Source organism: Elephas maximus, chromosome 25 (genome assembly GCF_024166365.1).
Source record: "Elephas maximus indicus isolate mEleMax1 chromosome 25, mEleMax1 primary haplotype, whole genome shotgun sequence".
Taxonomy (NCBI): Eukaryota; Metazoa; Chordata; class Mammalia; order Proboscidea; family Elephantidae; genus Elephas; species Elephas maximus.
The window spans coordinates 7,952,197-8,084,991 of NC_064843.1; the positions used below are offsets into that span (position 1 = coordinate 7,952,197).

Genomic DNA, 132,795 nt, shown 5'->3' on the forward strand with positions numbered 1-132,795 from the left:
AGAGGCAGTGCTTGGTGGATAATTAAGTTGAGGGCAAAAGCAGATGGAAATCTCCGACACTAAGGTGTCACACCTGGCTTGGGAGGCTGGGTGGGCCGCAAAACATTCATTAACCTTCACAGGGGAGGAGACATCCTTGAAGGGAATGTTATAAATCCTGTTGTGGTCACATAACATTCAGAGGGAGTCGTTGCTGAGGTAGCTGCGCATGGAGGTTCTGAACTTGGAGGAGCAGTCCACACAACACATGAGTGGCTGAAACTCTCCCCAGAGAAGGTTCTAGACTCAGTGTGTCTCGAATCAGCCATCGCTGTGCTGCTCCTGCCAGACCCTGTGAAGGGCATTAGGGTTCAGAAAGGAATGGACATCATCCCAGCTCCACAGGGTCACAGTCTCTTTGGCCACCCAGTAGTTCTCCACCCACGTATGCAGTGCAGAAGATCTGATGTTCCTGAATCACCTGGAAGGAGCCCCTGTGAGCACAACAGTTAAGCCCTTGGCTACTAATGGAAAGGTTGTAGGTTTGAACCCAACAGGCGCTCCTCAGGAGAAAGCTGTGGCAGTCTGCTTCTGTAAAGATTGCAGCCTAGGAAACCCTATGGGGCAGTTCTACTGTGTCCTACAGGGTCGCTATGAGTCGGAATCGACTCGATGGCAACAGATTATCAGGAGTGTCCATGGGCACTGCCCAGGGCCCAAGCCCCCCGCCCCAAGTTTGCTGATAAAATGCTAGGAGTCTGTCTCCGCTTCCTTACTGCGGCAGGAAGATTCCGTCAAAGCATCTAAAGCCCTGAAGCTCTTTTTCCACACCGTTTCTTCAAGCTCCCAAGAAGAGGATGATTATTTAAAATTACAAGTGCCCCCCTCCACACTCCATCTCCTAAACTTCATTTCGCAAAGGCAGCTGACATCAATAATGTCAGACAGAGTAATCAAGTTTGCATAATGTAACATTTCTCCAAGAGTCCCCCCACACACAAACACACCTCCCTCCCCCAGCATTAACACAGGGAAACACACAGACCTGAGACTATGGAGAAAAGGCGTCTACACTGCAGGGTGCAAGAGTCCCCCACCTCGGTCCCCACCGGCAATTTCACAGGAATGAGCCTTGGTCAGAACACCTCGTGCTGATCCTCAGTGGACACTACACTAGCAGAGGAATCACAGACACATCATTCAGTCACCCTGTGCCTCAGTCTTCTCCACTCTAAAATGGGGATGATGACTCTGAGGGATTTAAAGGAATCTAGATGTTGGCTCCACCACCCATTTGTCAGTACACCAGACTCTAGTGGTTTGTGTGTTGCGGTAATGCCAGAAGCTGTGCTACCAGCATTTCAAATACCAGCTGGGTCACCCAGGGTGGACAGGTTTCAACAGAGCTTCCAGACTAAGGCAGATTAGGAAGAAAGGTTTGGAGATCTACTTCCAAAAATTAGCCAGTGAAAACCCTTAAGGATCCCAACAGAACACTGTCCGATACAGTGCAGGAAGATGAGCCCCCTAGGTTGGAAGGCACTCGGAACACACAGGGGCCACAACTATGGACTATCACATACCCATAATCCTGAAGATGGCACAGGACCGGGCGATGCTTTGTTCTGTTGTGTATGGGGTCACCATGAGTCAGAGCCCACTCAACAGCAACTAACAGCAACGACAGATGTTGTATGTCATATGAAGACCATGTTACTGATGGAAGAACAAACTTATAGAGATACCTAAATATGTCATTGAGATTTCTTTGTCAATATTTTATAACCAATTGATTGTTTGAAAAATAACTAGTATTTCAAAAAATATAGTGACATAGGACTGCTGGGCCCTGGTATATTTTAACAAGTACCCTAGCTAAAATATTAAAAATTCAAAAAGCAATGGAACACATGAGGAAATTAGGTAAACATGAGCAATCAATGAATAAAACTCCTTGTTGCCTCTTCGTAAAGTTTACTCATAAAATGTAATTATTTGCAATCTATTGCAGATGTGTAGCTGGGGTTCTATGACACTTACGCCCGATTTAAGACGTGGGATATAAAATGGAGTTAAGTGATCAGACAGCATAGATGAATAGGCAGATCTTACACACTGTCCGTGTTTTCCCCCAGGCAGGCTTGGACATTCTGGGCTCTTTCCACCTGGCCTACGCGTTCCTCCGTGGTTTTTATAACTGACTCCTCTTCATGCTTCCAGAGGATTCTTTTAGGCATCACTTCCTCCAGGAGTTTCACCTGGCCATGTCTACTGTATCCCAGTGCCTAGCGCAGTGCCTGGCACAGGGTAACTGTTTATGTACACCGCTTAAGCAAACGAATAAATGAAATGATTGATGCAATAACAAAACTTAATATTTATGCTCCAGCCAGAGCTTAACATTCAGGGCGAGGACCTCAGAAACCTACGCTGATGACAAGGGGTAAGGCAGATCCAGACATTTTAAAAATCCATGCCATTCAAGTGCATAGAGATCGAAGTTTATTACTGGTTACCAGGGTTGGGAAGAAGGGGTGAAAAGAGAGTCACTGCTTAGGGGGCACTGAGTTTCTGTTAACAGTGGCAGAATCATTTGGAAAAAGAGAGCCATGATGGTTGTGCAACATAACAAATGCAATCAAAGTCACTGAATCGTACATGTAAAAACTGTTGAATTGGCAAGTGACTTGCTATATATATTGTTACCACAATAAAAAATAAAAAAGAATTAGTGAACTAAAAAATAAATAAATAAATCCACACCATGCATTTTTCGTAGGGCTTGGGGACACTCCAAGGAGAAATACTTGTAAAAGCACTCCATGAACTAGGAAACATGGTCTATCTCTGTGGTGAAGTAGCTGTTCCCCAGAGGAGGTTCAAGAACACCTTTGCAATATGCCCTAATACACACCAGTTTCCATGTGGCACCATCTTTGCACGGAGTTGCATTCAAACAGGTACAGTCCAACAATTAAAACTCATCAGAAATGAAATTCAGTATTTTCCCACTTCTCTCGACAAACATCAACGGGGATCCCATTAGTGATCCAAGACATCACTTCTCCAACTTCCCTTTCTTTCCCAGTTACCTCATTCTCTCCAGAGTCCCTCACTTGTCAAACCTCAAAATAAATCTCCTGACTCCCTAAAGCAATCCTCTCTTCTTCACTGCTCCCTCTGCCATATTCCTTAATTGTTTAATTTCATTTAATTTAATTGAGTTGATTATCCAGCAACTCCAACATCTCACGTTGCCTCTCCATGGCACCTGTAGCCCAGATGCTACCTGACAAAAGAGACACTGAGAACTGCTCCAGCCAGCAAGAATTTCCTCCTCATCTCTCCAGTGGGTCCTGACTTCAGGACCCCATCTCTTAAATCTTGGGGAGGGGAAGAATTTGGGAAAGCAATAGCAAGGCTGTCTTGGTGGGTGGAGGGTTCAGCGTGCAGGGGTCCTGATGAGTCTCAACCATATCCCACTGGGATTCCTGCTGCTATTTCCATAGCACTTTACAGTTTGCAAAGAAGTCTCTTCCATCATCTGTATGTTTGCCCACTCTGAAGCCTGACAAACCAGAAGGTGGTTCTCCCTCTGCCCCTATCTTTTTTTATTTTTCTGTCTTCCCTATGAGGAAACTGAGGCCCAGGTGAGTGACATGACCAAGGAAACTTTTACCAACAACTAGGTGACAAATCTGTGATGACGCAACACAGCCTCTGGCCTGATTTCACAAAGGCCAGCTCTCACTAACTCCTTGTGCACCAGCAGTCAGGCACAGTGAGCTCATGAGGTGGTGCCCTCCCAATCATCCCTACCTTACAGAAGAGCAGACAGGTGTAGAAACATAAAGTAACTTACCCATGGTAGGAGGAGAAAGAACCTAGAGACCTGCTCCCATAAAGATTTCAGCCCAAGAAACACTATGGGGTGATTCTACTCTGGATTGCTATGAGTAGGAATCGATTCTACAGTGACAGGTTTAAGGGGCCATTGACCTGAGGTCCAACTAACTGTAACATCCATGCTCTTAGTCACTATGACATCTGCTCCTTCTATCCTTATCCCATGATAGAGGATCAGAAAATAATATTTTTGCATGGGGGGCACAGACTTGACATTAATACTGGTAGAACACGTAGGAAAAAGGAGAGTTCGATGGCTAACTGAGAGATGGGTGGTTGGAACCCACCCAGTGGCTCCTTGGGAGAAAAGACCTCGTGATCTGCTCCTGTAAAGGTTACAGCCTAGGAAACCATATGGAGCAGTTCTACTGTGTCACATGGGTCTCTACGAGAAGCTAATTTTAGTACATCAGAATCGACACAGAAGTGTTTCGCAACATGAGAAGTGTAATCGATGTCACTGAATCATGCATGTGTTGCGAGGTGCTGTCGAGTAGTTTCCCACTCATAGCAGCCCTATGTACAACAGAACGAAACACTGCCTGGTCATGCGTAATCCTCATAACCATTGCTATGTTTAATCCCATTGTTGCAGCCACTGTGTCAATCCATCCCGTTGAGGGTCTTCCTCTTTTTCAATGACCCCCTACTTCACCAAGCATGATGTTCTTCTCCAGGGACTGGTCCCTCCTGATAATATGTTTGAGGTACATGAGACAAAGTCTCACCATCCTTGCTTATAAGGAGCATTTCTGGCTGTACTTCTTCCAAGACAGATTTGTTCTTGACACCATGCATGTAGAAACTGGAGTTGGTGAATGCTCTGTTGTGTATATTTTGCCCCGCGGTAAGATAATAACCATAATAATTGCTTCACTTCTCTGCTCTCTGCTTTGGGGGCCGTGCTCACCCTTGAAGCACTAATGAAATCAGAAAAACATGTTCTTTGCACCTTCCTCCACCCAGCTACCTGGAGAACAGTAGCTTCGCACCGCTCGGTTCACACCTGGCATGCCCCCTGCTCTGAAGGCCACTGCCACCTGGAGCTGCTGGGCCAGAGCCCACTGCCGGTAGGTCAACTGTCAGGGTAGGTCCCTGTGTGCAGGGGGGAGCCCCGGGCACCTCCACCACCAATAACACTGGGAAGTTCAAGTTCCCAAAAGGCTTTATGTTAATTTATAGTTGTAGCCTTGGATGTGTTCTCTAGGTGTTTGGGGACTTTTCTTTAATGAGGGAAGAAAACCAGGCAAGACTGATTCCCCTCAACCTCACAGTTCCAGTACACTTTAATGAGCGTGGCCCCTGGAGTCAGACAGACAGAGGGGCACAACCCCTTCTACCCCCGTCCTTATACCCTGAGGGGCCTCAGAGGCTGTTGAGCCCCTGGGCTCTGGGTCTTCTGCAGAGAAATGGAGGTGAGAGCCTAACCTGGCAGAGAAGCATATCAAAGGCCAGGTAAGCCTCCCCTTCAGGTCCTCTCTCTGTTCAAGGAAAGCCAGCACACCATATCATCACCCAGGAAGGGGGATAATTAAGCTAATAATCAAATCATACCTTTTCATGTACAATAAGCGATTCACTCACCACCACCCCCCACCCCCATCCCCAGCTCCTTGACTCAGAACTTGGGCTCAGTGGGTTGTTTCTCATCAGTATTCTCTACCTCCAGCCCTTCCTTCCTGGCAATTCCCATTGTGATTCCATCACTCTGAAGTGCCAAGAAAGTCTTTCTTTTTCCAATCAAAAGGGGAAATTGTAACATCTTAAGCCTGAATGGCGCCTTGAAGGTCACCTGGCTGCACCCTTGACACTGTGTTGGCCCGCTTTCAACTGCTCCAGACAAATAAGTGCTTTCTTTTTTTTTTCTTGACACATTTGCTTAAAAGGATGTCTTTTGTGGTTTAGGGGGAGGCTAATTTTAACACATCAGAAAAGATACTTAAAGGAGGAACTGTATGCAGTCAAATGTGCCAATTACACCTTTGCACCATTAGCAGGTGCCTGAATAATGAAGGGCTGGTTTTACAGACGATGGCAGGGCCAGGTCCTTATACTGTCCCTAACAGTCAGCCTTTCTTATTATTGAGTTTGTAAATCGGAGGCCGACCTTTGACACAGGCAGGCAGGGGCCTAAAGGCCTTGATGAGCACTTTGGGAACAGATCATGTCAGCTGATCTATAACTGATCACTCAGGAGAGAAGGCAGTCTATCCTAGGCTCCTCATCAAAGCCCATCACCTGCTCTGCCTCAGGGCACACCCACCTACCGCAGATGACCACTGAAGCTTCTATGAGTTCTTAAAATCTCATTATTTTAATACCTCAAAAAAGTTAAACCAATGTTGTCGCTGTTAGAAACCATTGAGTTGATTCTGACTTACAGCAGCCCCATGTGACAGAGTAGAACTGCCCCATAGGATTTCCTAGGCTGTAATCTTTATGGGACCAGATCTCCAGATCCTTCTTCCACTGCACAGCTAGTGGGTTTGAACTACCCAGCACTTAAATGTAGCACCACCAGGGCTTCTTCCAGTCAGAGTCATTGTTGTGTGTTGTCCAGCAGATGCTGGCTCATAGCGACCCCATGTGACAGAATAGAACTGCCCCACAGGGCTATAATCTTACCGAACAGATCACCAGGTCTTTCTCCCACTTGGCAACTGGGCAGGTTCAAATCGCCAACTTTTAGTTAGCAGCTGAGCACTTAACCACTGCATCGCCAGGGTCCCTCAAAGATAAACCAGTAAAATGAGGAAAATGATATTGGTACCTCCAGCAAGTAGAAAGAAGCATTTGATGGGGCCTAGTACCTGCTGTTAAAGGAGCCCTTTGGGCCCCTGAGCCAGTGCCTCAGCCTTCCTGGAGATGTGACATTGAGCCAAGAGCACAGGAATGAAGGAGGAAGAGGAAGGAGAGGAAGAGGAGGTTGTCTCTGCCCACAGGACCTGCTGAGCCAGAGGGGCCACATTCAGCAAAGAGGAACGTGGATGAACAGATAGACAGACGAGTCTGAGCCAACTTAGAGGCAAAGGTGAGGCACGTTCCACTGAGCGGGGAGCCCTGAGCAGCTGAGCCCAGGGTGGGCGGGGAGGGCAGAGCTGTACCCTTGGCTGTGGGTGAGCCAGGGCTTACAGAGGACACCGCCCTTCACCCAAGTTCTCTCGGCCTCTCATGGGTGGCCTCCCAAATGGAATCTTCAATCATGCATCTTCAGTCATGCGACAGTCTGATTCTCGTCTTCACATCACACCCCTAGAGCAGTGATTCTCACCTCCGGTTGATTGTGGCTTCCAGGGGACATTTGGCATTGTCCAGAGACATTCTTACGGCCACCACTGGAAGGTGCTACTGCACCGGGGGGAGGCCAGGGATGCTGCTGAAGACCCTTCATGCACCGGGGACCCATGACCCACGACGGAGAAATATTTAGCCCAAAATGTCAGCAGTGCTGAGGTTGAAAAGCCCTGATGCAAATCATTTGGTTGACATTCTTAAAGCCCTCTGAAGTACTGAAAATGTGCCACTTGGGGAGAATGGGCGTGTGGAGGGGCCCCTTCCCTGTTCCCAGGTGTCAGGGGCATGACAACTGGGAGGGGAATGGGGTACACCCCACAGTGAGTGGACAGAGCAGCAGGAAGGGAAGGAGGCACAGGCCTTCCTGCTTGTGGTGGCAGCAAGAGCACGGCTGAGCGGAGCAGAAACAGCCACCAGCTCAGCGAGATGCTCTCTGAGACCCGGGTGACAATTACTGTGGGTCCTGTTTTTGGTGTGTTGTTCATCTGAGATGTAGTGAAACTGGATGAGTGTGATTTGGGGAGTGTGTGAGTGGGGTGATGAGTGTATATATGATCAGGTTGGTTGAGAGCTGTCCGAGACATGCCATTGTTTGATTGCAGGGGACACCACAGGAAGGGAGATGGGGCCAATCGGCCTTGTTCCAGCACAAAAGGCCAGGAGGTCAAGGGTGGCCAAAGCCTGGTATCCTCCAAGGCTTAGCTGCCAGGACTGCACGCAGGCCACCAGGACCATGCCACCCCCTGGCAAAGCACAGCCTCAGGACATGGGAGCTGGACCACATTTGTGTAAGGAGAAGAGAGTTGTCCTGAAGAGCAGTTCCATGAATCTCACCAGTCCAGCAATGCCTGAGTCCCTGGCCTGCCTGCCGCCTTGGGCAGAGATATCCAAGGTCCTGAGGCCCTGAGACCCTGGAGGGGCAGGCTTCAGCCCAAGGATCTGGCTAAATCTGGGCTGTTGTTGTTGTTAGTTGCCGTCGAGTTGATTCCAACTCATGGCAACCCCATGTGTGCAGAGTAGAACTGTGCTCCACAGAGCTTTCAAGGCTGTGAACGTTCAGGAGCAGATCGCCAGGCCTGTCTCCCCCTGCGCCTCTGAGTAGGCTCAAACCACCAACCTTTCGGCTAGTAGTCGCACTGGCCAGTGCACTTGGAGGGGAGGAGCAGAGCCAAAGTGGCGATGGTGATGAGGATGGAGATCACAACATCAAGTGTTTATTGGACACCAACTGTATGCCAAGCACAGTGTTATTCAAAGAATAACGATTGTCAATACCCAGCCCCCATTTCCAATTTTCAAAAGAGGAGAAATGGGGAAAATTAGCAGAAACACAGCAGGAGAGTTTGAGAGACTGCCCTCAGTCCTTCATGGAGAAAACTGACAGAAATTAGCAAAACCTCTGGAGGACCTGCCACTGCCCAGAATGAAGGGTGGTTAACATAACAAATACATGTGTCCCACCCACAGAGGTGGGGCATTAGGGCTCCTCCGCAGCCACCCCAGGCCTTCCTTGTTGAAGGAATAGAATGCACCATTTCTCTTCCCTGTTTCTGTTTCTCCCTCTCTGTCAACGGTGGAAACACCAGTTCTTATAGGCAAAGAGTATTCTTCCCTTTCGTACGTTCGATAATAACATGTGCACCCGAAAATCATGCATAGCATTGTTTATGTGTGTTTTCTTTACATAAATTGCATCACCACAGACTTTGTTTTTCACTGTCTTCTCACCTCCCTATGTTATGTTTTTAAGATTTTTCCATGTTGATATGAGTAGATCTGACCTAATCATTTTAATTCCGCAAAGCAGTCATTAATGAGCCCTGGTGGTGAAAGGGTTAAGCACTCAGCTGCTTACTGAAAAGTTGGTGAATTGAACCCACCCAGAGGCTACTTGGGAGAAAAGACTTGTCAACCTACCCCTGTAAAGATTGCAGGGAGAAAACCCAAAGGAGCTGTTCTCCTCTATCATTGGGGTTGCTATGGAGCCTTCGTGGTGCAGTGGTTAAGCATTTGACTAACCGAAAGGTCAGCTGTTTGAACCCACCAGCTGCTCTGAGGGGGAAAGACGTGGCATTAAGCTTTTGTAAAGATCACAGTCTTGGAAACTCTATGGGGCAGTTCTAGTCTGTCCTATAGGGTCACAATGAGATGGAATCGACTAAAAGGCAGTGGGTTTGGATTTTTTTTTTTGGAGGGGGGGGCATGTGTTGAAAATGTCACCTAATAACAACGATAGAGTAGAAATTACATGAATTGCCTTATCCAGTCACCTCCTGACTGGATAATGAACACCTACGTCATTTCCAATGTCTTTCAGTACAAACAACACTGCAACAAAAACTCTGCTGTACCTCTCCCTGCACACGCATACAGTCTTTCTCTGGGGTAGGAGCAGAGTTGCAGGATTACACGGTATAAACGTTTTCAGCTTAACTAAAAATCAAAACCTGTTGCCCTCGAGTTGACTTCAACTCTTAACTAGATATTAACAAATGCCTTTCCAAGGTGTCTGAAACAAATTCCACTGCCACTAATGGGGTATGAGTTACCGCTTGATGTAAGGCTTGCCTTCTCAAATCTTCAAGATCTTCAAGAAGTGGTTGTTTGTATACTGTTTAAACAATTCCAGTACATAGAGAAAGAGAAAATTTACATGACTGTCATGATGCCAGGTCCTGACGGGGATCATCGCCACAGAAAAGGAAATTAGAGAAAAGTTTCTCACTTACGAAGGTTTGTGCAAAAAGCTTGAATAAAATGCCAACCAACAGAAGGTAATAACGCACCACGATGATGAGTAACTGATTCCCCAAATCCAAGAACTGTCCAGTTTAGCATACTCTTTTAAATCCTTCTCCATAAAAAAAAAAAAAAAGTGACGGTTAATTTTATGTGTCAACTTTGCTGGGCTCTGGTGTCCAGGTGTTTGGTCCAACACAGGTGTTCCTGTGAAGGTGTTTTGTTGCTGGGGTTAACTCTGCAATCAGTTGGCTGCAAGTAAAGGAATTTACCCTGGATAATGTGGATGGGCCTCAGCCAATCAGCTGAAGTCTTATGAGCAAAAACTGAGGTTTTTCCAGAGAAGAAATTCTACCCCAAGGCTGTAGCATAGAAATCCTGCCTGAGTTTCCAGCCTGGGAACCTGCCTTATGGATTTCAGTTTCCTGGCCTCCACAATCATATGAGCCAATTCCTTAAAGATAAATGATTAAAAGTAGATAGATGATAGTTAGCTGGCTGGATAAATAGATGATAGATAATAGAGAGAGATGATAGAGAGAGAGAGAGTGATAGAGGGATGGATGGATGGATGGACGGACGGATGGATGGATGGATGGATGATGGATGGATAGATGACAGACAATAGAAAAAGAGATGATACATACATATATCCATATATCCATGCATACATATGAGATAATCTCCATCCTCTTGGTTCTGTTTCTCTGGAGACTCTGATAAATACATCATATTAGTAGGACAATAGAAAAATAAACACATGATCATTTATCTTCTAAGCCAAAAAGACATTTGATAAAAATACAGCATCCATTTCTGATATTTTGAGTGGAAATGGTGGATACTCCCTTATAAAGATTTTTTGTTTGTTTCCACTTTTTTTTTTTAATTGTGTTTTAGGTGAAAGTTTACAGAGCAAATTAGTTTCTCATTAAACAATTCATACACTTTTTTTTGTGTGACTTTGGTTGCCAACCCCATAACATGTCAACACTCTCTCCTTCTCGACCTTGGGTTCCTCATTTCCATTCATCCAGCTTTCCTGTCCCCTCCTGCCTTCTCATCTGCTTTCCCCTTTCAGTTTCATCTACATAGTTGAGCTATCTGTGTTATTGTTTGTTTTATAAGCCTGTCTAATCTCTGGCTGAAGGATGAACTTTGGGAGTGTCTTCAGTACTGACTTAAAAGGGTGTCTGTGGGCCATGCTCTCGGGGTTTCTCCAGTCTCTGTCAGCTTAGTAAGTCTGCTCTTTTTGGGATTTTGTTCTACATTTTCTCCAGTTCTCTCTGGGACCCTCTATTGTGATCCCTGTCAAAACAATCGAGGGTAGTAGCCCAACACCATGTAGTTGTGTTGGACTCAGTCTGGTGGAGGCTGTGGTACTTGTGGTCTGTTAGTCCTTTGAGTTAATCTTTTCCTTGTGTCTTTGGTTTTCTTCATTCTCCCTTGCTCCAGACAGGGTGGGACCAGTGGAGTATCTTAGATGGCCACTCACAAGCTTTTAAGATCCCCGATGCTACTCACCAAAGTAGGATGTAGAACATTTTCTTTATAAGCTATGTTATGCCAAATGAGCTAGCTGTACCCCAAGACCATGGTCCCCAACCTTCAGCCCAGTAACTCAGTCCTTCAGGAAGTTTGGATGTGTCTATGAAGCTTCTATGACTTTGCCTTGGTCAAGTTGTGCTGGCTTCTCCAGTATTGTGTTCTGTCTTGCCCTTCACCAAAGTTACCACTTATATATTGTCTATTAAGTGTTTTTCCATCCCCACCCCTCCCCTCGCTTATAACCATCAAAGATTGTTTCTTTCTGTGTGTATACCTTTTCATGAGTTTTTATACGAGTGGTCTCATACAGTATTTGTCCTTTTGTGATTGACTTATTTCACTCAGCATAATGCTCTCCAGATTAATCCATGTTGTGAGATGTCTAGTAGGTTCATCATTGTTCTTTATCATTGCTTTGTATTCCATTGTGTGTATGTACCATAGTTTGATTATCTGTTTATCTCTTGATGGGCACTTAGGTTGTTGCTATCTTTTTCCAATTGAGAAGAATGCTGCAGTGAACATGGGAATACGTATGTCTATTCATGTGATGGCTCTTATTTCTCTAGGATATATACCTAGGAGTGAGATTGTTGGATCATATGGTATTTCTATTTCTAGCTTTCTAAGGAAGCCCCATATCGTGTTCCGAAATGGTTGTACTATTTTGCATTCCCACCAGCAGGGCATAAGAGTTGCGATCTCCCCGCAGCCTCTCCAACTTTGTTATTTTCTGTTTCTTTGATTCCTGCCAGTAATGTCAGGGTGAGATGGTATCTCATTGTGGTTTTGATCTGCATTTCTCTAACAGCTAGTGACCTCGAACATTTCCTCATGTGTCTGTTAACATTTCCTCATGTGTCTGTTAGACACTTCTTCTTTGGTGAAGTGTCTGTTCATATCCTTTGCCCATTTTTTAATTGTATTATTTGTCTTTTTGTCATAGATGTGTTGGATTTTCCAATAGATTTCAGAGGTTAGACCTTTGTAGCCTATGTCATAGCCAAAAAATGCTTCCCTGTCTGTAGGTTCTGTTTTTACTCTTTTGATGAAGTTTTTGATGAGCATAAGCATTTAATTTTTTAGAAGATCCCAGTTATCTAGCTTATCTTTTGGTGTTTGTGTGTTGTTAGTTATGGTTTATATCTATTGGGGCCCCTAGCATTAACTCTATTTTTTCTTCCATGATCTCTACAGTTTTTTATTTTATATTTAAGTCTTAGGTCCATTTTGAATTCGCTTTTTGTGTACGGTGTGAGGTATGGGTCCTGTTTCTTTCTTTCTTTCTTTTGCAGATGGACATCCAGTTTTGCCAGCAGCATTTGTTAAAAACACTGTCATTTTCCCATTTGATAAACTTTGGGCCTTTGTCAAAGATCAGGTGTCCATAAAAAAAGATTTTTTTAAAATACGCAGTTCAATCCAAAAAACACTGTCATGGTGAGTGGTAAAAATATGAAGCATTCTACTAGAGTCACAAAAAATTGAGTACTCTTCATCACCATCACTGACTAACAGTGTTCTCAGAGTGCTAAGCACAGCAATCGGACAAGAGCATAAAAGCCGCCATGAACATTGGAAGACAAGAGGCAAAATGATCGTAATCTCTAAATACTAAGGTTGCCTTCCTGGAAATCCCAAAATACTACAAAAACTATATAAAACAATAAAAAATACAGCACCATCATTTATAATTATATGAAAAGCAATCTTTTATATATAAATTGCAACCTGCTAGAAAATGGTTTAATTTTTTAAATCTTTCACACTAGAACACAAGCCCTACAACACCTAAAAATAAATTTAACAGTAAATGTGCAGATCATATATGGAGCAAAAAATAAGTCTCTGATGAAAAGAATTTTAAAAGATTTCAATAAATGGAAAGTCATATCTTTCTATTGGAAAAGAAGATTTAGTACCATAAAGATTACATTTTCTAAATTAGTCAATAAATTCAATACAATTCCAATGTAGAATATATTTTAACCTCAAAAAAAAAATTCTAAAATTTATCTGGGACGATAAACATGTTATAATAGTCAGGAAAATTCTTTAGAATAGTGATATTGAGGAACTTTCCTCACCAGGTATTAAAAATGTATTATAAAAAAAAAAAAAAAATTTTTTTTTTTTTTTATATGTGACAGCTAAGTAAAGCAGTGTGGTTTGGCAAAGGAATCGAAAGACAGATCAAAGGGACAGAAACCACGATCACAGGAACAGTCCCAAGTATTTAGAGATCTAAGTGCATAGACAGTTGTCATTTCTAATAACTGAGAAGATGGAAATGGAACAGCTCAATAACCATTTTGAAAATATAAAACTGAACCACAAACCTATTCCTTGCTTCAAAATGAATTCCTGAAAGATCAAAGATTTAAATGAAAGGAAATGAAACCAAAAAATACTAGAAGAAAATACAGGAGTCTGTTTATATAATTATATTTATTTAATCACAATAAACAAATCAGTCATAAAAGAAATACAACCAGAAGCTTCTTAGAAGTGAGGATGATGGGACTTTGTCATGCTTACTTTGGACACATCATCAGGAAAGACCTATCGCTAAAAAAGGACATAATGTTTGGCAAAATAGAGGGTCTGAGAAAATGAGGGAGACCCTCGGTGAGGTGGATTGACACAATAGCTACAACAGTGGGCTCCAAAATACCAGTGATTGTGAAGATGGCGCAAGACTGGGCAAGGTTTCCTCTGGTTGCCGTGAGTTGGAGCCAACTCAACGGCAACTGAGAACACTTACGTAATCACAAGGTGGGGCTGACCACCCCGAACATGCTGTTGTTGCTGTTAGGTGCCATCACGTCAGTCCTGACTCACAGCAACCCTGTTCATAACGGAATGAAACACTTCCTGGTCCTGCGCCATCCTCACAACAGTAGGTATGTTTGAGCCGTTTGTTGCAGCCAATATGTCAGTCCATCTTCTTAAAGGTCTTTCTTTTTTTTTGTTGACCCTTCTACTTTATCAAGCATGATGTCCTTCTCCAGGGACTGGTCCCTCCTGATAACATGTCCAAAGTAGGTGAGACGAAATCTTACCATCCTCATTTCTAAGGAGCATTCTGGCAGTACTTCCTCCAAGACAGATTTGTCCATTCTTTTGGCAGTCCATGGTATACTCAATATTCTTTACCAACACCATAATTCAAGGGTATCTATTCTTCTTTGGTCTTCCTTATTCATTGTCCAGCTTTCACATGCATATGAGGTGATTGAAAAACACCATGGCTTGGGTCAGGTGCATCTTAGTCCTTAAAGTGAGAACTTTGCTTTTCAATACTTTAAAGAGGTCTTTTGCAGCAGGTTTGCCCAATGTAATATGTTGTTTGATTTCATGACTGCTATTTCCATGGGCATTGACTGTTGATCCAAGTGAAATCTTTGACAACTTCAATATTTTCTCTGTTTCTCATGATGTTGCTTATTGCTCCAGTTTTGAGGATTTTTGTTTTCTTTATGTTGAAGGCTATGGTCTTTGATCTTCATCAGTAAGTGCTTCAAGTCCTCTTCACTTTCAGCAAGCATAGGCATCAAAACCACAAAATAAGCATTTATAAATTTAACGGCATAAAAGTTTATATCTGACTAGATTAAAACACCATAAACAAAGCCAAAAGACAGCAACAATTCCAAAATTCCTATCACAGACAAACAGCTAATATTCCCACTATAATACACAAAGAGCACTCATAAATCAATAAGAAAACAAATTAATATACAAGTAGAAAAATTGGCAAAGAGTTGAACAGGCAGCTCTCAAAAGAAGACCGCAAAAAGGCTCTTGAGTCCATTAACAATGAAGTAAATAAAAATGAAATAGCATTGTCCACCTATCAGATTGGCCAAGAATTAAAAGATCAGTGAAACCCAGTCATAGCAAGTACGTGGGAAACAGGCATTCATAGCAAGTACGTACGAAACAGACATTCTCACATAGGGAATATAAACTAGAGCATCACATCTAAGGGTTGTTTGGCATTGTTATAAAAACACGTGACATGCCCACACCTTTGGGACCAACAATCCTATTTCCAGAAATGTATCCTAATGAGACTACTTCAGGCGTGAGAAAAATGCATGCACAAGAAAATGCCTTAATTTTCCACTGGTGGGTGATTTGTTAAGAAACACAGAGTTTATGTCTGGAATAAATGCTCTGCAGCCTTTAAACATAATGATGGTAAAATACATTTATTGACTAGAAATATTATCTTTGACATTTTAGTTGAGTCAACAAAGCAGATGCCAGCATATAATACCAAATACATAAAATTATGTGTATACACCCATTCCACGTATAAGGAGCCCTGGTGGCACAGTGGTTAAGCACTCAGCTGCCAACCAAAAGCTCGGCAGTGTGAACCCACCAGCAGTTCTACGACAGAAAGATGTGGTAGTTTCCTTCCATAAAGATGACAGCCTCGGAAACCCCACAGGGCAGCTCTACTCTGTCATATGCGGTCACTGTGAGTGGAAAATCAATTCGATGGCACCAAACAACAACATTCTATATATGCCATAGGGTTTTCATTCTATTTCTTCCCTGAAACCATTGTAGCCTCCAGTATGGCAGCCTCGTTCCATCTCATCCTTGAGAAGCCTTCCTCTGGAAGTAGACATCCCATGAATGTGTTGTATTTTCACAGTAGCCATTATCAGCATGTGAAGTACCTTGTGTGGCTCTTTGCTTCCTTGTGTACTGTCTCTCCCATGAGAAGTAAACACAGTGGGAGTAGAGGCCTGTCTTGTGCCCCTCTAAGCCTACCAAGGCTAGCACAGGTCTAACGCAGAATTTCTGTTGAGAAAACCAAAAACGAGCTGCCATCAAGTTGACTCCAGCTCATGGTGAACCCATGTGTGTCAGAGTAGAACTATGCTCCATAAGGTTTTCAATGGTTGGTGTCCTGGATTGAATTGTGATCCCCCAAAATTTCTGTCACTTTGGCTCGGCCATGATTCCCAGTATTGTGTGATTGTCCACCATTTTGTAATTTTCCTGTGTGTTGTAAATCCTGTCACTAAGATGTTAATGAGATGGGTTAGTGACAGTTATGTTGATGAGGTCTATAAGATTGAATTTCAATCTGCAAAAGGGGGTTATTAATTATACCTACCTGCTGTTGTGCATAGGGTCGCTGTGAGTCAGAACCAACTCGACGGCACCTAACAACAACAATAGCAACACCTCCTATAATAAATAAATGTTAGCTGCTATCACCATTGGGAGTCCTGGTGGCAAAATGGTTAAGCGCTCGGCTGCTAACTGAAAGGCCAGCAGTTCAAACCCACCAGAAGTCTGTGGGAGAAAGACCTGGCGATCTGCTCCCATAAAGATCACAGTTCTACTCTGTCATATGGGGTTGCCATGAGTCAGAATCAACTCAACAGCATCCAGCAACAGCAGCGACAACTCTATCATCATTACTAACATTAACAGACCAAAATTAAGTTGTAGCATCTCAATACTTGAGCTGAACTGTGTCAGTCCAATGAAGTCATCAACTCCTGTGTCTAAGCCCTGCAGGACACATAGTGACTCTCGTTGCTCAGACGTCCACAAAGATTTCAGATGGGTCCAGATTTAATCACACCCATGCTCAGCAAGGATGGCAAGACTTCATCTTGCTTACTTTGGACACGTTATCAGGAAGGACCAGTCCCTGGAAAAGAACATCAAATTTGGTAGAGGGTCAGCAAAAAAGAGGAAGACCTTCAACAAGATGGATTGACACAGTGGCTAAAACAATGGGCTCAAGCATAACAATGATTGTGAGCGTGGCGCAGGACCAGGTGGCGTTTCCTTCTGTTGTAAGTAGGGTCGCTATGAGTCAGAACCGACTCAACGGCACCTAACAACAACAACAACAAATACTCAGGAAGCTCCAAAAGGTCCCACCTTCCTGTGTGATTGTGTAGCAGTCCTCTGCCCGCCCAGTGAGGGCTGCCCTGGAACTGAGCAGCAAATCCTAGCTGCAGTCCAGGGAGCACCTCTTAGGGTCACACGAATGCTGAGAAGCAGTCCCTACAGCTGAGGATGCTGTTGGTTTATGGGCTGGTTATTAGAGTAAGATCTGGATTCCTTAGAAGACACCAGTAGGAAAGCAAAGATTCTGTTTAGGTTCTGGTGCATTTTAAGGGATGCAGCTTTTATTCTGCATGATTAGGAAGTAATTAGCGGCTTAAGCTTGATGCCTTCACCCAGGGAGGATTCCATAGCTCTCTCCCAGGGAGGGGTGAGAAAGTGGTGGAAGTTCTTCATTAGTAGATCCCCATTTTCTATTCCACATCTGTACCTTTGGTACAAGCAGAAAACCGGTCTGTTCTTCCGCTGAATAATTTATCACTTTCAGCTGCTTTTCCGCAGAGCCCCAGGATTCCTAGGAGAGGTGAAAAGAAGTAACCAAATACTAGAAGTGACCCAGCAGCCTAGTTATTTGACCACCTATATCAAAACACAGTCTTCCCTACTGTTCACCAGTCAGAACGGATATGCCTGGGGGACAAACGGAAACAGGAGCAAAGACAAAACTTCAAGGGTAGAGTAGACCTGAAGTGTGTGAGCCTGTGACTGGCTCAACCCAAGCCTGGATCCCATCCCCACTGCCCAACCTCCATTTCTATATAAAATCCTGGGTCCCTCATCTGCAAAGTGGGGGGATCAGAGCACGAACTCATGGTGTGAGTTGGGAGGTTAACGAGACAGTAAACTAAGTTAGCACATCCCACGTCGACCATCACTTTGTCACGGTGATGGCACAGTCATCTCCATCTAATAGGTAAGAGAAGGCCCAGCCAGTCCTGACTGCCTCTGTGGGAAGGAGGTATGACTGGGGAGGGCACCCATCTCAGCACACATGTGTATACACACACATTTGAACTCATGTGTTCACACATGCATTGTGCATGCATGTGCACACACATGTGTTCACACATGCACATACAGATATACTTGTGCTCGTATGTGTATGTACACATGAACGTATGTGCACACACAGGCTAATTGCCCACGTGTGCAGACACACACACATAAATTCACACACAACATATCACCCATGCGTGCACACACGTGCTCACATGCACACAAGCACATACACACACATGCCTAGCACATGGTAAGACTTTAATAAATGCCAGCTCCAATATCACTGCTGACAAAATGGTATCAAAAATAGTAGACATTCGTTTTTTTTTTCAGTAGACATTCTTAACAAAATAATTTTAAATGATAAACTATACACTGCCTTCCATGAAATTGGACCAGTCGCCTGGTGTCCCCTGACTGTGTAACCAGCCTCGTCTATGGAATGAGAATCGACTGGGGAACTGCCCATGGGCTGCTGTGAAGAGTAAAGGGCTCACTGCACTCAAAGCTCTCAGGAGAGGACCTAGCACATACCACGAGCCGTTAATACTGTTGCTGTTGTTAACATTACTCTCATTTTTACCGATTTTCAAAACAAAATGTGTCAGGCTCTCCCCATCTCACCCTTGGGTTTTCGCAAAGAAGCCTTGTCAGAAATGCTCTTCCTGTGTGTATCTGGAAAACCCAGGCTGACCTCTTCTTGGCTTGGCACCCCGTTAGCAAAGCTGTTCCGCCTAAGGCAACTCCCCATGCCCCTCCCCACCTGAACCCCACCTGCTGCTAACCAGACCCCCAGGAGGCACCACTAATGAGAAACTCCGAATTCCAGCAAAGGGAGCCTTCCCATCTCCTCACATAAGGAAGGCTTCAATTCTAACTGAAGCTCATTAGTCTAAAACCCCGAAGTGCGATTCTGCGCGTTTCCCTGGCATGATTTTTGAGATTGGGAAAAATATGACTTCCCTTCTTGAGGTAAGTCAAATTACATGTGCCCCCCCAAAAAAAGACCAGACGTACTGGTCTGACAGAGACTGGAGGAGCCTCCAAGACTACGGCCCCCGGACACTGCTAACTCAGAACTGAAGCCATGCCTGAATCCCACTTTTCAGACAAACAAAAGCCAGGCGTACAAAACAAACAATAACACGAGTGAGGAACGTGCTTCTTAGTTCAATCAAATAGACAAGACCGAACGGGCAACACCTGTCCAAAAGCAAGAAGAGAAGGCAGGAGGGACAGGAACTGGACAAGCGGACACAGGGAACCCACTATGGAAAGGCGGGGTGTGCTGTCACACGATGGGGATGGCAGCTAGTGTCACAAAACAATACGTGTATAGATTTTTGAATGAGAAACTAACTTGAGCTGTAAACTTTCACTAAAGCACAAATAAAAAAAAAAAAAAATTACACGTCCCCTGGCTTTCTCGAGTTAGCACAGCCTCTGCCCTGTAATTAATACAGTGAAAGCTGTGAGAGCCGGAACTCGACAGGACTGCCCTATGTTTCCGGGTCTCGCAAGTTTTCTGCCTTTGACAGGGTGCAGTCAACACTATTGTTATTCTCTCTGTGAGTGGAAAACATCTGAGTTCTCCTTCCCTTGCAGGTTTCCACCTTATACAGATTCCAGCTTTCACAGGCTTTACTGCGCCACCAACCCCACAGCCTTGGCATTAAACATAAGACACTCAGGAAGGGAGGGGGAAGGAAAGCTGGAGGTAAATCTCTGGTGTCTGCCACCGCCCACTCCTTGGAGCACACAGAAGGGATGGGCCCCCTGACGAGCAAGGGTGCCCTGGAACAAACCAGAGGTCGCTGTCTTCTGCCCCTCATTTCCAGGATGGCTTGTTCCCCAAGCTGCCTCATGGACACTAGGCAAGCAGCACCTGTTAGTGGCTGCGGAGCCCTGCTCCACCCCCTGACATATATCTGCCAGCCAAAGACACAGCCACTCCATCACTGGCCATACAGAAACAGAAGGAGATGCCCTGGGTCCTTGCTTGCTTCTCAGTGTGAACACTAGTTTCTAGAAGCACACACATGGCGAAGTCCAGTAAAAGCTTTGTTTCCGTGGGTCTTCTCCTCCACACCCCCCACGTCTTTCCTGCCGTGGTCCTCTGGCTGCATGGGTCTTCCTCCTATGCCATTCCGTCCACTAGTGCCCCCAAGAGTCCCATCTGCCCTCCAGCCCCAGACTCCTTTGCACAACAGATTGGGGGAAATGGGCCTAGAACAGAAGCTGCACGTGTCACCCCCAGGCTGTTAAAGGCCAGAGCACCTCCTCCTGCTCTGGCACCCTCAGCGAAACCTGCAAGCCACATACTCGGTCTCGGAGGTGGCCGGACACCTTCAGCCTGCGTGTGGACCGCGGAGGTGGGTCCTGTGATGAACAAGCAAGCTTTTCTGAGATCAGCCCCTAAGGTTCTCAGGGTTTGTCTGCTGAAACCAGTATTAATCACTGACCACAATAAGCATCTACTATGCGCCAGGCAGAGTCCCAGGCCACCAGGTGGAAATCCCCAGAGGCATCAAGACCCTCACCTCCTAATGGGTGATCCAAGATGCGACAGTGAACGTGCTCAGCTGCTGACTGAAAGGTTGGTGGGGTTTGAGTTCATACAGAGGCACCTCAGAAGAAAGGCCTAGTGATCTACTTCAAAAAAAAAATCAACCATTGAAAACTATGGAGCACAGTTCTACCCTGACACACACAGTGTCACCATGAGTCAGGGTCAACTTGGCAGCAACCAGTTATGTGGCAGGCACTGGACCATGGAACCCTAAAGAGCCTAGTGAAAGAGATGGGGAAAAAAAGACAAGTAAATATATAATTAAAGTGTGATCGGTTCTATAAAGGGCCTGAACAGGATAATATTATGGACAACAATAGGGGCAGCCCCCCCCATGCCTTTTAGCCAAGGAAGTGACAGCTAAGGTGAGATGATGAATTTCAAGGAACAAGCCATGCCCAGTGTGGGGAAGAGGGCAGGGCACTGTAGGTAGAGGGGATAGCTTATTCAAAGGCCCTGTGGTAGGAGAGCGTGGAACCCTTTGAGAAACAAGAAGCACACCAGTGTGGCTGCAGTTGGGGGCATGAGTGAGCCAAGTGCAGTGGAGGAGGCAGGCAGGGATAGATCACAAGGAATTCTGTTGTATTTCTCACACTACATCAGGAACCCACTGTAGGATTTTAAGCACAAGAAAGACAGGACGTGACTGAGTGTGTAGAGGATCACCCCAGCTGCTGTGGGGGCTCAGTCAGGAGGCAGGTGGCAAGGGAGATGGGGGAAGGGCCAAGCCACCAGAGTGACCAACTCATGTGACCCCAGTTCTCCAGACTTTCTACCCTGACTCCTCGCACCCAAACGGCCCCAGCTCCATGTGATCAAACTTCAGTGCAGGGACCCCTGACCCAGCCAGCAACAGCTAGCGGCTTCTAGCTGGGTTCCCTAAAACCCAGATGCCTCGACCTTAAGAAAACCCAAAGGTCGTGTAAGCCAGGGAAGAGCCTACCGGGAGGCAGGAAGCCGCTCTGTGGTCCTGTTTCCAGTTCGTGGCCAGACGCAGATGTGGCTTTCAAGTCCTGCCTTTCCGGACTCAGACGCTAATGCCCAGTGCCAGCCATCCAGAATTTAACGTTCTGTCCCTGTGATCCCTTTGGTTTGAACGTTGGACATCGGCTTCCTGCACTGCCTACGTTTATTCTTCTTTCAAGCAGATTTTCTCTGCCCCAGATGTGTGCTGGCCTCTTGCACATGAGACCCAAAAAACCCAAACTCATTCCCATTGAGTCGATTCCAACTCGCAGCAACTCTATAGAACACAGTTGAACTGCCCCATAGGGTTTCCAAAGAGTGGTCAATGGATTCAAACTGCTGGCTTTTCATTAGCAGCCAAGCTCTTAACCACCTGAGAACTAGCCTGTGTGGGAAAAAATAGAGCGTGGCCCCCTCTGCAGACCTAGGAATCAGAAGTTCCCGGGCGGGTCCCAGGTGGCTCTTGCTTCTGAAAGCTCTTTAGGAAATCATTGCCGGGCTTTGCAGGTAGGCAGAGATACAGGTACCCTGAGGGACACATGGAGCTGGACTAACACAGCCATTGGAGGGAAGCCAAGTACTGATTCTGACTGTGCCAGGCCACCAGGTGGGAAATTTCCAGAGGCATCAAGGTGCTTACCTCCTCACGGTGGACCAAGAGGCAAGGAGTAAACAAGAAGATGATGGGTCTGCCCGTGCTGCATGAATGTCGGTTGCCATGGAGATAGAGGGAGCTGGATTGGGAGAGGATTTGAGAACATTCTAGGAGTTTTGGGGAAATTCCCTTTTTTAAGTTGGGCTCAAGTGGCACTGCCTAGGTTCCTGCAGGGCAGGCTGAGCTCTGTGATCCCTTTGTTCCAGGTTGGTGGGCAGCCTGGGCTCCATGACCCCCTTGTTCCAGGTCAGTGAGCAGGCTGGGCTCTGTGACCCCTTGTCCCAAATCGGTGGGCAGGCTGGGCTCCGTGACCCCTTTGTTCTAGGTCCATGAGCAGGTTGGGCTCCGTGACCCCCTTGTTCCAGGTCAGTGGGAAGGTGCAGTTTCCAGTACGGTGGTGGGGAGGACCGGGCATGTCCTGGCCCAGAGGGCAGTGTCCACGTTAACACAGAGGAGGGACCTTTGGCCTGGCTTGCTTCCCAGCACTGTCTCCATAGCAAACTCAGGCCCTCACCCCACCCCAGCCCCACTCTTTCTGCTTTAAATTGGAAACAGAAGTCGAGACGATAAAAGTTGTTGCTTTTGACTAGGACCATGATCCAGGGAATTCAGCTGCTCGTGTTTGAGGCCCTATGGGAAGCGGCAATTTCACAGATTAGCTCTAGGGCCCTGAAGGAGTTAGCTCCTCTGAAGCAGGCTCGGGCTGCCAGGTAAGATGCTTTCTGCCCCCACCCATTCAAACTGCCTCCCTCGAGGTCCTTCCAAAGGAGCCTGCACGGTCGGCCTGTGAGCCTACCAGATCCAAAGACTCGCGAGCATTCAGAGCAGCGATTTTGCCAAGAAAACACGGAAATGAGAGAATTCTCCGTGAGACTAATGGCTTCCAGATACAGCTAGTCGCTAGCGTCTGCCACCACTGTAAAATGAACTTCCAGTGGAGAATAGCTGGGAGACTATAGATAGCTGTGCATAGAGACGGCCCCCAGGCTGCGTTCGCAGATGCCTGGGTCAGCAAGTGCCAAAGCACCGACTCAGCATTTCCAGATCCTTCCAGCAAAGCCCAGCTCGTTCCTCCCATCCTCTGGGCCCAGGACTGACTCTGGGGCTGGTGGTGAGGAGTGATGGCAGCCTCCCTCCCCACGCTACCTCTAGACACCACGAGGAGGAAATGAAATCACATCTTTGAGTTCTTTGGAGGCTGGCAAGTTTTCCTGGTCAGCCCGACCTCTGTGTGTGCCTGCAAAATAAGATTTCTATCAGGGAAAATGACTTCAGCATTTTTAACTTTTTTCCTGCCCAGAGTTGTGCGGTTTTAATTAACAGCAACACGGAGCAAGTGTCCTGGCAGAGGGCGGGCATGCAGGCCGGGGAGGCCAGGCCAGCAGATCCTGTGTACCAGCTTCCTGCCAGCTCAGGGGCTACATCTCAATTATAGTTCAGGCTCAGGAACACTCAAGATACAGTTCTTCCATTAGAACAGCCTCTCCCCACCTGTGCTCACAGGCATGCCTCTCCCTGGCCCTCAGTCTCTGCCCAGGAGCACTCAGCTCGCTCTCTCTCTGTGGGCCGGGAAGCCCACCGCACTGTCTCCTGCTGGGTCTTTCCTGCTGGTCTCTCCTTCCTTGGTGGTGGTGGGCTCCTCCTCTCTCCTCTGGAATTGGCTCTCTTTTAAGGCGTAACTGACCAATCCTCTTGGGAGGCCACAATTGCCCTATCGCACAGTCACCTGGATGGGAGTTACAAGACCATGGCTAGAAAGGCCACATACGAAAGTAATTAATTGCACCACAATGTGCGTATGTCTGTAGTATGTAGGTATGTAGGTGTGTATGCATGTGTGTTTTTGAACATGTATGTACATATATGTAAGTGTATATGTATATGTGAGGAGCCTTGGTAATGCAGTGGTTAAGAACTCAGCGCTAACCAAAAGGTCAGTGCTTCAAATCCAACAACCACTCCTTAAAACCCTATGGGGCAGTTCTGCTCTGTCCTATAGGGTCACTGAGTCGGAATTGGCTCCATGGCAACACGTTATGTATATACGTGTGTAACTACGTGTGTATATATATGTGTATGTGTGTATATGCATGTATGTATATGTGTGTATTCACACGTATGTCTGTGTATACATGTTTGCACATGTGTTATGACTATATGCGTGTATGTGTGTATATGCATGTTTATGTGTGTATCTCTCTATATATGTGTGTGCATGTGTATAACTATGTGTACAGGTATGTACAGGTGTGTATACATGTGTATGTCTGTATATATGTGTGTGCACATCTCTGTATAGCTTACATGTGAGCATGTATGTTATAAATGTATGTATATGTGGATGTGTGTGTGTCCCCACAGCTAAGCTATAAGCTTAGCACAAGCAGGAAGCAGGTGTTATATGCTTGCATCCCAGAGCGCATTCCCTTGGACCCCAATTAATATCTGCCGATCGCATTTCCACGTTCCCACCCAGGCCTCCCCGGGCTCTTTCTGTCCTCCTGCCCCTGCTCAGCCCCACAGCCTGAAGCACCCTGACTGCATGGGTCCCAGTCCCCCAGCCACAGGCCTGCCACATGGGGTCCCTTCAGGAGGCCGGGCAATGCCTCGGGGGAGGCCAGCAGCAGGTCTCAGCAGCAGCAGCTGATGGCAGGGCAATGACCATGGAAGGGAATGAAATCTCCCCTCACTTACCAGTCTAATAAGGATTTGAACTGGAGTCTGTGAGGAGCTGTTAGTTTAACTGTTTTCAGATGTGAAAAGCATGTCTGGCTTTCAAGTGTGCCTTGGGGGAGGAGCTGTTACCAGCTGGAGGTGGGCAGAGGGGGCCTGTACACATGCTCCAAGGTCCCACGCTTCCCCTTGGGGCCCAGGACACAGCGATGGGATGGACTGGGCCCGCAGAGGTGCCCCTCAGGTTCCCAGGACATAGTGATGGGATGGACTGGGCCGGCAGAGGTGCCCCTCAGGGCCCAGGACACAGAGTGGCCTCTGAACAGGCCTGGGGGAAGGCAGAACCACCCTTCAGGTTCCCAGGACACAGAGTTGATCTGGGCCAGGCCTGGGGAGGGCAGAGGTACAGAGCAGAGATGGGCAGCTGCCTAGGAGATGGTCTTGCAGGAGAGGGGACCTCAGGACACACTAACTGGGCTTGAAGACATTCCAGCTGCCCCAGCTACCTGATCACCTGAGGTGAGCAGCCCCAGAATGACAGGGTCCAGGAAGCCCGTAAGCTCAGTCCTTAAACCATGAGATGCAACCAGACGAAAGCACTGTTACTGGGCCATATGGGCAACTTCACATCCTTCACGAGTGCAGTTCCAACTCTCACCCTGCTCACAGGGTGGCCAGGCCCCTGCCACCGCTGGCCCCTCCCCTCCCTCTCTTTTCTTCTGCTCCCTGCACTGGCCTCCTCTCTGGTTCTAAGCTTCCAAAGCACATCCCGCCTGCCAGGCTTTGCCCTGGCTGCTCCCTCAGCCTGGATGCCCTTCCAGCTGCTCACACTGTGGCTCCTTCCGGTCATTCAGGTCTCAGTCCTCCCTGACCACTGTCCATAAAGACATCACCCCAGTCTCCCATTCTTGCACTTGTCGCTATCCGACTTTGTCCTGTTCAATGAATTCCTTACAGGTTGTTCCTTTCTTTCCCATGGAGGTGGCCTTCCTGGCAACCACAGGTATATGTATGTCTGTGCACGTGTGTGTGCATGCATGTGTGTGCGTGCCTGTGCACATGTTTGTATGCATGTGTGTGCACATATGTGCGTGTGTGCATGTGTGTGCCTGTGCATGTGTGTGTGTGTTCATGCTGCACCCCAGGGCCTAGAGGAGACCCAGGCACAAAATAGATACTCAATAAACACTTGTTGAATGAATGAACGAGTGAACCAGTGAATGAGTGATTAACCATACCTGCCAAACCACAGCATCCACCAAAACTGGCCTGTGCAGTGAGGGTCAAGACCTCCGAATGACAGGGAATGCCGTCGCCGTCCCTGGGCCCCAGGGCTCCACCTGAAAGTTTCCGGCAGTCAGGGAACACAGGAAGAAGGGTGAGTCCTCTCTGCAGGGGGCTGGTTTGTGTGGGGAGGTGGGCGTCTATGCCCCTGGTTCCTCCCAGCCAGCCACAAACCAGTTCTGAGTTTGTCTGGATCCTGGCTGGGATGAAGGACACTGGTACCCGGAGATGTCTTCCTACCAACCACACAAAAAAAAAAAAAAAAAAATTTTTTTTTTTTTTTTTTTTTACCAACCACACAAGAGATGCTAAAAGGCAGCCCCCCCGCCCCTCCCCGTGCTAGCTGAGCCCTTGCCTGGCTCACTCCTGCCATCTGCTGGCCTCTTGTCCACATGCACCCTGCAAGACAGCGAAGTGTTCTCCAGCTTTAATCCACTGCAGTTGTTGGGTGCCAACATGGCGACCCCATGTGTACAGAGCAGAACAGCTCCATAGGGTTTTCAACGGCTGCAACCTTTCGGGAGCAGATGGGCAGGTCTATCTTCTGAGGTTCCTCTGTGTGCGTTTGAACCCCCCAACCATTTGGCTAGTAGTCGAGCACTTAACTGTGTGCCACCCAGAGAGTCTCTGAGAGCAGTGAAGAAGAAAAACAGCCTCTCAGATGCTCTTCACTCCTTCTGGGAGGAAACACCTCATCAACTTTATCTCTTGGCCAAAGACATAAGCCAGAGCTGCCTGGCTGGGCCATCCTTTGAGAAGGGCCATTAGGGCAGACCCTGGGCACCGGGCTGTGGGGAAAACCACCCCAGATGGCACCTGAAGACTTTTCGGCCCTTTACGTACATTAACTCACTCAATGCTCAATATCAACCCCATGAATGGGTGCGTTTTTCATGACCATATGCAGACCAGGATGTCAAGGCACAGAGAAGGTAAGGCAGTTGCCGAAAGTTTCACAGCCACGGAGTGGGAGAGTTGAGATTTGAGCCCAGACAGTAAGGTGCTTGAGGGTGGGCTCTACTGACAATTGTGCAAATGGCCCAGGTGCCCCAACCCCGTGCCCCAAGAAGAGAGGGGGATGTGGGAGAGTGGAGGGTGAAGGGAGAAGAGTCTTGCAGCATATCCGCTCAGAGGCAGGAGGGACCACTCAGCCCTTCTGAGGCTCAATCTTCTGATCCGGAAAATGGGAGCACTGAATTACATGATTTCAAGGTTCCTTCCTGGGTTCTCTGGGCAGGACGAGAGGCAGGGAATTGGATCAGTTAGAGCACAGGCTTTTGGTCGGAGGAATTGGGACTGAAGACCAGACCAGATGCTTCCACTCAGGAGTGCTGTGAATGTGGGGGAAATTGTTCATCATCGCTAAGCCTCAGCTTCCTCCTCCAATGCATATTGGTGAAGACAAGCTGACCCAGAGCCTGATGTCGGCTTAATACATGTTACTTGCTGGTATTGGAATCCCTGGGTGCTGCAAATGGTTAGCGAGTTTGGTTGCTTATCCAAAAGGTTGGCAGTTCAAGTCTACCCAGCAGCATCTCAGAAGAAAGGCCTGGCAGCCTCCTTCTGAAAAATCAGCCATTGAAAACCCTACGGAGCGCAGTTCTGCTCTGACACACATGGGGTCTCTGTGAGTCGGAGTGAATTGGCAGCATGGGCCAGGCCCTCGCCCCCAGATCTACACTCCTATTTTTACTACATCTGTCATCCCAAAAAGCAGTTCTCCAAACAGGAACGCAGAGACATTATCCCAAGTTCCTAAGACTAAATATTTTACGTCTGGGTTCTATGGTAGCCATTTGTCACTTTTACAGACCAGAGGCAATTAAGAGTCTAGGACCCAGAAGCCTGCTTTTAATAATTCTGTCATTATTCTCAATTTTCAGCACCACCACACATGAAAAACCCATTTCCAGTTTCTTTAAAGGTGTTAAATGGCTTTTGCACTGTGTTGTGAAAGTTTGCCATCAGACGCACTGCTGCAAATCGGGGTAGTGGCTTCCCATCTGGGCCCTGACAGCCTTGGTGGCCTGCTGCCCCACCCTGCCACCACCACAGGAGTGCCCTCTTTTGAAGGGTTTGGTCCCAGGAGGGTGGCTTGGGCCCCTGCAGATCTCAGGGCCATCGCTCTTTCACAAGTCACAGGGCAGTCATGAGGCCCAGCTGCATCCCCAGCAGGACAAGGACCGGAAACCACACTTCCTGTTGGGTCAACATGTTGGACTGATGAAGAAACTATGACCGAGCTGCCCTGCAAGAGCAGAGTCAAGGAGAGGAAAGTCAGTCATGTCCGAGGGGGCATCTACAGAGAACAACGAACTGAGGAAGTGCGCTCTAGAGGGCCAGGACCCAGAGCAGTGGGGGGCAGAGGGAGGTTCACTTACAGAGCAATGAATGCCAAGAAACTAGAAACAGTAGCTTTGATGAGAGGTAACAAGGCCTGATGTGGGAGATGGGAGAGCACCGCCCTCAACAGCAAAAATGACAATAATTTCATTGTTAGCTGCCATGAGTCAGCCTCCAACACATGGCAACCCCATGCACAACCCATAAAATGCTGCCTGGTCCTGCACTGTCTCCATGATCAGCTGCAGATTAGACTGTTGTGATCCCTGGGGTTTTCATTAGCTGATTTTTGGACGTAGATTGCCAGGCCTTTCTCCTAGTCTGTCTTAGTCTGGAAGCTCACCTGAGATCTGTTCAGCATCATAGCAACATGCAAGCCTCCACCGACAGATGGGTGGTGGCAGTGGATGAGGTTCCTACCCACGTCTCGCACATGGAAGGCGAGAATTCCACCACTGAACCACCATGGTCTCATGTTAATAACAATAATGTAACCTATTGCCGTTGAGTCAGTTCCAACTCATAGCTACCCTATAGGGCAGAGTAGAACTGCCCCACAGAGTTTCCAAACAGCAGCTGGTGGATTCAAACAGCCGACCTTTTGATTAGCAGCTGAGCTCTTAACCACAGGGTGTTGTTAATAGGTAACGCTTACTCAGCATTTACTCTATGCCAGGCACCTTTCTAGCAGTTCACATATCGTAACTCTTTTAATTCTCATAAGACCTCCGTGAGACACACCCTGTTATCATTCCCATTTTACAAATAAGGGAATCAAGGCTCAGAGAAGCGAAGTAACTTACTGAAAGTGGCCCAGGAGAACAGCAGTGAGCAGGACAAACAGGGCCTCTGCCCTTAGCAGCTTCCATTCTGCCCAGGACACAGAAACTCAACATCTCGGTGCTCCACGTCCACGGTGGTAAGTGCTACCAAAGTGAGGAGCTGGGAAGGGGTGACAGGGTGACCTTACCTGGTTGGAGTGGGGAGGTGGTGCAGGACCCCAAGAAGGTCAGCCGAGACCTGGAGGCCCAGTCGGGGCTGGAGGGAGAAGGGAGCAGACGAGGATGGGGAACGAGGCCGCCAGGTGGTGGGAGAAGGCGTGTGCGAAGGAAGCCAGGTACCAGGAGGGACCAGGACAGAAGGACAGGAGGACAAGGGGACAGCCAGTGAGGCTGGGGCCTGGGGACAGCATAGGGAACAGCATGGGGAGGGACTCCCAGGTGGTGCCTCTGCATCTGAGTGAAGAGCCCAGGCAGCACCCCGGAAGACACAGGCCACGTTCAAGGGTTTTAAGCAGATGTGTTTTCACATGACGCTGTACCCGGCAGTAGGTCCACAGGCTCCCTGGAAGCCACTGTGGGGCGGAAAGCGTGGGAGACCACAGGTGCAGGAGGAAATCCCCCCAAACATGCAACACACACGTGCATGTATCCATACATGTGTATGCATGCATATGTACACCCTCGCACACACACTTCATATAGAACAGCCCAGCAGGTGCGTGTGTGTGCACATGTGCCTTGTGCATGCGTACATGACTATGTGTCAGTGTGTGCATGCGTGTGCCTATGTTTCAATGTGTGTGGACAGGTGTGCATATGTGTCTCCAAGTGTGCGCATGTGTGTGTCTTTGTGTCTGTGTGGACTTGTGTGCCTATGTTTCAGTGTGTGCATGTGTGTCTGTGTGCATACGCGTGTGTGCCTGTGTGAGTGTGTGCACATGAGTGTGTGTACATGGCGGAGGTTTACACCTGATGTTTCACTTAGTAAAAGGCTCTCCGAGCTCCCTACCAGCACAAACACTTGATATTCTGTGCACTCAGTGTAACAATTAGCACACAATGACTAGTCAATGCATGTTCATCAAGGCACAGAGATTCCAGACCTGATAAGACATTTTGGCAGCAAATTAGCATCCAAGAGACACAGCCAGCCCTCCACCACTCTGAGAGACAACCAGGAGACAAAAATTACTGTTAGGAAAAGACCAAGGAGACCCACCAAGCGATATTGGACCCCCGCGGACGTATGTGCTGATGGGATCCAGGTAGAGCTGCTGAAGAAATAATCAAGCAATTCTGTACAACTGACATGAATTTGGATCTTAAATGTCTTTTTTTCAATTTTTCAGACTATAGAGGCAATACGTACTCAGCGCATAAAATTTAGAAATTATACAAGAATGTACAGAAGAAATACAGCCTTTGAGCCTTTATATTTTACTGTATTTCTTCCCAGTCAAGTATCTATGATCATATAGATACTTTGTTTTTTTTTACAAAATTGGGATCATATAAAAAGTAATTTAGTACCTGATTTTCCCTCAATATTTTCTTTAGTATTTCTCATAACAATAAGCAACTGTAACACTTTTACTGACAGTGTGTCCCTCCATTTACATGGATGTGCTGTGACGACTCCTCTATTGTTGGGTATGTAAGTTGTTTCCAATGTAAGTAATCGTAGGTGATCTCCTTCCAAAAATGGCAGACTAGCATCTTTGGACCAATCATCCCACTGAGAAAAACAAGAAAAGCTGGACAAAATTTTTTATAACATCTGCTTTTAAGTCACTGAGGAGACTATGTGGAGCCAAGATCTGGGCAGGAGGGGAGACCACAAGACAGGAGCCCAGCATCTGGGACCCAACACCACCTTGAGACAACTGCCAATTCCTAGTGCAGTGGCTAAAAGGCTGAGGAGGTGAGGGGAGTATGAGGCATTCTTATAAGTCAGGGGGACAAAAACTAGAGTCCAGAGATTGCCAAGGAGGAGAGATCCTGGGAGATTCTCCAAGTTTTGGGTTGGGATTTAGAAATGCTGTACCCGAGTTGGAAGATGGAAGGAATACACAGAGTCATTATACCAAAAAGAATTAGTCGATGTTCAACCATTTCAAGAGGTGGCATATGATCAGGAACGAATGGTGCTGAAGGAAGAAATCCAAGCTGCTCTGAAGGCATTCGTGAAAAACAAGGCCCCAGGAGTTGATAGGATATCAATTGAGATGTTTCAACAAACAGATGCAGCGCTGGAGGTGCTCACTCATCTATGCCAAGAAATATGGAAGACAGCTTCCTGGCCCACTGACTGGAAGAGATCCATATTTATGCCTATTCCCAAGAAAGGTGATCCAACCGAATGTGGAAATTATAGAACAATATCATTAATATCACACACAAGCAAAATTTTGCTGAAGATCATTCAAAAATGGCTGTAGCAGTATATCGACAGGGAACTGCCAGAAATTCAGGCTGGTTTCAGAAGAGGACATGGAAACAGGGATATCATTTCTGATGTCAGACGGATCCTGGCTGAAAGCAGAGAATACCAGAAGGATGTTTACCTGTGTTTTATTGACGATGCAAAGGCATTCAACTGTGTGGCTCATAACAAATTATGGATAACATTGTGAAGAATGGGAATTCCAGAACACTTAATTGAGCTCATGGGGAACCTTTACATAGATCAAGAGGCAGTTGTTCGGACAGAACAAGGGGATACTGAGTGGTTTAAAGTCAGGAAAGGTGTGCCTCAGGGTTGTATTCTTTCACCACACCTATTCAATCTGTATGCTGAACAAATAATCCAAGAAGCTGGACTATATGAAGAAGAACAGGGCATCAGGATTGGAGGAAGACTCATTAACAGCCTGCGTTATGCAGATGACACAACCTTGCTTGCTGAAAGTGAAGAGGACTTCAAGCACTTACTGATGAAGATCAAAGGCCACAGCCTTCAGTATGGATTACACCTCAACATAAAGAAAACAAAAAACCTCACAACTGAACCCATGAGCAACACCATGATAAATGGAGAAAAGATTGAAGTTGTCAAGGATTTCATTTTACTTGGATCCACAATCAACAGTCACGGAAGCAGCAGTCAAGAAATCAAAAGACGCATTGCATTGGGTAAATCTGCTGCAAAGGACCTCTTTAAAGTGTTGAGGAGAAAGATGTCACCTTGAAGACTAAGGTGCACCTGACCCAAGCCATGGTATTTTCAATCACATCATATCCATGTGAAAGCTGGACAATGAATAAGGAAGACTGAAGAAGAATTGACCCCTTTGAATTGGGGTGCTGGCAAAGAATATTGAATATTCCATGGACTGCCAAAAGAACGAACAAATCTGTCTTGGAAGAAGTACAACCAGAATGCTCCTTAGAAGCAAGGATGGCGAGATTGCATCTTACATACTTTGGACATGTTGTCAGGAGGGATCAGTCCCGGAAGAAGGACATCATGCTTGGCAGAGTACAGGGTCCGCAGAAAAGAGGAAGACCCTCAACGAGGTGGATTGACACAGTGGCTGCAACAATGAGCTCAAGCATAACAACGATTGTAAGGATGGCTCAGGACTGGGCAGTGTTTCGTTCTGTTGTGCATAGGGTCACTATGAGTCGGAACTGACTCGACAGCACCTAACAACAACAACGTACCCTAGATGTAAGGAGCCCTGGTGGTCTAGTGATTAAAGCACTTGGCTAGTAACCGAAAGGTCAGTGGTTTGAGCCCACCAGCCGCTCTTCAGGAGAAAGACGTGGCAGTCTGCTTCTGTAAAGATTTATAGCTGTGGAAACCCTATCGGGCAGCTCTACTCTGTCCTAGAGGGTTGCCATGAGTCAATGGCAACAGGTTTGGTTTTTCATTTGCACTTGGTGTAAGAGCTGGCTAGACATAGGCCATCCCTAACAGAGAGTAAAGCCAGCTTCAAATTATATCACACACTGACTGTGTAAGATGATCTTCCCCGCGGCGAGCTGCTCGACAAAAACAAAATTAAATTCTCTTTAGAGGAAGAAAACGTCATTCAGGGAAGCCTCAAGTGATCTCAAGTGTGTTTCGATTACAGTTTCCAATACTCAATCAAAAATGCTCAGGCATTTGAGAGGCCAAAATCTGAACAAAAATAAAAGGGGAGACAGATCACAGAAACAGCCCCACCAGAGATCCACATGATAGGGTTACCAGAGGCAGATGTTAAAATGACAGTGATTGATATGTTGAAGAAATTAAAAGACAAATTGATAATCTTGACACTACAAAAGCACATGGAAATTAGGGTACCGAAAATACAGTACCTACAATTAAGAATACCACAACGAGTTTAAAAACTGACTAGGGAATTGGTGAACTGAAAGATGGGTCAGAACTATCCACACTGAAACACGAGGGTAAGTATAAATGTAACACAAAGAAAAAAGCAGAAGATATAGATGGGAAATGGTGGAAAAAGGAATATACATGCAATTATAAGCCCCAGCCTAAGTGGGAAGAGGCAGAAGCAATGTTGGAAGAGATAAAACTTGAGAATTTTATTAAATTGATGAAAGACATCAAAGCCCCAATTCAAGAATCACTTTGAACTTCATTGTCTTAGTTACCTAGAGTTGCTGTAACAAAAAATACCACAAGTAGATGGATTCTACCCCCACCTCCCCTGGGCCATAAGCTCCTAAAAAAGCAAGGCCTTTGTCTTCTGCACAGGTCTCCATGATAGCTTGTTGGGTGAATGAATGAACTGAAGAAACTTCTAACAAAGAAGATGCAAATGGGCTGTCCAATGCTGGAAGCAGCTGTATTGAGCAATGTGGCCTCTCACCCAGTGTACCTGTCACTCAACCTCTTTTCCAGAAGCTGCATGTTCAGAACACAAGTGCTTATTTGTGCTGGCTTGATGTCTGTTTGCCTTTAGGATCACAGAGTTGACTCAATTAAGAAGAGTGGAAAGGAAGTTCCACCTCTATTTGGCAGACACAACAAAGGGAGACAAGAGAGGACTTCTTTCTGCATTTAATCTTAAAGAAATAACCTGAGTGTCCCCGCCCCAGCCTCTTCTCTTTTGACCATCTCTTTCCTTCTGTGCATAGATGATCCTGCCTAACACAGTGTGGTCCCGAAGGTCAGGTGGCAGCGGGTCTCCAGCCTGCGGGCGTGTTGTAGCAGAACGGTGTGTGAGCCTGGGTGGGCGTGGGGAAAGCAAACCCTGCGGAGCTTTACATGAATTTATTTCATCTTCGCAACAACCTAAGAGAAAGGAGGCTGGGGAAGCTGAGACAGAGAGGTGATCCACAGGCCTTGTTCAAGGACACACAACCGGCCGTGTCAGAGCCAGGGTCAGAATCCATTCACAGCAAGTGTTAATCCATCAGGCCAGCTAGCTGGCCAGCGGGGAGCAAAGGCTCCAGCCTGGGAACCACACTTCCAGCCGTCACGCTCGGAAGAGTGACTGACTCAGGGCAATGGAGAGAACTGCACGGGGACCTAGCATCACCTGCTCTCCCTGGAGCATCCAGACAACCCCCGTTGGTGGTCGTAATTGAACCCCACAACACGGGCCTGCCCTCCAGCCACAAAAGTGCCCCTCACTGCTCAGACATACACCACCTGGTTTTAGACAAAAGGAGAACTACTAGGCTAACTAATCCTGGTACCTCTGCAGGACCTTTTCCAGCCCTGTCAGTTATCCACACACTGCCCGCTGGCAGATAAGAGGGCCCACTGCTAAGAGGCCCCAGGAGGGCAATGATATCCTTCCTCTGTGATTGCTCAGCAGGCTCCTGGGGTGCCAGTCTCAGAGACAGGAGGCAGCCAAGTGAGTCCTCTACCCCATCTCGGCATCCCAGGCAGTGAAACTCTGCAGCCCTCATCCACGTCAGCCACAAACAGGAACTAGAGACAACGCCCAAACACACCAGGGCAGAGGAGAAGGACAGGTGAAAGCAGAGCAGGATGGGGGTAAAGACAGGTGAAAACACACCTAGACAGGGAATAAAGACAGGTGAAAGCACACCTGGACCGGGGATAAGGACAGGTGAAAACATACTTGTACAGAGGATAAGGACAGGTGAAAGCACACTGGACAGGGGATAAAGACAGGTGAAAACACACCTGGACAGGGGATAAGGACAGGTGAAAGCGCACTAGGATAGGGAATAGACAGGAATAAAACACGCCTGGATAGGGGTTAAGGACAGGTGAAATCACACCTGGGCAGGTAAAAACATACCATAGATAGATTGCTGTCATGGTGGGGTGTTTACATGAGAAGGAAACTGAGGGAGACAGAAGCCACAACATGAAGTGTGGCTTGGGTCAGGGCTGAAAGATACCCTCCCTCAGTTGAAAATGTCAACATCACTGCCCACTATCCTAGCCAAGTTATGTGCCTGTGAACCCTGAAGCCTTTTCCAGTATTATTTTAAAATGTCCAGGAGTCAGGAGCATATGTCAAAATGGCCACTCTTTCACTTGGAATCAATATAATTGCTCTCAAGCAAATGAACCAAGGAAGTAGCAGCCCACATCCACAGGCAGTGAGTGGGGGTCACTGGGGCTGGTGTTTCAGGACAAGCCCTAGTTAAAGGTGACCGAGTTACGGTGGCTGAAAGGCCTGCTTCTCTTCTGATGGTGGAGAAGCCTGCAGCGTGGGAGCCCTCTGGGGCTCAGTGAACTCAGGAACCAGAAAATCTGGGAACTCTACTACACCTTCTGTGCAGGAGCCCCAGGCTTGATTCCCAGCCAATGCAACCCATGTGCGGCCGCCACCCGTCTGTCAGTGGGGGCTTGCAGGATACTATGATGCTGAACAGGTTTCGGTGGAACATCGATGCTAAGACAGACTAGGAAGAAAAGCCTGATGACCTATTGGTAAAAATCAGCCAGTGAAAACCCTGTGGATCACAAAGGTCTGATCTGTAACTGATCACGGGCATGATGCAGGGCCAGGCAGCGTTTTGTTCTGTTTTGCATGGGGTTACCATGAGTTGGGGGCTACTCGATGGCAGCTAACAACAAGGACAACTGTGCCTTGGGTCTCATCTCTGCCTCGAATGTGTATCCCAAATGCACAGAGAGAGCTGGGACCAAGGCTAAACATTAGCCTTTGCTTTGGGTATTGTTTCCTATGGAGACATAAACGGAAAAAAATGCACATTTCAGCTTGGATGAAACACCCAGCAAATCAGGACCTGCGTCCGTTTGCAAAGTTTACTCGCCCGATAAATCATTCCTTTGCTAAAATGTCATTAACGAGTAATTCAAGGTTGGTAACCTTCAATCAGCCGTGATTAAAGAACTTCCGCTGAACGGCGGGGGGATAACACGTTTTTCTGAATGCCAGCAGCAAAATCTGCTTACTCCATCCATCTTTGCTTTGAAAAACTGCCCTCTCAACTAATAATTCCAGATGGAAGGACTTTAAATCAAGCGTGGGGGTTGGCAGGATCAGGGCAAACTTGCAGTAACAGTGAAGGCTGTTTTATTACAAACTGTCTTCAAATGGGTGATATTCATTTAGCTTCTAAAGGGCGGATGATGTTTAAATACTTCCCAAGGCTCCTCGCCCCTTATTCATGATATGTGGGTAATTCACACCCATCACAGAACAGTTGAACTGTGAGGTACATTTTTAATAGGCTGTGTGTGCTTCCCCATTGCCCTGGGGATGGAAGAGCAGATTCCAAGCCTACTCCTTGGCCTCCTCTCGCACGCTCTGCCTGGAAGTCTACCCCGCAGCCAGGCTGAGGTTCTCCAGGCTCTCCCACTCAGTCTGTGGGAGCCTGCCGAGACCTCATGCCTCTGGCCCAGCTTCCAAGCCAGAGTTCGTCTCTGGGCACCGCAGCTTATGCGGCCCCCTCCCTTGGTCATTGGGACAGAGCCCTCCTCCTGGCTGTGTGCCTCCCTCTCTCGGCCCTACAAGAGCTCTTTGGGGCAAGCCCTGTGTCTTATCCTCTTCCATATTCTCCCCACTAAACACAGTGCCTGGCACAAGGTAGACGCTTCCCCCATGTGTTGAGCTTAAGAGGTGAAGGGCCCAATCTTCTCCCTGATCCTGCTGAAGAAGGAGGGGTGCAGAGCAGAGAACAGATGGTAGTGACTGACTGTCCTCAAGCTACTGTGCACCAGCATCTACTGGGGAACACGTGAAAACGCAGACACCAGCGTCCCACCTCCACAGGCGCGTTCAGCAGATCCGGGCTGGGCCGGAGAATCTGCATGTTAAACATACTCATGGGTGATCCTGGAGCCCTGGTGGTTAAACCTCATCTGCTAACAAAAGGTCAGCGGTTCAAACTCATCAGAGTCTCCACAGGAGAAAAGACCTGGCAATCTGCTCCCACAAAGATTACAGCCTATGAAACACTATGGGGCAGCTCTACTGTACCACATAGGGTGGCTATGAGTTGGAATTGACTCGATGGCACATAGCGACATGTATGACTCTGGGGTCCTTGGGTGGTGCAAGCAGCTAATGCCCTTGACTGCTAACTGAAAGGATGGAAATTCGAGTCCACCCAGAGGTGCCTCAGAAGAAAGGCCTGGAGATCCACTTCTGAAAAATCAACCTATGGAGCCCAGTTCTACTCTGACATACATAGAGTTGCTGTGAGTTGGAACTGGCTCAAAGGCAACTGGAGACGGGCAATTCTAACGCCTGAAAAGTTTGACAGCCTCTTCCCTTCATCTTTCTCCTTTGCCTCTGAAAGCCAAGCCTGTGGCCACTGAACAGGGCATCGCCTTCCTGAGTAGGCTGTTTGAGGATAATGGCGGTGTGAGTCTATGGTCTTTCAGCTCTCACAGATAAATAGTGGAGTAGGTTGGGGTATTCTAGAAGGTCAGGATGGCCAAGGTAGGCCAAGGTAAAATGCACTGTTTAGGTAATCCGACACTTATTCATTCATTCAGCATATATTACTGAGCATCTACCATGAATCGGGCAGAGCACCAAGTGCTGGGAACAACAGGAATAAGGACAACATGGCCCGCAAGAAGCTGTCAGTCTAGTGGGCTCTAGATAATCAGATTTGATGGAGGCTGGAGGTGAAGGTAGGTGGTGGGGGAGTGGAGGGCCCTGCTGCTAAGGTCTTGGGTCTCCGTCTGAACTCTTCTGTCTGAGCCCTGCACAGGTAAGCAGCTCCTCCCCAGGGCTGGTCACCTGTGGTCATTGGCAGGGCCCTGCCAACCAAAGCTGGTAGCACAAACAGTTTGTACTCAACTACTGACCGACAGGTCAGTGGTTCAAATGCACTCAACGGTACAGTGGAAGAAAGGCCTGGCAACCTGCTTCTGTGAAGATTACAGCCAAGAAAACCTTGCAGAGCACTTGTAATCCATAACACATGGGTCGCTTTGAGTCAGAATTGACTTGATGGCAACAAACAACAATGACATGTATAATTCGGCAACGTTGATTACATTCTTTAAGCTGTGTAACCATTTTCTCTATTGTTAGATCTGATTTTTGAAAACTGCTATCACAAGGCTCCTGTGGGCCAGCACTTTACACTCTGATCATACCCATTTCTCTCATTTCAGGCTGTAGCTATTGAGGCTCAAAGAGGGAAAGTGAGCTTCTCAGAGCCACAGAGCAGCAAGTATAAGAGCTAAGGTAGACTCCAAGAATCTAAGCCACACAACCTCCAGCCCAGAAGTCTCCCCACACCCCCCTCTCTCTCAGAAGTCTTTACTGAGGAGCTGCATCGGACCTGGAGCCCCAGGGTGGTGCAACGCACTGGGCTACTAACCAAAAGGTTTAAGGTTCAAGTCCGCCCAGATGCACCTCAGAGGAAAGGCCTGGCTATCTACGTCTGAAAAATCAGCCATCAAAAATTTTTTGGAGCACAGTTCTACCCTGACACACATGGGGTCACCATGAGTATAGGACTTGATCCATGGCTACTGATTTACTGGCTACACTGAACCCCAGGGCAGGGGGCACTGAAGACGCACCAGAAATCGACCCACCAAGGCAGCACTATGAGCCCTGGGGGTGCAGTGGTTAAGCGCTCGGCTGCTAACTAAAGGGTCAGCAATTTGAACACATCGATGGCGATCTGCTCCTGTAAAGATCACAGCCTGGGAAACCCTTTGGGGCAGTTGTACGTTGTCACATGGGGTCACTACGAGTTGAAATCAACTTGATGGCACCACAACAGCAGCAGCAGCAAGGCTGTGCTTCCTGGACTTAAGAGCATAGGAATCAGGTGGGATCTTATTAAAAATGCAGGCTTTACTAAGGGGTGAGGCCAAGATTCAGAGTGCCTAATAAGTCCCAGGTGAAGCCGATGATGCTGGTCCCAGGTGTCTTTTGAGTAACACAGGTTTCCGGGTGCTAACAGTCCTGCTGTGGGAGAGGGGCAGTGCTCGCAGGAGATACTTCCATCAGGATTCCAGAACTTGGCTGAACATTAGCATCACCTGCGGAGAGGAAAAAAAAAATCCCACTGCCCAGGCTTTGGACATGTTATCAGGAGTGATTAGTCCCTGGAGAAGGACATCATGCTTGGTAGAGGGTCAGCGAAAAAGAGGAAGACCCTCAAGGAGATGGATTGACACAGTGGCTGCAGCAATGGCCTCAAACATAGCAACGACTGTGAGGATGGTTCAGGACTAGGCCGTGTTTCGTTCTGTTGTACCTGGGGTTGCTATGATTGGGAATTAACTCCCCATCACCTGACAACAACAGCCCAGGCTACACCCCAAACCAAAGAAATCGGGCTATTTAGGGGTGGGGTGCTAGCTTCAGATGCTCTCACTGGAATTGGTGGTTTCCACACGCGGCCGGGATTGAGAAGCACCGGATCAGGAGAGTTCACGGTGGTGCTGGGGTAAGTCGTGCGGAGGTGGGATGGAGCCAGGGAGGGCCTTCTGGTGGGAGGGATTCAGGGAGGGCCTTCTGGTGGGAGGGATTCAGGCAGGGCCTTCTGGTGGGAGGGATTCTGGCAGGGCCTTCTGGTGGGAGGGATTCAGGCAGGGCCTTCTGGTGGGAGGGATTCAGGCAGGGCCTTCTGGTGGGAGGGATTCAGGCAGGGCCTTCTGGTGGGAGGGATTCAGGCAGGGCCTTCTGGTGGGAGGGATTCAGGCAGGGCCTTCTGGACTGGCAGCTTCGGAAATTTCCCAAATGGAGGCCGGGGACTGCCCTGTCCACCATCACGGCCCTGGCCACCTGGGTTATTGAGCACCTGACATGTGGGGGACTAGCTGAGATGTGCTATCCGTGTAAATACACACCTGAGCTTGAAGCCTGAGTGCAAACATGACAAGGAAAGATATAAACAATGTTTATATTAATTATGTGTTGAAATTAAAATATTCTGGATATAGTGAGGTAAATAAAACACATTATTAATTTCAGTTTTACTTTTTAATGTGGCTACTAGAAAATGTAAAATTACACATGCGGCTTGCATTATATATCTATTGGGCTGCTCTGCCTGGTGGCGCAAAAGCTAATTGAAAGGTCAGCAGCTTGAACCCCGCTCAGCAACTCCACAGAAGAATAAGTCTGGCAATCCGCTCTGTAAAGACTGTTGCTGTTAGGGGCCAAGGAGTCAGTGCTGACTCTTAGCAGCGTAATAGAACAACAGAACAAAACATTGCCTGGTCCTGGGCCATCCTTACAGTTGTTGCTATGTTTGAGCCCATTCTTGCAGCCACTGTGTCACTCCATCTTGTTGAGGGTCTCCCTCTTTTTCGCTGACCTTCCACCGAAAATAATCTTATTCTCCAGGAATCAGTCCCTCCTGGTAACATGTCCGAAGTAAGCAAGATGAAATCTCACCATCCTCCTTCTAAGGAGCATTCTGGCTAATCCTAACCCTGACTTGTAAAGATCACAGCCTAGGAAGCCCTATAGGGTAGTTCTACTCTGTCCTGTCAGGTCACTGTGATCCTTAAGGTTGTGTGTCAACTTGGCTGGGCCACGATTCTCAGTGGTTTGGCAGGGATGATGTAGTTTGGCAGCCGTATGATGATGTGATCACTTCCATGATGAAATTTGATAAAATGTGATCACCTCCATGGTGGGATCTGCTATGAATAGCCAATCAGTTGAAGGGGAGTTTCCTTGGGGATGTGACCTGCATCAAATATAAATGGATGTTCTGGCAAGGCTCATGGGCTTTTGCTGGCTCTGGATCCTGGGATTTGAGCTAGCACTTTACCTGCTGTCTTGCCTGCCAATCTTGGGATTGTGGATCTTCACAGCCTGTGAGCCAGAGCCTTGCTGTCTGATCTGACCTGCTGACCTTGGGTTCGCCAGCCCCTGCGGCTACGTGAATCAGGAGAAGCCTCCAGCCTGACCTACAGATTTGGGATGTTCCAGCCTCTACAACCACATGAGCCATTTCCTTGATATAAACCTCCTTATATAGATATTTACATGCTTTACTGGTTTTGCTTCTCACAGAGAACCCAGCCTACGACGATGACTAAGAGTCAGAATCAAAGTCACCTAACAACAACAGCTCTAGAACCCTGGCTATTCAGAGGCACTGCTGGTGATTCTTATATGCTCACAGCTTTGAAGCTCACCAAGCTGGTTCAGAGCTGTTGGCCTAGCTTATCTCCTGTGGCCCTGCACCAGCAGCATCTTTATCACCTGGGAGACCAGGAGACATGCACATTCGCAGGCCCAACCCCAGACCCACTGATTCAGAAGCTCTGGGAGGGGATCCCAGCAGTCAGCATTTTAACAAGCCCTGTTGGTGATTCTGGGTGGGTGTCGGTGATTCTGATGCCTGCAAAAGACCTGGAACCAGGGGCGGATTATCTAATAGGCAAGGTAAACACGGTGCTTACCTTGTTCACCAGATCATCTGTAGTGAACAATTTCACATTTTTTCACTACACCAAAGATTCTGCTTTTAGGCATGGCTGGCATCTGTCTCTCTTCCAAACCCACAGCACCTGCCTACAGAATTCAAAGCCTCTTTTCAAATTTACAATTCCTGACAGGGAGGGATGACTCAGTCAGCAAGGTAAGCACGGGCTTACTTGTGCTTACTTACTAAGCTGTAGTGCACAATAGCACATGGGTTTCACCACGTCTGTGAGTAAGCACCGGTTACACCCATCCAGGGCTGGACTGTGGCTGTGCCATGAGCAGGTGTGTTTCCTGACCGCATTTCCCAGACAGGACGTGCAGCAGTTTCAGGAAGAGATGGGGAGAGGGGCTTTTGAGGTCCTAGCCCCTACAGCAAGCCCCTGGATGATGGGGTGAGCTTTGACCTACATAAGAAAATGAAGGTCTAAAAGGAATGGGACGAACCAAAGTAAAGCTGTTTGAATTGCTGGAAGTGACCGAAAATCAGGAGATCAGACAAAGAAATCATGCAGGCAGCCTCCACCTGGTGAGCAAAGGTGCTGCAGAGCACAGTCAGTAGCAACTATAGAAAAACAGAGAACCGCTTTGTGTTTGTAGCCAAATGAGCTGAGACTCTGCAGTAGACTGGTTCTTGCCTCCAGTGGCAGAGCCTGCCCAAAGTGGGGTCTGTCTGACCTCAGCTGGCTGAACAACAATGTCTTTGGCCACCCCAAACCTGAGTTTTGCAGGAAGACGGGAACGTGGTCTCCGCTCTGGGGACACCCTCACTCTTCTAATTCATGGGTAGTGCTATGGGTTGAACTGTGACCCCCAAAAAGATATGTTCAAGTCCTAACCCCAGTACCTGTGAAGGCGGCTTTGCTTGGAAATAGGGTCTTTGAAGATGTGATCTGGGAGGTTAACGTGAGGTCAGGCTACAGTAGGGCAGGCCCTATTCAGCATGAGTGGAGTCCTAAAAAGAAGAAGGGAAGAGACCCAGAGACACAGAACAGGGAATACAGCCGTGCGAAGACAGAGGCAGAGAGTGGAGTGAGGGGCCACAAGCCAGGAACACCTGGGGCCCCCAGAAACTGGAAGGGGCAGAGAAGGATTCTTCCCCTGGAGCCTCAGAGGGAGCACAGTCCTGCCTAGCCTTGATTTTGGACTTCCTGCCCCCACAGCTGTGAGAGAATCCATTTCTGTTGTTTCAAACCGCTCAGTTTGCGTTACTTTGTTACGGCAGCCCCTAGGAAACCAACGGAGTCCTGGGTGGTGCAAATGTTAACATGCTTGGCCGCTAACTGAAAGGTTGGAGGTTCAAGTCCACTCAGAGGTGCCTTGGAAGAAAGACCTGATGATCTACTTCTAGGAAGAAAAGAACAGCCTTTGAAAACCCTGTGGAGCACAGTTCTACTCAGGCACACATGGGGCTCAAACTAACTAGAACCAACCTGACGTCAACAGGTAGGAAAGTAACACAGGCAGGAACAGGCTTACTGTGTTTATCCCAGGTGTCTTAGGCTGGGTTCTCTAGAGAAGCAAAACCAGGCAAGCATATAAATATATATGTAGAGAGAGAAATTTATATCAAGGAAATGCCACACACAATTGTAGAGGTTGGAACACCCCAAGTCCGTGGATCAGGGTAGAGGCTTCTCTGGATTCACGCAGCCACAGGGGCTGGCGAACCCAAGATCGGCAGGTCAGAGGGCAGGGCTCTAGCTCACAGGCTGTGAAGATTGACGAACCCCAAGATCTGCAGATAAGCTGATAGCGTGAGTCCCAAGAACGTCAGGTCAGATGAACAGGAGCCAGCTGTAAGATCCAGACCGAGAAAAAAAGCCAGAACATCTACTTATATTCAGATCCAGGCCACACCCCCAAGGAAAGTCCCTTTCAACTGATTGCCTTCTCACAGCAGATTCCATCATGGGAGTGATCACATGTAAACACTGAGAATCATGGCCCAGCCAGGTTGACACGCAATCTTAACCATCACACTAGGAATTATTGTCTTTTGAGGCTCCTTCCAGTGATAACTGGGTTAATTTCAAGGTTATCATGTGACGTGTAAGGAAAGAAACCACAGCTCACCCAGTCGCCCAGCCTGGCCACGCTGGGTCAAAAGCATCACTCACTTATGGTTGTATCACTACTCTGGGGACAGGCTTCAAAGTCATATTTGAATAGCAGAAGAGAAAGAAAGCAAACTTTCTCTCCTGGTTTTTGAAGAGGTTCTACCAACCCACGAGGCACTGGAGGACAAAAGGAAAGTGGCTTTAACTTTGAGCCCATTCCAAGCACCAGCCAAGAAGCATCATCCCGTAGATGACAGATTTGTGAATAAGACCATGGAGATTAGCAGCTTCTTAGGCAGTGTCCCAGAAAAAAGGCTGGACCGAGGTCATCCGAGCTGCTCCCAGCTTCAACATGGCCAACTACGGCAATCCAGCTCTAACGGAGAGCGTGAGGGCACAGGAGAGGCTCCTGTTTTACAACCCAGACAGAGTGTGTAATGGTTCTATCAGGATATGAGAGGAGAATTCACTGCCTGACAAAATAGCTCTTCTAAGAAGACATCTTGCTGGGCCTTTCTTTATGAGAGGCAAAGTGTAGGGGATTTCCCAGAACGGGCATATCTTGACAAACCAAAACCCCAAGACCAAACCAGTTGCAATCAAGTTTATTCTAACTCATGGCAGCCCTGTGTGAGTCAGAGTAGAACTGTGCGCCATAGGGTTTTCAGGGACTGTGATTGTTCAAAAACAGATTACCAGGACCTTTCTTCCAAGGTGCTTCTGGGTGGATTTGAAACACCAACCTTTTGATAGTAGCTGAGCACTTAACAGTTTGTGCCAGCCAAGGGCTCCATCTTGACAAAGAAAGCCATATTATCCTGCATGGTAAGGTCCTCCATGTTCTACCGTGAAATGGTTTTCACTCTCCAAGCTAGAGACGCTCCTGTCCTCTAAGCGATGGCTACTGAACACAGTTCCTTTGGGCAGGCCCCAGAAACGGAAGGTTTGGGGAGGAGCTTGGGGCTCAGGAGAGTTCCTGAGTGGTGCAAACAGTTAAGTGCTTGGCTGCTAACTGAGAAGTTGGGAGTTCAAGTCAACCCAAAGTCACCTTGGAAGGAAGGTCTGACAATCTACTTCCTAAAAATCAGCCAAGAAAACCTTATGGAGCACAGTTCTACTCTGACACCCATGGGGTCACTAGGAGTTAGAGTGGACTCAACAGCAACCGGTTTTTGCAGAGTTCAGGGGAGACCTAGGAGAATGGGCCCTGAGTGAGTGAGGGGCAGGCTGGGGTTTGCTTGAGCAGACAGCAGTTAGGGCCCCAGGATGAGCTGTGGCCGATGCGCAGAAGGGGGTTGTCTGACGTCCGGTTTTAAGTTGTTTTCTGCTGTGTGCTATAATTTGCTTTCATCACGCAGTTTTATTCCCACTACCCATTGCCGTCGAGTCGATTCCGACTCGTAGCGACCCTTTAGGACAGAGTAGAACTGCCCCATAGAGTTTCCAAGGAGCGCCTGGCGGATTCCAACTGCCGACCTTTTGATTAGCAGCCATAGCTCTTAACCACTATGCCACCAGGGTTTCCACTACGGGGATTCAATTTCTTGAATGTATAACCTGGTTTTTCACCATTAAGTTTCAAGCAATTCATAGCAGAAACCTGATGTGCTCCACTGTGTCTTCAGCATCGCGAACAGGACAGCCCTCTGGGCACCCACTGGGCATCTCGAGCTGCTGAGAAGGATCGGGTAATGCCTTGAAGGTCATCTTAAGAGTTGGTGCTAGAACAGCATTGTGGATGCCCTGATAACATGGGGCAAACCAGCAAATAGCTCTTTAACCAGCAGCTCAGAATGACTTAGATGGCAGAGCTAGGGCACAGGTAAATCATAGGACTTGAAGGTTAGAAGTTCCCTTAGAAGTTTTTTTGTGTTTTTTTTAATGATGGTAGTGATGGTGATGGTGGTGATGATGGTGGTGATGCTGCTGATGATGATGGTGCTGATAATGTTTATGATGATGGTGGTGGTGGTGGTGGTGGTAGTGATGATGATGTTGAAGGTGGTGATAGTGATGATGATGACAATGATGATAATAATAGCAGCAAGTATTTTTTAACACATTTTAATGGCTCCTTATGTGCTTTGCTGGTTCCTGTGTGGCACAAAAAGTTTGCACTCAGCTGCTAACTGAGAGGTTGGTGGTTCAAACTCACCCAGAGGTGCCTCAGGGATATAAAAGAGATAAGAGAGCAGAGAGACAGGGGGCTACCAAGAAAGCAGCACCAGGAGCACAGCATACCATCTGGACCCAGGGTTCCTGCACAGAAAATCTCCTCAACTGGGGAAGATTGGTGACAAGTACCTTTCCCCAGAGCCAACAGAGAAGGAAAGACTTCCCCTGGAACTGGTGCCCTGAATTTGGACTTCTAGGCTCCTAGACTGTGAGAGAATAGATTTCTCTTTGTTAAGCCACCTACTTGTGGTGTTTCTGTTTTCGCAGCACTAGATGACTAAGACATTCACTTTGTGTCTTCAGCTCCTAGCACAGTGCCTGGTATATGGTAGAGACTCAGGAATCATTTTGAATGATGAGTGAACATTATTTAGAAACAAAGGTTCACTGAAGGCCCCAAGGGCTGCATTCAAGCTTTGGAAGTAGCCTGGCTGGCCAGCCGAGGCTGCAGCTGAAGCCTCATTGGCCAACACCCCTGTGGGCTCATTGACAGGACCAGTTCCGCCTGGCATGACAGGGGATGGGGGCTTCCATAAAGATTCCCAAAAACCAAACCAAAACTCACTGCCCTTGAGTTGATTCCGACTCATAGTGACCCTACAGGCCCCATAGGGTTTTCACATCCTACTCCGGCCTCCCCAGCCCAGCCTGGCTCCCCACCGCATGTGTGAGCATGCAGGCCCCTCTGCTGGATGCCACCTCCCTTAGCCCACTGCTCGCTCTTGAGGCCTCAGGGGGGCGTATCCCTTATCCGGCATCCCCAGCTCCCAGACTAGGTCAAACACCCAGCTGCACACTTTCCTATCGATATAAACCTCCCTTTGTACCACCAAATAGACTGTTGTTGTGGGCCATCGAGTTGATTCTGACTCATGGCAACCCCACGTGACAGAGTAGAACTGCTCCATAAGGTTTCTGTCTTAGTCATCTAGGGCTGCTGTAACAGAAATACCACAAGTGGGTGGCTTTAACAAAGTGAAATTTATTTCCTCACAGTCTGGTAGGCTACAAGTCCAAATTCAGGGTGTCAACTCCTGGGGAAGGCTTTCTCTCTCTGTCGGCCTTCTCATCAATGTTCCCCCGGATGAAGCAATTCTTCACGCAGGGACCCCAGGTCTAAAGGACCCATTCTGCTCCTTGTGCTGCTTTCTTGGTGGTATGAGGTCCCCAACTCTCTGCTTGCTTGTCTTTCCTTTTATTTCTTGAGAGATAAAAGGTGGTTCAGTCCTCACCCCAGGGAAACTCCCTTTACATTGGATCAGGGAGGTGACCTAAATAAGGGTGGTGTCACAATCCCATCCTAATCCTCTCAACATAAAATTACAATCACAAAATGGAGGACAACCATACAGTGCTGGGAATCATGGCCTAACCAAGCTGATGCACACATTTTTGGGGGGACATAATTCAGTCCATGACAGTTTCCTAGGCTGTAATCTTTATGGGAGCAGATCACCAGGTCTTTCTCCCACAGAGCCACTGCGTGGGTTCAAACTGCCCACCTTTCAGTTAGCAGCCAAGTGCTTAACCATTGTGACCCTGAGGCTCCTCACCACATATAGGGGTAAAGACGAAAAAGTTGATAATTCACACAATTGGTGGGAGTGTTGAAGGACACTCCATCAACGGATATTAAAATAAAATGTACGTTCCCCTCATTCCAGAAATGTCACCTCTAGGAATTTATTCCAACAACGCATTTGTACACAAGCACAAAGAAATGTGAAGAAGAACATTCTCAGCAGGGTTGGTTGTTGTAGCAAAAGGCTGGAAACTACCTAGGCGTTCTCAACAGGGAGCTGGTTGATCTATAAGACAATCGTGCAGTAGAACAGTAAGAAACCTCTAGAAAATGAGGTAATTATACATGTGTTGATAGGGCGCAATCTCTGAGGTGGCTATCGGGTGAAAAAATGAAGCTGGGGTACGGTTTACACACTCGTATTTAAAAAAGAGAGAGAGGACAGTGGATGGGAGAGAGATGCTGATGAAGAGTGAGCTAATTATATCAGGTGGACACTTGAGACTGTGTTGGCATCTCCTATCTGGAGCGGGGATGGGAGGATAGAGAGAGTTGGAGGCTGGCAAAGTTTTCATGAAAGGAGAGACTGGAAGGGCTGACTCATTACGGGGAGAGCAAGCGGGAGTAAGGAGTAAGATGTGTATTAACTTCTATGTGACAGACTGACTTGATTTGTAAACGTTCACTTGAAGCTCAATAAAAGTTAATAATAAAAAAAAGGGAGAGAGAGAAGCATTCCCAAAGCCAACTCTTCAGACAGGGATTGGACTGGACAATGGGTTGGAGAGGGATGCTTGTGAGGAGTGAGCTTCTTGGATCAGGTGGACACTTGAGACTATGTTGGCATCTCCTCCCAGGAGATGAGAGGGTGGAGGGGGTTAGAAGCTGGCGAAATGGACACGAAAAGAGAGAGTGGAGAGAGGAACCGTGCTGTCTCATTAGGGGGTGAGCAACTGGAAGTATGTAGCAAGGTGTATGTAAGTTTTTGTGAGAGAGACTGACTTGATTTGTAAACTTTCACTTAAAGCACAATAAAAATTTTTTAAAAAAGAGAGAGAGAAGCATCTGGGATCTTAAAAACCTTGTGAGCAGCCATCTAAAATACATCTATTGGTCCCATCAGGTTTTTTTTTTTTATTATTATTAAGCCTAAAGTGAACATTTACCATTCCAATCAGTCTGTCACATGTAGGTTTACATACATCTTACTCCCTTCTCCCACTTGCTCTCCCCCTATTGAGTCAGCCCTTTCAGTCTCTCGTTTCGTGCCAATTTTGCCATCTTACCTCTCTCTATCTTCCCATCCCCCATCCAGTCAAGAGTTGCCAACACACTCTCCAGTGTCCACCTAATTTAATTGGCTCACTCTTCATCAGCATCTCTCTCCCCCCCGCTGACCAGTCCTTTTCATGCCTGATGAGTTGTCTTGGGGTATGGTTCCTATCCTGTGCCATCAGAAGTTCTGGGGAGCATTGTCTCTGGGATTCCTCTAAAAAAAGTCGCATTCAAATCACTAGGTATGGTCTTTTTATGAGAATTTGGGGTCTGTATCCCATTGGCCTCCTGCTCCCTCAGGAGTTGTCTGTTGTGCTCCCTAGCAGGGCAGACATCGATTGTGGCCGGGCACCAACTAGTTCTTCTGGTCTCAGGGTAATGTAGGTCTCTGGTTCATGTGGCCCTTTCTGTCTCTTGGGTTCTTAGTTTTCGTGTGGCCTTGGTTTTCTTCCTTTGCCTTTGCTCCAGGTGGGTTGAGACCAATTGATGTATCTTAGATGGCTGCTTGTTGGCATTTAGGACCCCAGATGCCACATTTCAAAGTGGGATGCAGAATGTTTTCATAATAGAATTATTTTGCCCATTGACTTAGAAGTCTCCTCAAACCATGTTCCCCGGACCCCAGCCCCTGCTCCGCTGACCTTTGAAACTTTCATTTTATCCCGGAAACCTCTTTGCTTTTAGTCCAGTCCAATTAGGCTGACCTTCCTTGTATGGTGTGTTGTCTTTCCCTTCACCCAAAGCAGTTCTTATCTACTGATTGATCAATAAAAAACCCTCTCCCTCCCTCCCTCCCTCCCCCCTTTGTAACCACAAAAGTATGTGTTCTTCTCCGTTTTTTCTATTTCTCAAGATCTTATAATAGTGGTCTTATACAATATTTGTCATTTTGCCTCTGACTCATTTCGCTCAGCATAATGTCTTCCAGATTCCTCCATGTTATGAAATGTTTCAGAGATTCGTCACTGTTCTTTATCGATGCGTAGTATTCCATTGTGTGAATATACCACAATTTATTTACCCATTCATCCGTTGACGGACATCTTGGTTGCTTCCAGCTTTTTGCTATTGTAAACAGAGCTGCAATAAACATGGGTGTGCATATGTCTGTTTGTGTGAAGGCTCTTGTATCTCTAGGGTATATTCCTAGGAGTGGGATTTCTGGGTTGTATGGTAGTTCTATTTCTAACTGTTTAAGATAACATCAGATGGATTTCCAAAGTGGTTGTACCATTTTACAATCCCACCAGCAGTGTATGAGAGTTCCAATCTCTCCGCAGCCTCTCCAACATTTATTATTTTGTGTTTTTTGGATTAATGCCAGTCTAGTTGGTGTGAGATGGAATCTCATCGTAGTTTTAATTTGCATTTCTCTAATGGCTAATGATCGGGAGCATTTTCTCATGTATCTGTTGGCTGCCTGAATATCTTCTTTAGTGAAATGTGTGTTCATATCCTTTGCCCACTTCTTGATTGGGTTGCTTGTCTTTTTGTGATTGAGTTTTGACAGAATCGTGTAGATTTTAGAGATCAGGCGCTGGTCGGAGATGTCATAGCTGAAAATTCTTTCCCAGTCTGTAGGTGGTCTTTTTACTCTTTTGGTGAAGTCTTTAGATGAGCATAGGTGTTTGATTTTTAGGAGCTCCCAGTTATCTGGTTTCTCTTCATCATTTTTGGTAATGTTTTGTATTCTGTTTATGCCCTGTATTAGGGCTCCTAAGGTTGTCCCTATTTTTTCTTCCATGATCTTTATCATTTTAGTCTTTATGTTTAGGTCTTTGATCCACTTGGAGTTAGTTTTTGTGCATGGTGTGAGGTATGGGTCCTGTTTCATTCTTTTGCAAATGGATATCCAGTTATGCCAGCACCATTTGTTAAAAAGACTATCATTTCCCCAATTGACTGACACTGGTCCTTTGTCAAATATCAGCTGCTCATACGTGGATGGATTTATATCTGGGTTCTCAATTCTGTTCCACTGGTCTATGTGCCTGTTGTTGTACCAGTACCAGGCTGTTTTGACTACTGTGGCTGTATAATAGGTTCTGAAATCAGGTAGAGTGAGGCCTCCCACTTTCTTCTTCTTTTTCAGTAATGCTTTGCTTATCCGGGGGTTGTTTCCCTTCCATATGAAATTAGTGATTTGTTTCTCTATCCCCTTAAAATATGACATTGGAATTTGGATCGGAAGTGCGTTATATGTATAGATGGCTTTTGGTAGAATAGACATTTTTACTATGTTAAGTCTTCCTATCCATGAGCAGGGTATGTTCTTCCACTTAAGTATGTCCTTTTGAATTTCTTGTAGCAGAGTTTTATAGTTTTCTTTGTATAGGTCTTTTACCTCCTTGGTAAGATTTATTCCTAAGTATTTTATCTTCTTGGGGGCTACTGTGAATGGTATTGATTTGGTTATTTCCTCTTCGGTGTTCTTTTTGTTGATGTAGAGGAATCCAAGTGATTTTTGTATGTTTATTTTATAACCTGAGACTCTTCCAAACTCTTCTATTAGTTTCAGTAGTTTTCTGGAGGATTCCTTAGGGTTTTCCATGTATACGATCATGTCATCTGCGAATAGTGATAGCTTTACTTCCTCCTTGCCAATCTGGATACCCTTTATTTCTTTGTCTAGCCTAATTGCCCTGGCTAGGACTTCAAGTACGATGTTGAATAAGAGTGGTGATAAAGGGCATCCTTGACTGGTTCCCGTTCTCAGGGGAAATGCTTTCAGGTTCTCTCCATTTAGAGTGATATTGGCTGTTGGCTTTGCATAGATGCCCTTTATTATGTTGAGGAATTTTCCTTCAATTCCTATTTTGGTAAGAGTTTTTATCATAAATGGGTGTTGAACTTTGTCAAATGCCTTTTCTGCATCTATTGATAAGATCATGTGGTTTTTATCTTTTGTTTTATTTATGTGATGGATTACATTAATGGTTTTTCTGATATTAAACCAGCCTTGCATACCTGGTATAAATCCCACTTGGTCAGGGTGAATTATTTTTTTGATGTGTTGTTGGATTCTATTGACTAGAATTTTGTTGAGGATTTTTGCATCTATGTTCATGAGGGATATAGGTCTAAAATTTTCTTTTTTTGTAATGTCTTTACCTCGTTTTGGTATCAGGGAGATGGTAGCTTCATAGAATGAGTTGGGTAGTATTCCGTCTTGTTCTATGCTTTGAAATACCTTCAGTAGTAGTGGTGTTAAGTCTTCTCTGAAGGTTTGGTAGAACTCTGCAGTGAAGCCGTCTGGGCCAGGACTTTTTTTTGTTGGAAGTTTTTTGATTACCGTTTCAATCTCTTTTTTTGTTATGGGTCTATTTAGTTGTTCTACTTCTGAATGTGTTAGTTTAGGTAGGTAGTATTTTTCCAAGAATTTATCCATTTCTTCTAGGTTTTCAAATTTGTTAGAGTACAATTTTTCGTAGTAATCTGAAATGATTCTTTTAATTTCATTTGGCTCTGTTGTGATGTGATCCTTCATGTTTCTTATTCAGGTTATTTGTTTCCTTTCCTGTTTTTCTTTAGTCAGTCTGGCCAATGGTTTATCAATTTTGTTAATTTTTTCAAAAAAACAGCTTTTGGCTTTGTTAATTTTTTGAATTGTTTTTCTGTTCTCTAATTCATTTAGTTCAGCTCCAATTTTTATTATTTGTTTTCTTCTGGTGCCTGACGGGTTCTTTTGTTGCTCACTTTCTATTTGTTCAAGTTGTAGGGACAGTTCTCTGATTTTGTCTCTTTCTTCTTTTTGTATGTGTGCATTTATCGATATAAATTGGCCTCTGAGCACTGCTTTTGCTGTGTCCCAGAGGTTTTGATAGGAAGTATTTTCATTCTCGTTGCTTTCTATGAATTTCCTTATTCCCTCCTTGATGTCTTCTATAACCCAGTCTTTTTTCAGGAGGGTATTGTTCATTTTCCAAGTATTTGATTTCTTTTCCCTAGTTTTTCTGTTATTGATTTCTAGCTTCATTGCCTTGTGGTCTGAGAAGATGCTTTGTAATATTTCGATGTTTTGGATTCTACCAAGATTTGTTTTGTGACCTAATATGTGGTCTATTCTAGAGAATGTTCCATGTGCACTAGAAAAAAAAGTATATTTTGCAGCAGTTGGGTGGAGAGTTCTGTATAAGTCAATGAGGTCAAGTTGGTTGATTATTGTAAGTAGGTCTTCCGTGTCTCTATTGAGCTTCTTACTGGATGTCCTGTCCTTCTCCGAAAGTGGTGTGTTGAAGTCCCCTACTATAAATGTGGAGGTGTCTATCTCGCTTTTCAATTATGTTAAAATTTGATTTATGTATCTTGCAGCCCTGTCATTGGGTGCGTAAATATTTAATATGGTTATATCTTCCTGATCAATTGTCCCTTTTATCATTATATAGTGTCCTTCTTTATCCTTTGTGGCGGATTTAAGTCTAAAGTCTATTTTGTCAGAAATTAATATTGCTACTCCTTTTTTTCTTATTATTTGCTTGATATATTTTTTTCCATCCTTTGAGTTTTAGTTTGTTTGTGTCTCTAAGTCTAAGGTGTGTCTCTTGTAGGCAGCATATAGATGGATCGTGTTTCTTTACCCAGTCTGTGACTCTCTGTCTCTTTATTGGTGCATTTAGTCCATTTACATTCAGCGTAATTATAGATAAATAAGTTTTTAGTGCTGTCATTTTGATGCCTTTTTATGTGTGTTGTTGGCCATTTCATTTTTCCACATACTTTCTTGTGCTGAGATGTTTTTCTTAGTAGATTGTGAGATCCTCATTTTCATAATGTTTAACTTTATGTTTGTTGAGTCGTTACGTTTTTCTTGAGTTATGGAATTGATATTCCTTTTTGTGGTTACCTTATTATTTACCCCTATTTTTCTAAGTAAAAACCTAACTTGTATCTTTCTATATCACCTTGTATCCCTCTCTATCTGGCAGTTCAATGCCTCCTATATTTAGTCCCTCTTTTTGATTATTGTGATCGTTTATCTATTGATTTCCATGATTTCCTGTTATGTGTATTATTTTGTTTATTTATTTTTTAGAATTAATCATACTTTGTTTGTTTTTGTGCTTTCCCTATTTGAGTTGCGTTGATATTAGGCCGTTCTGTTTTGTGACCTTGTATTGTGCTGGTACCTGATATTATTGGTCATCAGGCCAAACAATCTCCTTAAGCATTTCTTGCAGTCTTGGTTTAGTTTTTGCAAATTCTCTAAACTTGTGTTTATCTGTAAATATCTTAATTTCTCCTTCATATTTCAGAGAGAGTTTTGCTGGATACATGATCCTTGGTTGGCAGTTTTTCTCCTTCAGTGCTCTGTATACGTCATCCCATTCCCTTCTTGCTTGCATGGTTTCTGCTGAGTAGTCTGAACTTATTCTTATTGATTCTCCCTTGAAGGAAACCTTTCTTTTCTCCCTGGCTGCTTTTAAAATTTTGTTTGTCTTTGGTTTTGGCAAGTTTGATGATAATATGTCTTGGTGTTTTTCTTTTTGGATCAATCTTAAATGGGGTTCGATGAGCATCTTGGATAGATATCCTTTCGTCTTTCATGATGTCCGGGAAGTTTTGTGTCAGGAGTTCTTCAACTATTTTCTCTGTGTTTTCTGTCCCCCCTCCCTGTTCTGGGACTCCAATCACTTGCAAGTTATCCTTCTTGATAGAGTCCCACATGATTCTTAGGGTTTCTTCATTTTTTTTAATTCTTTTATCTGATTTTTTTTCAGCTATGTTGGAGTTGATTCCCTGGTCCTCCAGAAGTCCCAGTCTACATTCTAATTGCTCGAGTCTGCTCCTCTGACTTCCTATTGCATTGTCTAATTCTGTAATTTTATTGTTAATCTTTTGGATTTCTACATGCTGTCTCTCTATGGATTCTTGCAACTTATTAATTTTTCCACTATGTTCTTGAATAACCTTTTTGAGTTCTTCAACAGTTTTATCAGTGTGTTCCTTGGCTTTTTCTGCAGTTATCCTAATTTCATTTGTGATATCTTTAAGCATTCTGTAAATTAGTTTTTTATATTCTGTATCTGATAATTCCAGGATTGTATCTTCATTTGGGAAAGATTTTGATTCTTTTGTTTCGGGGGTTGGAGAAGCAGTCATGGTCTGTTTCTTTATATGGTTTGATATGGACTGCTGTCTCCGAGCCATCACTGGGAAACTAGATTTTCCAGGTAATCAGCTGAAAAAAAAATGCAGTCAGATCCCTATCTGAATTCTCCTTCTGGCTGAGGGTATTCGGATGTTAATGGAGCTGCCTGGGGAGGGTGGGGGAGGGATCAGAGAGCTAGGCTTGTAGCACCACAGAATATAGAGCTGATCCCCGTGTTCACACTCCGCCCCCGTCCCCCAGAATCCCGGCGGGACGGCTCCCCGGCTGGGACGCTACTCTCCCCGCTCCAAGATCAGTCACTTCCTCCCGGGGATTTCTCCCTCCAGCGCGCCGCTCCACTCACGCGAACTGGGTGGGCGTGGCCCTCACTAACAGCTGGGCCCGCCCCCGAGGTCTATTCGGGAGAATGCGCTCACACCCCGCCTGCTCTCGCCAAGATCCCAGCAGGACGGCTCCCCAGCTGGGACGCTGCTCTACCACTCCGAGACCAGTCACTTCCTCCCAGGGATTTCACCCTCCGATGCGCGGCACCGCTCGCACGAACTAGGTGGGCGTGGCCCTCACGAACGTCTGGGGGCCCCCCCCCCGGGGTCACTTTAGGGAAATATAGCTGATCCCCACGCTCGCGCCTCGCCCGCCTCCTGCCAAACTCCCGGCGGGACGGGTCCCCGGCTGGGACGCTGCTCTCCCCGCTCCAAGATCAGTCACTGCCTCCCGGGTGTTTCTCCCACCGGCTGCGCCGCTACGCCGCCCGCGCCAACCAGCTGGACTCCCTCCCGGGATGGGTTCGGGGGGGGTAGGGCTGGGCCCCTTGTCTGTGCCGTCTGCCCCCCTGGGTTCTGCCTCAGCCCAGGCTCCGCAGGTCACCTGCCTGGTACGCTGGCTCTTAGTTCTGAAAACGATCACTGTCTGCCCATATTTGTTCGTTCTCCGTCTCTAAGTCTGTGTTTGTTGTTCAGAGTTCGTAGATTGTTATGTATGTGATCGATTCACTTGTTTTTCCGAGTCTTTGTTGCAAGAGTGATCCACGGTAGCGTCCACCTAGTCCGCCATCTTGGCCCCACCTCTCCCATCAGGTTTTGAGCAAAGGAGAATGAAGAAAACCAAAGGCACAAAGAAAGTATCAGCCCAAAGAACTAATGGACCCCATGAACCACAGCCCCCACCACCCTGAGCCCAGGAGAAATAGACGGTACCCAGCTACCACCACCAACTGCTCTGATAGGGATTACAATAGAGGGTTCCAGACAGAGCAGGAGAAAAATGTAGAACAAAATTCAAATTCACAAAAAAAGACCAGATTTACTGGTCTGACAGAGACTAGAGGAACCCCCGAATCTATGGCCCCCGGACACCCTGAAACTGAAAACTGAAGCCACTCCCAAAACCCACCTTTCAGACAAAGATTGAACAGACCTATAAAACAAACAATAACACACGTAAGGAATGTGCTTCTCTGTTACACATGCCCAAAAGCAAAAACGAGAAGGCAAGACGGGACAGGAAACCTGGACGAAAGGACACAGAGAACCCAGATTGTAAAGGGAAGTGGGGAGAGTGCTGACACATTGCAGGGACTGCAACCAATGTCACAAAACAATTTGTGCATAGATTTTTTAATGAGAAACTAATTCCCACTGTAAACTTTCACCTAAAGTACAAAAGGAGATAGAGAGTGATATGCATACCTATTCAGAAGATGCTGTGAACAGTAATCAGCTCTGGGAAGAAAGACCCAAGAACTAAAATCTGGGATGGGAAGGAAACTGACCTTACAGACTGTTCTTTGAAACTGTTTGAGTTTCCATCACATGCTAGTTCTTCTTAGTTCTTGGCATCACCTCTCTCCCGCGTCTACACCATAGTGCCTAGGGCCTCACTCAGCTTCCCATCCGACTTCCAACTCCATCAAAATTTATTCTCTTATATCTATCTCGTACTAAAGTGTCAATGACTCCCACAGAGGCTCTTTTTTGTAACGAGAGTAACGGCAGCATTACAGGCACCAGTACAAAGCCAGAGTTCCTCACTCTGTAGGCTGCCATCTTCCATTTCACCCAAGAGGCAGTACGGTTGGGCAGGTGGTGGGTGCTCAGGGAGGCCGATCTCTCTGCATTCTCAGGGTAACTAATGCGGAGACTGCTTCTGGGCATGGAGGACAGACTGGAGGTGAGAGGTCAGGAGAACCAGGTGACCAGCTTTCTCAAGGACAGCTTCAGAGCACATGGCTCAGTCACACATGTTGGGGACCCAAGGCCAGCCCCCAGCCTGGCCCTTTTCTTCAGGCAAAACCCACCATCACATACTAGGTGGTCAGTAAAGGTAGCTTCTGTGAGTAATAATATTAAAGAGGTGTGACCAGGTTCCCACTGTTAAGGATTGAATTCTGCCCCCTCAAAATATGTGTTGGAATCCTCACTCTATCCCTGTGGATGTAGTGTAACGTAATCACCCTCCATAATGCAATCTAATCTTCTGTGGATGTAGTGTAATGTAATCATCCTCCATAATGCAACCTAATCTTCTGTGGATGTAGTGTAATGTAATCACCCTCCATAATGCAATCTAATGCTCTGTTAATAAGGCCACACCAGGGCATGGTGTGTCCTAAACCTAATCACTCCTGAGTTATAAACAGAGCAGATTAGACAAAAACGAGGGCACACACCAGGGAAGACAGACTCCACGAGAGCATCATAGGGTCACCAAGAAGCCAGGGAACACACAATGCTTCTGACAAGGAAGGGATGAGCCAAGACCCTGGCTTGGACTCTTAGCCTCCAGAACTGTAAAAAATAAATTTCTGTGCTTCAAAGACCCTACTTGTGGTGGTTGTGGTGCAGCAGCCCTTGGTGACTGAGACACCCCTCCCTGCCAGCAGCTTACCATCTAATTGACTAGAACACACTCAGTGCCATGGACATCAGAGCTGCTGCCTTCTTGCTGGCCAGGGCCTGAATCATCCCTGACCACAGACTGGTAAGAAGGGAGAGTTGGGCAGAACTTGCATCCAGACCCCCCTCCCCAAAAGAAGCAGCTCCTTTCCTACCCACACTGCCCCTCCTCAGAGGCAAGGACATGGAAACATGTGGATGACCCCCAGTTTGGTGGAAATTTCGACCTGTGAGTGGCAGTGGTTAAAAAGGAGTTGGCGTAAGGGCTTGGCTGGTTGACATGAACCGGATGTTTGCTCAATAGAGGCCTAGCCTGCAGCCCACATTTCACAACTTGCTCATGACAGTGTCAGAATCCACAGGGTGGCAGCCGTGAGGAGGCAGGGCTGGGTGTCAGATGACTGGGCACTTACTCAACCACGTACCAGCCATGTGGTCCTGGGGCAGTCACTTACCCTCTAGGTGCCTAAATTTTCCTGTCAGTAAAAACTGGGGGAACTGAATGCTTCGAAGTCCAGCGTAGCAAGGGCAGGGGTCTGGGGACCATGGTTTCAGGGGACATCTAAGTCAATTGGCATAATAAAGTCTATTAAGAAAACATTCTGCACACCACTTTGAAGAGTGGCGTCTGGGGTCTTAAACGCTAGCAAGCAGCCGTTTAAGAAGCATCAATTGGTCTCAACCTACTCGGATCAAAGGAGAATGAAGAACACCAAGGACACAAGGTAATTATGAGCCCAAGAGACAGAAAGGGCCACATGAACCAGAGACTACATCATCCTGAGACCAGAAGAACTAGATGGTGCCCAGCTACAACCAATGACTGCCCTGAGAGGGAACACAACAGAGAACCCCTGAGGGAGGAGGAGAGCAGTGGGATGCAGACCCCAAATTCTCATAAAATGACCAGACTTAATGGTCTGACTGAAGACTGGAAGGACCCCGGTGGTCATGGCCCCCAGACCTTCTGTTGGCCCAGGACAGGAACCATTCCCGAAGACAACTCTTCAGACGTGGATTGGACTGGACAATGGGTTGGAGAGGGATGCTGGTGAGGAGTGAGCTTCTTGGATCAGGTGGACACTTGAGACTACGCTGGCATCTCCTGCCTGGAGGGGAGATGAGAGGGTGGAGGGAGTTAGAAGCTGGCGAAATGGACATGAAAAGAGAGAGTGGAGGGAGAGAGCAGGGCTTTCTCATTAGAGGGAGAGTAATTGGGAGTGTGTAGCAAGGTGTATATGGGTTTTTGTGTGAGGGACTGACTTGATTTGTAAACTTTCACTTAAAGCACAATAAAAATTATAAAATAAAATAAATAAATTCAGGGTAAAAAAACTGGGGGCAATAATAATACCTTCTTCAGAGAGTTGTTTTGAAGATTAAATAACGGTGTATGAATATACCTGAAGTCCCTGGGTAGTACAAATGATTGGTATAAATTCGGTCAGTTCCTAACCAAAAGGTTGGAGGTTCAAGCTCACCCAGAGGCACCTCGGAAGAAAGACCTGGTGATCTACTTCTGAAAAATCAGCCTTTGAAAACCCTGTGGAGCACAGTCCTACCCTGACAGACACAGGGGACCCATGAGTTAGACTCGACCCCATGGTGGCCGCTGGTGGTGACACCCTACACGAGAGCTCAGTAAACGGCTGTTTTAATTACTATTTTTTAAAAAGAAGGACCTGGCCCAGCGATATTGCAGAAGCATTTCCAAAGAACCATAAGGTTCAATTCAATTTAATTGTCAGGTTAAAGGTTTCCATTCATGGTGTTCAACCGGCTAACCCACCTGACGGAGACGTGCTGTTTAGTTAGTAACGCAGAGAAAGGGCCTGGGCTGCCTATCTCCGAAAATCTCATAAGCAAAAGAGCTGAAAGTCGCCTTTCATTTGAGCCTGAGCACAAGGCAGTCCTGGCAGACACTCCCCGCTGTGAGCAGCCCAGGGGCTGGCCTACCTTTGGGGCTGGGCGCCCTGCCTGGTGCCCACATCACGTCAGCTCGCCCAGGCTGGATCTGGAAAGCAAACCTCTGAATGTAAGCTCTTGGCCTGGGACCAAGGTATTCTTAGCCACTCTCCATGTTGGCCACCACTGTGAGCAGAGACTTCAGGGTCAGGGAATATTCCTGAACTCTGGACTGTGCTGTTTTAAACCCTTCACTGCTGCCCTTGTGACCTTTCCCCTCGTGACTCTTCCCCCAGAGCCCGAGGCTCCTCCCTGCCAGTCTGAGGGCAGAATTTGGCTCTGTGCTTCCTGACATGTCCACAGTGTCTTAGCAGCCGAGGGATGCTGTTGTCCCCACCTGGTACAGTGTAGCTGTGTAGACAAGAGGGCGTCCACGCTCAGACAAAGCTTGAGGAGTAGAACGTCTAAGCTGGAGTGGACAGAGGCCCTCCCTGGCTTGGGGTTCCCACATCTTCAACCCTCCTGGGCTCTCCGCCCTCACGCTTTGGACAATTCCACGTATACACTGTTGTCTTACCTGCACAATTCACTTTCCTTAACCTATACATTGATTTTAGCTGCACCCTAAGCAATCCCATATGTTACATCATGAGTTTGACAGGCAGTTTTTTTTTTTAATGTGCAGTAAAAGAAATTATATTAAAATTTATGGAAAGAAAGAAAAAATTCTGTGAATGTCTGATAAGCGTGTTTTGAGACCAGTGGTGAGAATGTTGGAGCCCTGGTGGAGCAGTGGTTAAGAGCTCGGCTGCTAACCAAAAGGTTGGCAGTTTGAATCCACCAGCCACTCCTTAGAGACCCTATGGGGCAGTTCTACTCTGTCCTATAGGGTGGCTATGAGTCAGAATCGACTTAATGGCAATGGGTGCAGGTAGTGAGAATGTCAGAGTCTCTGGGTGGAATAAACAGTTAAGCGCTCAACTACTAACTGAACGTCCGGCTGCTTGAACTTACCCAGAAGCTTCTCAGAAGAAATGTCTCGTGATCTATTTCTGAAAAACCAGCCACTGAAACCCTCTGGAGCACAGTCTACTGATGCACATAGGGGTCCTCATGAGTCAGGAGTCTACTAGATAGCAGCTGGTTTGGTTTGGTTTGGTTGGTGAAAATGCCACACTTTGGAAACACTGGTGAACTGCAACCCCCACAGCTTAAACAGGATAATTATTTATTCCAAGGCCTTTGCACGTGGTATTTCTTTCTACACTAACCCCCAAGAATAGGGCACATGCCTATATTCTCTGCCTAACCCTGAAATGGCTCCACACTGTCATTTCCTGGCTATTTTCTCAGCTGGCTCCTGGAAAACATCGATCTTTGTGAAGGGCAATTAGGAATGCAGGCTCTGGAGTCAACCTTCTTGAGTTCATATCCTACTTTGTCCTCTTCCTAGCTGTGCAACCTTGGCCAAGTTACTCATTTGGTTTTTCCCAAGCCTTATTTTCCTCATCTTTTTTTTTTTTTTTCACCAAATGGCAGTAATAAGAGTGTGAGAATTAAATAATACATGTGAAGCATTTAACATGGGATCTGACACTCTGTGAGATCTCAATAAATATTTGTTAAATGAATAAATGCATGCATGGATGAGCATAGTCTTTATACAAGACTGAGCTCAAACAATAATACTCAAATCTGGCTTATTTAACAGTCAATGGAGAAGCTTATTAAAATACAGCTTCCCAGGCCTTGGCTGAGCCTTCCAAAATCAACCTCTCCAGGGTGTGGTCTAGAATCTGTATTTTCAACAAGCCCTCAAGGTGACTGTTTTGAGAATGCCTCAGCCAAATCCCTTTCTTTACACAGCGACTGTGTCTCAGCAACTGAGTGACCACTGAGAACCTGTGGATGGCTCCACAGGTACTGGGTCCCCAGAGCTGGTCATGAGCTCTACACCTGACACACCCCTGCTGAGAGTGATAGTGGAGTTCTCTGAAGGTAGGGCAATAAGGGGCAGAAGTTAGCATTTACAATCCCACGGGACCCTGAAATCTCAATAATGAGTAATCTCTTCAGGAACTCAAAACAGCCAAGTTTGTTGATAAAGTTGAAGATGATAATGATGGTGGTAGTGATGGTGATGCTGGTGAGGCTGATGATGGTGGTGGTGATGGTGATGATGGTGGTGGTGATGGTGATGATGGTGATGATGGTGATGGAGATGATGGTGATGGTGGTGAGGTTGATGATGGTGGTAGTGATGGTGATAATGGTGATGGTGGTGATGGTGATGCTGGTGAGGCTGATGATGGTGGTGGTGATGGTGATGATGGTGAGGCTGATGATGGTGGTGATGGTGATGATGGTGGTGGATTATGAGGATTATGATGGAGGCTGTGATAATTAAGATGAGGATGATGATGAGATGATAGTGAGGATGACAATAATGATGGCGTCGGTGATGACAATAATGGTAGTGGCAGTGGTGGTTATTATGGAGGCTGTGATAACTAAGATGAGGATGACGATGTGATGATAGTGATGGTGGTGATGATATTGATAGTAGCGATGGCTGTGAGAATGATGATGGTGATGATGGTGATATTGATTTCTCAAAAGAAATCTATGAGAAAGATTATTAATCTCCTCATGTTACAGACAAAGAGGTGGTCTCAAAGTGTTGAATACACTTAAGATTACACAGGTAGTGAATGAGGAAGTCCTGGCTTCCTCCCAGGCTCAAGCCAATGCTCTCCACACCCATGGCCTGAGTCTTCCATGCACTGTGTTTTGATCTTGTCTATGGAACACTGACATTGGAACCATGATTCTTATGTTAGGGCCACATCCAAGTTTTCTGTAATTCCATCATCCGGATCAGACTCTCAAATTTAGTTCCTGACAAACACAACAATAGAAATCCATTTCATGACGTTGAAGAGGTTCATTCAGTATCCATGTGCCCGTCTCTACTTCCCAATCCGATTACAATTAGATTAGATGCTATTGTTCTAACCAATGGAATTTAGGAGCCAGCATGCCTCCTCCATCTTTTCTCCTCCACAGTGAAACTGGAGGCCCAAACTACGCCATTATATGACTTTGCCTGCATGACAAATAAACCTATCATGTTAAGAGACTTTGGGGATTTATCTGTTACAGCTGTTGGCGTTAATTTCTCCAACTAGTATGCATATGAATTTCAAGGTTAATTTCTCACTTCAGCTTCTCCTTCCCATTGCAAAATGAGACTCTTTATGTTAGCATTTTAATAATTATAGTCATTAAATTATAATATTGTTACATTATTGTATTTCTTCTTTTTGTTAACTCGTCTGGCTTTGGAGGGAAAACTCAGTCTTGTCCCATATTAAGAACTGACATACGGAAATAGGCAGACCCGTGCTCCATGTCTGCAGTGGCAAGAAAGCTAACAGAAGCAGTCAGTTGCCTGTCTGGGTCTCGCTCTACAAATCACATGATAGATTAAGTCAGTATGCCCCAAAGTAGGAGGATAAAAGCTTCAGAAAATAAAATAGAACCCAAAAGTGAGAAAACAAAGACCGGGGTTGCCACCCAGCTCTATGGTAAAAGCCCAAGAGTACCGGCAGGACAACATAGCCATCTTCACCTCTGCCCCTGGTTGCCCCCTCCCAGCCTCTTTTATGCAGAATCTCCCACATAGCATAAAGCTGCTCAGCAAAACACACGGAATAACAGCAACTACTGTGGAAATTACAAGCGGAATTTCCTAAATACTGCACTCCTTTCATCTAAAGAGCCTGAGGATGTTTTTCACAAATAATTCATTTAATTCTCAAATATTAAATTTGAGATGACTGAATTCATAACCAAATCTTTTTAAGGAGAAAAAAAATCTATTACATGCAAAAACTAGAGACTCGAGCCTTCTTTATGGTCAGAAGGAACTTTCTTGAAAGGAGGAATTTGGGAAAAACCAGGTGATTCCACTTTCCAGGTGACACTAGTCCTGGTTTCACCCTTACCTCGCCAATATTCTGCCACCGTCTTCCCAGGGGATGACACAGTCCTTGGCAAAGCTGAGGCGGTTTCCCGCTTTAGGTACGCAAGGTGCAGGGGAGAGGCTTTCTGGGAAATCTGGAATCACAGATGAAACTTTTGAAGGAAACCATTTCAACAAAATGAAAAATTTTCACCCAGGCCTGTTTCTGAGAACCTGAATCTGCCACAAAAGGGGATTCATTGGTACAGGTCATCGTCCAACGGGAGTGGTGGCTTCAGGGGCAACTTGATGCAGGACAGAAGCAATGTCCCTGGGACCCAGCCTTTCTTCCACTCACCTCTCAGCTGCCACATCTGGTGGCTCCCAGAACCTCTGCATCTTCCCCTCATGGCTGCAAGATGGCTGCAACTCTTCCTGCACTTACATCCTCTCACCTTCAAATTCCACCCAAAGAGGGTTGGACAGAAGTCCTGGGCCTGAGTCTCAATGGCTCAAATTGGGTGACATGATCATCTCTGAACCAATCATGGTAGCAAAGGGGATGGGCTATGCTAACTAGCTCAGACTCAGGGTTCACTCTAGAGGCCCCCTGAGCAGAAGATAGGGTGAGGGGGTCTTCCCAGAGGAAATTCCACCACATGTGTTTTCCCAGAAGGGTGAAGAGATGCTGGTGGAAAAAACAGATGGACAGACAGCCACCTACAAAGCCCACCGATCAAAATTCCTCTGTCCTGGCTGATTCTGGACAACTTCTGACCCCGGGCCCCTCGGTGGAATCCTGAGGCTCTAGGGAACTCAGGTGGAAAACCCACCAGTCAAACAGAGCCCTCAGTTTTACAAATAGATACTAAGGCCCAGGCTGGGGAAGTCACACAGCAAGGGGTGACAGAGTCCCACATAAACATCAGATCTTCCAGCCCACCAGTGTTCCTCCCATGACAGCCAGTGGCATCCTGCCCCAGTTGCCCAGGATGAAGCAGCAGCCTTCCTAGGGAGGTGGGGTCATGTGCCTCAGAGAAAAGGTTCCTGGATCAGGGTAGGGCTGAGTGATGTTTGCAACAGAGAATAACTGGCAACAGACTAGAAGTCCATTAATAAAGTGAGGGGATCCCTACAACTCAATTCTATGCAGTTGCTGAAATGGACAAACTAGACAAGTACAAAGTGGAGTGAGAAAGTTGCAAAGATATGTACAATATGCTACTATTTATATAAAAAGTATAAATCAAAACCCACTGCTGTCAAGCAGGTTCCAACTCACAGCTACTGTAGGACAGAGTAGAACTGCCCCCATAGGGTGTCTAAGGCTATACATCTTTACGGAAGCAGACAGTCACATCTTTCTGGCCGAGCTGGCTGGTGGATTTGAACCGCCAACCTTTCGGTTAATAGCTGAGTGCTTAACAACAGCACCACCAGGGCCCCTTATACAAAAAGTATAAATCCGTATAAAACAATATCCTATCTTGTTTATACATACATGAGTGTGTATTTCGGTGTGTGTGAAAAATGGACTAGAAGGAGACTTAGCAAATTAGTAAGAGTATGTACCTCTGGTACAGGAAGGAGGGAGACAGGGATACAAAAAGTTCCACCCCCCCCCCCAATGTGCAATATACATATTTTTGAGAATTTTTTTTTACTATGTAACGACTCGATGGCACTAGTTTTTTTTTTATGTACTAATAGGAGTCATGGTGGCACAGTGGTTAAGTTCTTGGCTGTTGACCAAAAGGCCAGCAGTCCAAACCCACCAGCTGCTCCATGGGATAAAGATGTGGCAGTCTGCTTCTGTAAAGCCTGCAGCCCTGGAAACTCTATGGGGCAGTTCTATTCCCTCCTGTGTGGTCGCTGTGGGTTGGAATCGACTAGAGAGCAGCGGGTTTGGATTATGCATCACGTAGCACTCTAGATACTGAGGACATGGCAGCGAACAGAACAGACACCACCCACCTGGATCTTAGATTCTAGTGAGCAGGTATAAAGAGAGCTTGAGGGCAGTGTCTGACCTCCTCCAAGTCCTCAAGGCGGAAGGAGAACCAAGATCAACAGCATAAGCCTGACTCCATGAGGTGAAAGCTACACATCCTTCCTCTTTCTGCCATCTTTACCAATTCTGACACCAACCGTCCCTCCCACAGCACTCTATACGGCTCTGCTGGGTTCAATAATTCATTGCAATGGCCACGCAAGACTCGCAGACCATACTCATGATTATGGGGCTTATTAGGGAAGTAATAGGTTACGATTCAGGCCCAGAAACACTCAGGATACAGTTCTTCCATCAGGAGGCTCTTCCTAGCTGTGCTCTCAGGCACGCCTCTCCCTGGCCCTGGCCTCTGTCCAAGGGCACTCAGCTTTCTCTCTCCGTGAGCCAGGAAGCCCACTGCATGCTGTCTCCTGCTGCTGGGTCTCTCCTGTCACCACTTCTCACCAGCTTCAGGGTTATAGCTCTCTCTCTCTGTCTCCCGCTTCCAGGAGCTTCTCAGCCCAGGTCCTGGGTCCAAAGGACGCACTGTCCGCTCCTGGCAGTTCTTTCTTGGTGGATACTCCTCTCTGCTCTGGAATTGGCTCTCCTTTAAGGCAAAACTGACCAATCCCCTTGGTAGGCCACAATTACCCTATCACAGTCACCTGGGTGGGAGTTACAAAACCATGGCTAGAAAGGCCACACACAAAAGTAATTAAACTACCACAGTGGGGAGCCAGAGACACACAATAAACAAATCTGTACCTTGCTAGGTGGCTAGCAGGATTATGGAGCAAAATGTGGCAGGAAAAAGGAGAATGGGGTGGCCTGGGAAGGGGAGGGTGCAAGTTTTTAAATGGGGCTTGGGGAAACCTGGCTGGAAAGGTGATATTTGAACAAAGGCTGAAGGAGGCGCAGAGGTGAGCCATGCAGCGATCTGGAGGCAGTGTTTCAGGCAGAGTTTCAGGCAGAGGAGACAGTGCATGCAAAGGCCCTGACACTGGTGCTCAGTTGGTGCGAGGAAGGGGTCCAGATGGTCGGAGCAGAGTGGGCAGTGAGGACAGAGACAGGAGCGGAGGACCGGGAAGCAGAGGCATGAAAAGTCTGGACCTGAGAAGTGAGATGATCTGACTTTCAAAGTATCGCTGTGGCGCCTCTGTAGCAAATAGACTAAAGAGGTGGCCAGTGATGAGGCTTTGCAAGAAGTCAGGTGAACGAGGATGGGGGCCTGGGCCAGGCGACGGCAGTGCAGGGCTGAGAGGTGGCCAGATGCTAGGACGTTTTGAAAGTTATTTGCGTTTGATTTGCTAATGAGTTGGATTTGGGGAGGTAAGAAAAAGAACAGAGTTGGGGATAACTTCAAGGTTTAGGGGCCTGGACAACCAGAAAGATTAATTATGCTATTTGGGGAAGAAAAGATTTCAAAGCAAAAATGATCCAGTGTTAATCTGTTACATCTGAGTGATAGCTGCATAGGTGTTTTTAGTTCTTGTCCTTACCTGGGGCTCTCTGGCCCTCCTTGATTCCCTTGGGGCTGCTCACTTCTCCCCACTTTCTAGGGGAACCATCCATGAGGGGACTGTCCTTCTGTCTACTTCACAGGCAAATAAAATGAGGTTTCCCTGGTTAATGAGTCCCCTGGGAAAAGACAGGTTTTTAACAACTGAGACCCTAACCCTGTTTAGTAAATCATAGAAGTAGGTATCACCAACACTTCCGATGAAAAGCGCCATAAAACCGATGAGAATGTTACTGCAAATGGAAAACGGAAATTGATGAAATGCAAAATAAATGTTTAACTTCCGAGACTGCAGCTATCTTTGCGATACTAAGTAATTTAGAGGCTAATGTTCTTAATAAAATCGCATTTTCCCTGAGAATATTTACTATTTCCGTTTTACTGCCTTCGTTACCATTAGCAAGCGTTGGTTTAGTTTATGAGTATGTGTGAATTCCACTAGAGGGTAACAATTTTCACCGAAAACTCCTGACGGTGACGTTTCTAAGTTTTTAATGGAAACCTTCTTAAGCAGGCAGATGGACTTGAGAAAGAAGCCCTGATGGCACAGTGGTTAAAGCTCTCAGCTGCTGCTAACAGAAGGTTAGTGGTTCAAACCCACTAGCCACTCTATGGGAGAAAGATGTGGCAGTCTGCTTCCTTAAAGATAGAAACCAAACCAGGTGCCATCGATCCGATTCCGACTCATAGCGACCCTATAGGACAGGGTAGAACTGCCCCATAGGGTTTGCAAGGAGGAGCTGGTGGATTCAAACTGTCAACCTTTTGGTTAGCAGCCAAGCTCTTAACCACTGCACCACTAGGTCTCCAGCCTTGGAAACCCTATGGGGCAGCTCTATTCTGTCCTATAGGGTTGCTATGAATTGGGATAGACTTGACGGCTTCGGATTTGGTTTTGGTTTGGTTTGGACTTGAGAACGAACTTGTGGGGAGGGCCAGCCAACACCCACGAATATTTCCCTGCAAAACATGGGAGTATTGGGGAAGGTGATAAAGTAGAATATAGACTGACATTTAAAGGGAAAGGCTGAAGTATCATATGCCAATATGATACTTCAATCAAGTGGCTCCCCCTAAAGATGCCAATAGGGGGAGCCACTTGATCTACTAGACACTATAAACCCAAGGCCTATGAAAATGGTCAAAATCTGAATACAAACATACATACATATATATACATAAATATATATGTATGTATGTACGTATATACATACGTATATAATGACTTCAAAATACACCAAGAAAACAGCAAAATCAAAATTAGTAAATGACTAATTAAATATCTATAAAATGTAACATTTTGTTCTCATTAACTGTTAAATTTGGCATTCTTAAGTATTTCATGAATATTTTATTACTTTTGAAAACAGTTTGTGGGAGCCTCATAATGCAGGAATTCACAAATATGCACAATGACTGCCAAGACTTCACGCCCAGTAGTAAATTAAATGACTTATCCATAGCCAAATCGTTTCAAAAGCAAACTTACTTAAAACCTTTCAAAATTTGTATGTCAGTGTGTTTGTTTTTAATACAGGCTGGATACATCTTAACGTGTGTGATATGATCTGAAGTTTCCAAAAATACAAGTATCTTAGAGGTGTGGTTGGCACACTTTTTCTGTAAAAGACCACAAAGTATGTTCAACTTTGTGGGCCATATGGTCCCTGTCACAATTATTCAACTATGCCGTCGTAGCTAAAAGCAGCCCGAGACAATACATAAACAAATGAGCATGGCTGTGTTCCAATAAAACTTTATTTATAAAACAGGTGGCAGGCCAGATTTACCCCATGGTCATAGTTTTCTGACTCCTTCCTTAGAGCCAGGAACAGGTAATAACCACCCTATTGGCTCCTCCCAACAATTCAGACTCAAAAATTATATTTTCTAAGAAAAATACTTTTATCCTAATTACCCAGAACATCTCCTGGAGTTTCCTCTGAGTCATTTCAGCGTGTGTACATCTGTTCTACACATTTGTATGTCAGAGGCAGTCATTGAAAGCTTTGGAAATGAGATTTCTCTTTCAATTACCCAGCGCAGCAAGGGACGAGTGAAGTAACCAGGTACGAACACTGGAGACCATGTCAAAGTAAATATTCCCATAGCTTCTTCCAAAAGAGGGGGAAGTTTTAACTGAGTCGGCTAAGACTTACCGTTGAACATGATACTGCGCTAATTCAACAGCAAACAAATGTGTTTCTCCTGCTTTATCCTAGAACCCAACAAGACACTCACAAAAAAAACTGTGCTTCTAACTATGTCATTTCTTTTAAGAATTTGATCTTTGACTTTTAAATATCCAATATATACATTAAAGTGTTCTATTAGCCTTTTAAAATTAGCTTAACCAATATTTTACCTATTACCCAGAAGAGAAAACTGATTACTTATATTGCACCTGTCCTGGTATTTAAATATTTTAAAGGTTTGTGAAAGAAACTGTTTTCCCCCATAACTTGCACTATGAGGAAATGGACAAGTAAAAACCAGATAAGGTTTGCAGCTTTCTTTAAAGATAAAATCTAATTAGAATTTATTCATTCAAAGGCTCCTAGATTATTTTTCTTACATAATACATGCAAGTTAAATTATGTGAGTTCTTCATCTCTTAAAAGCATGTACTGTATTTTTACACAAATAACGCATGCTTTCTACATGTTTGCCACCCTCGCCCTCCCCCCTCAGGGTATTTTCATAAGCACTGCTATGCCAATTGTATCGGCAAACAAATGTAGAAGGCACATGTTATTTGCATAAAAATATGGTACTGCTTGTAAATTCTTAAGCATAATCGTTTTCCTCAAGATGACATATTTTATCTATTCATCTACTCAAGAAGTGAGAAAATTCGAAAAGCCAAACCCATTGCCGTTGAGTGGAATCCGACTCATAGCCACCCTATAGGATAGAGTAGAACTGCCCCACAGGGTTTCCAAGCAGTGCCTGGTGGATTCGAACTGCCGACATTTTGGTTAGCAGCTGTAGCTCTTAACCACTGAGCGACTAGGGTTTCCAAGAAGTGAGAAGGGACCAATACTTATCTTTTTTTTTAATCACTGAAAGTATTGGTCACAAATATTCTAAAAAACATTTCCCAACTTACATATTGGTTCACTTATAACAAACCTGAAGCAGAATCGTAATTACAGAAATGTAAGTAATAACTTAAAAAAAGAAATGTCTTCATTTTTTTCTCAGCCTTACCTGTCATTGCCAAATAGCTGGGTTACCTCTGAATTCTATGTTCATCTACTTTCTGAGCTAGGCTGCTAATGGGAGCAAGAAATTACACAATTAAATTCAAGTTTCTCTAGGAAATCTATCTGAGAACATCAAAGTATTTAACCCAGAATAATATCTATTCTCATCCTAGGAGTGGGAGGTAAAGAAAAACGAAAAAGAATTCCTAGAAACAGCAATTGTCCTCCATGAATTGTTCTAATTCTCCAAAATAAGCTTTTTCTTAGAAAGGAAGACCTGACTCAGGATACATTTCTTCAAGTGGAGTCGCTTTTGGACCTAGTCTAGAAAGTCAGAGGGGAGTTCGTGTTCAGTGAAGGTGAGACACCTGAAGGTCTCGGCTCTCTCACATTCTCCCTCCTCTATGTGAATGTGAGGCAGGTACCTGGGGTCGTCCTCTGGTGCATTGACACCATGGAGCTTCTGGAGAAAAGCCAGGCAGAAGAGAGAAGGTAAACACCACGCGCTTCCACAGACGGTTGGTGCTCTGTAGGTCCCGTTTTAGAAACACCTTGATGCAGTATTAAGGCAGGCAGGTCCCATGTCCCTAAGTGCCACAGAAGCTTCTACAGACTCAGAACTGGCTGCAGAGCTGAGGGAAAAGATGGCACCCCCTGATTCTGGAAGGGAGCTATAACAATTGTGGTGACAAACATCCTGTGTAGTATGATCGTTCCCCTCCAGAGGACTTCCCACCACCTCTTGTCCTCTTGTGGGTGCATTCATTGGGGTGTTACCTTCACCAATGTGCCCTAGATCCCTCCTCGTCCACGACACCACTGGATCCTCATTTGGACAAGTGTTCCCTCTTTTCTGCAGCTATGCTCTCTCGCCCCAGGCTCATCCTCCTGACCCACAGGCCTACCTGAGTACAACCCTTGACTCTGCTTACACGGTACTGCTTTCCCCACAAGAGGGTGGTCTCCCCATGCCACCGCTATTCCTCAGGGTAAGCTCTTGGTCTCCCAAGGGGATTGAATGCTCAAGATTGAATCCATCTTGGTCTCCTGGGGGACTGAATCCATCAAGCCATGGATTCTACCATCCCCTGACCAATGGTGAAGTCATCTCCGTCAGGGGTACCCCTCTTCTGTCACATTCAGAGCCAGACTTCCAGCCAACCACTGGATACCCTACAAACACCTGAGGCTCAACATTCCTGTAACAGTTCTCATCACCCCCCAAAACCTACTTCCCTTCCTTTCATACACCCCCTCCTCAATGCTTTCCCAAATGTATGGTGCAAACCCCACTACAAGGGTCAGCAAACTATGGCCTGTGGGATAAATCCAGCCCACCGCCTATTATAAATAAAGCTTTATTGGAACACAGCCATGCTCATTTGTTTACATATAGTCTATGGCTGCTTTGGAGCCCTGGGGTGCAGTGGTTAAGAGCTATGGCTGTTAACTCAAAGGCAGGCAGTTCGAATCCACCAGCTGCTCTTTGGAAACCTTATGGGGCAGTTCCACTCTGTGCTATGAGGTCGCTATGAGTCAAAATCAACTCAATAACAACAGGGTTATGGCTGCTTTTGTGCTACAAGGGCAGAGCTGAGTACTCATGACACAGACTGTTTGACCTACAAAGCCTAAAATATTTACTATCTGATCCCTCAAGAAAAAGTTTGCAGACCTCTGGTCTATTAGATGACTTCAGAATCAGTATCAAAATGAAAAAAAAAAAATCATTGCCGTCAAGTCGATTCCGACTCATAGCGACACTATAGGACAGAGCAGAACTGCCCCCATACGGTTTCCAAGGAGCACCTGGTGGATTCAAACTGCCGACCTTTTGGTTAGCAGCCAAACTCAACCACTATGCCACCAGGGTTTCCAGATGGTATCAGGACACACATTTACCTGGCCTGTGCAAACCTCCCCAGGGTCCCCAGGTGGTACAAACAGTTAATGGACTCACTCAGCTGTTAACCAAAAGGTTGGAAATTCAAGTACACCCAGGCGTGCCTCAGAAGAAAGGTCTGGCAACCTGCTTCTGTAAAGATTACAGTCAAGAAAACCCTATGGAGCAGTTCTACCCATAGGCCCCGTGTGTTAGTATGTGGGGAGCCACAGGTTGGAATCGACTCCACGACAACTGGTTTATGCAAACCTGCCATGTGACCCTCCGCTCTCTCTGTCTGCCACCTAGTGTCCACATTCCTGATGGACCAAAGAACCACACGGCAGAAGGAGCCTGGGTCCCTAAGTCCCACTAGGAAGGCTATCTGCTAAAGACCCACACTGAGCCGTTACGTGAGCTGCTCTGGCTGGGGGTCATTAGTGCAGTTCCTCTCCCTCACTGCTCCACTTCTTACCATCTCCCAGCCTCCAGCTGCTCCCACTGCGGTCCACCCTCCACACAGCCATCAGAGTCATTTCCTAGAGCTCAGATCTGCTCATACCCCTCCCTAGCCTGAGACCCTCAGTAGTGGTTCATGGTCTCCTAAACCCAATAGACATTCAAACTTAAAAATACAACAGCCATCTCTTCTGACCCAGGCCAGCCCGATGTTCCCGCCTGGGGCCCCTTCCCTCCTCTGAGCCTTCGCACCTACTGTTCCCTTCCCCTGGAATGAACATCCACACCTGCCATCCAACTCCAGGCCATCTTGTAGGGCCCAGGTCACCTGCAGGGAGCTCTTTTTGATTTTTTCTAGTCTGAGCAACTCAATAAATGCTTGTTGCCTGAATGGATGAATGAGACTAAAGGGCTTCAGCCTACTGTTTACCTTCAAATACCTCTGGGTAGGGTGTCGTCTGGAATCAGCCTAGGTGGGAAGGGCCTGTTAACCATCACGAGCTCTCGACACTCTTTGGAAGGCAAGTTCATATGCAGCATGAAGACAGTGAGAATCCAGGGATGAGGGCCAAGGTGGGAAACAGCCAGGGCCAGGAATGAAGAGCTGAGAAGCCCTAGACTCCTCCGTGACTCCATCTATCCTGCAGGACCACACAGCCCCAGCACTCAACCACGTCTCCCACTGTCAGCTCTGGCAGCAACCACCCCGGACTCCCTCTGGCTCACAGAAGGAGCCTTCCTGGGGCCCTCGGTTTAGCCAAGAACACTGACTCCAGGCCTGGGCCCTCAGGTACGTGTGGGAGGGCTCACCTGTCTATCTACCCCTGTGCTGGCTGTGTGCCCTGGGTGACTGAGGTCACTGTGTGACCACATGCCACGGGGAAAGGAAGCTCCCACTGCCAACAAACCCACTGGGCAGCCCTGGCCGGAGCATTGGAAGTCCAGTCACGTCCCCTTCAAGAGGCTGAATAGATAATTAATGACAGGCAGTGTGTGCAAGGGGGCTGGGCTGTGCAGACTCAACTTCAAAACTCCCGAGGCAGGAACAGGCAGCGGCTCTTCGCCCTGATTCAGCAACTTTAGAGGCCCCATAAGATCAATAATTCATCACAAACCCGCAACCAAGTTAGAAGGCACACGAGGAAAGAACCGGGTCTTCTAATCAGTTTTTTTTTTTTTTTCCTCTGCTCAAAACACCAAGCACAGAGCTCTGAGCTTGAACTGAATAAATCTGCCCGCCGCCTGGTGGGGGGTGGTCAGCGGGGGCCCCAGTTCCTGCCCACAGGTCCACTCAGCATGGGCTGTATGCGGGGGTGGGCATGCACACGTGTGTACACGTATGCACGTAAGTCGGCCAGATACCACGTAATAACCCCCATGTACTACATTTATCTGCCACCACCCATCTGTCGGTTTGTCATACTGTGGTGGCTTGCATGTAGCTGTGATGCTGGAAGCTATGCCACCAGGCATTTCAAATACCATCAGGGTCGCTCATGGTGGACAGGTTTCAGTGGAGCCTCCAGACTAAGACGCCAAAGAAAGGCCTGATGATCTTCTGAAAATCAGCCAGCGGAAACCCTATGGATCGCAACAGTACATTGTCCGATATAGTGCTGGAAGATGAGCCTCCTAGGTTAGAAGGCATTCAAAATACACAGCGGCCGCAACAATGAACTCGAACACACCAGCGATCATGAAGATGGCGCAGGCATGGAAAGCACTCTGTTCCCTTGTACACGGGGCCTATGGCAACAGCAACATTGCATACCATAAGACATATCTGAGAAATGATAAAGTCGTGGCCAATTGAACACGTCCAGGAGCACACACACACAAATACAGTGAAACCACACGACAGGTGCACGTTACCAAGGTGAGCTGACCTCAACACGCTCAGCAGAAGCCAGAGAGCAAGAGGTGGTCAGCTGTGAACAGTCGTGCCGCCCTGCCTGCGTGGCTCTGTGTAGGGATCCCAGGTTGGGGCCGCTTGGCCCTTGGCTGGCCTGTCCTGGTTCCCGAGAGCCTCCCAGAAGAAGATCCTCCAGACCCCGTTGCCCTGACCACTTCTCCACCCAGTGCTGACCAAGGACACAGCCATCTACCCCAGCCCAGAGGAAGGCACTGCCCCGGTCTGCACTTGGCTTCTTCCCAGGGGACCACAGGGCAGTTTGGCCCCCTAACTTGTGTCTTGAAGCCAACTGTAGGTCCCACCCCCATGCCAGATGTGACACTGTGGTCCCCAAGAGAGTAGCACATCCCCTCTCTGGGCCTCTCTGGACTTGGGTACTGGTTTCAAACTCCACCCCCCAGGGCCCAAGCCTCCTTGAAGATACTCCAGGAAAAGTTTTTGGGTCTCCTTTTAATTATCTCCAAATTACTTTAATAATAACATTTAATACCATTTTTAATAATAAAAGAAAAAAATCTTTCTGATTGAGTGCCCCTTTGTTAATTTGGGAAGCCACGTTAAAAGGCTTTTGTGAAAGTAGAATGAAGCCTCTAGTATCATGTTTGCTTAATGAGAATCCTGATATTATAGAGTGAGCTACTTCAAAGCCGTTAACATTTGAAACTGCTTATCTACGTAAATCAAATTTTCTGAATATTTTAAAAACCAGTTTACAACAATGGGAGGCAGTGAGTCAGGGGCTGAGGATAGCATAAGTTTGCAAACTTCATCCCCAAAATCCAACTGATATTGTTGATTTTCAGCAAAACAGAGTTACTATTTTTATTGATTGCTTATACGGTTGCTATGAGTCAGAATCAACTTGACAGCAATGGGTTGGGTTTTTTTGGTTTTTGGTAATGAGTATGGAAGTGTCAATGCACAGAAAATTAGGACAAACACAAAACCACTTTGATCTGTCTTAGTAATAATGACGTTCTTCACAGGATCTCATTTGAAAAGGAGGATTCTGCTGCTCAAAAGGTTTAAAAATTATGGACTAGATTATTCTAAGCTCCCTTTAGCTCAAAACTTGTAAAAATCTCTAAAGGATCACAGCAGAGGGATATTCGAGCTTTGACCAAGTCCTTAGCAACTCAGCAGCAAAAAGAAAAAAATTCACCCGGGACTAGGAACAGCTCTGCTGTCAAATCGTTAGAAAGATGAGTTTTCACCATGCCCAGTTTGTTTTCCACATTAACGTCTCGTTTTAGCTTGTTCAGACGTGAGGTATATTTTTAGCCACCTCCACAACCTTCCAAATTCCCAATTTTAAAGGCTTTCCACACTGTCAGACAGGACAGTAAGAGAGAGCTTTACATGGTCATATTAGCATCAGTGCCCCCAGGAATATTTGTTTCTCTCAGCTCTTGACTGAAAGAGTACCCCAAACCAAAAAAAAAGAAACCAGACCTGTTGCTATCGAGCTGATTCTAACTCACAGTGACCCTATAGGACAGAGTAGAACTGCCCCGTAGGGTTTCCAAGGCTGTAATCTTTATGCAAACAGACTCCATTGGAGTCACTGGGTGAGTTCCAACCACCAACCTTTTGGTTAGCACCAAGTCCTTAACCACTGCTCCACCAAGACTCCTTAAACAGTATCCCTAAATTCAAGAAGGATGAGGTGTTTGTTTTGTATAAATTACCAAGGGATGGGAATATAGAACTAGGAAAAAAAAAAAAAAAATTTTTTTTTTTTTTTAGGTGTACAGTAATTCTAATGAGAGTTGTGCAGACATCCAGACCAAAAATCCATGGACAACTTTTATAACTGCTTTTGTGAGGATAGGGCATGAGAGTATTAGATTTCCATGTCCCATCTCGGGTTTGCTAAAGTCCAGTCAGGCTGGCTTTGTGTCACAGCCATGGTCTTAACAGTTGTAAATGGCACACAACCACCCCTGAGACCTGGCGCACAACCATCCCTAAAACCCAGGACTGGCTACGTAATTTGTGATACTCAGGGAGAAATGAAAACACAATGTCCCTTGTTCAAAAGTTAGGAATTTCAAAGCCTTCTTAAAACCGAGCAATAATTTAACTTAACTAGTAAAGAATGAGAGCCCTAGTGGTGCAGTGGTGAAAAGCTCGGCTACTAACCAAAAGGTTATTGGGAAATCCTATAGGGCAGTTCTACTCAGTCCTATAGGGTCACTATGAGTCGGAACGAGGACAACAGATTTGGGCAGCCAACAGGTAGTAAAGAAGGTCTGCCTTGAGCATTGTGCTCTTTTGAGAACTATCTATGTGGGATCAAATTGACAACAGTAACTCCAAAGATTAGATAGGAAACTTAGGGGGCAGTGAGTTTATGTTAATAGGTGAGGAACAATTTGGAAAAGGAGGGTGAGAATGGTTTTCCAACTCAAAGAATGTAATCAATGCCATTGTAGTATACATGTAGACATTGTTGGATTGGTGTATGTTCTGCTGTGTATAACCTCAAAAACAACAACAAATAAAATAATTTTTTTTTTAAGTTAGTAATTTCAAAATGGCAATCACAGAGCATTGAACCAAGCTCAGGGGCCCTTCTGAGCTTGGGGCCTGTGGAACTGCAGGGGCCACACCCCGGTGAAGCCAGCCCTTGCCGGGAGAGCAGGACACACCCATCAAGGTACAAGCCCTTCCAATGGGGTCTCATTATCTTTGTGCAAAACAGAAGAGCACATTTTTATCTTAACTCAAATGCAGCCTGAGCAAAGACATGGAATTCTTGAATTCTTTATAAGAAGCTTTCCATCATAAAAATTTTATAAGATACCGTGGCTTTTGGGCCTCAAATACCTCTTTCAGTTCTATATCAGAAAAGTAAATTTGTACTAAGATCGTAGCTCATTAAATCGGAAATCCAAATAAGGTCTGTAGTTTAGTTTTGTTCCAACATCAGTGCTCTGGTTTTGATAATGTACTGTGATTATGTAAAGATGTTACCACTGGGGGGAGCTGGGTGAAGGGCACACAGGACTCTATGTACTAATTCTTAACTTCTTGTGAGTTTAAAAGTATTCAAAAAAATTTTTTTAAAGCAAATAAATAGCTCTAAAATGTGTATTTTTTTTTGTTGTTAGGTGTCCTAGAGTCTACCACACTTATAACAACCCCATGTGACAGAGTAGAACTGCCCCTAGGGTTTCCTAGTCTGTAAACTTTACTGGAACAGATTGCCAGGTCCTTCTCCCATGGAGCCATTGTGGGTGGGTTCAAGCTGAAGACCTTTTGGTTAGCAGTCGAGCAGTTAACTGTCACGCTAGCAGGACCCCTTAATGGCCAGTTAGATAGACGGAAGTACAGGTGGGTGATATGCCCGACCTGTGGTGAAAGCCCCACTTCTCAGGTTTTCATTGACTATGTGTTCATTCTACCAATATTACAGAATCTTCTAGAAGGTCCACCTCTCAGGGAACCAGCAGTCAGTCATTAGTGAGGTTATCCACAGCAGGGAGTCCCAGAGTCCCCAGGGCCAAGCGGAATTGACCTGATGCACATGCCGTCAATGGGAGCATCTCATTTGTGCCCTAGGGGAATATACTGATTTACCGAAAAGGTAATGCCTATCCTCACAGTTGAAAACAAAGCAGGTGTGTGTATCCTTCCACGCCTTTCCCTTGTCCTGTGCTCACATGCAAACAGAAATAAACTTTATGATGAGGGGGAGAAAAAGTGTGAGAGGGAAAGGGATGGTGGAGAGATGAGGAAAAACACTAGCGAAAGGGAACTGCCTGCTCATTGTAAATACAGATGCTTGCATCCTATCATCTGTGGTACTTGGTTGTTGTTGCTGGGTGCCGTTGAGTCAATTTCAACTCATGGCAACCCCATGTGACAGAGTAGAACTGCCCCGTAGGGTTTTCCAGGCTGTAATTTTTACAGAAGCAGATCACTTGGTCTCTTTCCTGCAGAGCCGATGGTGGGTTTGAACAGCCAGCCTTTCCATTAACAGCCGAGCACTTAACTGCTGTACCACCAGCGGTACCTAAAAATTGGATATGCAATGGACAAGATCTAGAAGGTGGCACAGACAAACGACACTGTGTAGTTTTAGGGATGGGACTGAGGGAACTTTTGCTTTGGATTTGTGTTATTTTAACACAGGCTCTTTCAATAATGAAATAAAAATGTTAAAGAAAATAAAGCAGGCAATGGACCTTGGCAATGATTTCATTTAAGATATTTTACGGTTTGCAGCAGATTTTAAAATAGCAGGCTCCCCAATAAATCACAAATGACAGCTTCGGCACAGGATGTGAATAACGGTTTATTTAGCCAGTCACCACATGTGCCCTTACTATTTGCAGGACGCTGGAAGGGAACCAAGAGACAGCAGGAAATGGAAGCCTGCAGGCCTTGGTTTCCTCCCAGCAGGAAGGGAAATAAGAGCCCTCCCCCGCAGGTTCTGGTGATAATTCAGTGGGATTAAGTCTGCAGGGTGCGTACCCCAGGGTGCTCAGTAAATCTGACCTATTACTGTGCTTACCAGGAGGAATGTGTCTTCTTCGAGAAGTTTACGGTCTGGTTAAAAACCACTTGTCATCCGCGGACCCCAAATCATGGCAACCCACGTGTGTCAGAGCAGAACTGCGCTCCACAGGGTTTCAGTGCTGACTTATTGGCAGTAGATCACCAGGCCTTTCTTCAGAGGCACCTCTGGGTAGATTCAAACCTCTAACCTTTTGGTGTGAACGGTCTGTATCATCCAGGGCCCCACAGACTGGTTAAGGAAGAAGGAAAGAGAAGTCACCACCAGCCCAAACAACATGTTTGTAGGAACAAGAAGGCAGCATTTCCCCAGGAGTCTGGCTGGGTAAGCAGACCACAGGCTGGACTTGGCCCCTACAACCCTCTTGGCCAGGCATCCAGGGGACAGGACACAACTACTCAATAATTTTTGGCAGATCTGTGTTAATTCCTGTTTTCTAAAGTGTGAGACACTTATTGCTTACAAAAGAGTATATTTAACTTTTTTGGGAAACAGGGTTTTAAATATCATTGAATTGCATGGTGAGAAAATGATTCCCTTCCTAATTTTTTCAGTACTTGTAATTACATGGAGGAGACAGCTCAGTGTGGTACTGGCATCTCCTCTTTAACACCTTCTAATAATCGCTTCTCTTCCTTTTTTAGCCAACAGAGAGGCCAGGACTTTTGGCTCCATTTTCTGCCTGTGTCTATTTTCACACTCACCTGCCCTTTCTACAAGTAAAACTGGATTTTCATTAACAATTGTGAAGAAAAAAAGTTATAAAAACATACTAGTATGTGGGAGGCAGGCCAAGATGGCGGAGTAGCCAGATGTTTCCTGTGGTCTCTCTTACAACAAAGACCAAAAAAACAAGTGAATCGATGATATATGACAATCTAGGAGCTCTGAACATCAAAGGCAAAGTTGAGGAGCTAGACTGAGCGGTGGGGTAGGGAGACACGGTTCAGGAGCAGCAAGGAGTTGCCAGGCCTGACCCAGCGGGAACAGGCCCCCTGCAGGCCAGAGCTGCTGGCGAAAGCTCTGTGACGCAAGCAGGGGTGTTCAGGACGCACTTTCCACATCAGGAGAGGCCGAGGGACAGAGAGTCCACTCATGCCTCCAGAATCGGTGACAAGTGGCGCTCAATCGGCTAAGGTAAGTATATGTGCCTAACCTACTGCGCAAATCAAAAATACCCCTTTGGGAAAAACTGCTCTCCCCTTTACCTGCCCCCTTCCCACTCCACACTAGGCCTGAGCTGGCTTCAGAGATTACTGCACCTTCTGTGCCAAAGTAGGACCTACCACACTCCCTGAGCCATTCTCCCGGCCTTGGAGAGGGAACAAATTAACAAACAGGAAAAAAGTAATCTGCCAGCTCCCCTAAGCCAGGAACTCAGGGCAGACACAGCTCCTTTGCCCAGGCACAGGCATAAGGGGTCCAAGGGCTTCGAATGCCTTTCACCCTGCAGAGACCTGTGCAGGCCCATTTCAACAGCAGTGGCAATTCATGACATTTGACATTGCTCTGCCTATTAAGCACTGGTCCTCACCTACCCACATCAGGGACCTGAGCACTGGTGGCTCCACCCACACCCCTAACCAGAAGAACAAAGTAGAAGGCCTTGTACTACCTTACTTTAGAACCTAGTATACCGCCACAGTAGTCAGAATAGCCTGGTACTGGTACAAAAACAGGTACATAGACCAATGGAACAGAATTGAGAATCCAGATGTAAAATCATCCACCTATGAGCAGCTGATATTTGACAAAGGCCCAAAGTCCATTAAATGGGGGAAAAGACAGTCTCTTTAAGAAATGGTGCTGGCATAACTGGATATCCACCCGCAAAAAAAATGAAACAAGACCCATACCTCACGCCATGCACAAAAACTAACTCAAAATGGATCGAAGACCTAAATATAAAATCTAAAACGATAAAGATCATGGAAGAAAAAATAGGGACAACACTAGGAGCCCCAATACATGGCATAAACGGAATACAAAACATTATTAACAATGCACAAACAGCAGAAGAGAAACTAGATAACTGGGAGCTCTTAAAAATCAAATACTTACGCTCACCTAAACACTTCACCAAAAGAGTAAAAAGACAACCTACAGACTGGGAGACAACTCTGGACACCACAAACATGATTAGCATCTAATCTCTAAATTCTGCAAGATACTGCAAAACCTCAATAACCAAAAGGCGAATAACCCAATTAAAAATGGGCAAAGGATATGAACAGGCACTTCACCAAAGAAGACATACAGGTGGCTAACAAATACATGAGGAAATGCTCACGATCATTAACCATTAGAAAAATGAAAATCAAAACTACAATGAGATACCATCTCACCCCAACAAGGCTGGCATTAATCCAAAAAACACAAAATAATAAATGTTGGAGAGGTTGTGGAGAGACTGGAACACTTATACACTGCTGGTGGGAATGTAAAATGGTACAATCACTTTGTATATCAATTTGGCATTTCCTTAAAAAGCTAGAAATAGAAGTACCATACTATCCAGCAGTCCCACTCCTTGGAATATATCCTAGAGAAATAAGAGCTTCACACAAATAGATAGATGCATACCCACGTTCATTGCAGCACTGTTCACAATAGCAAAAAGATGGGAACAACCTAGGTGCCCAAAAAGATGGGAACAACCTAGGTGCCCATCAAAGAATGGATAAACAACTTATGGTATATTCGCACGATGGAATACTATGCAACGATAAAGAACAACGATGAATCCGTAAAACATCTCATAGCATGGAGGAATCTGGAAGGCATCATGCTGAATGAAATTAGGACAAATATTGTATGAGAGCACCATTATAAGAACCCAAGAAAAGGTTTAAACACTGAAGAAAATATTCTTTGATGGTTATGAGAGTGGTGAAAGAGGGAGAGGAGTATTCACTAACTAGATAATAGACAAGAATTATTTTAGGTGAAGGAAAGGACAACACACAATACAGTGGAAGTCATCACAACTGGACTAAACCAAAAGATAAGAAGTTTCCTGAATACAACCAAACACTTCAAGGGACAGAGTAGCAGGGGCAGGGGTCTGGGGAACATGGTTTCAGGGGACATCTAGGTCAATTGGCATAACAAAGTATGTTAAGAAAGTGTTCCACATCCCTCTTTGGTGAGTGGCGTTTGGGGTCTGAAAAGCTAGCAAATGGTCATCTAAGATGCATCAATTTGTCCCAAACCACCTGGAGCAAAGGAAAATGAAGAACACCAAAAACATAAGGAAAATGTGGGCGCAAGAGACAGAAAAGGCCACATAAACCAGAGACTCCATCAGCCTAAGACTGGAGGAACTAGATGGTGCCTGGCTACCACCAATGTCCTCACTGACAGGGAACAAAACAGAGAGTCCCTGATGGAGCAGGAGAAAAGTCGGGTGCAGAACTGAAATTCTTGTAAAAAGACCAGACTTGATGGTCTGGCTGAGACTGGAGGGACCCCAGAAGACATGGCCCCTGGACTTTCTGTTAGCACAGAACTAAAACCATTCCCTAAGCCAACTCTTCAGATAAAGATTAGACTGGACTATAAGACATAAAATTATACTGGTGAAGACTGTGCTTCTTGGCTTAAGTAGATACATGAGACTAAATGGGCAGCTCCTGTCCAGAAGTGAGATGAGAGGGCAGAGGAGGACATGAGCTGGTTGAATGGGCATGGGAAATACAGGGTAGAGAGGAGGAGTGTGCTGTCACATTATAGGGAGAGCAACTAGGGTCACATAACAATGTGTGTATATGGTTTTGTATGAGAAACTGACTTGAATTGTAAACTTTCACTTAAAGCACAATAAAAAAAAAAGTTTAATTTTAAAAAATGCCAATGGTGAAACCACCCATAGCAGAATCATGGGACCCTAGAACGCTGGCCCCCTCCCCCCGCCACTTTCTTTTTCTTCACTTAGCACTGATTAGGAATATACGTTTAATATCCTCATAGCCAACAGTCTACTAAATATATGCAAGTGGGATGCGTACACTCCATATCACTGGGACCCTGGGTTTTAGTTCACAGATTATCTTAAACAAAATTATCAGTTATTTGAAAATTTTTATTCAACTTAATATTTTGGCAAGTTTAATAATTCAGCCTGGAGGATTGCAGAAACGTGTTGAAACATGCTTATAAAACCACCCACCCTGGTCTATGGCAAATTTGTCTCATCGAGTCACATTTGCCTGAGCTTATACACCGTTCCAAGTACAGGAAAACTGTGCTAAATATTCCACATCATTGGCTTTGACAAAAAGCTAAAACTTTGTCTTAGGGACAGATTTAAAAAACAAAAAAAGACTTTGGGTTTGACTGAAGCTTCATCATGGGTCTAATCACCTCTTCTCAACAAAAGCACCCCTCTCCCGATGGCATTTGTCTCTAGTTTGCCATTTCAAGGATTATCATCCAAAAGCAACACCGGCATGGATGGGTAGTGATTAAAAAAAAAAAAAGATGTGTTTGATATTTTTCCCAGTTGTGCCAAAAGACTCTCACCCGTGTTGTTTTCCCTCAGAAAGCAAGGACACCCACTCTCCCCAATTTCGGGTAAACACTCACCATCGTCAACAGCATGGACAGGGATGGGGTAAAAGCTGTCCTTCACGTGAGGGGATTCTCAGTTGATTTGCTTCCTGGTGGTTAACTGCTCCCGAGTTTTCATCAGCGGTGACCTAACTTGCTGGATCATGAACCAGTTTATAGCTTGTTTAAGGAAACACACACACTGTTTAAAATCTAAATTACATCAAAGACCAATTCAAATATATCACAGCAAACACAATTCCTGCCACAAGTAATTTGGGAAATTCTAAGAAGAATTAAGCTCCAAGAGTGCTCGTGAATTTAATGGGAAGCACAGGGAAGACACTCAGAGTACTCTATTAGTTGCCAAATTGACATTCCGTAGAATCAGGAAAAGTCTCCTCCTTATTGGGCTAAACGTAACTGGAACTACCTCAGGGCAATGTTCTATCCTGGAAAAGAACCAGTCTTCAGTTGCCTCTAGGCAAGGGAGGATTAACAGTAAGTAAGGTACACACGGCTTAAACACACACACACACACACACACATACACAGCTTACTTGTGCTTGTTTACTAATCTGTAACACACAAATGTGGTGAAAAACAGGTGAAATTGTGCACTATGGATTAGTAAGTAAGCAAAAGTAAGCCCAAGTGTACCTCGCTCCTTGGATACTCCATCCCTGCCTCTGGAGCCCTGGTGGCATAGTGGTTAAAGAGGTCAGGAGTTCAAATCCACTAGCTGCTCTTTGGAAACCCTATCGGGTAGTTCTACTCTGTCCTATAGGGTCACTATGAGTCGGAATCGACTCAACAGCCATAGGTTTGGTTTTTTGGTTTTGGTCCCTGCCTCTAGGTGCTGGTTGTTGTTGTTAGCTGCCATCAAATTAGCCCTCGACTGATGGGCACCCCATGCAAAATGGTACCAGACCATTGTGATACATAGGGTTTAAAACGTCCCCCAGGGCACATCTTGGCCCACCACAAAAAACCCGCAGCCTACACAGTGGAAAAAGCAATATTTGAGGCTAATGTGAACAGACTATTCAGTCCTTAACTTTGCGATCCAAATACTCATTGAGGGCCTGCCTATGTGCCCGAGTCCCCGAGTGGTACAAATGGTTAAGTGCTCAGCTGCTAACCAAAAGATTGGAGGTTCAAATCCACCCGGAGGTGCCTCAGAAGAAAGGCCTGGTGATCTCCTGGAAGATCAGCCATTGAAACCTAACGGAGTGCGGTTCGACTCTGACGCACACACGGTCACCATGAGTCAGAGTCGCCTCAGTGACAACTAGTTTAGTTATGTGCCAAGAATACTCAAAGGACAGGACTACAACTGGTAAACTCGTGGCCATCGGGTCGATTCCGACTCGTAGTGACCTTGTAGAACAGAATAGAACTGCCCCTTAGGGTTTCCAAGGCTGTGATCTTTACTGAAGCAGACTGCCGCATTTCTCTCCCACAGAGCAGCTGGAATTTTTGAATGGCTGACTTGGTGATTAGCAGCAGCGTGTTTAACCACTGTGCCACCAAGGCTCCTTGGGAATACAACAATGAATGACATTCAGGCCCTAGGCCATTGGTTCTCAAAGTGGGATCCCCACCAGCATCCTCAGCATCACCTGGCAACTTGTAGGAAATGCATCTCTCAGGCCCCGGCCCAGGCCTACTGAATCAGAACCTCCAGGGGTGAGGCCCAGCTATCTGCATTTGCATGGTCCCCCCAGGGTTCTGCTGCACACCACCCTTGACAGCCAATGCTTAAGAGCTGGGGTACTCAAGGGGGCACGGCCCCACCCACAGCTACGTGAATGCTTGACCAGCTCCCTGTGAGGAGATGGTTACAACAACTTAGAGCAAGCGTGCAGCAATGTGGGGCATCGTTGGCCCTTTCCCATGGACCTCCACATGCATGACCGTTTTTAGGGTAGTTCTTTTTTATTACATTTTGCAAAATTATCACTCCTTGGAGGATTGGAAATTAAAAAAAAATAAAATCTGGTCCTTCCCGACAGAAGCATTGCTCTAAGCAGGAGTCTCTTGAAATGACAAGACTCACTCTAAAGCACAGACGAGAATGTTGTGGGGCAGAGGATCTAAGTTAACGGTGGTGAAATAATCAGGGCAGACACTGTGATAATGGCAACACAATGTGAAGTACGTGACTGTTGTCAGGGAACTGGACACATAAAAACTGTTGAACAGGTGTATGCTTTGTTGTGCATAATTTTCACCAAAAATGGAAATAAATAAAAAAGAAGGATGCCCAAACTCCAGGGCCAAGCAGACAGAGATGGGGGCCAACTGCTGACCAAGGCCTTACAAAAGGGCCTGGAGGACCTCCGGGGGCCCCATGGAGACAGGCCCAATGAGGCCAGATCTTCCAATGTTTCAAGAACATCCTGAAAATTCAGGTTGTTATGTAAAATCTCTTAACTTTTAAATGCTGGAAACTTTATTTTTAAAAACAAAGCACTTCTGTTGCTGCCGGTTTACAAGCTCAAGGGAAGAGGGAGATAGAAGCTCAGAACAAATGATTCTAATACAAACATGAAGACTGAATAAGGGAACATGGATGTTTAAGGGCAAAGGGAGACGAGCAAGTGAGTGCTGCCCAGCAGGGTCGAAGAAAGCGACCACCACAGACATTTAACGGGGTCCCCGGGGAGTTCTCTAGTGGCGGCTTCTGTTTTCATAACCAATCAAGAGCCAACCTCCCCAACACCTACGTCACTTTGAGCTTTTCTTTCAAAGCAGCGAGTTTTCAGGCAGAAGTCCTGTTGGAGATGTGGCTGATTCCACTTAAAAACCTCCCTCCACTCTTCTCTTCTCACCTTATGTAGTTGTCGTTAGTGGCTGTCAAGTCGGTTTGACTCCTGGTGGCCCCACGTGTTACAGAGTGGAACGCTCCATAGGGCTTTCTTGTAATCTTAAAGGAACCAGGTAGTCACGCCTTTCTTCCTTGGTACCTGCTGGGCGGGTTTGAACCTGCCACCTTTAGGTCAGCAGTCAAGTGCAAACCATCTGTACCAACTAAGGAGCTGACCTTTCTCACCTCACACGGCTTGAAATTCTATCCAGATCTGTAGCATTAAAAATTCCCAGCTGAATTCCAGCTTGGTGCTGTCCTCTCCAATCATGATGAAGGCCCCCAGTTGAAAGGCAGATGGTTCAGGTGGTTCATTGATTTCCATCACCTCCATACTCACGGTGGCTCTGGCCCCAGTCTCTACTGGCTTCTGAAGCTTGGCCCCTTCGTAAGAGACGAGCCACTCCTCATTTTCAATGGAAATGACAAGCTTTCTTGCTGGGAGAGTTTTGTAATCCAAAGGCTGCAAAACCCAAGAGGGAAGATGTCATCAGCACCGAGTCAACTCTGAGAACCAGAGCGGTGTGGCTTCTGCACTGCATTTATTATTTACATTGTCTTTGATAATGACCAAAAGACAGTCTTCAGCTCATTTTCAAATCACTAATGGAGTTCCTTTTTTTTTTTTTTCCTCCTCCTTTTCTGGTTGAAAAGAGCCACCATCCATCAGAAGGTCATGAAAAATGCAACAAAAATCCGAAAACCTGATGAAATATTTATGTGAAAACCCACCGCAGAAAATCCGGAAACTTAGGGAAACAGAGATGCTGTTAGTCATAATTATTCAGGCTACAAAGTGGTTGGTAACTTGAAAAGATTGAAAGGTTAGAAATTCTCGGAAAATTCAACCCTGGGCATTTGGGTTAATGTCTAGAGAGCCTGGCTGTTCACAGTGTAGTCCCTGGACCATCAGCTGCACCGGGGAGCTTGTTATACTGACAGGCAGAATCTCCACCTCACCAGACCCACTGACTCAGAGCAGCTTTGAACCTGACCCGAGTTGAGTCCTGTACTACACTGCAGACCCTGGATACTCTAGGGCCAGCTGAGAGTGATTAAGATAAAAGGCACTGGACTCAGGCTGCCCCAGTGGGAAACCTATACAGTAGCCCACCTCTCTTATCCACAGGGGATACATTCCAGGACCCCTCATGAATGCCTGAAACTTCGGATAGTACTAAACCCTATATATATATGTTTTGACCTATACATACATACCTATGATAAAGTTTAATTTATAAGTTAGGCACAGTAAGAGATTGATAACAATAACTAATCATAACATAGAACTATTATAACAATATACTGTAATAAAAGTTATGTGAATGTGGTCCCTGGGCAGGATGGAGCAGGAAGGCTTGGAATTTTATCACACCACTTATTTAACATTTTCGGACCACGGTTGACTGCAGGTAACTCACACCGTGGAAAGCGAAACCTCAGATAAACAGGTGGGGGCCTACTGTACTCTCTGGCTGTGCAAATTCATGAAAACGAACCAGCCTCTCTGGGCCTTGATTTCCTCGTCTGTAAAATGAGATCATACCTCCATCCAAGGCCGGCTGCTCCATGAGGCACAGCGATGGGGGCCCACACAAATGTTTTAATTTCTTTTAAAATTAGAAGAAAACAAAAATAACTTTTAGGGTTGAAGAAAAGGTTTTGATTTTTTATCACATCAGGAAAAAAATGAACTTTTTAAGATCCATGCAAATCTATTAAGTTTTATCTAAAGTAGAAAAGAAAATGTTAATGTAAAGTCATGCAGAAATAATTCTTGAAATCGCAGAACATCTCATAACATGGATGAATCTGGAAGGTATTATGCTGAGTGAAATTAGATAGTCCCAAAAAGACAAATATTGTATGAGACCACTATTATAAGAACTGAAGAAAAGGTTTAAACACAGAAAAAAACATTCTTTAATGGTTTCGAGGTCGGGAGGAGGAAAGGAGGAGGTATTCACTAAATTGATGGTAGACAAGAATTATCTTAGGTGAATACAGAGGAGGTCAGCACATCTGGACTAAACCAAAGATAAAGTTTCCTGAACACAAGCAAACACTACAAGGGACAGAGTAGTAGGGGTGGGGGTCTGGGGACCATGGTTTCAGGGGACATCTAGGTCAATTGGCATAACGTTAAAAAAACGTTCTGCACCCCACTTTGGTGAGTGGCTTCTGGGGTCTTAAAAGCAAGCGGCCATCTAAGATGCATCAATTGGTCTCAACCCACCTGGAGCAAAGGAGAATGAAGAACACCAAAGACTCAAGAAAAATAAGAGCCCAAGAGAAAGAAAGAGCCACATAAGCCAGAGACTCCATCATCCTGAGACCAGAGGAACTAGATGGTGCCCAGCGACAGCCAATGACTGCCCTGACAAGGAACACAACAGAGAACCCCTGAGGGAGCAGGAGAGCGTTGGGATACAGACCTCAAATTCTGGTAAAAAGACCAAACTTAATGGTCTGACTGAGACTAGAGGGCCCCCAGAGGACATGGCCCCCAGACTCTCTGTTAGCCCAAAACTAAAACCATTCCCAAATCCAACTCTTCAGAAAGGGATTGGACCGGACTGTAAGACAGAAAATGATACCAGTGAGGACTGAGTTTCTTGGCTCAAGTAGACACATGAGGCTGTGTGGGCAGCTCCTGTCCGGAGGCAAGATGAGAAGGCAGAGGGGGACAGGAGCTGGTTGAAAGGACACGGGAAATACAGGGTGGAGAGCAAGTATGGTCACATAACAATGTGTGATTAAGTTTTTGTATGAGAAACTGACTCGAATTGCAAACTTTCACTTAAAGCACAATAAAAGAGAGAGACAGAGAGAGAAAATAATAATAATATTTGAGATTGGTATTATCTTGGTGGGAGGAGCACAGGAAGGCAGGAAGCTGAGTGTCCGAGCACGGAAGTTATAACCAGGCCCTGCTTTCCCCACCAGGCTGTCATGAGGATTCAGGGAAGCATGGCACATGATATGCTGAGCACATTGTAGACATTTACAGATTTTACCTTCTTGTTGTTGCTGCTAGCTGCTGCCAAGTAGTCCCCTGACTCATGGTGAGCCCACACAAGACAGGCTAAGACCATCTTGATCCACAGGGCTATCACTGACTGATTTTGGAAGTAGATTGCCAGGCCTTCCTTCCTAGTCCATCTTAGTCTGGAGACTCCACTGAAATCTGTTCAGCATCCTAGCAACACCCAAGCCTCCATGGACAGACGGGTGGTGGCTGCACGTGAGTTGCATTGGCCAGGAATTAAACCCAGGTTTCCCGCATAATATTAGCTATCCTACAGAAAAACACTTCAGCATCTACAATCACCTGGCTGGTACACTTTCCGTTATAGTTTTACCTTGAGGATGCTTAAAATTTCCTTCATTGTTTTCAGGGTCAGTCAAAACATCAAAATGCCCCTCTTCATTGCCATCCCATATGTTGAACTTTACTCTCCAAGCTGATCTAAGTGTCAAATCACGGCCTTGGACCAGGAGACACAGCACGCCACAGCTGACTCAACCTTTGGGAGTCTGTATCTCTTACTGAAAGAAAAAATCACCATTTCAGTGTCAGTGAGACAAAGAAATGCTGGTGCAGAAAGAAAATGCAGGTCCCTCAGCACAACTACCTAGATATTTCTCTTGCTATTGAACACTGCCCTAAGGGGTTGGAAACCCTTTCGCTACGACAGAACCAACATCAGAGATCAACGCCTCTTGTGGTTTGGTGTCTCTGGCTGAATAATTCTGAAAGTTCTCTTAAATCCAGCTCAATGCACTCTTTTTCTTAGAATCTTTAAAAAATAATAATATACATTCTAGTTGACGCTGTCTGGAAAACCCTGCTCTTCTTCTAAAACAGGACGCTTGCAATTGTTTGGATCAAGGTGATGATTTTCCTAACACGTGGAAATCCCTAAAATTGCCTGTTATTCAATACTTTTGGTGACAACATAATGTCTCTGGACAAACATGTCAAAATAACAACGTGTATTTTGTTCCCCGGGTTTGCTTTTGAGGGCACAGCTTTTTACCAAGCCAGGGAAGGGTTTCGAAACAACACTCAAATGTAATATTATGTTACAGGGACTATATAATTTTTGATGCAGTGCTCTTATTTAAAAAATGTTTAACTTTGATTTATAAGGTTTTTTGTAATTTAAATGACACCCTTGAAGGATAGTAATTTATGTCACTGGTTAAGCAATGGATACTACCATGTGCCAGATGGTGTTTTAGGGGCTGTGAACAAAATAGGTGAAAACTAAGTGGACATGGAGGCAAGTGGGCTTAGACAATAAATGAAATAAGTAAATTAAATAGCTGCTATGAAGAAGAAGAAGGCATGCAGGGGCCGGGGTGCGGCAGGATAGGGGCGGTTTGGTTTTTATCTGGGTAGTCAGTGAAGGACGCCCTGAAAGGGACCAGGAGAAAGAGGGAAAGAAAACAAATATTTCCTTTTTTTTTTTTTTTAAGTGAAAAACCACTTTATTAGGCATTTCAATAAGAATTTAAGCCTGGCAAACCTCTTTATGTCAAGTAAACTTTGGTACACAGAGATCCTGAAAAATGAAAGAATGTCACGCATCCTTTCAGCAAATGGAGACAGTCCAGGTTATTGTTGCACAACACTGCATGGTGAAGCCGTTTCAGTGGAATTATTTAACTGCAGAATACTGTCTTTTCTTTTTGTCCTTAGAAATACATTGTCCACTCCTCACTTCTAATTTTATATAATATTCATCTAAGACATTATCATTCTAAAACTAATAGTCTGAGATTTCATTTACATGATCAACATTACCATCATTCTTGGTCTAGAGTGCTGCTCTCTATTTGAATTCGTCTATTGAGTGTCTAACAATTGTAAAATGTCCTTGTTTTTCAATTTTATTTTCTCTCCTATTATGGATAAGGAGCCCTGGTGGAACCGTGCTTAAAGCGATCGGCTGCTAACCGAAAGATTGGTGGTTCAAAACCACCAGAGGTTCGATAGGAGAAAGATGTGGCAGTCAGTCTGTTTCCGTAGAGATTTACAATGTCCTTGGTTTTCAGTTTTATTCTCTTCTATTATGGGTGGAAAATGAAAACTATTTGACTATTTTGAAAACCACATGGATTAGTAAAAATAAAAAGTTGAACACAGATCCTAGTGGTTTTCCTTTTTTCTCTTCGCAATCTCACATACCTTAAGGGGTCATATTTCGAGACTTGCATAGTGGGTTTCTACACTTCCTTAAGCCCTAGGATCTTTGTTGTTGTTGTTGTTAGGTGCCATCGACTCAGCTCTGACTCATAGCGGCCCTATACACAACAGAAAGAAACACTGCCCAGTCCCGAGCCATCCTTGCAATCGTTATGCTTGAGCTCATTGTTGCAGCCACTGTGTCAATCCACCTCATTGAGGGTCTTCCTCTTTTCTGCTGACCCTGTACTCTGCCAAGCATGATGTCCTTCTCCAGGGACTGATCCCTCCTGACAACATATCCAAAGTATGTAAAATGCAGTCTCACCATCCTTGCCTCTAAGGAGCATTCGGGCCGCACTTCTTCCAAAACAGATTTGTTCGTTCTTTTGGCAGTCCATGGTATATTCAATATTCTTCACCAACACCACAATTCAAAGGCGTCAATTCTTCTTTGTTCTTCCTTTTTCAGTGCCCAGCTTTCACATGCATATGATGTGATTGAAAATACCATGGCTTGGGTCAGGCGCACCTTAGTCTTCAGGGTGACGTCTTTGCTCTTCAACACTTTGAAGAGGTCCTTTGCAGCAGATTTACCCAATGCAATGCGTCTTTTGATTTCTTGACTGCTGCTTCCATGGCTGTTGATTGTGGATCCAAGTAAAATGAAATCCTTGACAACTTCAATCTTTTCTCTGCTTATCATGATATTGCTCATCGGTCCAGTTGTGAGGACTTTTGTTTTCTTTTTGTTGAGGTGTAATCCATACTGAAGGCTGTGGCCTTTGATCTTCATTAGTAAGTGCTTCAAGTCCTCTTCACTTCCAGCAAGCAGGTTGCGTCATCTGCATAACGCAGGCTGTTAATGAGTCTTCCTCCAATCCCGAGGCCCCGTTCTTCTTCATATAGTCCAGCTTCTTGGATGATTTGCTCAGCATACAGATTAAATAGGTATGGTGAAAGAATAAAACCCTGATGCACACATTTCCTGACTTTAAACCATGCAGTATGCCCTTGTTCTGTCCGAACAACTGCCTCTTGATCTATGTAAAGGTTCCTCATGAGCACAATTAAGTGTTCTAGAATTCCCATTCTTCACAGGGTTATCCATAGTTTGTTATGATCCACACAGTCGAATGCCTTTGCATAGTCAATAAAACACAGGTAAACATCCTTCTGGTATTCTCTGCTTTCAGCCAGGATCCATCTGACATCAGCAATGATATCCCTGGTTCCATATCCTCTTCTGAAACCAGCCTGAATTTCTGGCAGTTCCCTGTCGATATACTGCTACAGCCGTTTTTGAATGATCTTCAGCAAAATTTTGCTTGCGTGTGATATTAATGATATTGTTCTATAATTTCCACATTTGGTTGGATCACCTTTCTTGGGAATAGGCATAAATATGGATCTCTTCCAGTCATTTGGCCAGGAAGCTGTCTTCCATATTTCTTGGCATAGACGAGTGAGCACCTCCAGTGCTGCATCTGTTTGTTGAAACATCTCAATTGATATTCCACCAATTCCTGGGGCCTTGTTTTTCACCTAAGCCTTCAGAGCAGCTTGGACTTCTTTCTTCAGTACCATCGGTTCCTGATCATATGCCGTCTCTTGAAATGGTTGAATATTGACTAATTCTTTTTGGTATAATGACTCTGTGTATTCCTTCCATCTTCTTTTGATGCTTCCTGAGTCGTTTAATATTTTCCCCATAGAATCCTTCACTATTGCAACTCGAGGCTTGAATTTTTTTCTTCAGTTCTTTCAGCTTGAGAAACACCAAGTGTGTTCTTCCCTTTTGGTTTTCCATTTCCAACTCTTTGCACATGTCATTATAATACTTTACTTTGTCTTCTCGAGAGGCCCTTTGACATCTTCTGTTCAGCTCTTTTACTTCATCAATTCTTCCTTTTGCTTTAGCTGCTCGACACTCAAGAGCAAGTTTCAGAGTCTCCTCTGACATCCATCTTGGTCTTTTCTTTCTTTCCTCTCTTTTCAGTGACCTCTTGCTTTCTTCATAGATGATGCCCTTGATGTCATTCCACAACTCGTCTGGTCTTCTCTCACTAGTGTTCAATGCATCAAATCTATTCCTGAGATGGTCTCTAAATTCAGGTGGGATATACTCAAGGTCATATTTTGGCTCTCATGGACTTGGTCTGATTTTCTTCAGTTTCAGCTTGAACTTGCATATGAGCAATTGATGGTCTGTTCCACAGTCGGCCCCTGGCCTTGTTCTGACTGATGATATTGAGCTTTTCCATCGTCTCTTTCCACAGATGCAGTCAATTTGATTTCTGTGTGTTCCATCTGGCGAGGTCCGTGTGTATAGTCGCTGTTTATGTTGGTGAAAGAAGGTATTTGCAGTGAAGAAGTCGTTGGTCTTGCAAAATTCTATCATTCGATCTCTGGCATTTTTTCTATCACCAAGGCCATATTTTCCAACTACTGGTCCTTCCTCTTTGTTTCCAACTTTCACATTCCAATCGCCAGTAATTATCAATGCATCTTGATTGCATGTTCGACCAATTTCAGACTGTAGCAGCTGATAAAAATCTTCTATTTCTTCATCTTTGGCCCTAGTGGTAAATTTGAATAATATTCGTATTAACTGGTTAGGCGTATGGATATTATCCTATCACTGACAGTGTTGTACTTCAGGATAGATTTGAAATGTTCTTTTTTAAAGTGAATTCAACACCATTCCTCTTCGAGTTGTCGTTCCCAGCATAGTAGAGTATATGATTGTCTGGTTCAAAATGGCCCATACCAGTCCATTTCAGCTCACTAATGTCGAGGATATCGATGTTTATACATTCCATTTCATTTTTGACGATTTCCAGTTTTCCTAGATTCACACTTCGCACATTCCAGGTTTCAATTATTAATGGATGTTTGCAGCTGTTTCTTCTCATTTTGAGTCGTGCCACATCAGCAGATGAAGGTCCCAAAAGCCTGACTCCATCCATGTCATTAAGGTCGACTCTACTTCAAGGAGGCAGCTCTTCTGCAGTCATCTTTTGAGTGCCTTCCAACCTGAGGGGCTCATCTTCCAGCGCTATATCAGACAATGTTCTGCTGCTATTTATAAGGTTTTAACTGGCTAATGCTTTTCAGAAGTAGACTGCAGGGTCCTTCGTCCTAGTCTGTCTTAGTCTGGAAGCTCAGCTGAAACCTGTCCTCCACGGGTGACGCTGCTGGTATCTGAATACCAGTGGCATAGCTTCCAGCATCATAGCAACACACAAGCCTCCACAGTACGACAAACTGTCAGTTTGTCCAAGGATCTTACAACATGTGAAATCTTATGTGGAACCCTGATGTATGAATCAGGTGAGCGGGAGGAGGCCAGGCCTCAGCCCATCTGCTCATCTTCTCCTCTATAGCCCTCAGCAGTATGAAAAGGGAGACTCTGCCCCCAGAGGACAGCTGGCATTGTCTGCAGACACTGTCACAACTGGAATTGCTACTGGCATCCAGTGGTGGAGGCCAGGGATGCTGCTAAACACCCTACAACGCACAGGATGGCCCAAACAAGGAATTATCCAGCCCCAAACATCGGCAGACCCCAACTCAGAGTAAACGTGGGTTCTCCATCTTCCCTAGGACTCAGTTTCGTCGTCTGTAAAATGGAAACCTTGCCTTAGTTTTCAAGAATTAAATGAAATAATGCATATAAGTACAGCCAGAGTGCTCCTTTAAAGCAAGGGTGGCAAGACTTTGTCTCATGTACTTTGGACAGGTTATCAGGTGGGACCAGTCCCTGGAGAAGGACATCATGCTTGGTAAAGTGCAGGGTCAACAAAAAAAGAGGAACACCCTCAACAAGATGGCTTGACACAGTGGCTACAACAATGGGCTCAGGCATAACAACAATTGTGAGGATGGTGCAGTGTTTCGTTCTGTTGTACCTAGGGTCACTATGAGGCAGAACTGACTCAACAGCAATGCATGTAAACTTTCCTAGCACGGTTCCTGGCCCAAAGCAGTCAAAAACGTAAGCTTAAGTGATCTGAAGTGTAACTAGGGTAGGGCAGGTATTGCGTGTCCCTGGGTACGTGGCACCACAGAGCAGTTTCTGTTAACCCGGAATGGCCAATGGCATGTCTACAGAAAATGGCGCCTATAGCAAGCACTGAAATTGTGCCCCTGTCCAAATATCTGACTGCCCTTTTTTAGATAAATTTACCTTAATATTGGCTCAAAAATACAAGTCAAGCTCGCTGATCTTGCAGTTAACACATTACCGTTCTAAGGAAGGACGTTGTACCAAAAAGGGTTAATAGAAACTGCTCAGCGGTACCACATGCCTAGGGCTAGTGTAATACCCTAGATACACCACTGTCATGGCTGACTTCTTCATTTCAGGTTAAGTTACATTTGAGCCTTACGTGTATCTCAGGTGATAGGGGCTACCCCAGTATAAATGAGCCCAGAATTCAGGATCCGTCCTGCTTTGGGGAGTGAGGTGCCACATGCTCTCCTGGGTGAACACAGGCCTGTGTTCTTTCATAACGACATGAACAGTGGCTGTGGATGACAACTGTGGTTCCCCGAAAAGTCTTGCTCTGATCAGTAACACAAAGGAGCAGTCTACATCCACATACTTCAAATACAAGAAAGGGAAATACTAATAAAGAAACGTCCTACCTTAGCAACTTCAATAGCAAGTGCACTCGCAGAGGGCTCCTCACTAAGTACAAAGATCCCAAGTCTGGGGCTCATTTGCAAGGGAACGCATTCTATTTTTTTTTAAATAATATATGGCCCCCAATACACTTTTAGCTCAGTAATGAAGTCACTCCTGAGGTTCACCCTTCAGCCAAAGATTAGACAGGCCCATAAAACAAAATGAGACTAAAGGGACACGCCAGGCCAGGGGCAAGGACTAGAAGCCAGGAGGGGACAGGAAAGCCAGTAATAGGGAACCCAAGGTCAAAAAGGAAGAGTGTTGACATGTTGTGGGGTTGGTAACCAATGTCACAAAAAAATATGTGTACTGTTTAATGAGGAGCTAGTTTATTCCGTAAACCTTCATCTAAAGTACAATCAAAAAAGGGAAAAAATAATAATGCAATCCACATAACCTCATAATCCAAACATCCTGAGAGTCGTATTTCTACCACTAATCCCATCAACCCAGAAGCTGCTCTCTTTCAGTGGCATTTGAGAAATGAGGGAATAAAGGACTTGAGAATTTGGAGTGTTTTCTTCATCCAAACCAACTGTTGACATCTGAAAAACAGGTAGATTTGGAAAGAATCGTTTACAACTGTTACCACCACGTAACCAAACAGGATGATGGACTCGTTGCTAAATGGCATGGGGGCATACACTATAATTAAATATTTAAGCCTAAAACTATAGACAGACTAGACAAAATAAAGATGAATACTTAAATAACAATAAAGCGAAGAAGAACTTTATAATCCTGATTCCAAAGCAGAAACCTTAAATGACAAAATTGATAAATCACATTATATCTAAAATGCTTCGGGAAAGAAAAAACTATAGGCAAAACTGAAAAGGAAATGATGAACCAGGAAAACATATTTGAAACATATGGCAGACATACAGTAATAGTCTTAATGTAGAATAATAAAGTTAAAGTCAAGATAAAAATGACAAATGCATTAACAGAAAAATGGACAAAAGAAAGGAAGCAGCAGTTCATAAAATAAATAGAAATGGCCATGAAGCTTATTAACACACCCAGGTATATAATCACCAAAGATGAACAATACATGGGGCACTCTCATTTTTTTGTTGTTGTTGTTGGACAAATAAGCCAGAGTGCTTAAACTGTGTGCACAGTTCAAACAAGCAATTCTACATTTATGAATGTATGCTAAGTAAATAGCATTAGATGTTGTTTTTGTTAGGTGCCTTCGGGTCAGTTCCAGCTCATACCGACCCTATGTACAACAGAATGAAACACCGCCAGGTACTGCACCATCCTCACAATCATTGTTATACTTAAACCAATTGTTGCAGCCACTGTGTCGGTCCATCTCACTGGGGGCCTTCCTCTTTTCCACTGACCCTATACTTTATCAGGCATGATGTCCTTCTCCAGGGACTGATCCCTCCTGACAACATGTCCAAAGTATGTGACACCTAGCCTCACCATCCTTGCTTCTAAGGAGCATTCTGGTTGTACTTCTTCCAAGACAGATTTGTTCATTCTTTTGGCAGTCCATGGTATATTCAATATTCTTTGCCAACACCACAATTCAAAGGTGTCAATTATTCTTTGGTCTTCTTTATTCACTGTCCTGCTTTCACATGCATATGAAGCAATTGAAAACACCAGGGCTTAGGTCAGGCCCACCTTAGTCTTCAAGGTGACATCTTTGCTTTTCAACACTTTAAAGGGTTTTTTTTGCAGCAGACTTGCCCAATGCAATATGTCTTTTGATTTCTTGACTGTTGCTTCCATGGGTGTTGATCATGGATCCAAGTAAAATTAAATCCTTGACAACTTCAATCTTTTCTCCATTTATCATGATGTTACTTATTTTTGTTCTCTTTATGTTAATTTTTTTTTTTTATGTTGAGGTGTAATTCATACTGAAGGTTATGGTCTTTTATCTTCATCAGTAAGTGCTTCAAGTCCTCTTCCCTTTCAGCAAACAAGGTTGTATCATCTACATAACTCAGGTTGTTAATGAGCCTTCCTCCAATCCTGATGCCTTGTTCTTCTTCATATAATCCAGCTTCTCAGATTATTTGCTCAGCATACAGATTGAATAGGTATGGTGAGAGTATATAACCATGACACACACCTTTCCTGACTTTAAACCATGCAGTATCCCCTTGTTCTGTTCAAACAACTGCCTCTTGATCTATGTACAGGTTCCTCATGAGCACAATTAAGTGTTCTAGAATTCCCATTCTTTGCAATATTATCCATAGTTTGTTATGATCCACACAGTTGAATGCCTTTGCATAGTCAATAAAACACAGGTAAACATCTCTCTGGTATTCTCTGCTTTCAGCCAGGATCCATCTGACATCAGCAATGATATCTCTGGTTCCACATCCTCTTCAGAATCCAGCTTGAATTTCTGGCAGTTCTCTGTCGATATACTGCTGCAGCCTCTTTTGAATGATCTTCAGCAAAATTTTACTTGCGTGTGATATCAATGATATTATACAATGATTTTCATATTCTGTTGGATAACCTTTCTTTGGAATGGTTATAGATATGGATCTCTTTCGGTTGGTTGGCCAGGTAGCTGTCTTCCAAATTCCTTGACAAAGACGACTGAGTACTTCCAGCACTGCATCTGTTCATTGAAACATCTCAAATGATATTCCATCAATTCCAGGACCCTTGTTTTTCGACAATGCCTTCAGTGCAGCTTGGACTTCTTCCTTCAGTACAATCTGTTCCTGATCATATGCTACCTCCTGAAATGGCTGACCATCGACCAATCCTTTTTGGTACAGTGCCTGTGTATTCCTTCCATCTTCTTTTGATGCTCCCTGTGTTGTTTAATATTTTCACTGTACAATCCTTCAGTATTACAACTTGAGGCTTGAATTTTTTCTTCAGTTCTTTCAGCTTGAGAAAGACCGAGCATGTTATTCCCTTTTCATTTTCTATCTCCAGGCCTTTGCACATGTCATTATAATGCTTCGTCTTCTCAAGCCACCTTTTGAAATCTTCTGTTCAGCTCCTTTACTTCATCATTTCTTCCTTTTGCTTTAGCTACTGGACGTTCAAGAGAAAATTTCAGTGCTAAATGGGGAACACATGTTTAGCTCAGATATGTTCCTTGAAACATATTCTCTAAAATTAACAAAAATTGGCAACACAACATAAATGTCCAGTAATAAGTGATTACTTAAATAATAATAAGTGATTAGTTAAATGTCTTAAACCAAAACTAACTCCATAGCAGTTGAGTTGATTCCAACTCATAAGGATCCTACATTACCCAGTAGAACTGCCCCACAGGGTTCCCAAGGAGCAGCTGGTGGATTCAAACTGATTATTTTTTGATTAGCAGACTGAGTTATTAACCACTGTGCCACCAGGGCCCCAAATACCTCAAGACACACCATAAAATAAAGTACTACACAACAAGTTGCCGTCAGAAAATACTAGTGGGTTACAAGCAGTAAAACTAGATTTTTTAAATGGAAAGTCCATAAATACACACCTATAAAAAAAAATCATACCCACATATATGGATAAATATGCAATTCTACCACTCGTCTGTCAGTTTGTCATCCTGCGGTGGCTTACTTGTTGCTGTGATGCTTGAAGCTAAGCCACTGGTATTTCAAATACAAGCAGGGTCACCCATAGTGGACAGGTTTCAGCAGAGCTTCCAGACTAAGACTGCCTAGGAAAAAAGACCCAATGGTCTACTTCAGAAAAATATTGGCCAGTGAAAACCTTACGAATAGCCGTGGAACTTTGTCTGATACAGTGCCAGGAGATGAACCCCTCAGGTTGGAAGGAACTCTAAATACAAACGAGGAAGAGCTGCCTCCTTAAAGTAAAGTCGACCTTAATGACATGCATGGAGTAAAGCTTTCGGGACCTTCATTTGCTGATGTGGCACAACTCAAAATGTAATGAAACAGCTGCAAACATCCATTCCTAATCGAAACATGGAATGTACAAAGTATGAATCTAGGGAAATTAAAAGTTACCCAAAATGAAATGGAATGCTTGAAGATAGATATCCTAGGCATTAGTGAGCTGAAATGGAATGGTATTGGCCATTTCGAATCAGACAATCATATGGTCTACCATGTCAGGAATGACAAATTGAAGAATGGTGTCACATACATTGCAAAAAAGAACATTTCAAGATCTATCCTGAAGCACAACGCTGTCAGCGATAGGATAATATCCACATGCCTACAAGGAAGACCAGTATGACTATTATTCAAATTTATCCACCAACCACTAATGCCAGAGAAGAAAAGTTGAAGATTTTTACCAACTTCTTTAGTCTGATATTAATCAAATATGCAATCAAGGTGCATTCATAATTACTGGTAATCAGAATTGGAAAGTTGGAAACAAGTAAAGATGGTAGTGGGAAAATATGGCCTTGGTGATAAAAATGATGCCAAAGATCACATCATAGGATTTTGAAAGACCAACAACTTCTTCATTGCAAACACTTTTTTTCAACAACATAAACAGCAACTATACATGTGGATCTTACCAGATGGAATACAAAGGAATCAAATTGACTACATCTGTGGAAAGAGATGATAGATAACCTCAATATCATCAGTCAGAACACCAGGGATCAACCGAGGAACAGACCATCAATTGCACATATTCAAGTTCAAGGTGAAGCTGGAGAAAATTAAAACAAGTCCATGAGAGCCAAAGTATGACCTTCAGTATATCCCACCTGAATTTAAAGAACATCTCAAGGATAGATTTTACACATTGAATATTAATGATTGAAGAACAGACCAGTTGTGGAATGTCATCAAGGATATCACACATAAAGAAAGGAGAAGGTCATTAAAAAGATAGGAAAAAAAGAAAAAAACAAAATAGATGTCAGGAGAGACTCTGAAACTTACTCTGAACATAGAGTAGCTAAAGTGAGTAGAAGAAATGATGAAGTAAAGGGGCTGAACAGAAGATTTCAAAGGGCAGCTCGAGAAGACAAAGTATTACAACGAAATGTGCAAGGACTTGGAGTTAGAAAATCAAAAGGAAAAAACACATTCCGCATTTCTCAAGCTGAAAGGACTGAAGAAAAAATTCAAACCTCAAGTTACAATATTGAAGGACTCTATGGGCAAAATATTGAATGATGCAGGAAGCATTAAAGGAAGATGGAAGGAATACACAGAGTCACTGTATCAAAAAGAATTGGTTGACGTTTAACCATTTCAGGAAGTAGCATATGATCAAGATCCAATGGTATTGAAGGAAGGAGTCCAAGCTACACTGAAGGCATTAGTGAAAAACAAGGCTTCAGGAATTGACGGAATACCAGTTGAGATGTTTCAACAAATGGATACAGCACGGGAGGTGCTCACTCATCTATGCCAAGAAATTTGGAAGACAGCTACCTGAGAGTGAACAAATCTGTTTTGGAAGAAGGGCAGCCAGAATGCTTCTTAGAAGCAAGGATGATGAGACTACATCTCACATACTTTGGATATGTTATCAGGAGGGACCAGTCCCTGGAGAAGGACATCATGCTTGGTGAAATAGAGGGTCAGCAAAAAAGAGGAAGGCCCTCAACGAGATAGATTTACACAGTGGCTGCAACTATGGGCTAACATAAAGCCAGGATTGTGAGGATGGTGCAGGACTGGGCAGTGTTTCATTCTGTTGCATGTAGGGTCACTATGAGTCAGAACCAATTCGACAGCACCCAACAACAGCATAAAAAAATCGCACCCACATATACTTGTAAATATCTCATGCATACACATACACGTTTTGTACCATGCATAGATAAAAGGTGAAATAAATGTATGCCTATATTCACAAATACACATTCATAATTATATGTAAATACCTGTGAATACAAAGACATGGGTATGTATAACACTGTGCGTATACACACACATAAAATGCAGAGAAGCATGCTGCGAGATTAGAAACTAAATGTTAGTGGCAACTACCCTAAATGGTATTATTCAACATGCTTTCTGATTCAGTCTCTTCACTTCTTGGAAGTCTCCAAATTTCCAACGCTAAAGACTAATTGATTTTGCAAAACAAACAACGCTTCCCTACCATTAGAGGAAAGACACGCAGCCTCTGAGCTAGGAGACTCAGCGTGTCATGAGCAATTCTCAGAGATATCCAGGGAAACGCCACCCAAAAACCAAAAGCCAAACAGTTTCCGTTGACTCCTGGGGACCCCACATGTGCAGAGTAGAATTGTGCAGCACAGGGTTATCAAGGCTGGGACCTTTTAGAAACAGATCGCCAGGCCTTTCTTCCTTGGCCGCATTTGACTTTATTGTTAGATTGGCCTTTATATATTAGGAGTGCAAAGGGACACCATTTCACATCGTTTCATCAGCCTCAGGGCGTTTTGTTCTGATTCAAGACCGTGGCCTTTGAGAACTGAGCGGTGACATGTCTTCTGAGGTCAATACCTGGATCAGGTCCCCCTTCAATATCCAAGAAGGACAACTTTCACAGGACAGAGGCAGGAGTTATCTGTAGCCGCAGACACTCACCTGCCACTTGGCTCTGCTTCACCCTGATGTTAAATCTCTTTTCTAGAAACTGGGGTGCGGTGGTCATTGACCTCACTGACCCTGATGTTGAAAATCAAGGATCTACCCATGATTTTCCCTGTTGAGCGATTGGTAACATGGAAACGAACGTGGGACACAGAGTTTTAGCGCTGCAGAGCCAGTGACGTGGTGACAGTGATCACATAGCCATGAGTGTAGCTGTGTTTTGTGTCTGTCTCCGCCACTAAATAGAAGATTCCCCGAGGGCAGGGATCACGCAGCTCTCCTTCACCGTTAACCCAGGGGCTGAGCACAGTGCTGGCTCAGACTGCTGTGTGCCGTCAAGTCAATCCCGACACATAGTGATCCCGTGTGACCCAGGAGAACCACCTCATAGGGTGTTTTGGTTGCTATCTTTATGGAAGCAGGTTGCCAGATCTTTCTCCTGAGGAGCCACTGGTGGGTTCGAACTACGAACTTGTTGTTTGGCAGCCGGTTAGCAGCCAAATGTTTAACCATTAACCACCAGGGCTCCTTTGGCACAGACTTAAAAAAAAACAAAAACAAAACCCATTGCCGTTGAATCAATTCTGACTTATAGCGACCCTATAGAACAGAGGAGGACTGCCCCATAGGGTTTCCAATGAGCAGTTGGTGGATTTGAAATGCCAACTTTTTGCTTAGCAGACATAGCTCACTGTGGCTCTTAAGCACTGTGCCACCTGGGTTCCAACTAGGTGCTCAATAAATGTATATAGAACAAAGCAATGGGCTGACTTTAAACAAACAAACAAAAAGCATTAATGCTAAGAATGACTGCTCACCCTCAGTGGGGACCCACTGAGCACCCAGCACTATGCTGAGCCCTTAGTGCAGATCAAGTCCTTTGATCCTTGCACGAGCGCTATGGAGGTTACTCTTGTCATCCTTACTCTGTGCCTGGCCCTTACAGAGGCTGAGTGATTGTCCAACTCTCAGCTTGGAGGCTGGCTTAGTGTCCTAGAGCCGCCATAACAAAGGACCACAAAGTGAGTGGCTTTAAAGGCCCAGAAATGTACTTCCTCACACTGCTGCAGGCTAGAAGTCCAAACCAGGGTCTCCGTTGTGTTAATTCCCCTGAGGGTTCTGAGAGAGGAACGGTTCTGTGCCCCTCTCCCAGCTTCCAGTGGCCTCCAACAACCCTTGGCATTCCTTTGCTGCTGGTAGCTGCATCTTCAAGTGGCACCTCCCCCCACCCCCCACCCCCCGCCCCGCTGTGTCTGTCTTCACACCTGTCTGCCTCTTATAAGACACCAGTCATGGATTAGAACCCACCCTACTCTAGTATGACCCCATTAATTAACTGATAATATCTTCAAAGAAAGATTCTATTTCCCCAAACAAGGTCACATTCGCAGGTACAGGGGTTGGGACTTCAACATATCTTCTGGCGGGACACAATTCAATCTACAACAGAGGCCAAAACCCAAAAAAAAAAAACCCGTTGCCACAGAGTCAAATCCAACTGATAGTGACCCTACAAGACAGAGTAGAACTGCCCCACAGGGTTTCCAAGGAGCAGCTGGTGGATTCGAACTGCCGACCTTTCGGTTAGCAGCCTAAGCTCTTAACCACTGTGCCACCAGGGCTCCGTACTAGAGGCAGAGCAGCCCAAATTCAAGTTCAGATAGTGTGTGGCACCTGCATTATCAGTTCTTCACAGCGTTTTTCTGTGGCCTGACAGAGTCCAGAAGGGGAAGCCCCATGGGGTGTCTAGGAATCTGGAAAGCTTCCGCAGCAATCTCTCTCCTCTTCTCAGAGCCCATGTGGCCTCCTCCTCTACTTTGTTGTCCGAGACTCTTGAATATTCTTTCCCTGCAGATGCCTCACTCACTCAATGGCTTCCCCCATGATGGTCCCACCAGGCACCCTAAAATGGTGGCGGTCCCTGAAGTCCGCTCTGGTTCAGCTCCCCTCCTCTCTCCGACAATCCTGAAGGACTCTGCAGCGCTCCTGGTGAACTAGTCTTCTTCAGGGACTGTAGCATACATTTTTAAATTTCTGTGCAAGCAGATTGGCTTCCTCACAGACCGTCTCTACATTCCCTTCCATAATTTATGGCTGTGCTGGCATCTCTTTCCTCCTTAATCACCCTGACGTCTGGCTCTAAAACTGTGCCAACTGTAATTCTTCCACTTAAAAATAACAACCACATGTTTGTTTTATGTTTATTATTTCCTACCCCATTTATTACCCTCAAAGCTGCATCTGAGCCCTTTAGTTCCACAAGATGCTTGAGAGGCGTGAGTGCTGTTTATTCTTTGGCAAGACGCTTAGAATTTCCAGGGGGCTCAGGATCACAATGGAGAAAAGAAATGTCGTGGATATTTCTTGTACATGGAGAGGGTTTTCAGCCTTTTGTTACAGCCTGAAGATTTACATCCTTGCATAAACAAACCCTGGTGCATCAGTGTGATGGATCAGCATACGGCTATTTGAAATGACAGGCACAGAATCTACACTCTTACCCACAATCGAGCATACGGATTCTCTGTAAATGCCACTTGCACAATAGGAAATAGCTTACGGGCATAAGGTATCACGGGGAAAGATGACCCTGTGGCAATAAAGACGAACAAATAATTATTTTGACAACTGTAAATGGATGAATTTTCTTGGCTGTATGTGTCTCCTATGAAACTGGGCATGTTTTAATATAAATTGATAGGGCTCCCACACAGAAAAAAAAGTCCGACGTTTTCCCTTTCCAGCTGGGTCTCAGATCTTACAGCAATTCTCAGCTGATGTGACGCTGCACCTTTGCTGTAGGTGCCCCCCCACGCCCCCCAAACACAAGTGTTTAAGTGCTCAGACTAGTGCTAATGGCTCCTGATTCAGGGTTCTCAAGAGTAAAGTAATGCTGTTTTCTGTTTCACAGGGTGGCCAAAACAAAAAGTAAATTCCTTCTACTGAAACAGAGAGTTGAGCTAGCATGCTCAACTGGCATAGTGTCCAGATGGCACTTCGCTGATGCCACTTTTCATGGTTGGTAAGCGTCCACCAAGGAGCCCTGGTGGTGTAGTGGTTAAGCACTCGGCTGCTAACCAAAAGGTCATTGATTTGAACCCACCAGCCACTCTACGGGAGAAAGGTGTGGCAGTCTGCTTCCAAAAAGATGACAGCCTTGGAAACCCTACTGGGGTAGTTCTACTCTGTCCTGTAAGGTCACCATGAGTCAGAATCAACTCGACTGCCATGGGTTCAATCTTTCATCAAGCCTGGCTGGTACAAAAGGTTAATGCACTTGGCTGCTAACTGAAAATCTGGAGGTTCAAGTCCACCCAGAAGTGCCTTGAAAAAAAGGTCTGGTGATCTACTTCTGAAAAACCAGCCATTGAAAACTCTATGGAGCACAGTTCTATTATGGCACACATGGGGTTGCCATGAGCTGGAATCAACTCAATGGCAACTGGTAATCTTTCATCAGTCTGTTTCATATCTTTCTAACTAGAGTGTAAACTCCCGGAAGGCACAGACTATTTTACTGTGTTCATTCATTCAACGTACTTAGCTGAGAACCTACTATGGACTGTGCTTGGATCTTGACTCAGGAAATGGCAGTGAATAAGGCAGTCGCTGCCCCTCTCTGCTTGGAATTTACATTCATTAACAGGGAATCAAACGCTTAAGTGTGATTTCCAGGTAGTGAGAAGTGTTGAGGAGAATGTAAAGCAGGACAGTGAGACAGAGAGCTATGGATGGGGGCAGGGACAAGCTTTAGAGTGTCCACCCTGTACCTTCCCTCATGAAAGCTCATCATCAAATGAGGGGACCAATTTCACAATGTAAAGTGACAACTGTGAATGTCGGTGCTGTGAAAGACTAGAACCTGGATTTGACCTAGACAAGGAGGTCAGAGCATAGGGACTTGAGATCTTGACGAAACCAGACCCATGGAGAACACTACTCATTTTCCCTACATATTTTTCACTTTTTCTCTGAATGGCCTCTGAGACCAAGCTGAGATGTGCCAAGCCTTCCATCTCAACCTCAAGTTTCAGAAAACACTCTTAGGGATTTGGCATCAGCATTAGCAGCTCCTTAGCACAAAGTCCCATATTAAACCTTGTTAATGCCAGCCCTTAATATATCATTAAAGATGTTTGGAAAACAAATGAACAGTGAGAACTGAATGCCTTGTGCCATCCTTGCACGGACCATGTCTTTCACCATTGTGTTCTAGGACCTTGTTTTTCTACGTGGCCAGTGGAGTAGCAGCATCACTTAGGAACTCGTTGAGAAATGCAGAATCTCAGGCCGCACCCAGACTACTGAATCAGAACCTGCATCTTAACACATTGTATTTGCTTCTTAAAGACTGGGAAGCGCTATCTAGGGGTCCCCCTTATGGTGACTCTATATGCCTTCTTTTTAGTAGACACTACAAATTCTGGGTCATAAGTTTATATAAATAGAGGAGACCTAGAAAGTTGTCTTCGAACAATACATGTTTCCATGTCTTTATGGAGTTTTGGATCATTTCTGTCTGTTTAAAAATTGGAGATTCAGAGACTATCAGTGAGTTAAGAATATCTATAACAGGACCGAACCGAACCCATAGCTGTCAAGCTGATTCTAACTCATAACGACCCTACAGGACAGAGTAGAATTACCCCATACAGTTTCCAAGGAGTGGCTAGTGAATTTGAACTACTGACTCTGTGGTCAGCAGCCAAGCTCTTAACCACTGTGCCAATATCTATAATATTATATATAAACCTTTTGAGGCCACAGGACACTGCCAGAGAAAAGCATCATACTTGGCTTTTCTTGGGTTTTAAGCAACATCTTCCCACCCTGGAGGAGTTCATGTATTGCCAAGCAGGCCTGAGAATCAAACCTTGCTCCAAGTAGCTTCCTTCCATAGAAGTCCAAAGAACAAAGCTTAATTTCTTTAGAGCCCTATAAGGTTGGGTGAGTAATGTGATATACCAGCGTGTCATTTGGGGAGTGTTGTGGGTTTATTGATGTCCGGCAGAAAGCTAGGTTCACATTCTAATCCCTAGTACCTATGTTACCGCAAATCACAGATTTGAGCCCCCTGCCACAAAGCCAATACTGAGACGGGGGAAGTAAGCAACAAGAGGCCTTTATTGAACACCGTGTTCAAGAGACAGAGGGGGCTAAATTTCCCCCAGGTTCTGTCTGTCCCAAGAGGGATACAAGAGGGCTTTATAGGGAGAGAGTCAGGGTTTAGAGATTTCCAGGAATGTTGATTCTTCTTTGAGGGGGACATAATGACAAACTGACTTGTTGATATCTTGCAGGCCTCTTTACGCCATCCTGGTTTCAGTCAGAAGATGGGTCTGGGTTTTGTTCAATTATCTCGGGTCCTGATGGTATTGTTCATTGTTTTTGCCACCTCGGAGAGAAACATGGTTTAATCAACAACAAAAAAATCTTGATTACCTTGTTTTTCTACAAAGGAACAATTGTGAGACAGGTCCCAGAACAAGTAATTGACGTTTTCAAAGACTAAAGATTTAATCTAAACTAGAAAATATATTCTCTCTTTAATACTAAAACACTACAGAAAAAATGTATTTTCTCTACTTCACCTATGCCGTGACCTTATTGGAAATAGCATCTATGCAGACATAATTCATTAACCTGAGGTCATTAGGGTGGGCCTAATCCAATATGGCTGGTGTACTTATAAGAAGACAAGACACATAGAGACAGGGAAGAATGCCCTGTGGCAATGGAGGCAGAGATTTGAGTGGTGGGTGTATGAGCCAAGAACACCAAGGATTGCGGGCAACCCCAAAGGCTAGAAGACAGGGATGGGACAGACTTTTCTTCAGAGCCTCCAGAAGGAACCAACCCTGTTGACACCTGGATTTCTGACTTCCAGCCTCCAAGCTTTGAGAGAATAAATTTCTGATGTTTTAAGCCCCCCAGCTTGTGGTACTTTGTTAGCGTAGCCTTAGGAAACTGGAGGATTTCTTTAAAAGTTTCTTTCCTGGTTTAGAACCTGAATTTCAAGTCCCAAACCTGTCTTCTCTAGTAGACCACAGCATGGGGCTGATGCAATGATAAAGAACACCTGAACTCACAACATAGCCCCTGTTGACAGGTACACAATCCCTGAGGATCAGTTATTAGGCCACTAGAGGGATCTCTTGGCAGCTTGTCTCCATACGTTGCAACTGTCACTCATCAAAAACGAAATTAGCTAAACTTTCACTTAAAGCACAATAAAAGAAAGAGAAGTAAATTAGCCTATTTTACTAGCATCCTGCTACTCTATCCCTAAAGGCTTTCAGATACCCCGATCATGTTGGGCTACCAGTCATTAGAAGGAAGACCTGTAACAGATTGCTAAAATCATTACAGAGATGTGCCCCACATCCTGCACTCTGAAAGGTTACAAAATTAACCTCTGTGTCCCACGCATACTTTGAAAACTTGTCACAATGCGTAATGTATATATCTCCCAGAGCCTGGGACAGAGTTGGCTCCAATAATGCTTACCAAATACAATATTCCTGCAAGAGTTTTACAATAAACCAAGCTTAGAGTGTATCAAATTTTAGGTACCATGAAAGATGGTGTTCTTTCTCGATCAATGGGATGGCGAACATTTATTTTCCCATTCTCATGATCTTCCATAGAAAACAAACCAACCTCTGGATATTTACCCACACCAGGTTCACCGGTTAAATGTGTCAATGACATGTTATCACACATATTATCGAACAGCTGGAAGAAGAAACAATAAAAAAAAGAGAATGAGAATAAATTATTATGCAGATCAAGTATCAAGGCTAAGAATCAAAAGCATCTTTAAGGAATGGTACCCCAAAATTCCACATCCAGGGATTTATTTTAAAGAAATGAAGAGATGTGCAAAGACGTGGGGAAAGCATGCTGCCAGCCTTTTGGTCTGTAATAGTGAAAAACTAGAAACAACAAAAATGAGCATCAATATGGAAAGGACCATAAAATGGTACTCTGTTAACACACCCTGGAGTACCCTGCAACCTTTCTGGGTTAGATGACGGCTGTTTTTGTTTTTTAACTTATTTTATGTTATTTTTGTTGTTGTTGCCGTTGAGAATATACACAGCAGGACATATACAAATTCAGCACCTGCTACATGTGTATTCGGTGACAATGACGGCATGCTTTCAGTTGTACCAGCTTCTCACCCTCCTTTTCCGAACTGTCCCTCCCCCACTAACATAAACTCACTGCCCCCAACTTTCCCATCCAATCTTTCAAGCTGCTGTTGTCAATTAAGAGCTATGACTGCTAACCAAAAGGTCAGCAGTTTGAATCCACCAGGCGCTCCTTGGAAACTCTATGGGGCAAGTTTACTCTGTCCTATAGGGTCGTTATGAGTCGAAATCGACTAGACAGCAGTGGGTTTGGTTTTTTTGGTTTAGTTCTTAAAAAACACAATGTGCTAAAGAAGAAAGGTAGGTTGTACAACAATACACACAGATTGATCCTTTTTTTAAAGAAATTCGAATTAGTAAATCTGTAGAAAAGTATCTGGGAGAATGTGCCAGTTTTTACTGTTGATTATCCCCTGAGGCAAAGAGGACAATAATCACACAGCTGATATTTAGGAAGAGCTGAGAATGCTCCAGCTTACTATCCTTCCAAGGCCTAATCCTTCTGCCAAGGGGATGTGATTAATCACAGAGGGAGATGGGGGTGTCTCTGAAGACTAGGTGCTTTACCTCACCAACGAGTTTGGGAAAGGGCTCTGGATCTTCTCCTCAAGCTCCAAGGTGGGGATGACTGACCTTCTCTTGGATCAACATAGACGCCAATGGCTCTCTCCCTGGAAGTTATAAAGACAGCGGTGAGCAGAGGATGGGGATGATGACAACAGCTCGTACTTACTGTGCATTTACTTATGAACAGGCACTGTGCTAACGCTTGGTACATGTTCTCTCTCTACAGCAGCCACCAAAGCTTAGAATTACAAGTCTCTGTTCTCCTGAGAACAATGGAGTTATTCCTAAACCATGGGGTGTGTGCCACCTGATGATTTTACATGGTTGCTGGGAGCCCTGGTGGCACAGTAGTTAAGCACTCTGCTGCTAATCGAAAGGTCGGTGGTTCAAACCCCCCAGCTGCTCCACGAAAGAAAGGTGTGGCCGTTAGTTAGATTACATCCTTGGGAGCCCTACTCTGACCAATACAGTCGCTATGAGTCAGAATCGACTCAACGGCAATGGGTTCCTGGGATAATTTTAGGAACTACACAGACATGGCATTAAGGATTATGGCTTACTATGTGCCAATGCCTGCAGGAAGTAGGCATGCAGATAGTTGTCGAAAGAATGGGACAGTTACTCCCTTTTCTTTATGTCTCAATCTTTCTGAAACCACTTGTCTTGGTCATCTAGTGCTGCTGTAACAGAAATACCACAAGTGGATGGCTTTAACAAAGAAAAATTTATTTCCTCTCAGTCTTGTAGGTTACAAGTCCAAATTCAGGAAGTCAGCTCCAGGGGAAGGCTTTCTCTCTTTGTCGGCTCTGGAGGAAGGTCCTTGTCTTCAATCCTCCCTGGTCAAGGAGCTTCTCAGGCTCAGGGACCCCAGGTCCAAAGGATGTGCTCTGCTCCCAGTGCAGCTTTCTTGGTGGATTGAGGTCTCCAGCTCTCTGCTTGCTTCCCTTTCCCTTTTATCTCTTGAGAGATAAAAGGTGGTGCAGACCACAAAAAAAAAAAGGGAAACTCCCTTTACATTGGATCAGGATTGTCACCTGAGTCAGGGTGTTACTATCCCACCCTAATCCTCTTTAACACAAAATTACAATCACAAAATGCAGGACAATCAGGCAATACTGGAAATCATGGCTTAACCAAGTTAATACACAGATTTTTGGGGGGACGTAATTCGATGACAGCATAGTTGAGAAAGTCTCAGTTCAGTGCCAAGTTAATACACAGATTTTTGGGGGGACGTAATTCGATGACAGCATAGTTGAGAAAGTCTCAGTTCAGTGCCGATAGGCCTTTAAAACCACTTTGTTCACTGAGCTCCCTCTTCAACAGAGGCGGAGAGAAACACACTCAGATTTTCGGCTCAGAAACTCGTCAGGCAAGAGAGCACAGAATTTCACAACACGGTTTTGTTTGATATGATATATATACATATACATATATTTTTACAGCCATCAACTATTTATTACATGTGGAACTTGGTTCTAGCTACTCTGATTTATATTCACAAAATATAAATACACTGAAACCTGTGAGAGCCAGAGCTCAACGGACTCTCTCTTCTTTCCAGGTCTCGCAAGTTTTCCACCTCTGACAGGGTGCAGCCTTACCACTTTTCTACCACCGGTTTTAGTGGAAAATATTTGAATTTTCCTGCTCTGACAGATTTCAACCTTACACAGGTTCCAGCTTTTGGAGGTTTTACTGTATTTTTGAAATTACTTAATTAGAAAGTGAATTGGCCAAAAGAATGACAGTGAGTAAATAATTATAAAGTTACTGCTGTTGTTGCTGTTAGTTGCTGGCGAGTCAGTTCTGACTCATGGCGACCCCACGTGTGCAGAGTAGAACTGCTCCATAGGGTTTTCGAGGCTGTGACCTTTCAGAAGCAGATCACCAGGCGAGGCACCTCTGGGTGGATTCCAATCGCCAACCTTTTGGCTAGTACTTGAGCACTTAACTGCTTGTACCACCCAGGAACTCCTAATCATAAGGTAGCATGACAAAGTGGCAAGAGCTCACACCGGTGGGGTGGGTGACTGCGCCCCTGTGCTGACCCTCACTCACAATGAAAAGTCTGAAGCTGAATGTATTTTAATTCCATAGAGAAGGAAATCATGTGGGCAGACTCCTGGGCTAGCACTGGATGGCTGCTGGCTGGTTTCCACAGATTGCCCATCTTCTAACTGGACACCCAGGGGTCATCTACAGCTCTCATGCAGTCCTTCAGGATTCTAAAAATCTGCATCTAGTAAGTGTTTCATTTTCTACAAGCCAAAAATAGACAGGGCACTAAAGAATCTGAACTTGCAATCCAGTCTTTAAGTAAAGTGTAGACTCACTTGGTTTATTAAGAAATTGAATTCCAATCCACCCTTTATTTGATCAGTAAGATCATCCTTTCCTTGCTGGAAGCCGTTGGCGATATTGATCTTGAAAATAAAAATGGCATTAATTCGTAGGGAATACACTTATCAGAATCAGGTAGAAACTGCCTGAAGTCACACAAATCTTCCAGAATTAGAAAGAAAGGTGGGGGGGGGGAGAACTATATTCATAAGCAAACCCTAATTAAAATTCAGAAAAACACAGAGTTGAAAGTATTTCATTTTGATAAATATAATTTCTTCTGAACATCTCAATTCTCGATTACCACTTCTCTTCTGTAATTAAAAGAGAATTAACCAAATGAATTCTCATGTATTACCATCAATGGTTGATGATGTTAGCTGCTGTTGAGTTGGCTCCAACTCGTGATGACCCGGCGTACAACAGAACGAAATGCTGCCTGGTCCTGTGCCACTGCCATGATCTTACATTTGAACCCATTGTTGCAACTATTGTGCCAAGCCATCTCACTGAGCATTTCTCTCATTTTTGCTGACCCACTACTTTAACCAAACATGATGCCCTTCTCTAGCGATAGATCTTTCCTGATAATGTGCCCGAAGTAAACAATATGGTGGGTGAATTTTTTTGGTTTCTTGGTTTGGAAACCCTGCTGGCGTAGTGGTTAAGTGCTACGTCTGCTAACCAAAGGGTTGGCAGTTCGAATCCGCCAGGTGCTCCTTAGAAACTCTATGGGGCAGTTCTACTCTGTCCTCTAGGGTCGCTATGAGTCGGAATCGACTCGATGGCACTGGGTTTGGTTTTTTGGTTTTGTTCATGTCAAAGATAGCGATAACATCTCTTTCCTGCCATAGGCTACATTTCTATCAATTTATCTAAGGGAAAAGATTTTTTGAACTCTTTGGGTTCCAAAGCCTCAAAAATCTGTCTCTTCAGATAATGAATGCTTCCTGATTAATGTTGGTAGTCAAATTAGGGGCCCAGCCAGGTATATAATTTAAAACGGAGCCAATTGCAGTTCTTGCAAAAGAATGAATAAACTAATTCCATTTCTAAAACAGGTGTAGTTCCAGATGCTCAGGGCTATTAGGAATACATTTACATTCCACCTTCTCTCTGGGCCTCAGTTTCCCCTTCTATAGACTGAGGGGATGAGACAAGATATCTTTAAGGGCCCTTTCAATTCCAAAGCTCTGTAAATTCATTTTACTCTTTTAGCACATAAACGGCTCAGCTGACAGTCATGTAAGAGTGTTAAAAAATAGGTTTGAAATGGTGAATATTTATACTTTTCCACCAAGATGCTTGAAATTTCACATCATTGCGTGTGTTTCCTTTCTCCTCTCATTTTATGAGCGCCTTAGAAATGAACTTGAGATATCACATCTGGGTAATGCAGGAAGCCTGGAAATTGTCATATTTGCAGCAATTATTTTGTAAGTGCTCTTATTATATTTCCCATCCCTGCCAATTTCAGGCAGTTTGTCCAAAGAAGGTATCATTCAAAAGATTTACATAATGTTTCCTGTAATGTGAGGGAGGGGAAGGGGAAGCTCTCTAGAGGCTAGTTTCTCCAGCTGCAGGATCCACCGAACTGTTTAAGAGAGCTGCAGGCAGGCATCACTACTGCAAGGCTCGTTCTAGACTTCATTTAGCAGATGGTGCTAGACTTGGGCCATTTAACCAATGTCATCAGGCTGGTCTGGCTGAGTAGCTGTGGCACTTTGAAGAGAAAAATTATCTGAGTCAATGAAGGCTTTGTGTCTACAGTGGTTACTCAAGAACTAATAAGTCTACGTGGAAGCTTCGAAGCAGTACTTGCCTGAAACACTTGATGTATATCATTGTTGAATGGTAACTTTCATCCCAGGAGAATTTTGGATCCTAGACATCAGTATGTCAATTCTCTGTGGGTGATTTCTCTCGATCTCGGTTCCATACCTCTCTCTGGCTCCAGACCAGGGCTGTCCAAGGGAACTTTCTGTGAGGATGAGAAGTGTTCTCAATCTGCACTGTCCAATATGTGGCTATTGAGAACTTGAATGTGGCTGCATCAATGGAAGAACTGGAATTTTAATTTTAATTAATTTCAGTGTAAATAGCCATTCGTGGCTACCTCACTGGACAATGCAGAGAGCATGGAGTAGTGGATTTCTGGAGCTAGGATGCCTAAGTTCAAATCCTGTCCCACCCCTTGCTAGCTGTCTGATGTCAGGCAAGTTACTTAACTTCTCAGTACTTCAATTTCCCTATGTGTATATATTTTTTTTATATAATGGAGAAAGTAATAGTACCCTCCTGGCTGGACCGTTGTGAGCATTAAACAAATACACACTTACGTTGCCGTTGTTGTTGTTAGGTGCCATCAAGTCGATTCTGACTCATAGTGACCCTATGCACAACAGAACGAAACACTGCCCAGTCCTGCGCCATCCTTACAATCGTTGTTATGCTTGAGCTCATTGTTGCAGCCACTGTGTCAATCCACCTTGTTGAGGGTCTTCCTCTTTTCCGCTGACCCTGTACTCTGCCAAGCATGATGTCCTTCTCCAGGGACTGATCCCTCCTGACAACATGTCCAAAGTATGTAAGACGCAATCTCACCACCCTTGCCTCTAAGGAGCATTCGGGCTGCACTTCTTCCAAGACAAATTTGTTCATTCTTTTGGCAGCCCATTGTATATTCAATATTCTTCGCCAATACCACAATTGGAAGGCGTCAATTCTTCTTTGGTCTTCCTTATTCATTGTCCAGCTTTCACATGCATATGATGTGATTGAAAATACCATGGCTTGGGTCAGGCGCACCTTAGTCTTCAGGGTGACATCTTTGCTTTCAACACTTTGAAAAGGTCCTTTGCAGCAGATTTGCCCAATGCAATGCATTTTTTGATTTCTTGACTGCTGCTTCCATGGCTGTTGATTGTGGATCCAAGTAAAATGAAATCCTTGACAACTTCAATCTTTTCTCCGTTTATCATGGTGTTGCTCATTGGTCCAGTTGTGAGGATTTTTCTTTTCTTTATGTTGAGGTGCAATACATACTGAAGGCTATGGTCTTTGATCTTCATTAGTAAGTGCTTCAAGTCCTCTTCACTTTCAGCAAGCAAAGTTGTGTCATCTGCATAATGCAGGTTGTTAATGAGTCTTCCTCCAAGCCTGATGCCCCATTCTTCTTCATATAGCCCAGCTTCTTGGATTATTTGTTCAGCATACAGATTAAATAGGTATGGTGAAAGAAGAAAACCCTGATGCACACCTTTCCTGACTTTAAGCCAATCAGTATCCCCTTGTTCTGTCTGAACAACTCCCTCTTTATCTATGTAAAGGTTCCTCATTGGCACAATTAAGTGTTCTGGAATTCCCATTCTTCACAGGGTTATCCATAGTTTGTTATGATCCACACAGTCGAATGCCTTTGCATAGTCAATAAAACACAGGTAAACATCCTTCTGGTATTCTCTGCTTTCAGCCAGGATCCATCTGACATCAGCAATGATATCCCTGGTTCCACATCCTCTTCTGAAACCAGCCTGAATTTCTGGCAGTTCCCTGTCGATATACTGCTGCAGCAGTTTTTGAATGATCTTCAGCAAAATTTTGCTTGTGTGTGATATTAATGATATTGTTCTATAATTTCCACATTTGGTTGGATCACCTTTCTTGGGAATAGGCATAAATATGGATCTCTTCCAGTCAGTTGGCCAGGAAGCTGTCTTCCATATTTCTTGGCATGGATGAGTGAGCACCTCCAGCACTGCATCTGTTTGTTGAAACATCTCAACTGCTATTCCATCAATTCCTGGAGCCTTACGTACATATGTATTTAATCCTCACAGCATTCCAGTCAAAAAGGTGCTCTTATTACTCCCGTTTTAGATACATACACTCACACACAAAGTACTTAGGATGCTAAGGGTTAAATAAGTACTTACTACTTTTCTTAGTTACTTACCCAATTATCTACACAATATTTCTACCCGTATATCTCACAGGCAACTCAAATCCGACAAGTCCAAGGCTGACGTCATGACTTGTTCCTCGCACACCTGCCCCTCCTCCCTGACTCAACCAAAGTTACGGAGCTGCTCATTCCAGAGGCCACTCCTCTCTCATCCCCACTTCCAGTCAACCTCCAAGTTCTGTCAACTTTGCTGCCACAGACTTTCAAACTTGCCAGCTCTTCTCGATTTCCAACCCCACTAGTTCAAGTTCCGCTACCCCTCTGTCAGTGTGTCTGTCTGTGGTGGCTTGCATGTTGCTACGATGCTGGAAGCTATACCATCAGTATTTCAAATGCCAGCAGGGTCGCCCATGGTGGACAGGTTTCAGTGGAGGTTTCAGTCTAAGGCAGACTAGGAAGAAAGGCCTGACAATCTATGTCTGAAAATTAGCCAATGAAAACCCTATGGAGCACAACAGAATATTGTCTGATATGTGTTGGAAAATGAGCCCCCTAGGTTGGAAGGCGCTGAAAATACACAGTGGATGCCACAATGGACTCAAGGACGCCAGCAATCAAAGGACTGGTTATGGGTCACCATGAGGCTGAGCTGCCTCAACAGCCACTAACAACAATAGTTCAGATCACCATTGTTGTCTGCAGCCTCCTGGAGTGTTCTCCTGACATGTCTCTCCATGTCCACTCCCATGTCCTAGCTCATTCTCTACACGGAAGCCTGGGGGAGCTTTCAAAAGTGCAGGTCCCATCTGGCCTCAGCATAAACTCCCCTGGGCTCCACAGCTCTCAGAACAGAGTCCAGAGTCCCGGACACGGTAATAGAGTCCAGCCTGCTCTGCCCTCTGCTCACCTGGCCAACCTCGCCTCCGACCACATGACCCTCACCTGCAGCCCTCCAGCCCTGCTTTTCCTGAACAAAGGGCTGGGCAAATGAAATTGGATGAATTTTATTATTATCAGATGAAATAATCAGAGCATAAATACTAACAACATTTAAGATAACTCAATTCAGAGCTTCCCAGATTAAAAATAAAAAAAAAAAAGATGGGCTCTCCTCCTTACCTAAACTCATTCTCTGAAATCCTCCCTCTCTCTGGTCTTCTAAGCCTGCCACAGTCAGAGCTGAGGGTCCGTGGGCTCTCAGGAGAAACAACCAAAGTGGGAGGGAGGTGGCCTGCTCTTCCATGGTCTGTCATTGATTACTGAACCCAAAACAAAGATGCAAACCTACAGGACAAACCTCGGACTTTGCCATTTGGCTTCATGTCAGAATTATAAACCAGGGTGTGGGAAATTGTGGAGAAAACTAGTGAAGCCATAGCAGCCCTCCAGCAGAAGGGGGATGAGATTTTAAATCTAGAGAGCAGATGGGTGGATGGATACCTGAAATGGATGGCAGAGATGGTTATAGGCGGTTATCAAATCATTTGTGTGCGGGGTGTGGGGGTAAGGCATGGAAAGGAGTAGATTACTGGTAGACAATAGAGCAATAATTGAGCACTTACTGGTTGTAAACTCCTTGTTCACTAAGGGTCTGCCATCTTCATTTCTAAGAACAATGGATTCCTATGGAATCACATTCTCTCGGTCTGTCTTGACCCCCTGGAATCCATCTGAAGCCTCTTTCCAGATGGCGAAGTACAATCCACAGTATGACCCCTACTGCCTGGGCTGACCCGACACACCTTTCAATCAACTTGCATGACAGAGGGGGAGATTGCAGCCCTGTTCCTGATGAGGCTAGTTGGGGCCAGGGCAGGAGCAGGAAAAGAATGGGAACAGGGGTTGATTTGCAATAAATCTCAATAAATATTCCAATGCATGCTAGCACAGACTAATGTAACAGGACTCTACACAGTGCTGGGACAAAATAAACATGCTGTCCAATTGAGAACAACTCACGGAAGGTCATAACATGATCATGAAGCTTCTCTGAACACCAAGCAACTGGTACCAAACAAGCCATTGGCTTTCAGAAATAGAGCCCCACTGGAGTGTGAGCGAAGAATGTGAGCAAACAGTTACGTGTTCCGCCGCTAGCTGGAAGGTTGGCGGTTCAAGCCCACACTGAGATGCCTCAGAAGAAAGCTCTCGTGATCTGCTTCCAAAAAACCTGCCATTAAAAACCCCATGGAACACAGTTCTACTCTGAGACATGGGATTGCCATGGAGTTGGAGTCAGCTCAACAGGAACAGGTTTTGAGTGTGAGCATCATAAGAGAGGGATTGTTTCTTTGGTTTGTTTACTGCTCTATCTCCGTGTCTATAAAAAAAAAAACCTAATAAGTATTTGTGGTGTGAGCATTGAATGGGGCCCTGGTGGCACAATGGTTGGGAGATATGGCTGCTAACCCAAAGGGCAGCAGTTCGAATCCACCAGCCACTCCGTGGAAACCCTACGAGGCAGTTCTACTCTGTCCCATATGGTCGCTGTGAGTTGGAATTGACTGGAAGGCAATGAGTTTGGTTTTGAGCACTGAATGAAGATAGCCAACCATTTTCAACGCGACTAGGAAAACAGAAGATGCAGAAATAAGAGCACGTTGGCTGAGCCGCCTGTGCTGAGCACTTTGATGTGTTATAGCATTTACTGGCAGTACTACCAGGTGAGGTAGGTGCAGTTTTTAGCTCCATTTTCAGGTACAAAAATGAATATTAAAGAGGTTAAGTAAAATATCCCAGACCAGTTAAATCTGCACCTCTGGGATGGTGGGGGTTTGGACGTAGCCATTGGTGTTTTTAAAGCTCCTTAAGCACAGCCACCACCCATCTACCAGTGGAGGCTTGGGTGTTGCTAGGGTGCTGAAGAGCTTTCGGGGAAGTTTCCAGACTAAGATGGACTAGGAAGAAAGGCCTGGTGATCTACTTCTGAAAATCAGCCAGTGAAAACCCTATGGATCACAAGGGCCCAATTTGTGAGAGACCATGGGCATGAAGCAGGACTGGGCAGCATTTCATTCCATTGTGCAGGGGTCTCCATGAGTCAGGGCCACATGACGACAGCTAACAACAACAAGGTGGAGGACACCGGGTTAAGTAACTAGCCAGGTCACCAGCTGGATGTGAATGAGCCTGGGTTAAGAAGCAAGGCAACCCAGTCCAGTGCCCACAGTCTTTGCCGCCTAACCGCTGCACTGCCTCCCACCCTCGGCTGGTTTTAAGAGGATGACATCAACAGCAGTATGATAGCCTCATGGGTCTCTCCGCCAGCTCCATCTATGGGAAGCAAATCAAGTGGATCATAACCAACACGTAGACACAACATTAACCCCGTGGACTCTAAGTGCAAACGGAACAAGCCCAGATTTTCTCATATAACCCCAGCATCTATATCCCCATTTGAGCAGTGGCCACTGGGGTGTGTGTAGGGAGGGGGAACTAGCCCTCCCATCTCCATCAGTTCACTCAAATCATCTTTATAGGGGCTGTTGCGGTTTTCTCAGCCTTATGTTAAGCGTGAATAGAAGTCTTTTTAGAATCTCCTGTTTGTGTGGATATAATCTACACAGAAGGGTATACCGTATAAAGCAGTTTTACCCCATCCCCTTAGCGCCCCCGCTACTCCCCGGATTGTGACCCTAAACCCCTCCTTTGCGTACATTCGACAGACTAAAGACGCGCTGTCCCCTTTGCCCAGCAGCACACCCACCTCCTTGCCAGGCTCGCAGGTCACTCTCAGGACCTTTCCCCTCCCTTCGCCCTAGAAGGGGCAAGGCCCACTGGAGCTGTGCTTTCTGCTCCCTGCACCTGGGGCAAAGACCCCACACCTGAGTCCTGGGGGCCATCCCAGCTCACCTGCAGCAGCACCGGCACTGGAAGCAGTAGCAGCCAGGTGTGTCCCCTGGAGCCCATGCCCATGCCAGGATGCCCAGGCACAGCCAGGCCAGTGGATGACAGTGGTCTCAGTCTCATCTGGAGCCAGGACCCTCCTTCCCAGCCCAAGAGCCTTCAAATGCTTACCTGCCACCTGGGCTGCTGCTTTCATCCCTACTCTCTCCCCCCTGTTCCTGACCTTCGTGCGTTTGTCAGGGTGGGGAGGGCTGACTCTAAGCTTTAACCTCACTTGCCAAGTAGAGGTCCCAGGAAGGGTGTGGGGGAAATAAAACTGCCAGGCCTGCACACAAGAGAAGCGGCAGGTGATCTCCTGGGGTGACAGCTGGGTCTCAGGGACGCAAAAGCAGTACTTCTGGGTTTGTTTTGTGGCTGCTGCTGCTGCTGCTGTTGTTGGTTTAAGTTTCCCAAATTTAAAGGCCAAGGATCTCTTTCAGGAGCAAGATTTAGTAATGATCATGCCTTACTTCCTATGGCCCCTATCCCTCTTAAAACAAAGAATTAGAACATAGCTCCAAAAAGGAGTAACTATTAAAAGACGAAAAAAGAAAAGTAAAAACTTTCCAAAGCACTGAGGAATTTTTTTTACCACAACCATGATTCAGGGCTTTGAGGTACACAGGCTATTTCTACTAGAGCCTCTTTTAAGCTTAGATGAACCTGCATTTTCCAATTTGGAGAAAAAATCAGAGGGAAGAAAGGTGGGAAAGTGCCTCCCTGGGGGCAAGACCTCTTTGCTAACATGAGTGTCTTTGGATTTTGTTGTTGCTGTTAGGTGCCATCAAATAGGTTCCAATTCTTAACTACCCTACTAACAACAAGACAAAATGCTGCCCTGGTCCTGCACCATCCTAACAATCGGTGCTATGTTTGAACCCATTGTTACAGCCACCGTGTCAATCCATTTCATTCAGGATGTTCCTCTTTTTTGATGACCCTCTAACTCTGGGGGGCAGTTCTACTCTGTCCTGTAGGGTCGCTATGAGTCAGAATCGACTTGACGGCAATGGGATTCATTTGTTTGTTTGTTTTATTTCTTCTTTACCAATCACGATGTCCTTCTCCAGGCACTGGTCCCTCCTGATAATGGGTCCAAAGTATGTGAGATGAAGTCTCACCATCCTTGCTTCTAAGGAGTGTTCTGGCTGTACTTCTTTCAGGACAGATTTGTTCATTCTTCTGGCAGACCATGGTATAGTCAATGTTCTTTATCAACACAGTAATTCAAATGCACCGATTCTTCTTTGGTCTTCCTCATTTACTGTCCAACTTTTGCATGCGTATTAGGCAATTGAAAATACCATGATGTGGGTCAGGTACACCTTAGTTCTCAAAGTGACACCTTTGCTCTTGAACACTTTAGAGAGGTTTTTTGCAGCACATTTGCCCAGTGCAAAACATCGTTTGATTTCTTTTTTTTTAATACTTTTTATTGTGCATTAAGTGAAAATTACAAATCAAGTCAGTTTGTCACATATAAGCTTATATACTCCTTACTACATACTCCCATTTACTCTCCCCCTAATGAGTTTTTTTTTTTAATGAGTCAGCCGCTCCCTCCTTCCACTCTTTCCTTTCGTGACCATTTTGCCAGTTTCTAACCCTCTCTAACCTCCCATCTCCCCTCCAGACAAGAGATGCCAATACAGTCTCAAGTGTCCACCCAATACAAGTAGCTCACTCTTCATCAGCATTTCTCTCCAACACATTGTCCAGTCCCTTCCATGTCTGATGAGTAGTCTTCGGGAATGATTCCTGTCCTGGGCCAACAGAAGGTTTGGGGACCATGGCTGCCGGGATTCTTCTAGTCTCAGGCAGACCATTAAGTCTGGTCTTTTTACGAGAATTTGGGGTCTGCATCCCACTGTTCTCCTGCTCCCTCAGGGGTTCTCTGTTGTGCTCCCTGTCAGGGCAGTCATCGGTTGTGGCTGGGCAGCCTCTAGCTCTTCTAGTCTCAGGATGATGTAAGTCTCTGGTTCATGTGGCCCTTTTTGTCTCTTGGGCTTATAGTTATCGTGTGACCTTGGTGTTCTTCATTCTCCTTTGATCCAGGTGAGTTGAGACCAATTGATGCATCTTAGATGGCCGCTTGTTGGCATTTAAGACCCCAGATGACAGATTTCAAAGTGGGATGCAGAATGTTTTCATAATAGAGTTTATTATGCCAAATGACTTAGAAGTCCCCTTAAGCCATAGTCCCCAAACTCCCACCCTTGCTCTGCTGACCTTCGAAGCATTCAGTCTATCCCGGAAACTTCTTTGCTTTTGGTCCAGTCCAGTTGAGCTGACCTTCCATGTATTGAGTATTGTCCTTCCCTTCACCTAAACTAGTTCTTATCTACTATCTAATCAGTAAACAACTCTCTCCCACCCTCCCTCCCTCCACCCTCTCATAACCACAAAAGAATGTGTTCTCAGCTTATACTATTTCTCAAGAACTTATAATAGTGGTCTTATACAGTATTTGTCCTTTTGCATCTGACTAATTTCACTCAGCATAATGCCATCCAGGTTCCTCCATGTTATGAAATGTTTCACAGATTCGTCACTGTTCTTTATCAATGCATACTATTCCATTGTGTGAATCTACCATAATTTATTTAACCATTCATCTATTGATGGACACCTTGGTTGCTTCCAGCTTTTTGCTATTGTAAACAGTACTGCAGTAAACATGGGTGTGCATGTATCTCTTCCTGTAAAGGCTCTTATTTCTCTAGGGTAAAGTCTGAGGAGTGGGATTTCTGGGTTGTATGGTAGTTATATTTCTAACTTTTTAAGAAAACGCCAGATAGATTTCCAAAGTGGTTGTAGCATTTGACATTCCCACCAGCAGTGTATGAGAGTTCCAATTTCTTCACAGCCCCTCCAACATTTATTATTTTGTGTTTTTTGGATTAATGCCAGCCTTGTTGGCGTGAAATGGAATCTCATCGTAGTTTTAATTTCCATTTCTCTAATGGCTAATGATTGAGAGCATTTTCTCATGTGTCTGTTAGCTGCCTGAATATCTTCTTCAGTGAAGTGCGTGTTCTTATCCTTGCCCACTTTTTGATTGGGTTGTTTGTCTTTTTGTGGTTGAGGTTTAACAGAATCATATAGATTTTAGAGATCAGGTGCTGGTCAGAGATGTCATAGCTGAAAATTTTTTCCCAGTCTGTAGGTGGCCTTTTTACTCTCTTGGTGAGGTCTTTAGATGAGCATAGGTGTTTGATTTTTAGGAGCTCCCAGTTATCTGGTTTCTCTTCGTCATTTTTAGTAATGTTTTGTATTCTGTTTATGCCTTGTATTAGGGCTCCTAACGTTGTCCCTATTTTTTCTTCCATAATCTTTATCGTTTTAGTCTTTATGTTTAGGTCTTTGATCCACTTGGAGTTAGTTTTTGTGCATGGTGTGAGGTATGGGTCCTGTTTCATTTTTTTGCAAATGGATATCCAGTTATGCCGGCACCGTTTGTTAAAAAGACAATCTTTTCCCCAATTAACTGACACTGGGCCTTTGTCAAATATCAGCTGCTCATATGTAGATGGATTTATATCTGGATTCTCAATTCTGTTCCATTGGTCTATGTGCCTGTTGTTGTACCAGTACCAGGCTGTTTTCACTACTTTGGCTGTATAATATGTTCTAAAATCAGGTAGAGTGAGGCCTCCCACTTTCTTCTTCTTTTTCAGTAATGCTTTACTTATCCGGGGCTTCTTTCCCTTCCATATGAAGTTGCTGATATGTTTCTCCATCACATTAAAAAATGTCATTGGAATTTGGATCGGAAGAGCATTGTATGTATAGATGGCTTTTGGTAGAATAGACATTTTTGCTAGGTTAAGTCTTCCTATCCATGAGCAAGGTATGTTTTGCCACTTATGTAGGTCCCTTTTAGTTTCTTGCACTGGTACTTTGTAGTTTTCTTTGTATAGGTCTTTTACATCTTTGGTAAGATTTATTCCTAAGTATTTTATCTTCTTGGGGGCTACTGTGTACGGTATTAATTTGGTGATTTCCTCTTCGATGTTCTTTTTGTTGATGTAGAGGAATCCAAGTGATTTTTGTATGTTTACCTTGTAACCTGAGACTCTCCCAAACTCTTCTATCAGTTTCAGTAGTTTTCTGGAGGATTCCGTAGGGTTTTCTGTGTATAAGATCATGTCATCTGCAAATACAGATAATTTTACTTCTTCCTTGCCAATCTGGATACCCTTTATTTCTTTGTCTAGCCTAATTGCTCTGGCTAGGACCTCTAGCACAATGTTGAATAAGAGCGGAGATAAAGAGCATCCTTGTCTGGTTCCCGTTCTCAAGGAAAATGCTTTCAGGCTCTCTCCATCTAGAATGATGTTGGCTGTTGGCTTTGTATAGATGCCCTTTATTATGTTGAGGAATTTTCCTTCAGTTCCTATTTTGCTGAGAGTTGTTATCATGAATGGGTGTTGGACTTTGTCAAATGCCTTTTCTGCATCAATCGATAAGATCATGTGGTTTTTGTCTTTTGTTTTATTTATATGGTGGATTACATTAATGGTTTTTCTAATGTTAAACCAACCTTGCATACCTGGTATAAATCCCACTTGGTCGAGGTGGATTATTTTTTTGATATGTTATTGAATTCTATTGGCTAGAATTTTGTTGAGGATTTTTGCATCTATGTTCATGAGGGATATAGGTCTGTAATTTTCTTTTTTTTTTTTTGGTGTCTTTACCTGGTTTTGGTATCAGGGATATGGTGGCTTCATAGAATGAGTTAGGTAGGATTCCATCATTTTCTATGCTTTGAAATACCTTTAGTAGTAGTGGTGCTAACTCTTCTCTAAAGGTTTGGTAGAACTCTGCAGTGAAGCCATCTGGGCCAGGGCTTTTTTTTGTTGGGAGATTTTTGATTACCGTTTGAATCTCTTTTTTTGTTATGGGTCTATTTAGTTGTTCTATCTCTGTTTGTGTTAGTTTAGGTAGGTAGTGTTTTTCTAGGAATTCATCCATTTCTTCTAGGTTTGCAAATTTGTTAGAGTACAATTTTTCGTGATAATCTGATATGATTCTTTTAATTTCAGTTGGGTCTGTTGTGATATGGCCCATCTCGTCTCTTATTCGGGTTATTTGTTTCCTTTCCTGTATTTCTTTAGTCAGTCTGGCCAATGGTCTATCAATTTTGTTAATTTTTTCAAAGAACCAGCTTTTGGCTTTGTTAATTCTTTCAATTGTTTTTCTGTTCTCTATTTCACTTAATTCAGCTCTAATTTTTATTATTTGTTTTCTTCTGGTGCCTGATGGATTCTTTTGTTGCTCGCTTTCCATTTGTTCAAGTTGTAGGGACAGTTCTCTGATTTTGGCTCTTTCTTCTTTTTATATGTGTGTATTTATCGATATAAATTGACCTTTGAGCACTGCTTTTGCTGTGTCCCAGAGGTTTTGATAGGAAGTGTTTTCATTCTTGTTGCATTCTATGAATTTCTTTATTGCCCCCTTAATGTATTCTATAACCCAGTCTTTTTTGAGCAGGGTATTGTTCAGTTTCCAAGTATTTGATTTCTTTTCCCTGATTTTTCTGTTATTGATTTCCACTTTTATGGCCTTGTGGTCTGAGAAGATGCTTTGTAATATTTCGATGTTTTGGATTCTGCAAGGGTTTGTTTTATGACCTAATATGTGATCTATTCTGGAGAATGTTGCATGTGCACTAGGAAAAAAAGTATACTTTGCAGCAGTTGGGTGGAGTCTTTCTGCATAGGTCTATGAGGTCAAGTTGGTTGATTGTAGCAATTAGGTCTTCCGTGTCTCTATTGAGCTTCTTAGTGGAAGTCCTATCCTCCTCCAAAAGTGGTGTGTTGAAGTCTCCTACTATAATTCTGGAGGTGTCTATCTCACTTTTCAGTTCTGTTAAAGTTTGTTTTATGTATCTTGCAGCCCTGTCATTGGGTACATAAATATTTAATATGGTTATGTCTTTCTGATCAATTGTCCCTTTCATCATTATGTAGCGTCCTTCTTGATTCTTTGTGGTGGATTTAACTTTAAAGTCTATTTTGTCAGAAATTAATATTGCTACTCCTGCTCTGTTTTGATTTGTTTTTTGCTTGATATATTTTTTTCCATCCTTTGAGTTTTAGTTTGTTTGCTTCTCTAAGTCTAAGGTGTGTCTCTTGTAGGCAGCATATAGATGGATTGTGTTTCTTTATCCAGTCTGAGACTCTCTGTCTCTTTATTGTGCATTTAGTCCATTTACGTTCAGTGTAATTAAAGATAAGTATGGGTTTAGTGCTGTCATTTTGATGCCTTTATGTGTGTTGCTGACAATTTCATTTTTCCACTTACTTTTTTGTGCTGAGACATTTTTCTTTGTAAATTGTGTGTTCCTCAATTTCACAGTAGTCAAGTTTATGTTTGCTGAGTCATTATGTTTTTCTTGGTCTTTATTTTGAGTTAAGGAATTGTTATACCTCTTTGTGGTTACCTTAATATTTACCCCTATTTTTCTAAGTAAAAACCTAACTTGTATCATCCTATATCGCCTTGTTTTCCTCTCCATATGGCAGTTCTATGCCTCCTGTATTTAGTCCCTCTTTTTGATTATTGCAATCTTTTACATGCAATCTTCAATGATTCCCTGTTTTGAGCATTTTTTTCGTTTTAAAATTAATCTTAATTTGTTTTTGTGATTTTGCTATTTGAGTTGATATCAGGATGTTCTGTTCTGTGACATTGTGTTGTGCTGGTATCTGATATTATTGATTTTCTGACCAATTTCCTTTAGTATTTCTTGTAGCTTTGATTTGGTTTTTGCAAATTCTCTAAGCTTGTGTTTATCTGTAAATGTTTTAATTTTGCCTTCATATTTGAGAGAGAGTTTTGCTGGATAAATGATCCTTGGCTGGCAGTTTTTCTCCTTCAGTGCTCTATATATGTCATCCCATTGCCATCTCGACTGCATGGTTTCTGCTGAGTAGTCTGAACTTATTCTTATTGATTCTCCTTTGTAGGAGACCTTTCCTTTATCCCTGGCTGCTTTTAAAATTTTCTCTTTATGTTTGGTTTTGGCAAGTTTGATGATAATATGTCTTGGTGATTTTCTTTCTGGATCAATCTTATATGGGGTTTGATGAGCATCTTGGATAGATATCCTTTCGTCTTTCATGATGTCAGGGAAGTTTTCTGCCAACAGATCTTCAACTATTCTCTCTGTATTTTCTGTTATCCCTCCCTGTTCTGGAACTCCAATCACACACAAGTTACTCTTCTTGATAGAGTCCCACAGGATTCTTAGGGTTTCTTCTTTTTTTTAAAATTCTTTTATCTGATTTTTCTTCAACTATATTGGTGTCAGTTGCCTTATCCTCCACCTCCCCCCTCTGCATTCCAATTGCTCGATTCTGCTCCTCTGACTTCCTATCGAGTTGTCTAATTCTGTAATTTTACTGTTAATCTTTTGGATTTCTGAATGCTCTCTATGGATTTTTGTAGCTTATTAATTTTTCCACTATGTTCTTGAATAATCTTTTTGATTTCTTCAACTGCTTTATCAGTGTGTTCCTTGGCTTTTTCTGTAGATTGCCTTATTTCATTTCTGAGGTCATCCCTGATGTCTTGAAGCATTCTGTAAATTAGTTTTTTATATTCTGCATCTGGTAATTCCAGGATTGTATCTTCATTTGGGAAAGATTTTGATTCTTTAATTTGGGGAGTTGTAGAAGCAATCATGGTCTGCTTCTTTATGTGGTTTGATATCGACTACTGTCTCCGAGCCATCTATAAGATACTGTAATGATTTATTCTATATTTGCTCACTGAGTCTTATCTTGTTTTGTTTTCTTTCAATATACATAGGTGGGCTACTAGATTGCACTGTCTTGATTGTTGTAGCCTTTGAATCACTTATGTCCTCTTACCAGCTGGTTTGGGCCATTATCAGAAATATAAGCCTAAGAGTCCATTCAATATTCTTGGGTAGAATCTGATTTTGGGTCACCAAGTGTGTGGGGTAGACCGTCACCTATTCGCTTAGAGGAGTAGTGGTGATAGTTGTGTGCACCAGATTCTAGTAGCAGCAGGGGTCACATTCCGGGGGGGGGGGCAGGATGCTGACAGGCTTTCCCCAAGTGCCAGTGAGGTAGGTGTGTCTCTGTTCCTAAAGCACTTTGGTGGGTGGGCTCTGCAGCTGTACCTTAGGCACCCAATGCATGTACCTCTACAGATTGGTAGGTGTCAGCATCCTCAGACCCCTATGGCAGGAGGTTAGGTGGTCTGGGTGGAGCTTCAGCCCTTAGTTCCCCGTTGTGGGTCAGTGAGGGTTCTGTTTAATAGGTAGAGATATCAGACCTGGGAAACTTGTCTTTCCAGTAATCTGCTAAAACAATTACAGTCAGATCACTATCAGAATTGCCTTTGCATTATAATAGCCACCTTGTTCCCTGTAGGGATGAAAGCCCAAGACTGTGGATCTCCTATGCTTGGCTGGAGCTGGTTCTGTATTTTTAGTCCAATTTCGGGAAGTCAGGGAAGGATTCTTGGTCTCTGGGTTTTTTTGTAGCTGCTTCTCTCAGGCCAGGAGAATGGGTTAGGAAAAGACAAAACAAACAAACAAAAAAACCCACAGAGCACTTCACTCTGTGGCCGAGGAAATTCCAATGTTAATGAAGCCACCTGGGAAGGGGAGGGGAGGGATCAGATAGATAGAAGAGAGTAGCACCCAGGAATATAGACAAAGTTACTTATCTTGCTTGGTGAGGACTGTTTTATCTGAGATTCCCGAGGGGCGTGTAGCCTGTGTGCATTGGCCGGGTCGAGATTGCCCCCGGGGGTCAGGCCCGCATCCTGTGCGTATGCTGTCTCAGAAGCCGTGGTCAGTTCCTCTGCTTCTGGGCCAAAGCCCAGCGCCAAGGTTCCTCGGCTGGAACGCCACACTCAAGGCTCCAAAACCAGTCGCTGCCTCCCGGTGACTTCTCCTCCTGTCAGCTGTATCGCTGCACTGCCTGCGTGCACTGGCTGGGCTTCCCCCGAGGTCACTTCTGGGGGCTAGGGCTGCGTCCCGTGTTTGTGCCGTCTCAGGATGCTGTGCTCAGCGCTTCTGAGCCCAGTCCAAAACCTGGCACCAAGGTTTTCTGAATGGAACTGTGGCTCCAGGCTCTGAAACCAGTCGCTGCTTCCCCATGGTTGCTCGTTCGTTCTCTCATTAGCTCCATTAGTGTGCAGCCTGCTTGCACTGGCTGAGTCTCTACGGAGGTTACCCCATGGGGCTAGGGGTTAGGGCTGTGTCCTGTGCCTGGCCCGCCTCAGCAAGCCACAATCAGCCCCGCCACTCAGCACCTGGGAACTGTGAGGACTCAAGGCTGTGGAGTGGGTCACGGGCTCCAGAAGTGGTCGCTGGTTCAGGGCACAGCTTTTCACTCACCTGTCACTCAGGTCAATTCTTTAGATCTGTGTTTGATGGTCAGGGTTCGTAGATTGTCATGTATGTGATCGTTTCACTTGTTTTTCTGAGTCTTTGTTGCAAGAGGGATCCAAGGTAGCGTCTATCTAGTCAGCCATCTTGGCCCCGCCTCTCCTCGTTTGATTTCTTGACTGCTGCTTTTGCGGGTGTTGATTGTGGAACCAAGTAAAATGAAATCCTTGACAACTTCAATCTTTTCTCCGTTTATCATAATGTTTTTTATTGGTCCAGTTGTGAGGATTTTTGTTCTCTTTATGTTGAGGTGTAATCCATATTAAAGGCTGCAGTCCTTGGTCTTCATCAGTAAATGCTTCAAGTCCTCTCAATTTCATCAAGCAAGATTGTGTCATCTGCATATTGCAGGTTGTTAATGAATCTTCCTCCAATCCTGATGCCACATTCTTCTTTATATAATCCAGCTACTCAGATTATTTGCTGAGTATACAGGTTGTATAAGTATGGTGAAAAGATGGAGCCCTGGTGGTACAGTGGTTAAGAGCTCAGCTTGCTGACCAAAAGGTCAGCAGTTTGAATCTACCAGCTGCTTCTTGGAAGCACTACGGGGCAGTTCTACTCTGTCCTATAGGGTCGCTATGAATAGCAATCAACTCAATAGCAATGGTTTGTTTTTGTTTATACACACACCTTTCCTGATTTTAAACCACGTAGTATCCCCTTGTTCTGTTTGAACGACTGCCTTTTGGTCTATGTACACATTCCTCATGAGCACAATTAAATGTTCTGGAATTCCCATTCTTTGCAACATTATCCATAATTTGTGATGATTCACACAGTCAAATGCCTTTGTATAGTCAATAAAACACAGGTAAATATCTTTCTGGTATTCTGTGCTTTCAGGCAAGATCCATTTGATATCAGCAATGATATCCCTCATTCCACATCCTCTTCTAAATCTGGCTTGAATTTCTGGTAGTTCCCTGCTGCAACCATTTTTTATTTATCTTCAACATAATTTTACTTACATATGATATTAATGACATTGTTCTATAATTTTCACATTCTTTTGGATCACCTTTCTTTGGAATGGGCACAAATATGGCTCTCTTCTAGTCTCTTGGCTAGGTGTCTGTTTTCCAAATTTCTTGGCATAAATGAGTGAGCGCTTCCAGCATTGAATCTGTTTGTTGAAACATCTCAATTGGTATTCTGTCAATTCCTGGAGCCTTGTTTTTTGCCAATGCCTTCAGTGCAGTTTGGACTACTTCCTTCAACATCGTTGGTTCTTGATCATATACTACCTCCTGAAATGGTTGAACGCCCACCAATTTTTTTTGGTACGGTGACTGCGTATTCCTTCCATCTTCTTTTGATGCTTCCTGCGTCGTTCAATATTTTTCCCATAGAATCCTTCAATATTGCAACTTGAGGCTTGAATTTTTTCTTCAGTTCTTTTAGCTTGAGAAATGCCGAGGGTGTTCTTCCGTTTTGGTTTTCTAATTCCAGGTCTTCACACATTTCGTTATAATACTTTGTCTTCTAGAGACGCCCTTTGAAATCTTCTGTTCAACTCTCTCTTACTTCATCATTTCTTCCATTTGCCTTAGCTGCTCTACCTTCAAGAGCAAGTTTCAGAGTCTCTACTGACATCCACTTTGGTCTTTTCATTCTTTCCTGTCTTTTTAGTAGCCTTTTGCTTTCTTCATGTGTGATGTCCTTGATGTCCCACAACTTGTTTGGTCTTCAGTCACCAGTGTTCAGTGCATCTGTTCTTGAGATGGTCTCTAAACTCAGTTGAGATATACTCAAGTTTATACCCTGGCTCTCGTGGACTTATTTTAATTTTCTTCAGCTTCAACTTGAACTTGCGTATGAGCAATTGATGGTCTGTTCTGCAGTTGAACCCTAGCCTTGT

General features: G+C 44.9%; 1 long non-coding RNA gene and 1 pseudogene across 1 annotated transcript; both read right to left on the bottom strand.

Annotated features, from left to right (window-relative positions):
* Positions 1-57,075: 57,075 nt before the first annotated feature.
* Positions 57,076-64,800, bottom strand: LOC126067407 (uncharacterized). The gene is made up of 3 exons (XR_007515395.1): positions 64,713-64,800; positions 64,398-64,509; positions 57,076-59,594 (listed from the first exon to the last, which is right to left on the bottom strand). It is a non-coding gene; the product is annotated as an uncharacterized LOC126067407 (long non-coding RNA).
* Positions 64,801-73,554: 8,754 nt separating this feature from the next.
* LOC126067823 (cadherin-like protein 26) lies at positions 73,555-121,531 on the bottom strand (annotated as a pseudogene).
* Positions 121,532-132,795: the final 11,264 nt, after the last annotated feature.